Genomic DNA, 134,608 nt, shown 5'->3' with positions numbered 1-134,608 from the left:
AAAGCACTTGGCCAAGCTTTTCTTCAGCTTCTGTAATCACACTATTTCTGCGTTCTCTTATTGATCTGTGCCAGAAAGTTAACCCTGAAAGTTGCCTGCACTGCAGCACTTTGCTGGGAAATACTAATATTCCATAAGGTTTCAGTACATTGGCCATGCTTAGAAACAGGAGAAAAAGAGCTTTGGAAAATTCGTCACTCAGAATAGGGAAATGCATTTTACCGTTAACACATGGTTGAGACGAATATCCTTTATTTTCTAGCAACTTGGTTTAAAAAAATTTAGAACTTGCTTTCATTTCACAACGTTATTAAAACTGCCTTTTGTAGAAATGGTCACTCAGTAATAAGGATTTAGTTAACAGCAGCAGCTTCCCTGCAATGACACCCTGCTGTTCAAAACAGAGGTGTCTTCATGCTTGGAAGTGGCTGGATCTAAGTCTTGATGGATCTACCTCAAAACCAGAGAGGTGTAGATTTTCACCCAAACTCTCAGAAAACAAAGGAGAAGACTGCCATGGTGTTTAGCTATTCTTTCATTTACTCAGGAATGACACCAGCAGCTTGCTGTTCAACAACTGCCAGTTGTCTTTCTTGAAGGTTTCGAGAAGACAAATTTCACATATTTTTAGCCATTTTCTCCCTTTTTCAGAAGCAGTTACAACAGATTAACAAATACACTGTGGAGCAAAAAAATGCCAATGCCAGGTAATTTACCATATAAAGAAATAAGATTTCTCTGTCTTTCAAATTAAAAAAGAGAATTAAAATTAAAAAGTAAAAAGTTGTTAAAAAAAACCCAAAAACAACTCACCCACCACTGCTGAAAATTAGTAAATGATAACCACTGAAAAATAATTTCTCCTCTTCCTATGCCATGAACAGTGATGGTCCCCTTAAAACATGCATGTCCTGAAAGGTTCTTGAAGAAGAAAAAGGAAAGACAACAGAAAACAATAAATCAGTTCCTAATCTTTCACACAGAGTATGTTATATTTGGCCTTATAATTATTAGGCTACATGTTAAACCATGTAATTAAAAAATCCCAAACAGATCAACAGTAAATCAAGAGTTTGAGAGTTTGGATGGGATTTCTTCTTCTTCTTCTTTGCTAAGCCTAGATCTGGAGGTTAGTAATTCTTATCAGCAGTCTTTTGAGTCTAATATTTCCCCTCTGCTTTTTTGTTCTTTTTTTTTTTGGGTCTAAGAATGTCTCAACCCATAAAGCCACGACAGAGTAAATTGTAAAGCCCATCTATTTCTTCAATATTTTGCCAGAGGCAAGCAATTGTTTGACAAATGACAACAGCCCTAATAGGGGCCTCAGCTAATGAATTATTCACTGGTATATTTTCCAGTGTGCCCAGTGGGTATTTAATGGATTAATTTTTTTGAATGCCAGCAAACAAACCCAAAACGGTATTTCTTGGTACTGAATAAGGACAGTTTGGGGTCTGTTCTTCGCTTAAAAGACACATTGTAAGGCATTTCAGCTCCTTGCTTCCTACACGGATGATCACTGCATTTATATACGTGATGTTTTTTGCTTGCTACTTAATTTCATCCTGATTTCCTTAATGGCTGAAAGAAAATTAAGTTCCTTGTTTTATTTTGTAGAAAAATGTCAGATTTAAAAATTTTCGCATTCCAGCTCCAACACAAGAGAGACAAATTGAGAAGTCTTCTTTGCAGCAGAACTGGGTCTGGAGTCAGTGCCTGCTTCTTACAACTAATTAAAAAAACCACAGCACAAAACGAATTTATACTCTGTGTTAGCAAACATGAGCCATCAGTGACTATACACTTTCTTCACTTTCAAGGATGATTTTTATGAGGTTTTAGTTCCTTGTCAGCGCTCCTGATTTGGAATCTTTCATTTTCACCTGGAACAAGAAAACCACACCTCGAAAAAACCACACTCAAAAAACAGAGGGAAGGGATGACAGGAAGAAGCCAAGAGCATTTCTGTAGTGTTAGCTTTCACATTTATGTTATTAATGGTCTCTAGTGGAAGTACTTAAACTGATCACTTGACCCTGCTTAGCCTTTCCTTGAACTTAAACATCTGCTAGATAAGTGGTCCTAGATTTTTGATTATAGCAAAAATAACAGTGATTTCTTTAGTTAGCTGACAATTTAAATGCTGGGCACGCAAGTTAAGGTCAGCTCCATACGTACATTAAAAAAATCAGTGCAATTGATTGAGGGCAGCTATATGATTTTCTATCTCCCAATGACCTCCACTTTTTGCCCTCTCTCTATACAATTTTTGTGCATGTGATTTAGGTTCCCTTTGGAGGAAACTATATTTGAAGCTCAGGATGAGGTGGAACATCGAATGCATCCCATCCGTAAGGGGAATACAGGGGTATGAACCAATCCTTGAGCCCTGGGACATCTTCAAAACACATATATAGCGTGGATTTTTGTTTCCAGGCCTGAACTAAAATGCAACCTGATGAAAAAAGCCCTAAAACTCAACACTGTGCAGATGTAGACGTGGCTGGCCATGGCCAGTGCTGAAGCTCCAGTTGCTCCAGTTTGGAGGGCAATTACAAGACCATTCCCCACAGCCTGCTCTCCATTTCCAGGCTCTCCCCTGGAGTGGTGTTGGGGTGCCTCGGACACTGAGTGCACCTCAACGTACTTAGCCGTGAACCAGGGCTCCCAAACACATTCCCAAACAAAATTACTTTTTAAAACCAGGGGGTATTTTGCACAGCCTGCCGAAACAATGATACAAATAAAGCAAGGTTTGAGAGCAGCTTTTGGGCTCCTCCGACTGTGTCGCAACCTGGCAGCTCTAAACTGCAATTGCACTGCTTTCATCAAGTCTCTAGATCCTAATCAGCTCCAAAAGATCCAGGTAATCTGGTTTCTGTCTGCTCTTTATGGAAAATGAACAAAACATTTCTTTGTTTAGAGATCAATGCAGCACAGCATGATTAGCATGCACCCAGCGTGGCTTTTGTGCAAAGCCAGTTAAAATAAGATTTTATGCTGTTACTGACTGCAATCAAGTATAGCTCAGCTTTACTGCATCAGCTTGTCTCAGGGGAGTATCTTGGGATATTTAGCTCTGGAAAATAGAGTGCTCAGCGCAAGACTAACATTTGGGGTATTTTTAACCCCTTTTTACCATTTCCCTGCATCTTGGTCCCACAGGAACGCCTTCACCTTTATTACCCCAAGAGGTGACATTGGAGTGGACAAGAATATCTTCAAAACACAGAGCTATGAAAAAGGTCTTCAATTCTCACAGCTTCCACAAGCTCTTCTCAAATTATCTCAAAGATAGCTATCGTAAAAGGGCTGCATCAAGGGCGGTGCCAGGAAAAACTGCCTTTCCCATTTTTAAAACACGACCTTCAAGGCTGAATACTTCCAGAAAAGTTGATAACTACACTTACAAATTTCTAAAGATAGCATATATAAGTCTCAGTCTTCTCTTCAAAAAGGAAAATAAATTGTACATAAAAACCTAAAAACTAAAAAAAAAGAAAAAAAAAGAAAGCCCTGCAGAATAAGTACACCCATAGCACATCTTTATGATAATTCTTAATCACAGTTAACATTATTTATAGAGATGTCCAGCTTTCCAATGCATTTTTCAAGGCTAATGATTCTGCACTGAACCACAATACAGATGAATTTGATAATTTTCAGCCAATCCTGTGACAAAGTCTTTGAAAAGGCTTTTCTTGGGTAGGTCTAAGCTGCAGTAGCAATGCAGTAATCATTCAAGCAAGGTTAACCACGGAATTCAGCAGGATTTCAAGAGGGAATTTTTTATTTCTCACAGACTAGAAGATTTTTATTTTATCTATATTTTATTTCATTTAGGTTTACTATTACATATATAGCAGCACTAATTTCAGCAGCAAGGGGATCAATATAATTACTAACGTGAATTTGTATTTGGATTGTCTTCACTTTTAGAACACAGTTAGGGCTCAAAAAAGTTAAGAGCTGAGGAACTTGTCATGGAGAGTCACATGGGAACTACGGCACTTTTGCTGCCCCAGGTGGGGCAGTAAAAAAAGAAAAAAGACAAAATTTCTGATATAACCCTATGCTTTAGCTTTGTATACAGAAAGAGGGTGGTTTTGTTTAAAATACAACTTAAAGAGGAGGAGTTGCAATGAGCAACATCCACTGCAATGAGCAGTGTGGATGAAGAATTTGCCCACCCTATTTTTTTTTCAAAGCCTGATGGCCACCGGAAATTAAATTATAAAACATATGTGTGACAGAGAGGATTCATCATGGCAATCAGCCCAGCCAGGAGCTCTATCACCTGAATTGGTGCTAAGAAGGACCTTAACTTTCTGTCTTTTTTCCTAAAGATCCTCTGGAAAACAGAAGCAAAGAGTCAGGGACAGCCACTCCATGCTAAGGGGACGAGGATGGAGATGGCTGGACACAGTCCTGCATGCACAGAGTGCTAGGGCTCTCTGCCCAGCCATTGGACCTGGGCAAAAACCCTTGCTTAAAACTTTTCCAAGTCTTAAGCCAGGGCTCTGTGGCTGCCCCTGGATCCCTGGAAGTGTCCAAGGCCAGGTTGGACAGGGCTTGGAGCACCTTGGGATAGTGGGAGTTGTCCCTGCCCATGGCAGGGAGTGGATTAGATAAAGGTCTCTTCCAAGCCAAACTCTCCTCTGATTTCAAGAAAAATATAAAGAAGATTTTGGGGTCACAGCCGGACTTGTCAAGCTTCATGCACTGCACACAAGAGCTGTTCAGGACACTCCTCATTGCAGCTGCTGGTGGGGCAGCCCCTTTCTCATGTGTGCAGCCACACACACCTCAGCCTCTGGTCTGCACATGGGCTGAAAAGACCTCTGCTCCGAGGGATATTTCAGCAAAAATTGTGAGAACTTGTAGTCCACAATCACCACAAAACTGTGATTTGTGTGCATGTAACAGTCTCTCGTGACAAAATTTATGCGTGCCAGTGGGAAGACGAGGCCGTGACCAATCAACAATTTATATCTACTCTTGCATAGCTTTTCAAACTTCATTTCCATTACAAATTAGGCAATCATTTCAGTCCAGCTTTGACAGAGAAGTCCATCTAGAGCCATATCCTAAAACATAAACACTTTTATCAAAGTCTTTGCCTAAACCTTATTTAGCAGACTAAAAATGATATCCAGGAAATGTGACTTAGATTTATGAAGGAGAGCTCTGAGATCAAGTATCTGAGCAGCCCTGCAGAATATTTCCATCATGCAGGGATTGAAAATCCACATTAATAAATCCACCACATTTCCCAAAAGCAAAGCAATGGTTTATTAATCAGAACTCTTTAGTAAAAACTTGCTGCAATGATTTGTCTTAAAGATGTAACATTCATTCTGCTGTTTAAGGATTCCCTGTCCATTTGGTAAATACCTATTTGTTAGCATTAAAAATGCAAAGCAGTGTGTATGTTTAATTGTTGGGTTGGGTTTTTTTTCTCTGAAGCTGAGCTAACTCACTGAGTGAAAGAAAACAAACTCAAGGACAAGGACTCCAAGGTATCTCTGCTCCACCAAACTATTCCTGCAAAAACAACACCTTTAGCACAGATGCAGCCGAGGCAGTGGCCACCCAGGCTGGAGAAAGCCATCAGATGAACCTAAGAGACTCTGCAAGGGTCAAATTTCACAGCCCAGTTGTTCAGCAACAGCCCCAGAGCCACACTTTTGTCCCCAACTACTCCCTCTGGAGGCTTCTTCAGGTCCTGGATGGATCATTGAGTTTTTGAGCCAGAAAATGAAGTATTCAAGGTTTAAGTCTTCAAAAAGTAATTTTAATGAGCTATACTGAACCAAAGTAGCCTCTTTACACCTCTTCCAAGCTAATACTGCATTTCATTTTCTTTCCAGGAGCCCTGGTGAGGGATTTTGCTTCATTTCCTGGGGTAATGGCAGTGCAGATTCACAACCTGCATAGAGCAGCTGAACACAAACCTTCAAACAAATAAGAGGCATTGCCTCCTCTTGGGATAGCATTATGGACACCCAAGAATTGTTGCAGCTTACAAAGAGCCCAGATAGGGAGAGATGCTTTAGGGCTCACTGACAGCCGCTAATTGGCTAATTACACAGAGCAATGTAGGGCTGGCTGGTAGCAGATAGGCTGAAACTGTGGGTTCCTAATAGGAGGAGGTAACTGCAAAGTGGTGCTTCCCTACAGATTTGCACATGCAGGGAATTCAGAGAGGAACGGGCGCTGCCCAGCCCTCCCCACTCATCCAAACCAGCCCACTTAGGAGAAATGTCCCAGACTGCTGGAAACAGAATCAGAGAATCACTGGGTTGGAGGAGACCATCAAGGTCACCGAGTCCAACCCGTGCCCTAACACCACCTCAGCTAAACCATGGCACTGAGTGCCACATCCAATCTTTTTTTAAACACATCCAGGGATGGTGACTCCACCACCTCCCTGGGCAGACAATTCAAGAACTTTATTGTTCTGCCAGTAAAAAACCTCTTCCTAACATCGAACCTAAATTTTCCTCGGTGCAGCTTGAGACTGTGTGTCTTTCTGTTCTGTCAGTTGTTGCCTGGAAAAAGAGACTAACCCCCACCGGACAGCAACCACATTTCAGGGAGTTGTAGGGAGTGATAAGGTCATCTCTGAGTCTTCTCCTCTCCTTTTTCCTTACTCCTGACTTTCTTGGGTGCTTAACCAGGAGTGGAGGCCCACTGGCAAGTCAGTGTGCACACACGATTGGAATACAGTGAAAAACAAGAGTTCACTTGCAGAACAAAGCCAAAATTTACTGGTTTTAAAGGATGCCTCTGTCCACTTTCAGGTAAAGATGCATTAGACTTGTGTCCTCAGCTTTAAGTTAGGAGAAAATCAGTTTAAGGAGGTAGCTGAGAGATCAGTTGCCATAGTTTATAAATGAAACTGGAAGGGTTGTACAGGACATCTCTTTTTTGCAACATTTTTTTTTCTTGACTTTCTCTATTTGTGGTAGTGGGGGCCACATCAACAAAACTGAAGGAGAGTCTCAAGGGTTACCTGCAGCAGGAGGGCAGGTCAAACCTGGGCCACCATGCCACAGCCCAGAGAGGGGAAACATTTCCAGTGCTGGTTCACAACTGTGAATGTGCAAGAAGGGTAAATCCAGGGCAGGGAGGGCAGCTGGGGTTGTCCTCCAGCCTCAGCTCTGTCCTTACAAAGCCGTGAAGCCTCCAACTGAGGCACTGGCAAAGGGGTCACTTGATAATTACGAGGTTTAACCCAAACCAGCATGGGAAAAAAACAGGGACAGGTCTAAATCTAAATCTCAGCTCATCACCGTTCCCCAAGTACCCAATTTAGGCACGTTCCTGGTTTTCTGGGGTAGGGGGAAACAGCACTGCAAGAGCTGGGCAATCTGCAGCAAACCCAAACCTTCAATCCTCTAAGACCCCTTTACTTTTAAAAGAAGTGCTTGTCCTATGATCCATTATACATCCCCTTTGTGTCTGTGTTGCTGTGCAATTTTTTTCCCCCTTAGATAGGGAATCCTTTCACTATTCTTCTGCTTTTCAGTGAGGAGGTAGACAAGGACAGCAGGCTTATTTAAAGAGCTCTCCCAAGGCAGTACAGCGTTTCCTCCTCTCCTTTTCCAGTGGTTGGTGAGTAACAGAGACAGTTTGTGAAGATGTAGTCAAAAAACTCTGGGGTTTTCTGTAGGGCCGTTTGTTTGACTCAAAACCCACGGCGTATGCCAAGCCCACGACATCATGTTCAGAGCCAGAAATTTAATGGAAATTGTTTTAAGTTTTTATTTCCTGCCACAGGCTTTCTGAAGCACTCTCAGAATTTTCCTTTCAGGTTAAGCTAGAGCTGTTCTGTACAAATATTTATGTTAGGGTGTGAAGGGGGAATCACCTTCCGCGCTCCACCCAACAAAAATGTTGGAAAAAATGATGCATTTTTGGTAGTCCATTTCAAACATGTGGACAAGGGCAGCCTTTGACTGTATTTTACTTACTTTCTGGCTGGCATACACTGCAGTCTTTGCCAAAATCAAAAAATACAGAAAATATTATATTTTTCAGAAGCTAGGGGAGAAAATATTTTCCCTGACCCCCCACCCCCCCACACTTTTTTTTTCCCCCTAAGTTTAAATGAACAGAGTTCTGTAAAAGTATGTCTTCTGCTCAGGAAGGCAGATCTAGACATGAGGAAAACACTACCCCAATCAACTGAAAGAAAAATGCCTTTCAACGACATTTCCACACCAAAAAAATAAAATAGGCTGATTCTGTAACATGCTTTAGCAGTCAGGGATTCTTTTTTGCCTGTTTCACTCTGATTTCTCAGAACACAGGGAGGGAGGACTCATCCTTAGGGGCTACAAGGCCAAGCAGATATAATTTCTGGTAGGGGAGGAGAAACCCAAGGTCAGTTTTGCACATTTTTTGAACCTGAGGTCTGGGGAGTCTGGGATCCTTACATTTCTGTCTCCATTCTTGACTCTTAACCTGTTTTACTTTCTTTAAGTTTAAAGCATTCCCATTGTGTTGACTTCACCTGTCACTGATTCACCCAAGCAGCAGAAAGACTCGGGTCCCAGAAGTTCTCACTAGACAAACACAAGCCATGGAACCACAGGATGGTTTGGGTTGAAAGGGACCACAAATCTCATCTCATTCCACCCCCTGCCATGGGCAGGGACACCTTCCACTGTCCCAGGCTGCTCCAAGCCCTGTCCACCCTGGCCTTGGACACTGCCAGGGATCCAGGGGCAGCCACAGCTGCTCTGGGCAACCTTCAAAGCAAGGTCACTAAGGATCTCAGCACCACAACACCCTCCAAAGCGGGCTTGAAATTGCTTTATTTTGTTTATAGAAGGGGAGTTTGGGAAGAAAACTCTGATAACTGCGATTGCCAGATGACACCACCCAGGTGACTCTGAAGCCCTGTGTTTGCTGTTACCACATTTACCCTGCACAGGATGAGTTTGAGTTACTGATTTTCAGAATCTGTCTCTGAAACATAAATTTGGTGAGACACAGGATGTGACACAGTCAGATTCTGACTGTCCAGTGAACAGAGCCATGATTTAGTCCTGTGACCCACCTGAAGGACAGCAGACTCCCGACTGCTGCTCTGATTTCCCCTACCAGACCTGTCCAACACTTTTCCCTCACAGAGAGAGGGAAAAACACATGCAATGAGGCTAATGAGCAAAAGAATGAATGAAAACTGAGTCAGGATGTGCCATTTAATTCCCACACTTCATTTATTGGCTTAATTTACTTTTGAACTTACACAGCTAAAACTCTATGCCAGTTCATGCTCATAATGAGTTTAGATCAGTATTTAAGAACTCACTTTGGACATATTTGAAACTCCTGTTAAGTTTATATTGAATTAGTGACCAACTTGCAATATAAAAAAGTAATTATAATGAAAACCTGGCAGTACAACACCACAGCTTCAAGGCAAGATTTCACAAAAAAGGCCATTCATTCTTCCTTAACTTATCCATAAAAACAAGTATTATGCCAGAAACATTGTGAAGTATTGTTTCAATCAGGTTGAAAGTGATGAGTTTGATGGAGTTTGTCATTTGTGGAAATCCTCCATCAGTTTCAATTAATTTCCTAGCTTTTAAATAAAGACCAGATGACTTCTTAACAAACAGCACTTAACAAATAACTGGGATGGAACCGAAAGCCACTGGGTGAAATTTACAGTTTTGTGGAGTCCAAATTCTACATGAAAGGTAATGGAAATTGTCCATTCTAAATTGCAAAGAGCCCTGTAGCCCTAATTACACTTATGAAGGCCCCAGACATTTCTCAGTTGGCATTTTTCTGACCAGCTCTGGGGTTCTCCAGCCCTATCAGGTATTCACAAGGACTAAGTGAAAAATGCAGTGGAAATCTGTCAGGATTGGGACAAAAGAAAGGGCCTCAATGACAAGTAAGGACTGCAAGGAACATTGGCCTCACCAGAACAGAAAATGTAACTGCTTTACTGCCCTAAAAGTTCCAAAATAAAAGATTAATTCACTCAATCTGGATCCATGTTGCCACACCAATTATGGGCAATTGGAGAATAGGTATTTCTTTTCAATGACATTTTTTTTTCCTACCTGCTTCTTGTGTTCAGCAGCACAGAGAAAACCTGAGCTGGCACAGTCTGAAAGGAAAAAAAAGAGACCAGGTAGGGAAGTGGGTGAAGGTTCATGAGTCGGCTTGTTTTGTTTTTAAGAAAAAAAAGAAAAAAACCCCACAAAGCTATTCTTGTTTCCAGGAATAATTGAACTTTTCAAACTCCAAATTTCTCACTCCCCTCCTTCCCATTTTGGGAGTTTGTCCTAAGGGGGAGAAAGGCTGCCCATAACTCTTTCAGTCCATATGTTTACTACAAACTCATCTGTTTGATGGTGTCTCCGGATTTGTTATGCTGACTCTCACACGGTCCCAGGACGTGTGCATGTTGTTATCTCTCTGTGGCTGCAGATGATTTCCCTCAGTGCCTGGCTGCAGCGTGCTCCTGCAGAGGTTTGTGCTCCAGACAGCTCCAGGGGTTGAGCAATCTCCATGCCTGTGCCAAGGAAAAGAGGGAGGCGGGAAGGGGCAGCATTTCACATCACAGCTCCTTTCACAGGGGCCATCTCTCAGAGACTGGTTCTTAAATCTGATTTAGCCATTTTAGCTGGAATCAGAAGCAAATGCAGACAAATATTTCCACGTGGCTATTGAGGGGTGAATTTTCCTGCACAATGGGCATACTTTTGTGAAGAAATAGCCTTGTGAAGCAACACAATCTCCTGCTAAGCAGGCTGGTCCTGGAGAGAGAACGGGAGGGCTTGTTGGCTCTAATGAAGCATGCTGCTAATAAAGCAGATCCCAAAATAAGCCGTGTCTCTGGCTCTAAGGGCCCACCACTCCACTCTCTCTCACTCTTGCTCAGCCTCATGCTGCAGGGTACAGCCAGGCTTTGGCATCACTGCTGATCATCCTGTCTGGCCTCTGATTTTTTCCAGGCAGAGTGAAGAAGACAAACACAAAACTTAAACTAAACAGTCCAGGATAACTTATCAGCAGTTTGCAGAATGACAACATCCTTAAAGGCAAATTAACACAGTAAAGAAGAGTTGTCTTGCCCTGATGCATCCACCCCACAATCTCCATTTTCCTTTTGAATGAAGTTCTTCCTGGTTTCTGTTTCTGGTTGGTATTGGGTCCTCTGTTGTGGTTTGGGGATGCACCTCCTGCCTCCCTCATCCCTTCCTGAGAGCCTGGACCCTCAAGGCCAGTTGCCCTAAGCACTCCAGGTCCAGTCCCTGATGCTGGCTGAATCATCCCCCTTCTGGTCCCCCAAGGCCTCACAGGCAGCACATGCTTGTATTTTAACCTCTCTGTATTTCCAGGGTAGACTTGTGAAGGGTCCAAGGAGACACAGCAGACTCAGGCTACAAAACCAGCATGAAAACCTATGTTAGTTTGGGTTTACCTCATACAGAGCAGCAAGAGTCCTCTAAATATTTTTATTTAGGTGTCGAGTGTGACATACATCCCTGTCAGATATCTGACACAGAGTGTGAGGACCCCTGAGCACAATCAACAGCAAAACATGTCATTGTGTGGGATAGCCACACGTGTGCCAAGGTCTCGGCTGAGCCCCAAATGATTCATTGCAGTGTGTGTGTGTCAGTTTTCATTGGCACCCCTGTCTGGCTCAATAATGTTTTGGCTCAGTAGATTATTTAATGAAAAAGAACAGTGGCAAGTCACCTCACAGACAGATTGGGACAAAGAAAAGGAGGAAATAAGCCAAGGAGTGCAGCACTTCTGACGTCTTTTGGTTAAAAGCCGCGGAGATCTTGATTCTGAAGGAACAGCTGCTGAGATGCCACCCACAAAAATGTGGCAGCATTCAGGAATGGGGCATCTATCCAAGGAAGATAGCAAAGGCCACCCACTGGTGGAAGAACACTTGGAAAGACAACAAATTCCTGTTACTCAGGCCATCAGATCAGGTGCCTGCAGGTATCTTATCTTGTATCAAATGACTGCAGAACAAAATAAAGAAATCGATGTTCTCCTTCCAATCAACTCAGCACCAAGGGTTTGGGAGATAAAGCAACCACCACCAAGGCAAGGGTGGAACCTGTTTTATAAATGTTACTGCTTTATGCTGTGTTGGCAGCACTGTTGGCAGAGCCCACGAAGACACTGGATGAATTTACTTCAGAAAAATAAATTCAAGGACTTTGGGGTAGAATGTGGCATTTGTTTCGAGCAAGTCTCCTGTCAGTCACACCTTCAGGTTTCACCTGCTCTTTTTCCACAGTGACAGTACCAAAATGGATGTGTCCAACTGGACCAGTCAGTGACGTGCAGCACAGAAGACAAGGGACACAAGGTTCCTGCCACATCCCCTAAGCTTATCCTGATGGACAAAAACAAGATGTTTCTTGCCTAAGTCCTTTAAACTCTTCAGGAGTCACAGCTCAGAGTTTCCAGCAAGGTTGCTGTGTTAATCACAAATATCCCCAAGATCCAGTGGCATTTGGCCAAGGACTTTCTGAAAGCCACACAGTTCTGAGTTTGTTTGGTGTTTTATGGCCACGGATTTTAAAGGACTCTAGGTCCTGCCCTAGACAGCCACCTCACCTCACCCGCGGGGAAGACACAGAGACCAGAAAGGCTGATCACAAAGTCACCCAGCATCACGTAGAATTTACTGAAAGAATATTTTCCCTGCCTTGACCTGAAACACTGCATTCAAAACTCGGGGAAAAGACCTCTGTAGGAAGCTGAGGGGTGTCTCAAACACAGCACATACTCTAGTACTGCTATGGCATCCATTTCCCCCCTGCCAAAAACATCAGGCTCCATTGCTCAGCTGCCAAATATTTCCATGTTAGCTCACAGCATCCTGCTCCAATCTGCACAAAGATAGTGGAAGAAATAATAAGGACCAATGTGTAACAAAAACACATCAAACAGCCCCAAAACACATCACACTTCCTGCTGCCAAATTTCAAACACCGCCAATTTCTCTCAAGCTTTGAACATTCTGAAGAAGCTTGTCAGGAAGATGACAAGCAGTAAATTTCATTGGAAGCCACTGAATGAGCACTTCACTTTGGATTGATTTTTTTGTGATTGCCTCCCATTCGATCAGCAAATCTTCCTCCCTCTTGCAATGAGGGATCCCAGGAAAGGATCCCAGGAAAGGGATTAGTGCAGGTTGGATTCTGTGCAGGCTGGGTTCCGGCATTTTACTCGGCACAAAATGCTGTGTCATCTTACACAACTCATTTCTCTGACTTTCGTGTGTGCCACGCTAAATGGATATAACTTTGCCCCGCTTCATGAGGGCTTCATGTGGGCTGTGATAATCCATAGCCCCTCTCCTCTGCTAACACCTATGAGGATAGGATGGAAGGGTGATACTCACAAGATATCCACTAGGAATCTTGGAGTCTGATTTTTTTTTTTTCACTTGAGTGTGAAGGAGAAACTTCAGGAGGGCCCTCTGGATCTCAGATTTCAGAGGGAGGATCAGGGGCCATTTGGAAACCAGCAGGAACTCATAAATCAGAGAGGAGAGGACTTTGGGCCCACAGAGGGGAGAAAAGAGAGATCACTAACCCCTTCATCTTAAATGTTGACTTAGCCTCATGGACTGGACACCTCAAGATAAACTGCCAGGCATCTTTTGAAGAGACAGTCCTGCTGCTTGCTGTTTCTTGCCAAGAAATAGGCAAGTTTTGTCTGCATCTCAGCTGGAGTTCACAGCTGTGGTCACAGGAGTCATGGAAATGTCTTATCCAAATTCTTGTCTCATAATTTAGCACTTTGTGCAATGCTTGATGGTCCCCTTTGCTGCTGAGCCTCCGCAGCTACAGCTGCTGTGCCACACAGCATTGCCATGCAATGTCCAGGATTATCTTCCAGCAAATTCTCTGCTTGTTCAACCCTTTGACCCACCAGTGCATTTCAAATTCTGCTTTACTGCCTGATGGGACTAGAAGCAGCCGTGGTCCACAACACTTCTGTTGTGGTCACAGCAGGACACTGAGATCTGCTCGTCGGGGTCTGGGGAAACACTGTTGACCTTCAGGGGCAGCTGGATTTTTCCAGGGAGAGCCCTAAGAGGTCTTGGAAACGGTCTGACAGCCTGTGTTGTGATTAGCTTTCCCAATGGATGGTGAAAGCTGCTGTTTCCAACAGAGAGTAAATGCCAGGTCTGTGAGGCTCGGGACTCTGGTCAGGGAGAAAATCACCCCCTCATCACTACCCTCCCCCACTTTTTCATGAGAAATATCCAACATTTCTCATTACTTTGGTTTTCTTTTACATGTGCTTGAACAATAATACTCATTTTGAATAATCATAAATGCACCTCTTTACCATTTGAACTCTGCTGAAGTTTGTGCATTTTACCCACCAGTCCCACGACTGAATAAGAAATTGGGCTCACGTTAATCAAATTACAAAAGAAAACACAAACAACCAACAACAGACACACACACACACAAAAAAAAAAAAAAAAAAAGGGAAAGAATCTAATGAAAATAGCTTCCAGGCATTTCTCAGTAAACAACATTTATCTAAACAAATTTCACTCTGGAGGAGATTTTAGCTAGCAAAAGTAATCTTTGTCTCCAGGAGACTGATGCATTTGGCACGCCCAGATGTTGGGTTTGATCCTCAACCCCATTCCAACCCTTCAGTCAATGAAAAATAGATGCAAAGCTGACTTAGGTTGCTCTAAAGACATTCCTCTTGCAGGCAATGTGCAAATAATTGTGTATTTCCCACTCTTTGTCTATTTGACAAGTTTTGGGTAAAGATTACAAGGACTCTGCACTTTGGAAATGCAGCACAGATTCACAATTTCATTCCTCTTGCAAGTTAAAACTCTAAAAAGCCAGTTATAAGAGCAGCCCCATTATTAAGGGAAGAACACTGATTCACTTCCACAGTAATGCTTCGTTCTACACAACTGCTTCTTTTGGGATGTTTTTGGAGACATGTTTTCAGAAGAAATAAGCACCCATGTGAAAGTTGCAGAGGTCTGTGTCACTGACAGAAGAAACTGTACAGATGCCACTGTTGATAATTTTTGCTCTAAGCTGCCTGCATGCCACTTTATTTGGGTAAAATATTGCAGTATTTCTAAAATTAGCGTTTGTGTCCAACTTGGTTGGTTTGATGCCATACTAACAAAAAAATCAATATCAAGATTTTAACAAACTCTGGGGCAAAGATGCGGGGGTGGGGGGGGGGGTGAGCGTGCAAAGAAGAAGACACGAAGGAAGCAGAAAAGTAAAAATACATCTTCTAACCAAAAAAGGTATCTTTAGGAAATGTATAATTCAAAGTGAAAAAAAACAGCGGAAACATAACTGTGGTGAAGAGGAAGAGAAAATAATTGCTTTTTTTCTAATGGTAGGCAATTTTTTGTTACTGCTTAATAGTGAGTTGCATTCAGGCTCAAATGGGGTTCCAATCATGTGACAATTCACCAAACCAACAAGAGCATTCGGGAATGGGGGTTTTTTGTAAACTCTAGATACAAGGAAAAAGTTTTTGCATAAATGAATAAATAAGAAGATTCATTTTATTTCCTCAGATTAAGATGGAAAAAACAAAGCACAACCGAGCTGTTATTATCACTGAGAGTTAGATTTGCTGAGTGATGGAGTTTCAAACTGATCCACAAGTGATCCCACACGAACGCGGCCACTTGCGCACAAACATAAACACCCAAAACTAATTCGAGCTCTGGCCAGCTGTCAGCAGCCCATGAAAAGGCTGTTTCTCTCCTCACTCAGCAATCACCCCTCGTTCTGTGACCATGCTCAGACTCTTGTTGGGACTGCAAGAAAAAACAACCCTGTCTTGGCTGGCGTTTGCCCCTGGCCACTGCGTTGCGGTGCCGCTGCCAAGGGCTCTGCAGGAGGGAAAATGCTCATCCCCAGCCACCTCAGGACGAGCAACTCAGGGGACCAACTAGGCCTAAACCCTGTATTTGGGTGAGAAATAACTGGCAAATCCTGTGGAAAGTCATGAGCAGCCAAATGGACCATTTGCCCCAAGGACATTGTCCAACAGCCGTTGAGCACTGGTGTAGGAGTTTTTTCATTGCTTTATGTCTATCTGAATCAAATCAATTTAAAAATGTCGCTGAATTTACTAAAAGTAGTGAATTTGTCATTTAACTAAGATAAGGTTCAGGTTACTCAAAACGTCTCAAGTCTTGGCTGATCATGGAAGAAGGCAATCACCAGAGTACAGCTCTAAAAAATCAGACCTTCCAAAAAAGATCACTTATTTATAAATCAAATAGAAATGTTCTTCTGCCTCCATTGATCCGTCCTGGGCTCTAACACTGCCCTTTCACACTGACAGCTTTATTTCACTCCATACAGTGCACAATTCCCAGGCGCTGGTATCATCACATGCCGGCCATGAATTATTTATTTGATTAAAAGGCTGACATTGCTTGGCAGATAAATACATCTGCAGGGCACTCAGGCAAATGACATTACTGCCTGGCCCTTCTACAAGACATCATAACTTAGGAATGACCTTTGTAATGCCTCGTCACTGAGTCCTGGAGAAAAGGAAGCAGAGCCCAGCACCTCTTGGTGATGCTCTGTAACAGGAGAGGAAGCAATGGGCACAAACTCAGCACACGAAAAACTTTTTAATTGTGAGAGTGGTCAAACACAGGAACAAGGTGTCCAGTGAGATTACAAAATCTCCATAAATGGAAAAAATCAAAATTGCTGGTCAGCTTGCTGTGGCTGACCCATCTTCAAGCACAGGGTGACTCAAGAGGTGCCTTCCATCCCCAGCTGTTCTGTGATTCCAACTAAATGCAGGTATAGCAGTGTCACATTTTCAATAAGACATTGCAATAATGCCACAAAAAGTTTGAATACAATCTCCTCTGTTCTGCTTTTCATCCTTGCATGTTTCTTTTTGAGTAACTTAACCCCACTATCTGCAAGGCAACACCTCCTTCTCCCCCCCAGCAACCAAATAATTGTAAAAATTCACGATAATTTCAGGCTTTAACTATTCCAGTCACCATTTTCTACATAATTCATGGCCATTCACGTTCATCTGTGAGATGACTGGGAAGCCAGTCCTGGTGGAAACTGGCATTCTGCTACCACAGGACATCCAAGCTTCACCAGGTACCACACACTCCTGCCCAGGATTTCAGTTCCTGTTGGGTGTCCAGCTTTATCTTGATATAACAAGCCTCAGAAAGACCAAAAGTTCCCAGAGGGAATTGCAGAGACAATGGAAAAGCTGTTTTCTTTATTCCTCATCTTACTCCAGCACTGGTTGTTGGCCATTTCTTCTCACAGTGACCAATCCAGAATACTTGGAGCTCTTTTTTCCCTTTCCTGGCTTGTTTCACCATTTCCAAAAATACTGTAAAATTGCATTTTTCATGTGCTGATCCACAGAGCTGGGCTAGGGAGAGTGGCAGGGAAAGAAGCACATGGGATGCTGCAGAGGTTTGAGAAACAAAATGAAGAAGCTTTAACTCCCTGGAGGAAACCACAAAGATTTTAGAATCCTGAAAATGGAAAGGACTTGCTGGCTCTATGCCACAGGATATTTTCCCTTACACATTCAAGTGAGCACACTTTTACCAGAAAATGTACATTTTTTTTTTTTTACCAGATTCTTCTACACCACCAACATATCTCTCTGCTAAAGTTTGAAGTAACAAAGTATACAAAATTAAAGTTAGAGGTTCTGTGTTCCAGGCATCAATTAATCATTTAAAATGGTTACTTGGTAATAAAAAGCAACCAGACTGCAAATGAAACTGCAGTGGGCACTGGGCAACTGTGGTGATTTTAATAGAAATAAGAGGCAGTGTTGATACACACAACAAGAAAGAACTGCCCCCCTGCCCCAGAGTCTCCAAGGTGAAGTAATGAAAGCGTTGCAAGTATGATTTGTGGAATTTTGCATAATTTGGGGAAAACTTGAGGCTCACACTTTAAAGCTCAGACTTTAACTAATAAAACTACTGAACTTTACAACCAGGAAAAAGAAAACTTATCAAAAGTGCTATATAAAGCCAAAATTTCACTATTCTAGTCATTACCAAAGACCGAGAACTGAGGGTATTAATGCAAATATGAAAATATGAACCGTCCAAAATTAGTCAGGAAACCCTCTGTGTGCAGAGGATAATTGTGCTTTATCTGGAGTATCTAGTGCAGGTTTGGCTTCATTCTAATTTCCCACACTGTCATTGTAATTGCAGGAAGAGCTGGAATTTCTATAGCAGCTTCCACTCACGACGTACAATATCTGAAAACACAATTTTAAGTAATATTCAGCTTCAAATGGCAGTCTACCACCTTCAAGAGACATTAAGCAAACCCCAATTAGAACGGAGTCATGCTGAAGTCTAGGGGTCTGGAGACAGAGAGCCCAGACCTCAGCTGTTGGTCCTGTGACAGGAGTAAGGGATTATTTTCTCCTTTGGATAACTCACGGAATGCATCAGTTTTATTTTTTGTAGCCACCAACGTTCATAGATGTGCTGGTCTATCACGAGTTAACCCGTAGGTGAAGCTGAAAGAAGTGAAAAGAAAGTAAAACAGAAAAAAAAAAAAAAAAAAAAAAAAAAGGAAAGGAAATCTTTTCTTGCAGGCTGTTTCCCCTTGCAATAACCTTCCTGTGTGTGACATCTAGCGTTGGCTTGCTCAAAGGACAAGACTCTGTGAGCCCTGTGCCTGCTGCTGGGCAGCTCTGCAGCAAAGAGGAGGCAGAAGGGGACATGTGGGGTGAGGAGGTGATGGCATTGCTGTCCCCCATCTCTGTCACTCCTGTGCCACCCCTTGGGTGCTGAAGGGATTGATCCTGACACAGTCTCTAAAGGAAAGAAGGGAAAGGACCTGGAGTTCAGAGAGGTCATCCAGGTCATCCCAACCACTCACTCTTGCCACAGGGTGGGGGGAAAAGCGCATTATTGTGATGTAATTATTTGATAACAGGTATGAAATTGGTTTATCCAGTCTAGAAAGACTATTACTAGTAACGAACCTGAAACGAATTAACTGAGTTTATTTCCTTTAAGGAGTGAATAAAAGGGAGTTTTACAGGGGACAGTGCACGAGGTCGGTTCATAACCAGAAATCAGTTAAGGAATGAAACTTCACTGAGCAAGCTTTAGTGCTCTAATTTCCATACAAATTGCGAGGAATGCCCGAGTTGTGTTTCACATCCTCAATTGGATACGAGTGCAGTGACCACTGCCACGAAGAGTCATTGACATTTGCAATTGCAGCCCTTGTCAGTGGACAGGTCCAATAAATAAAGCACAGAGGAGAGGTTTTTTCAGAGGATCCTAAAAGTATTATAGGGAAAAAAAAGCTGAACAGAAAGCTGAACAATTCTTGTGTCCCTCAATCCTCTTGATACTGTTGTAAACCTACACCCAGCTCTGCACCTTCTTTGGAATCCCACCTTTATCAGTTATTGCCAGGAGGAAAATACAAAATCCTCAGGAGCCTTTCTTGTTGACTGGATGACAGGGAGAAGAAATACGCTTTTAAGCAAGTGGTTTTTAGTTTCCATTTGAAACAGTATTTCTGGCTTAAGATTAAATTTGCTATTTTAGCCAAGGCCATCTAGGGATATAAAAAAAAGGGAAAGGTTATAGGAAGGTAGAGGATTTTTCATTCCTTTAACTAATCTAGTTTAGAAAAAGACATTTTTACAGGGCAGGGAAAATTAAACCCCTTCAATCTTCTGTTTCAACAGAACAACTGAGAAAGAGTTGCTGGGAGTGCAGTCCTTTCTTTTTTTCCCCTCAATACAGAAAATACTTAGGTCAAACTCCAGAGATTGAATCTGCATATCACCAAATTTTTGCGGCCCATCCACGCAGAAAGAGTAACTTGTAGTCCACCACAGCTTCAGATCACTGTGGTAAGATCCAAGGATATTCCTCCTCTCTGCAGGAGAAAACACGTGGCACATTTTCCTTGTAAAAAGGCAGAAAACACCACAAATTCACAGGCCACATGAGGTCACTTTTTCTCATGAGCTGGAAACATCAACAGATGGAGTACTTGAGACTTTGGTTTGGCCTGTAGCTGCCAGAAGCCAAATCAGATTCTGAGAGAGACACCTCATGTTGCAGGGGACTGTAACTAATCATGGAGCTAATAAAAATAACTCTGCCCATGCTCAGCTACTAACAGGAAATAAAACTCCAGAGGAGCAGCAGGGAATCAGAGGCCTGGGAAACTAGTTTAGAAAGTGTTGGCTTATAAAATACTGATATTTAACTCAAAACAGCTATCACAGTCCATAGCTGGTTGCATATGATTAAAAAAAAGCTAACATAACAACCTCAAAGTCTGTGGACACTAATCCTTAGGTGGAATCTGTTAAATTACAAACCCCTGTAAATCTCTCTCAGTTAACACATCACAGAAACTTGTTTCTCCTTCTTTTCCCTTAATTCACCTACAGAAATCCTTCGCCACACCCATATTTTTATGCCTGAGGGGGAACAGTTTTGTGTATTCTTTCTGTGTGCTGGAGCTTGACCAAATGGTCCTTAAATGGGCCTTGTGTTCCTTCAGTAAAATACACAAAGAAGGAAAAATAACCTGATGTTTCTGGATTGTTGTTGTGTGAAGACAGACTGACAGCTTTGCTTGCAGCTGCTGAAGGGGAGGCAAACATTCCACCTTCCTGCTTCAAGGGTAAATCTGAAAATTGGTCGTGATCTGGTCAGAAAGGCCAGTTTTCTCGTGAAGTTAAAAACATATGAAGAGGATAAAAACCCAAGCAGCAATTTCTATGAAAACACACTTTTTAACACTCTCATCAGTGTTCTCTGCTTTAATAAAGGATACACAGTGCCGCCATGAAGACTCAAATGGTACAGGCAAATAATATATATGTTTTTTCCTTTCAGTTCCAGAAACTTTAATAGAGGTCAGAATGAAAAATGTATTAAAATCACTGGAATTTCCCAAGTCAGTTCAAAATAAAATTATTAATAAAATGCACATAATAGTTGTTGGTGCAAATGGTTATGTCTCAGCATTGATTTTGAATGAGTCTCTCTCTGCAGATCACCAGAGAAGTTCCTTTTTTCCCGTGCACCATGAAGGCATCAGATTCAACTCTTTCACCACAGGCCGAGTAATATTTGGGGGGGGTTCTTGATTTTCCAAATCACTCAGTTATGCAGCCTTCATTAAAAAGCAGAAATGTTCGGCCTAGTGGTTTCCTAGCAAAACCTGAAAAAATAAAAATTAATTAAAAATCAGTTACATTCCAGCATTTCCTTGTGATGAAGATTAAAGGGGTGGTTACCACCATGGGAGGAGGACTGGGGAAAGCCTGACCTGTAACCATGAGAGGCGGGAGGGTTTGAGATTGGGGCTGAAAGAAAACGGTGAGCACAGTAGCCCCCAAGGCCTCTTCTACAGACTTGTAAGCAAGCCTTAAAACTAAAAATTCATCTGTGCTCATGGTGATGCCTTAGGTTTTAATATTTTTCCAATCCTGTGCTTCCCAGTGTGTGACTCTGCAGTTCCTTGTGGCCTGTTCACTTCTGCTCTCTGTGCCAGGCAGACACAACAAAGCCTCTCTGGGCCTGCTCTCCAGGGACACCCAGACCCTCCTGGGCCCAAAGTGTGTAAACCAACACCTTAAGAGGGAGGTGAGCTTGGGGGAGCTCCGTCATTAACTGAAGCTTTAATTGGAGAATTCACCCTGCTATGCAAATGAACCCAACCTATAAAAGTGTGAAGAACTTGTGACCTGGGGTCCACCTTGGGGTCCATCTGGGCAGTGGCCTCTGGCTCCCCAGGGGTACCTTTGAAGGCCTTTCAAACAAATCCCTGCCTTATTCCCTTACTCCTGTCCAGCCTCTGTTTCTAGGTGGCCTCTCAAGGCATCAGCAGCAAACAGAGTTTCCTCATGGCACATTTTCTCTCTGAATATTTGATCTTGCTGATAGTCGTGTTCAGAGCTCCAACCTTGCCATTCTGAACTTGCTCCTGAACACACAAGGAAGAAAGTCACAGGCGTCTCATCATTTGTTTTTGACTTTAAATCAGTAAACACTGCCTTTGGGCCTAATGTTAATCACGCTGCAAAATCAAATACTGTGTGACAACAATACATATTGGATCAGAGCCTGAAATCTCAGGTGTGCTGAACCATTTTGTGTTGGAAATTTGTTTGCACAAGCCCAGACCTAAATGAAGAACAAGGTGTGTGGAGGTTTAAAATCTCATACGACCTAGTTCTTTATGCTTATGCATTTCCTCATGATCCTTGGATGTATGTATTTACCTGCAGGATGATGGTGTAAAAACATACGGCTTTTTGGCATTGCTCGTATACTGATTATTAATTAGTACAGTCATTCTTTAATCTATTGTATTTTTTTCTTCCTGGCCCTGATTCATGTCAGATCAGATTACATAAAACTGGTAATGATATAAAACCGGAATTGTAGCTACCCAAAGCAATTCTTTCAATAGCTGAACAGCAGTATTAATTATCAGTGAACAAAAATACATGCTGCAGATTTGCAAGACATCTTAAAATTCAACCTCATTTTGATAAACTCACAGGAATTAAAAGTCTCTGAGTCACTTGGGAATCTATCATCAACAGGAATAATTTTTAAGGTAGTGAATTTTCCCTAAAGATACCAAATATTTTCTCTGTTCAGGTACTTTTTTTCCTCTTGAGATTTTGGGGAAAAAATTCCTGATTGGTTTCCTTTTTTTTCCTTTTTTTTTGGTCTCACTTTTCAGCTTACTTTGTTTTTTAAATAAATAATACAAGGAAGCAAATAAAAGATTTTTCACATCCATCTCCCTCAGTGAGGGTATCTCAGATATCTGTTAGGCAGCTGCAGGAAAGGTACAAAACAGAGAGATACAGTCCCTTAAAATGCAAAAATTTCCATTCTGCTACTATCACCCGTCTGGCTGTTTCATCCAGAGATGTTTTGCCCTTGGGCAGAGCTATATGAGTTTAATTTTTCTGCGCATGTGAAAACGAAGATGTCGTAATTGTGAATAAAATCCATGTATTAAATTCTTCCTGGAGTTTATCTCATTCCTGAGTGTGGAGAGGCTGATCTTGGAAGGACACTTACTAACCTCTACTAAAACTTAACGCCGACAATGAGTTTTTCATAATATTTCTCTAGTCTCCAGCTCTTCCTCCTCGCCTGCTCGTGAATCAGATATGTAATATATTAGTAGATTTGTACAGTCTATTCGTAATGTTTGTGCCCATTTTGATGCTTTTCCTCATTTTTAAGGAAAGGCTGAATAAAGCACCTCCTTGTGATTAAATTCTATAATTTCACAGAATCACTGAGGCTGGAAAATCCCTCCAGGACCATGGAGTCCCAGCTCTGCCCAGTCCTCACCTTGTCCCCAGCCCAGGGCACCGAGTGCCACCTCCAGCCCTTCCTTGGACACCTCCAGGGATGGGCACTCCAAACCTCCCTGGGCAGCCCCTGCCAAGGCCTGAGCTCCCTTTCCATGGGGAAATTCCTGCTGCTGTCCACCCTGAGCCTGCCCTGGCCCAGCCTGAGGCCGTTCCCTCTCCTCCTGTCCCTGTTCCCTGCCAGCAGAGCCCGACCCCCCCGGCTGCCCCCTCCTGTCAGGGACTTGTGCAGAGCCACAAGGTCCCCCCGAGCCTCCTCTGCTCCAGCCTGAGCCCCTTTCCCAGCTCCCTCAGCCGCTCCTGGGGCTCCAGCCCCTCCCCAGCTCCGTTCCCTGCCCTGGACACTCCAGTCCCTCAAGGTCTCTCTTGACATGAGGGGCCCAGAGCTGCCCCAGGATCTGAGGTGGTCCCTCAGCAGTGCCAGCACAGGGACGGTCACTGCCCTGCTCCTGCTGCCACGCCATGGCTGGGACAGCCCCGTGGCCATTGGCCTCTTGGCCCCTGGGCACCCCTGGGCTGTGTCCAGCTGCTGTCACCAGCACCCCCAGGGCCTTTCCCAGCTTTCCAGCCCCTCTGCCCCAGCCTGGAGCTGCAGGGGGTTGGTGTTCTGGACAACCCTTTCAGTGAAGGAATTGCTCCCAATATCCCATATAAACCTCCTCTGAGTGGTGTAGGGGAGCAGAAAGAAATGTGTTTCCCTCACCACGCAAAGTCAGCAATGTGTCTGAGGGAAAGGGGGTGCAGGGGTTTGCATCAGACCTCAGTGGTGCCATGCCCCAAGGTTAATGAACACAGGAATAGCTCCCAAGGTGACCCCAAAACACTGTGTGACTGCAAGGTCACCCAACAACCTGTGCAGTTCGGTCAGACCATTAACTCTACTTGCCATAAACAGCTCAGAGGTGTGAAACTGGGCATTTCACATCCAAATTCAGGTGGGTGTCTGTCCTTTGGTTTGGGACCAATCCAGTTAGCTACTATCCAGTATATTGCCAATCTCAAAAGACTTTTGTAGTCTAAACCCCAAGTTTTTCCTTAACTTTCACATTTGGAATATCTTCTTCAGGAAGAACCTCCCACTCCACTCCCAAGAGCAGCACTAAGTGGTGCTGGATGTCCAAAGCTCTTATCTTTAGAAGCCATTTCACTCCAGCAGTATGTTAATGTCACTTCAACTTGAAAAATCCCTGTGTCCACACAGCCTGTCATTTTAAACTCTAATGTTTGCATTTACAAGTGCAAGTTAGCTGTTCCTAACAATTTACAAGGACCAGAGAGTGACAGGAAGTGTAGCCCAATTGTGCAAACACAGGCTAAAAGGACTTGTCTTAAAAAAAAAAGGTCCTGAAGGACTGAAGTAGATTAAAAAAAAAAACCTCTATAGAGTGTAAACAAAAAGTACCACCAAAGCACACACACATTTAGGCCAGTTTATCAAAAACTAGAATAGCATATATGTTTTATCATCTATAGCTGCTCTACTGATGTGCATTTTCTGGGGGTGTCACTGTCTGATTGGTCTAAATTCATTGGTATAAATTCAAATTCCTGCCTAATACAAAGCTAGCCTAGACTGATCTTCCATTTTCAAATCAATATCCATGAACTTTTTCTCCCATCACCCTTCCTGCATTTCCATCTCCCCCATCAGAATTCCCTTTCTCAACGGTTTGATTTCCTGATGATTTTCTCCCTTCTTACTCTGCCTCTGAAAACGTCAGCCTGGGAAGCTTTTCCACAGGGAGTCAGCCAGGCTGAGAGCACGGGAAGGACGTGGGGGAGAAGGGATCACTATTCCAAATCATATCTTTTCCCTTAAAGCCTCATCCACCGATCTGTCAGTTATGGCACAGTGCAAGGGGACAGAACTTTTCTCCAGATCCTCTTGCAGGGATGAGGGAGATGGGTTCTGCCAGCTTTAAGGAAGTGTAATGTCTTTGGCACCATCAGTGCCTCTGTCCTGGGTTCGGGATTCTCCTTATAACCTGGAAGGATGAGAAAACCAGCACCACCTGTTCAGGCTGCTGAGAGGAAAATATCTTTATTTCCCCCAAAAGCAGAGGGGAAGATCTGGCATTTCAGCCTTTTACCATCAGCTGTTTTCAAGCTCCAAATACCAGCCTGGCTGCAGCATGGTTTGACATTCACCAGAATACGCAGGTTTTGTTAACAGCACACATTCCCATGAAAATGCACTTTTGGGAGACACACGGGCTGTTACCCTGCTGTGTACTAAAAAATCCATGCATTTTGGAATTTTTGATCCTTGGTAAGAATTTTTGATCTTTGGTAACCCAAGATCCTTTTGATTCCTGGATTTTGGATCGTTGCTAAGGATTTGAGTGCATCTGGAAGCTGCCCTGGCTTAAGCAGAGGTGGAAGAAGTTGCCTTCAGGGAACCAAAGGAATCCCTCGTTCAGCAAGCAAACAGCACCATCAGCAGTATCTGGTGCTTCTTCCTCCTTTCCCAAGCTTATTAAGAATATTTATTTTGACAAAGACATGGTACTTTTGTGAGCCCAACATTTGTTCTGAAAAGAGCAAACTGGGTTCCTGCTGCCTTTTGCAATTAAACCAGCTGCTTAGAAATGTCAATTTTTTCTTGTTCCCCTTTTTATTTTTTCAAAGCTGTGAAAGAACAGGGCCTTTAGTGAACACTCAGATCTGCTGCAGATCTTTTTGTGTGACCTGTGCCAAACCTCTGCTTTGCTCTCTTCCTCTACCAAGTAGGAACACTACGTGCAATTATCACCTCAAAGACTGTAAGAAGCACAGGGCCCAAATTCCTGCCATACTCCTGCTACTGGATACAGCCACACCATTTATTCCCCTCCCTAAAATGACTGCCCTCCTGTCTCAGTAAGGATTTTTACTGCCACAGCACTGCTCACCACTACGTGATGTAACTTCCAGAGCTTAATCCCGGCAGCCTGGTAATTGCTCCTTACACCACTGCATCCATGCAGGACCACCAACAGTGTTTGCCTTCCTTTTACTTTCTCCTCCAGCCACCACAGAATGCAGCTGCTGGGCCATTTTCAGCTTCATTTCATTTCTCCCACCTACTGGCATCTGGAAATTCTGGTACTGTCGTGAATCCATTCCTGGCTCAGCAATAAATTCCTCAGTAGCAGAACTCAAGGTTCTGCTTCTCTGTTTTATCAGCATTTACACAGTGACTGAGCCTCTGCAGCACTAACAGCTGGCAGCTTCCCCACTTTAAAGTATTTATTTGCTATGGAAAACAGAATTTGCCACCAAATTGCATTGTAAAAGCTCTTAAACTTCCCTCCACGTCTGCTGCTGAAGGGCTGAAATGAAACACCTTTTTCTGGATGATGTTTCTGTCCTTACTTCTTGTCTCTGCCGTGCTAACAGGTTTTTGTGGCATTCAAGGTTTTGTCCATGTTTCATCCAAGCATTGTTTGCATCTTTTTCACCATTCATCAGGAAAAACAATGTGTTCATAGAGTCCTGGACACGTCACTGCTTAAAATCGATAACACAATTTCTGTTTTCTCTGGAAAAGGAGGGATTTTCCTTTTTGCACCAGCTGCTGCAACTCCCATGGCCCAGGGATGGTCTCTGTTGGTGCTCAGGGCAAAGATGTCACCTACAGAAATGAAGATTTTTCTCTTAAAATTACTATCACAGACACTGACCTTAACCATACCCACATGCTGAACCTCAGTGTTCCTCCAGCCACTGCCCTGGCAAAGCAGTGTCTGATCCCAAAGCCCTCTTGGCAGCAAATCCTTTCCACTGGCAGCCCCCTGCCTGCATCCTGCTGGCCAACTGCTGCAATTCCAGGGACATGTGTTTTCTCCTACAGTTTCTGATGAGTTGTGATGTCTCAGGCAGGAGATCCCATTAAACCAAAGAAGTTCTGCCATCATGGAGCTGTCTCTATCTAATTTCATGAGGTTGTGCATCTATTAGGGTGTAGCTGGAAAAGAGGAATGTGTGCACCAGCCAGCACCTTCTCTTGCTGCTCGAGCAGCTCTCCCAAAAGACTTGGCCTGGCTGATCTCTGCCCTGTGTGGTGTCAGCCTCTGGGGTGCACTCCAGGAATTCAAACACCGTTTGAAACACACGAAGGGACAGGAGGATGTTCAGAGCAGAAATGGGTATTCTGCAGAGACTGTCATGGGCAAAAAAATGCAAAATCTGTATTCAGATCATAGAACCAGTGAATAGCTTAGGTTGAAAAGGGCCTTAAAGCCCATCCAGTGCCACCCCCTGCCATGGGCAGGGACACCTCCCACTGTGCCAGGCTGCTCCCAGCCTCAATGTCCAGCCTGGCCTTGGACACTGCCAGGGATCCAGGGGCAGCCCCAGCTGCTCTGGGCACCCTGTGCCAGGGCCTGCCCACCCTCCCAGGGAACAATTCCTTCCCAATCTCCCATCCAGCCCTGCTCTCTCCCAGTTTGAAGCCATTCCCCCTTGTCCAGTCACTCCAGGCCCTTGTGACATCTCTGGTTTTGTCTTCTATCCCTCCACTCCAACCCCAGCATTGTTCCACAGAGTTCACAGATGCTCCAGGTGAAGGAATGATGGTGTTTGTCATGGTAGCACCCTGACTTCAGGGCAGAGCCAACTCTGTGACACGAGTGTGTGCAGGGTGTTGGTACAGAAACATTTCAAGGTTTACATCAGTATTAGAGAAATTCTCCAGAGCTGAATAATTTGCCATTCCCTGTCTAAATAAACAAGCATGGGTGACAGGTTTTTTTAGGGTTTTTTTGTTGGTTTTTTTTTTTAATAAGGAATGTTGTCAGTCCTATTTTATTATGCGTAATAGAAGGAGGTGAAAAAAAAAATCAATATAAGCACTGCATCTAACCTAATTAAAACTACAATCACAATGTTATCTGAATGTCTTACAACATTGTTTAAATCCAACAAGTAGACAAGAAAACAACAAATCTATGCAGGGTTTTTTATACATATGGTGAGAAAGTTTGCAAAGTGTTAAAATATATTTTCTGTTCTGTGTGTTTCTGGTACAAGGAAGTGATGTGTAGATTAGTGTATATTTATGAACAGAGCCTTGACTTTTACAAGCAATAATCGACTTCAAAACATACAATGTATATCTTAAAATATCCCCTAAAGCTGCTCATATAAAGTCAAATCCAGCACCTACTAAAGTTCAGCCAGCTGACTCTTTGACTCCAGCGGGCACTTGACCAAGCCCATGGTAATTGTGAAGTACCTGACAGTCTGGTTGTATTCATATGAAAAAAATCACATTGCATAGATTTAAACAGGAAGACATGCAATAACAAGACAAGTCACAGTATAGCAGAACCTTGTTTCTTTGGTGAAACAGAAGCAGATATAAAAGTTACAAAGATTTTAGACTTTCATTCACAAAAAAAACCCCAGACATTCACATTATACACTATACAAGATAATAATATAAATAGAGAAAAGTATTATGTGCATTGTTTGGGGGCGAGGGGTGGGGAATGGACCGGCCAACACGGAGAGGCCCCGCCACGAGGGTGGGGAGCAGCCTCTGCCATTCCTCAAGGTCAGGGGATGTTGTCTGGAGCTCTGGTTTCAGCTCCCAACGAGCTGTGGCAAGGTCACTCCATGGGCAGCTCTGCTATGTTGGCTGGGTTTCAATCCTTCTCCTTTCCCTCTCAGTTTTTTTCCATCACAACCCCACACGAACACAAAGGCGTAAACCTCGCGCCTGCGTGTATTTTTCATGTTACTTTAAAAGGTACATCCTAAGGAACTTACTTTATTTTCTTTTTTTTTTTTTTTTTTTTTTTTTTTTTTTTTTTATAATTTTTTTTTTTTTTTTATTTTTTTGTTTTTTTTTTTTTTTTTTGTCCTGTGCCCAAAGGTGTGCAAGGCACTTTGCAGGAATAACAGTCCTTTCCGTGGAGAGGCCGTTTCAAACGTCACCTCCTACACTCACTGTACACATTGAGGTCAGCGGTGGCACTGACCAGGGCAAGAAATCATAACAGAAAACTCCTACGTACACACTGCACCAGCTACAACCTAGAACCAATCTGTGCACACACTTCTTTAGAGAAAGCCAAGATCCTGATTCTTCTGTCGGTCACACACAGTTCTCACCCATCTAGCCGCAAACAAATGATCCTGTTTAGCAGGAATTTTGTTCTCCGGGGAAAAAGAGCAAGCTGAACTGAGAGATGGTTCCAAAAGTGGAGCTCAGGGGCTAATACTGCACTGGTGAGCTCTTTGAATCTTCTTTGTATGGGTAAAATAACATCCAATAAATTAAATCAGTATGGCTTACTTCATTTATTTATGTACGCTTCACAGCTGCAGCATTCATACACAAACATTCATTACTTTATAAAAAGATTAAAAAATGGTTATATATACAAAATTATTTACTTTTTTGATTTTTGTTTGTTTTTTACAAAAAAAAAAAATCCCCCAAACACCAGGTCTACCTCCATTTTAGAATGCAGAGACCTGTAATATAGACCTTGTGGTTAATATTGTGAAAGTAGTTTTTTTCCTTTTTTCCTTTTTTTTTCCTCTTCTCAAAAAAAAAAAAAAAGTGGCCCTGGTTGATAAAGTTAATGTATTAGCACTTGGAATTTTACAGGCTCTCCTTGTCATACACAACTCCTCCACGCAGTCCTTTCTCACGTGTGCTGAAGCTGGAATGGAGAGCAGAAAAACTTTCCATATTGCAGTCCCTAGTTCATGCTTCGTGCCACTTTTATGTGCTCTGTCTAAACTTTTCATCTCACGGGACACAAACTGTACCTCGGGTGGGAATTGGCACAGTTCCCATTAAAAAAAAAAAAAAAAAAAAGTCATGTCACTTGTGTGTTTATCTTCACCTGATAATTGCAAATTTCAGTCAGTGAAGTCATTATTTCAACCATTTCCAGCCTAGGTAAACAACACAGAAACAATGTCATAAATGACTGAAGACCTCTGAGGCCGTTCTAACCATAAATATGCCTGAAATTAGTGTGACTTTTCATTTTATATACAGGATTTTAAAAACAACACACAGTCAAACAACATTAAAATCATCTTATTTACATTTTCATTGGTGCTAAAATTGAGCTGTTTAAATATTGCAGAAGGCTGGTACATATCATAAAATCGTCCACACCGATGGCATATAGAAAACTAATAATCTTTATAGGCTGGAAATGGTTTCCTTTTATCCCCATAAGCACTTCTCCTCTTTTTTATTTATTTCTTAAATTTTCTGATAAACACCGTAATTTTTTTTAAATTTTTTTTGCAAAACGCGTCGTGAATACTGCAGTCCATAGTTTCAAAACGATTTAATAATACTCCTATAAGTGATAGAAAAAGGCACAGAAAGTTATGACTTTGGCTGAAATGGTGGAAATCCCCATTCACCATTTAGCTCTCAGCGCCTCGAGTCCTGCCACGTCCTGATCCAGCGGTGGTAGTGCTTGGACGAGTTTAACGACGTCCCCTTGCCCGATGAGGAGTGTTTGTAGTAGTATTTCTTAGAGTAAGTCCTTTGGTATGTGGAGGCTGCAGAGAGAAAGGAGGAGAGAAAAAAAAAGAAAGGGAAAATCGTTTAAAATTAAAGTGCGAATGGGCTGGCTACGCTTCAGATCACAGTTCCATTTACTCTTGGTTAATTAGAGGGTTAACAAATGATTAACTGGAGCTGTGACAGTGTCACAGGCATGCACCCAGTTGCAGAAAGAATCATTAGCATTATTAGCAACCTGTTGATTCCAGGATTTTTCTAACAGTGTTGCTGCTTACTTTAAAATAATCTTAATGCCTTCTGCAGAAACAAAACAGGAAAATTTCAATTAGTTTTGGAAGTTTGGTGTATTTTCCTGCAGACAGAATGAGCAGTATGGCTGCCACAATCTGCCCTGCCAGCTTTGCTCATCTCTTACAATACATGTTCATTACTTATTAATGGTTAATTAGCACTGTTTCTGGTTTGCCACTGGTTTGCTTTCAGAGAACTCACGATTCATGCAAGTAATTTTAGGCATATCCCATCGTCCGTTCCCTTGGCACCGGATGGTCGGGATGTGGCGCTGGATGAAACCATCTTTGCAGTGGTATCTGATGAGGGAGTTGATCTCGTAACGAGGTTTCATCTTCCCGAAGGTCTTTGCGTTTTCCACCACAGGAGGCTGACCACAAGCCACTGAAAGGAATAGAGAGCATCACCCAAAACTTCAGCTTGTGAGCCCAGTTTGAACTGGGACTGACCTGTGAGCAATGGCTAAGGGAAGGTGACAAGGGACCTCAGCTGGACTCCCAAGAGGAACATCCAGACAAGGACAGGGGATCAGTCTGTCCTGTAGATCTTCAGTCTCATAAACCAAAAGTGATGAAAATTGGAAAATGGCAGACATTGTGGTTACTATTGTGTTTTTGTTTTAAATTCTAACATAAATTCAAGCCAAAAAGTTGGCATACTCACACAAAGAAGTGTTTTTTCAAAAACCTGAAAACCAGTGAAGTTACTACAAGCATTTAAGGAAAAAGTCCCATTTTCAAGACTCTTCGTGTCATCCTCAATGACAGACCACTCAAAAGGACTTAAAACTGATCCATCAAGGTCCAGAGAACATGTCAAAAAGTATTGAATGGCAATTCAGGAAATTATGGTTTTGTCACTGGAAACATGGTTTTTGTACCTGTTCCTTTCTTGCAGGTATAAGTGAGGTGATAATTGCACGGGACATCATTCCACTGCCCGTTCTCGTGCCAGATTATAACAACACAGTCTTCTCCAGCAGAAAAGAAGCTGTCTGGCTGGTTTGGTCTCCAGTTCTCATATTGCTGCAGAAAAGAGAAGCAAAACCATCATTCCCAGTGCTGGAGAATATTTACATCAGCAAAAGAGCACATGGCATCACCTGTGGTGAAGAGCAATCTGAACTGTTTGAATCAGGCTGCTAAGTATGGGCTGAACAAAGGTAGATGTATAATATCTTCCCACCCTATTAAAGATCATCTCAAGGGGAAAAATAATCTGGTCTAACTTCTCATTTACTGTAAACTGATGTCAGGTGAACAAAACAAAGAGACACGAAGAAAACTGGATCCTAAGTGTGTCTAGAACATTCTTTCCTACATGAGAGTCATAAAGTATAATGCAAGAAAATAGAGTAAATAGCCCATAACCTTCATTAGTCCACATCTACTAAGTGGGAAATTACAGACTGACTACCTAGACTCGGATTATTTATGACACTGGATGACTTCATTCACTTAATGAAGTCATTCCATAGGATGATGTGCAGAATTAAGTGCAACGTAAGTGAAAGAGTCAGAATGTGGCCCCTGAAACCACTGGAGATTGGTGTTTCCACTAAAAATCCTAGGTGGCAGACTGAGCCCAGACAGCAGCCTCTCAGCTTTAGAAATGGTGACCCAAATTCTGCCCTCTGTGGAAAAACCAGCTCCAGACGTCTACAAAAATATATGAATAAAAGCAGAAAGTGATTCTTCAAAGTACATTACTTTTAGAAGTAGAAATCTGTTTTTTGGTATGTGAAAAACAAACAAAAAAAAAGACCTCATAAAAGAACCTTCAAATGGCTATGAAGTATCAGCACAATGTCATTTCTGGATGCAAATTTCGGAGGATTCAGTCTGTTTTTTCAATCAGCAGGAAAAGTAGCAACACTTTTGTCAGACTGGTTGAAACCTGTGCAGCAGTTCTTGTCAGGAGACATACAGCCTCCTGTCCTGGCAGCCAGAAGAGGTGGGATAACCCCTCTCCTTGTTCCCAAACAAAGCACAGGAATCTGAGATTTGCATGATGGTATGTCAAGAAAAGAGAGAGAATATTTGGAAACCACTCCTAGTGATTTTTGCTGGGATTTCTGTTGTGTCACTCTGGGAAGAATTTAATGAAGGATAAAAATAGATATCTGTAAGAACTGGAATTCACATAAATGCCAGACATTAACCAGGCAGCTAGCCCCTTGTATGGGCAAAATGACACAGTTTCTACAGTGCTTATATTTTCCTCAGTGCTTACATCTTTCTGACCAGAGCTGGCCCGTGTAAATGTCATAAAAGTTTAGCTTTCTATTTTCTCAACTTTGTGAAATAACCCCTATTCACTGCTTGGGTGAACACATTTTAGAAATAAAGTTAACATACCCCACACAAGTAGTATTTACCTTACAATGAATCAAACTGTGAAAGGAAAATGAGTTAAATACTTAACCTTTTCCTACCACGTGTCATCTTACCCATCATAGGTTTTAATTATCCAGGCAATTTAACCAGCACAGTCCAAATAAATTTGCTCTGCACTGAATTTATTACCTCTAATAAAACATCCCCCTTTTCATTTGGAACTAAATTAACTCCATCTCAGCTTTTCAGTGTTTAATAGTCCTAAATTGCAATGCAGACCAAGTCATTTACTCAAGTCCAGACTCCATTGACTTTCAAGAACGTGTGAATACACACACACAAAAATGAAAGAAAAATGCAAGGTTAGTGGCAGAAAATTTCATCAATAATGTCCTGAGAGCAAAGGAAAGATTTCAACAAGCCTTGCAGCTGTTTCGTGTGGAAATGATCCTGGAGAGCTGCTTGCTTCCATAGGGATGAGAGTGTGGGAATGAGGGCTATTTAGTGGTTATCGGGGGCGTGTGAGCTGGAGGTGCTCAGCAGCCTGCCAGCTCCCACCCTCAGCACACAGACTCCGTATGCTCTTACTTGCCTTGCCAAAATGACTCCAAAATTTGTGTTTGCTTAGCTGGCAGGACTGCAGTGTAGTGGCAAAGGATTACATCTAGGCCCTGTGGCTTGTTCAAGAATGTCTGATATCCCCCAGCATGACTTGCTGTTACCTCACATCTGATACCGTCATTGCACAGATTTATTTTGGCTGAGGAGCTCTGATTTTGCCTGAGTCTGGTGCCAGAATTGCTTAGTAGAGGAAGTTCCAGACTGCTGAATTGCTTTCTTAGGTCTCCACCCAGCTCCTCTGTAGTTTTTCAATTCCTTATTTAGACACTGATAATGGGACAATGATACAAGGAGATTCTCACAGTTTGAGTGGAATGAGGCTGCTAGAAAAAGAAATTAATATTTTGCTTTTCTCTTATGGATTAGGTCTTTGCATGACCATAAACATGACTCTGGTTTTCACTTAACACTAGTGTAGATCTGGGGTGATTGCACGATCTCCAGTAAACCCATATCAATCAGCAAAAAAGTAATGGGAAAAAATCTTTGGCAATGCTCTTAGCTGAATCATTCATAAGACAGAACCTAGATAGGATCAAATACTTAGTGAATACATGGAAAAGAAGTTGCTGTAAGATTTCTAGTCCTTATTAGAAATATTTACACTGGGTGATTGCACAGAGTGACCTAAAAACCTTCACTACTCTGGTTTTTAAGCAACATTACCACAGCAGATGTGAATTTTTTCTCTGTATTAACATGCAAAGCACTTCCAGACTGTATATTTGTGGACATATAGTCTGCGTTATGTACAAAACTCAAAAAACTATGTGCTTCAGAGGAGGTTTGGCTGACCACACTTCTCCTCCAGCATGTTTCACTGAGGTGGTTGTGGCAAGGAAGGTTCAGAGCAATCACAGAATCTCAGAATTGTTTGGGTTGAAAGGAACCTTTAAAATCATCCAGTGCCACCTCTGCCATGGGCAGGGACACCTTCCACTAGACCAGGTTGCTCCAAGCCCTGGCCAACTGATACAAAACTCAGCTGAAATTTTTTATTCTCTGTGTTATTTACCACAACCCATCCTTGGTCAAGCCCCGACCTCGGGCTCAGGCAGACACCACTGTGCCACCCACTCTGTGAAGCTCTCAACACCCACGATGGCAGGGTAATTGGGACTTTTCCTCAAAAACCTGAGGTTTCTGTGTAATCAGGTGACTGCAGGACCTACCCCCAGGGACAGGAGTTGGGTCTCTCTACCTTCATTTTGTCCTTGGGGAGCCACCACTCTGTCTGACCATCATTGCAGGACAAAAACTGGAGTTTATACTTTTTATGCCTTTAATTTTACTGTAATCACTAGTTAATCTTCCTTGTGCTTTTTTGGCTTTATTGCTGAAATCAAAGCCTTCTCTGTCACACTGGATTTATTAGTTCTGTATTTCTCTGCTAAAACGCCCCGAAAATTCTCCTGCAGAGCGTGGATGGTCCATGGTAGAGCTGGAGCTGAGTTGGGATTCAGCTCTTTAGGCTTCCTAAAGAGGCACTAGACTTCCTAAACGTGGCACTAGACAATGCACTTGGCTGGCCATTCCCAGCCCCTAAAACAGGGAAAATATATTCTCTTGCCTCACAGGAGGAGTTTGGATATGATGGGTTTCAAAAGCCCATGAGGACGTTCTATTAAGTTCCACATTTTTGGGGGAGGATTTCCTTATATGGCATTGCATAAACTCACAGTCATGTTGGGTGGCAGAGGGACTTGTGACATAAAATGAGCTAAAAAAGCCAGGACTGTCGCAAAATCTGTAAAGCAGAAAACTTTATTAGCCAGTCACTACCTATTCTCATTCAGATGACTGCTAATTAAACAGAGGGAGCATAATCTTCCTCATGGTCATGATCCCACCTCGTGGGAGATTTGTTATTTAAATTCTCAGATAAGCAGCCTTTCTTGATGGTCTCATTTCCTTACTAATGGGTAATCCACTCAGGTGGATCCAGGGGTATCTCAGCTTTGTGACACTCCTTTGGGAATTTCAGCCATTCCTTTATCTCCAAAAGGCTCATCAAGCGCCTGAGATCAATCACTCGGATTTTGCATTCCTAAATAGTCAACAAGCACTGTGTTTAACGAAGCACAATAAAATAAACCACTGATGCCAACAAAACTTTACTGCTTGACCTCTGTATCGTGTAAAGGCCAGTAATCTCCTGCACACGACTGAAGCTAGGAAATCATTTACTTGAAATACATCTACTTAGATTTACAGGTTAAGGCTTTTCCTTCTGGGGAAAGGAAGCATGTTTTCAGCATGTTTAAATAAGCTTAAAGCACAAATCTGTCTCGGCACTTTTTGGCGCTCGTAGTTGTGATTTTTATTTCCCTTCATTCCGGCTACTTCCCTATCTGATTCCTCCTTAATGCCAGACTAATGAGGCAAATTAAAGAAAAAACAACAATGGAAGATGTAGGGACTGGCTGACTGGACACTTTCCGTGCCATTTCATCTGGAAGTGAAGCAACATTTCCTGGCTGGTATTTATCACTAAGCTGAAAACACCACTGCAAACCTCACTGGCTATCACCCTTTTCTTGTCCTGCCATAACTCTGATAAGAGCGGGAATACTTTTTTTTTTCTTTATTTTTTTTCAACACAATAGCAGACGAAGTCTTAGAAATCTTTATCAGGAAAGTCCCTGAAGGAGTCCCTCACTGTGGGGGTTGTTATAATTGGACAGCTTAAGTAAAACTTACATCTCACTTTCAGTGAGTCTTGGGAATTACTCGGTGGCTGAACTACAGGATCTGCACGAGGCTACAACGAGCACATGGATCAGTCCAGGAAACCCTCATTTGTGACTCATGCTGCTATACAGCACGGATGCTGTTACAGGAGACACTTGGAAAGTTTGAACGGGATTGCATTTCTTTTCCATAGGAAAAAAAATCAACCAGATTTCTGTGAAGATTTGGCAATGTCTGAAATACTTCCATTAAGTTCACCTAGTATTTAAATGCATTTATACGTGGGAAAGACGATAAACTACCTTATAGTGCAGGCTCTGTTTCACTAAAGTTCCCTCCAGTGCTGCAAGGGAATTTTCTGTTTAATTTTATGAATGGGAGCAGTCTGACAGAACTCACCAAAAGCATTTTTGAGATTAAAAACTCCATTCAGTGAGTGCTTAGCACATACCTTGCTTGATTTAAAGGCATGGTTCATGCCTTAAGGGGGAAGATCACGGGGAAGATCACATGCAGGATTCAGACAGATGCTAAAATAATTGCCTGAAGGAGGAACCAAGTGGGTACGTAAGTCTTTGCTGGGAGAAACTCAAATCAATTTGAAGCTCCTATATTTAAATCTATCTGAAAGCACACACAAAAATCACACGTCGTGATCCTGGTATTTTTATAGGTCATAGTTGAGTGCCTTCCCTTTAGCTTTTAATCTGAGTTTTATTTGCATAGGATTTGGGAAACTGGCAGGATTTGGACCAGGCAGGAACCCAACACTCCCCATGACTGAGTCACACACTGTGAACAAGAGAAACTCCCAGGAGGAGCTTTGCTAAGGACTTCTGCTTCATTTGCAGGGGTTGGGTTTTTTGGTAACAGAGAGGTGGAATGTGCTGAAAAACTTCTTGAGCCCTGTGCAGCAGCTTGCAAAAGAAAAAAAAAAAAGAAAGGGACTCTGAAAAGCATGCATTAATGTGTGTCTACGGGTATGCACGAGAAGTGATTGCAGATTGAATAAGCAGGAAGAGCTCTGCAAAAAAACAAATAAATAATTTGGGAAAGAAATCTAATGAATTTAAATTAAACCAGTGGAAAAAAAGGCTACCTGATGAAATTGAAACACAAAAGCACTGTCAATCCTATAGCTTTGGGAAGAGACGATTGTATGGCGGGGCAGATGAGTAGCTCTGGGATTGTTCTTAAAACAACCCCATAGAACGACAATTTTTCCCTGAGAAGCAGAAAGCGGTGAGCGTGGCAATGAAACCCCGCTAGGTGACACTGTCTACTCACAGCAAAGCCCACAGCTGCTCCAGAGGGATAATTACTGAGAAAAGACACCTCCTTCATTAACCCTTTCAAAGCTAAATGAAGCCGTGGACTTTTACCTGCTCTTTACCATGTTTTGTTGTCAGAATAATAGCTTTCATCCACTTCAGTTTTGAGGGTATGCTCTGTGTGCTGGGCTCTCAGACGTCACTTTAGCAGCTGAGAAATCATGTTAAAAATGAGTGGCAAAGACCTGGAGAAGTTCTCTTGCCACAGGGCAGGTGTTTTACTGTGGAACAAAGTGGGGTTTGGTGTAATTTGAAGTGTTGGTTTGGTGTAATTCACGTTCTTTTTGGAGTCACGCTGACACGAATATACATTGGCAGCGTGATGCAAATTGTGTGGGGTGTGACTGAACCTTTTTGTGCACAGCTACCAGAAGAGCCACTGGGAAAAAAAAAAAAAAAAAAAAAAAAAAAAAAGGAAAATCCTGCACTTTGTCAACAATTACTGCAGGTCTGAAACTGTCCAAGAATTTTAGCCCAGAGTAACAAGTAATTTCAGCCCAGCAGTAAAAAGTCTCTGAAGTAACTGCTGACCCCCCTGGTAAAAATAAGACAAAACCCCACTTTGTCCAAGAGGCCCTTCCTACCACATCCTGAGCCAAAAATATACCTGTCATTAATAATATTATATAGTTCTCCTCCATTTAAACGTGGGTCAAATGAGCATCTTAAAAAGAGGCCATAATGACTGACTGCAGCACAGAACCAAAACATTTGGTAGGTTTAAAATCTCCTTCTCCAAGGACCCTATGGGACATGGGCACAATGAGCTTTTTGTTTGCAGCTGACTACAGCACTTTTTTAGTTTGTTTGCTTTACTTAACCCTCAGAGGCAGGCTCCTTCCCTACCATACTCCACGCTTTTTGTGTGTGTGTGTGTGTGTTCAATGAAGTTACTCTTTCTGAGAGGGGTGCAGTTACAGATTTGCTCAAGCTAAAGCCTTCTGATTCACCGACCAATAAAGGAAGGAAAAGAGAGGGCTTTGTTTTTGCCAGAATTAAGTTTCTGGTTTATTTTCCTTCTTTTTTTAATTTTTTTTTTAATGTAGCTCTTAACACTGACAACCTGAGGAACCAGCTTTGCAGAACACAAAGCATAAACGCCCCTGTGCCAAAGAGGAGGAGAACCAAGGCAGGGTCTCTGGACAGCTTTAAAAGTGGCAAAATGCCCTGTCCCTTTCCTGGCTGGCAGCACTCTCCGAGTGACAGACAATCTGGCCACAGACACTGGCCAGCTCCTTATTACAGCACTAATCTTATGTAATGGCAGTGAGCTCACCGCCCTACAAAGTACTAATTATCAACAGCGTTTTCCAGGGGATGTGAATAACCCCCCTCGTGGGGCGGGGGGCCCTGGGCACAGCCCCAAGTAGCTGTATGTGCTTAATCCATAACATGAATAGCTCCAAAGGGCTCCTTCTCTGCTGTGCCTGCTCACAAGGGTCCTTAGTTGGGAAACGCCAGCAATCCAAACACAAAGGGGGAGCTGCCTAAAGCAACACCAGATTTTTTTTTTTTAATTTTTTTTTTTTCTGTTTGGATGGGTGTGCTTTACAGCTGTAGAAGCTATCATTCACAGAGCTTAAGTGAATTATTTAAATTCGATTTCCCGGGCATATTTTCAAGTGTCCCGTTGTGTCCTCTTATCCCTCTGATTAATTATTAAATGCCTCTGCTGATAATGTAAGTTTTGCTGTTCTGTAGTTTGCACTGCATCACGTTTAAAGTATAAAAAGATCCAAGTAGGCAAATTCCTCTGCTCCCACAGTTGTGTGAGTGTTTGGGCCTTGCTTTCTTCTCCTGCAACACTGTGTTATTTCCCAAATGTGTTTGTTTTTACTGCTTAGAGCTTTTTATGATAATTGTGGGATGAAGATTGTCCTTGATACATACTTGAAAGAGTTGTTCACTGTTAGGGCAATGCTGGGAGAAAAGTCTGCAGTAAAGCGCAAGAGCAATTTAGATTCTGTAATTTTCTAAATGTAAATAAAGACTACATACAGCCATTTTCATTCCACTGTAGAATGTAAATCAGAGGGAAAATAATGTTCTCCCACACCAAAGCCAACAGAACAGCCCTATAACTACCCTGAACAGAAGAAAAGCAGAGCTAGCAAAACATACTCTAAAATACACTGTATTATTCTCTCCTGCCTCTTGAATCTATCAATGTAATCATACCTGAAATGTCTGGAGCAGAAATTGGCTTGATTTTCAGGAAGTAATGAATAACAAAGCCCTAAAAGAGCTGGAGTGCTGCGAGTTCTCTGAACACACCTCAGGACCTGCTCTCACCACCTCCACCTTTGAGGCAAATTATCTGAAATCAGGGACTAGGCAGATTTGCCAAAGTTTTCAGCTTCCTGCTCGTCCCCACGACCTCAGATGATGCTTCCAGTCCCAGCCCAGGCTAGTGGCCGTGGCCCCTCATCTCCAGCTCTCACTGAACTTGCCCCACGTGTGAGCATCTGGGTTTCCTGAAAGGACACACACTTTTTGTGCTGCATTAACACAGCTGCCAGCAACTCCTTTCTCTTCATATGAAAAAGGACTGGTGAACCGAAAACCGGTTTGTTGTGTGGCTCATCAGCTCCAGAACATGAATCCACCTCTCCCGAACAACAGAACTACCAAAGAAGTTCCTTCTTTCAAAAAGAGAAAAAATAAATAAATAAGAGGGGAAAAACCAAAAAACAACAACAATAAAAAAAAACCCCAAATATAAGCAAATTGGTCTGGCCAAAAGAAATGCCAGTAATGATATATCAGTCACCTGAAAACCATTGTCTTTATGGAAAATGCCTCCTGAGCTGACAATTAAACTTTAGGCCATGAGAGGTAGGACACAACTACTTCAGTCAAGTAATTTTGCTCTTCTCAGGCCCAGTCTGTGTTTGGGTTGCAGTGGGTACAAGCAGCTGAAAATGTGTGTTTTACCAGCAGATGGTGAGGTTTTATCTGCACAGCTCAGCCCCTGGCAGATGATTGTACCATTTTTGTACAATACCCCTGGCAATGATTGTACCATTCCTGCTAAAAGGCAGGAAACTGCTAACTAGTTTTGAATTAAAAACCACTTTACAGCTAAGAAACAAACCTGCCAAAACCCCCTAAAATCTCACAGATAGTGATGCATCAGACATTTCAGAGAGGTAAATCAAAAAGCCCCCTCAAGTTCTCTACTCTGGAGCAGAACTTGCAATATTGTGATTTAGGAGTGGGCCTGGTTCTCCTTTACTAGGATAATTTCTCTTGTCCTAGAAGGTTGTTTGGGTTTTTTTAATGGAAAACAGGCAGACTCAATGCAAATATGGACAAAAGTCGTGTGGGCTGAGAAGATTTAAATACTATTTCTTGCTTTCTCACTGGATTTGATTGTACTTGCTTCACTGTTCCAGACACCAGCATTTTCCTCCAGGAATTCTGAGAGCTGGAGCATGTATTTACAAGATCACTCTTCATCTTTTCCAAGGCTTGCTTACTGGCATTATTTTTGCAAGTTCAACATAAATTCCAGTTGAAGCTCAAAAAATGTGCACAGGAATAGAGGGGCTTTTTTTTTTTTTTTGGACTGCTGCTACTGCTGGTTTTGACGAATTGTTAACAGAGAACATTTTCTACGGGGGTGAAAAAGAAGGAATTCCAAGGTATCAAAGGTGGCTGATTATGCTTATTCCACTATTAGGCACCTAAACAGTCTTTTTCAGAAAGGCTGAGAGCCTGTCAAGACTACTTTAGGTTCAGTGTAGGTTTCCCAGTAAGAACCTTAATTCTAGACTCTCATGTACATGCTTTGCCCAAATATCATATTTAATGGTGGCTAGCTGTTGGCCTCAGTTTAAAAAAATCCAGAAAAACACAACTTGTCAGGGGCTGAAAATGTCAAAAATTACTGATTTCCTTCCATTGAATGCATTGCTTCAAAAATATTTTAGGTACAAAGAAAGAAAAAAAAAAAAAGGTATTTGATCCCTTTTCCCAAAATTGCCAATAAAATATCACATGGCAAAAGCTGTGGTGGAACCTGTGGTTCAGGGATTCCTAATTCTAGGGGCTTGTTTCGGTTCAGAAAGAAAATTCATGTGACAGAGAAATCACTAAAACTTGTCACCCACAACATGTCTTGCTGCTATTGTTGTTGTTGTTAATTTGCTTTTTCTTTTAAGTTTACCAACCATCAGAACTGTTAGGGGTTTATTTTTAATCCATTAGACTTCATAAAGTCATGCAAGCATGATTTTTTGGATTAAACCAAGCTGTTATTGGAGAAAATTCAAAGAAGTATCAAGATAAAGATGAATGTGCACCACTTGTAGCTGCACAATTACTTTTCCGATAGCATCTCCAAGAAAACTGATATCAGGGGGATCCCCACCAGGCTTGACAAATGTTCCCCTATGCCAGAAGTGTTGAAAAGAATTGTGGATAGATAATATTTATTTGGAGAGTGCAAAGAGTTGGGAAACAAATTTAGAAACAGCTGAATACAGATGCACCCTGATGCATAAAACACATCAAGGCTATTTAAATTTTGGCTATAGGCAAGAGCCACCTCTAAAACACAGTCAGAACCTGAGCATTGGTGTAATAATGCTAATTTTTATGATCACAAATTATGCTAATGCGTTTAAAGCTATCATGAATTCTGCTCACCTGCAAATGCATAAAAGATGAAAGTTTTCTGCCAGGATAGTATTTAAATTCACTGCAATTTTAGGACATCATCAGGGAAATAGATTTGATGCATGTATTTAATTATGTTATCATTCCTATTAATTACTAGAGAAGTAATAAATCTCTGTAACCACAAGAGTGGTTAGAAATTATGAGAAATGAGTTAAAAAACAGGGAAAAGGGAACAAATGAGGCAGCTGCTCAGAACTATGGGATCCAGAAACCATATGGAAGAAGTTATGAGGGAAATCTATAGAAGCAATGAACATAAATGATTTCAAGAGACACCTAAATTGTTTCCGAAGGAAGAGACAGAGGGAAGTTGTTAAAAATGAAAGAAAAATAAGGTGGAAAAAAGATCAATCAGAACAGAAATCTGTTGGACAGATGGTACCACTCTGTTCCTAGAATATCTTAATTTCTTAAAATTGAAAATTACAGTCAAAATATAATGCTCCATTCAGTCAGTAGCCTGAATTAAAAAAATAGCATCTCAGCTCTAATTTTAATTTCCTCAAATCCATAGAATCACAAAGTGCTTTGGACTGGGAGGGACCATGGGCAGGGACACCTACCTTCCACCAGACCAGAGTGATTCATCATTCACTGGCACAACAAACCTGTCTTTGGAATATTTAAGCATTTATCCTGTTTTGCACTGCAAGGTTTGGTGTCTGGAATCACCAGCGGGTGCCTTGGTCCCAGCCCAGATGCTCTGAGCCACCAGGCAGACAACAGAAACTTCCACCACCATTTCCCTCCCCTCTGTGCTGTCACCTGCCACACACTGCCATGTCCTCAAGAAAAGTCTCATTTATGTGCCATATCAGAGAACTTCAGGGCTCCGGTTATTTACATGAAATGGCAATAAATAAAGCCTGCCTTGGCCCAGGTGTCTTTCTACATCAGCTGCAGCAACAACACCTGGGCCCAGATGCTCTCTGATTTAAGAGTTCACAACTGGAAGGGAAAATAATAAGCAGTTTGGGCTTTTTCTTAATGTAATGTGCTTCAGTGGGTGCTCAACAGCAAATAAATCACCTGTCCCTCCTGCAGAAGGGATTATTTTGAATGGGGAAGAGCTTGATTTTTTCCTGTGTCCATCAGCCCTTTGACTTAGGTTCATTGATCGTGGCTGAAGAGGTTTTCCATCTCCTTCTGCTGATTTTCCTTTTTGTTTTAAGGCAGCAAGAGGTATCAACAGCATCTTAAAATTTTACAGGTAAATTATGGGTTACAGGCCTCCTGAACCAGCTGAGGTTGGCTGCTGCAGAGCTGCCACACAGAGCAGGCTCCAGAAATACTTGTGAGGCTCCCCTGTGCACCCCAGAGACCCAGCAGAGAGCTTGGATGCCAGATCATCACCCAAAAATGCATCCTGGTGAGTGAGGAGAATTGCCACACATGTCCTTGCACAAGACGAGCACAAAGCATCTCCAGCAGAGACCCTTAAATTACCACAGTCTCAGATTTCTGAGTGTTTCTGTTTGAATCCTTCGAGAGTTCCCACACATACAATAACAAGAACTAAGAAAAAGACTTTAGAACTAAACCACAAAATATTAGGTGTCCCAAAATGAATTTACTGGCTGCTTGCTTGGGTCCATATTTAGTGACAGGGTTTTGAGGGGTTTTTTTGGGTTTTTTTTTTTTTGGTTTTTTCTTTTTTTATTATTATTGTTATTTGGGTATTTTTTACCACACAGCTTCCCTCTTTGCTGGTGGGAATTTGATAAGCCACCACAAAAAGAAACGAGCGAGTGATTTCAGCTCAAAGGCATCTTACCAGTGGGCTACCATCAGTCCAGCGGAAGTCACGCTCAAACATCTTGTCATTGAGGCCAATCCACTGGTAGTCGTGGCCAATACCTAGGGAACCAGAAGGGTATTTTTATTAACCTTCCCATAAATGGAAGAGATTTCACCAAAGAAAATAATTTGCACAGAGTGAATCAGACATCCTGTTCTGAAGGTTCTTCTGCTCTTTGTGCTAACGACTGGTTTAGAGGCTCTTTTTCAGCTTCTTGATTTTAATTTGGGATGTGTATAAAGATGCAGATTCTCATCTAACAGGTTTAACCGACCCTGTCTCTTCACTCCCGATGGTGTCCACCAAAGCAAACAGAATTAGTTTACTACCTGAGAACATATGAAGGGGAGAAAAACAAATTTAAAAAATGTTACAATCACATATTTTAATCTACAGTTTTCAAGCTTTGGTTAGGCTGAGACCAGTGTTGTCCAGATTGTGCAATGTGACACACAGGAACTACTTCTTTATGCCTAACTAACATGATATATGGTGGCATTGGCTTGATGTCATATATACAAAAACCCTTCAGTCTCCAGAAAATAAGTGTTTCAAAAACTTTCAATGCAAAAACAAAAGTTCCTGTTTTCCTCCTCCCCAAAAAAATTTTTTCTATTTAACAAATAATAACTTAATAGTGATAGACAACTTGTATTAACTGCAGAAGTAAACATTTATAACACAAAGTATGCCTTTTAAACATTCTAAAATTGTGTTTTAAGTTGGAGATGTAAAAGCTGAGTGGTGAGGAGGAGATCTCACCAGCTCTGAGCCCTCAGTGACTCCTCTTGCTTAGAGTCACAGAATATCCTGAGCTAGAAGGGACCCACAGGGATCACCCAGTCCAGCTCCTGGCCCTGCCCAGACCCCCCAACAACCCCACCCTGGGCATCCCTGGCAGCGCTGTCCCAACGCTCCTGGAGCTCCGGCAGCCTCGGGGCCGTGCCCATTCCCTGGGGAGCCTGGGCAGTGCCCAGCACCCTCTGGGGAAGAACCTTTCCCTGCTCTCCAGCCTGAGCCTGCCCTGGTCCATCTCCAGCCACTCCCTGGGTCCTGTTCCTCTCACAGAGAGCAGATTGGAGCTGCCGCTCAGGAGGATGTTGGAGACTGCAATGAGGTCTGACCTCAGTCTCCTCCAACTGGACAGGCCAAATGCCCTCAGCTCCTCCCTAAACCCTTCCCCATCTCCATGACCCTCCTTTGGACACTCTCTGACACCTTCAGATCTCTCTGGTCTTGTGGCACCCGCAATGTGAGGCAGAAGGACCCTGTGGGTACGCACGGTTGACGAAGATCTGCTCCTCGTGGGACAGGATGCTGGTCAGGTGTGCTCCCTGCAAGCGGCACTCCCGCTCCGCCGTGTCCCACGTGCGCCGGTGCGCGAAGTACTTGTAGCACTGCCCCTGGAACTTGTGCCAGCCATAGTCACACGTCTCCGTGTCTGCAGCAAACAGACAAAGCACATCCCTGTCAGTGCACCAAAACCAGGCACGTCTCTTCTACGCCAATGGGTTTTCCGTGGGGCAAAGCTTTGAGAAAAAAACCCGTCTGTTAAGGCGTGCAAAAGCAAACGGCCGTCCTTGAGACTTCACTGTCAGGCACTTCTGCTTACCCAGTTTCAGCATAAGCTGTGAGAATATTACTTATCTAAGATGAATAATTGCAATTGGACGCTTTGTGGGTTTCCGCTGATCAAATTAGGCTGAATCTGGGCAATTTCAGGAGGACATCTTCATCCGTAACCCGGGGTGGATGAAATGCCTGGATGTTGGACTGCAGGGAGTCTACATTTCATCAGAGTTTTCTGAACCTGTACGTGGGGATGGGAGTTTTTACTTGCAAGGACAAATGGTTCTTTGAGTGCCTGTACTAACTTAAGTTTGGAAGAAACTGATAACTGAACATTATAGGAAGGGAAATTATTGCGATTGTTCAGCCCGCAGAAGCAAGGATGCAATATGATGTTTCTGAACTCACACCTCCCACCCCTACCCCTCCCCCAAAACCCATGTTCTTTGACAAAGTCAACTTTAGGCATCAATTTGTCAGGAAGTTTGCAAAGCTGAAACACAAAGTAATGAAATTGCGCGCTGTCTGTGCTTGCAAGAGGCATTGTGCTGATAAGAACGCATCACAGAAAGAATTCACATCAGCTACTGTATCTTTTCAACCCAAAGAGAAATAAACACAAGCCTTGGAAGAGGAACAATCCGTGGATTTGACGTTAGTTATTTTGTCAAGGTTAGGCAGCTGTAAACAGAATGCATGTCAAAAAACAACAGAGTTTCTGTTCCAAGCTTGCTTCTGCAGGGACGAATCACAGAAAAAAATCAGCATTAATAAGATGGGCAGAACAAATGTGATGTCTGAATGTGTCTGAGCTGTGCTCGAGGATGAGAAGGACTTGCCAGTGATAAGAGGGAGTTTTGGGGAGGAGTGGGAGAAACAGCAGGGGAAATGCAGAGAGTTTCGAGCCATGACAGATGCAATGGCATCATATAGGACATTTCAGCACAAGATTACAGCGTCTTCCAGCCATGGCTATCTCAGCACGGGGTGGCTCACGCTGAGGGGCCTCAGTGGCAGGATGCTGAGGAACAGAAACACAAGGCCTGGCCTCCCCTGCCCTACCCACCCACCGGGAATCCGCTACTTCCCAGCAAGTTTTATCAATCCCCCGAGCAAAACTGCATCTGAAGCCAACTGTTCCGGCCTTTCCAGAGCTGTGGAGATGCTCTGGGATGGGAACTGGATTTCTCAGGTTCAGTAAGTCACTGTAGCCACTGGTCAATAACAATGCTTTGGCCAAAAGGGCTCTTTTTGCATTAGTACAGAAACAGCCAAATATTGCAGAATATGCCAAGGGCTGGTGACTGCAAATACCTTAACTCAGTGATTACTTAGGTTTGAGCTGCTACCACCTAAAAAACAACTGTGAAATAGTTTTTCACAGCACAGAGCTGGTTCTTAATTCACAGCAGGAAGAGGCCATTTTCATCTTGACGCACCAAAGTGTCTATTTTTTAAAAAAAGGGTTTAAATCCCCCATGACACAAACTAGATTTTACTGTGCATAAATGGATTTCAAAGTGCAATCATATCACATCAGAGGCTTGTCAGAATTTCTCTGACTCTAATAATGTAGTCATTGTCTTAGGAGTCTGATATCAAAATAATTTCGCAAAAGTCATCAGTATTGACACAAATGTACCAAATGCAAAGGCATAATACAGCTTACACTGATTATCTCCTTCTATTTCCACGAAGTTGAACTGTAGAAAACTGTTTCAGCCTTGAGTCATCCCAGCTACGAATAAAGGAATGTAATCTATCTAACCAAATTGTTAGTTTTCATTTCTTTCCCTCTTGTATTCTGCGTGAGATGTAGGCTGCAGACACAGCTTTAATCTCTGGCATCTAGGTGATTTTTAAAGTTTAGTCTGCCTTGGGTTTTCTAGAACATTTGTTTAACCACACAAGGCTGAATAACAGACCTATGTCCTTTGCGAAGGCACTTAAGATTTTATTATTTATCTTGTTCAGAGACTCCTTTGTCCCACAGGAAACAAGTCAGATAATATCAAGGAGCAGAGAAAAACGTGGCCAGAGAGGATTTCCAGGCTATTCTAATCAAGCCTTCCCTGGCCTTTGCTAGGGAAGAAGTGTAGGGTTTGAGAGAAGATCTGCTGAAAGGCACACTGGGGAGGCAAAGAGGCTTGAAAACACAAAACTGAGAGGACTGCATTCACAAAATGAGATATAATTGCTTTAGCATGATTCATGAATAATACAATTGCTCTTCTTAGGGTAAAAGGTGCCAAGCAGTGACAAAGGTAAAAGTTAAGTAACTTCTGTGCCGGTGTGTATCCCAAACCTTAAAACAAACAAACAAACAAACACAACCAAAAAAGGGACAGAACAGATACAGATGGCTGTAAAATACATATGTTTTTAGATGGTGGAGAAGAGAATTTTTTTGTTTTGGGGAGTGGTTGGGAATTCTGGGGTTGTTTTTGGGGGAGTTTTGCTTTTGGTGTTTGTGTTGTTGGCGTTTTCGGGAGTTGCTTTTTTGTTTTTTTTTTTTTTTAATAGGAGAGGTTGATAAGAAGAGGGAAAAAACGAATAGGGAAAGGAAGATTCAAGAGGATGAAAAATGCAAACCAGGCAAGTAAAAATGTGGGGACAGTTTCACCTCTGCAGTGCTTTGTGCCCAGCGTGCATCCCTTACTCAATGAAGAAAGATGAAAGGGTGACACAAAGGTAAAAGGGTTCCCTATGGGTATAAATTTTTTGTGCCTTTACTGAACCACTAGACCCTAATTGCAGGTGGCTGTAAATTTTCTGACCCAACCACAGTGAGCAGAGTAGGTGCAGGCACTAACTTCCCATTGTGTACCCAATCACAGATTTCTGTAACCTTATTCCAGCATGTGATGGAAAGACTGAAACACTGCTCACCATACTTGTGGTGTTTTAAAATGCATCTAGGATTTATGACAATTTACAGGGGTTTTCAGTGGTGTGTGCAAGGAGTTGCTCTCACAGCTTCTGTTCTCTGTAACTGCAGTTGGACATGTGTAACAACATCCCTAAATACCGCATTAAAAAAGAGTTCTCTGTAGGTTTGATACATAAATAGGTACTGCTTTTTCAATAGCTGCTGACAATAGGTCCATTGTCTTTAAAGAAATTCCAGAAGAGGCTTAAAGGAAATAAAGACTGGCACAGGTACCAGAACATAATGAGAGTCTTACTCAGCTGTGAATTTTATCAGTGACCCTCTGCCTTCAGCTAATGAGGAAATGCTGGAGGCACTTAGCCCACACATCTTGAGGAGAAACTTTTCTCTAGTAAATATTTCTCTAGTAAATATCCAAAATAATCCCTTTTCAGCTGATAGACATCAGAAAGACACCATCTGTCTTCAGAAATTATCTTTTCCTTCAGCCCCTCTCAACTACTTCAACCCCAACCAACCAAGCCCTGGGAACAAAGTGAATTAAATGAGATTGGAGTAATCACAGACATTGAAACAATGAACTTGGCTTATAACAAAACACGGCTCCTGATAGGGTGGCTGAAAACCACAGTTCTTTTGTTTTCAAAACCTGGAAGGGAACAGCTGGTTGAATTACCCCGAGGAGGCGTGTCCTGTTACAAACACACATGTGCCATTTTTGCGCACATGTCCAGCTGCAAGAAAGCCAAACCTTGAGTTTAAAACACTCCTTGAGAGCAGGTAGACACCAGCTAGAGCAGCAAAAGGAGAAAAAGAAAAGGAAAGTCTAGCCAGCCAAGGAAGGAAGAGGAAAATCCACAGAGGAGCTCATCCAGTTCTCATACAGAGAACTCGCCCTTAAAACTGAGGTTCAAATTGCAAGTCTCTACCATTTCCTGAGAGTTGTCATAGGGGCCTTTCACAGAGGGATGACAATGGAAAGACTCATGGCTCTCCCACAATAAAACTCACACCAAGATTTACTGCAGCCTGCAGTCACTCTTTGAAATAGCGTTTTGGGGATATTTCTGAATTTTAAGGGGTGATGTTCAAATGTCATGAAGTGACAAGTAAAATATGCATCTTTCCTTTAAAAAGATACAGGCACTGGGCAAAAGAAGATATTATCCCTTTTAATCTCACATGCACCAGAAGTGGTGCTGTCTTAACTGAGCTAACAATCTAGTTTAAAAGCAACTTTTCAAGGAACTTTCAGCTGCACTATTTCTAGCATCAAATGCAGCCCTCTTCAGGAAGATGTTCCCGAGCTCAGTTTGCTGAACCCTTTCCACCTGGCAAGAGGAAGGGCTGTCAGGGAGCCAGTTCCAGCTCCCTGAGACTCAGGACTGATTTGCCTCAGCCTGGATTAGATCACCCAGAAGGTTCCTTTAACTTCCCCACTGCCAGAGCTCCCTGATGTGCAGCTGCGCTGTCCCCTCCAAATGCTGACACAAGCATGATACCCCTGCCGAAGATCCCTTAGTCCAGAGCAGTCCCACAGGGGCATTTGGGTGAAATTCTGAGCTCTGCATTTTTTTTCTGCACAAGTGTAGTGGGTGCAGATGTGGTCATCTCCTACTCTGAGCTTCATTTCCAACGGCAGTGAATGCTCCCTGATTCCATTCCCTCCCACAGCATTTTGAATGCTCTGCACTGTGCCTAAGAAATCCCTTCAGCCTGACTTTTTTTTTTTTTTAAGCTTTGTGAAATGAATAGTATATTTGAAATTTTAAAAAAAATAATAAAAAAAAGAAGTAATGAAATATAATCTCGGTGTGCTGAGCTCCACCTTTCCTGTGGCACCGAGGTGCACATTCTGTCGTCCTGGCTGGTCTTTAAATCTAGTGAGGTCAGGACTGATGCCTTGAAATAAAGCCTGCTTGCCAGACAACCATGTCTGAATCGCCAACACAGTTTTATTTTGTCTGGTGGAGTGGAAATTTGGCACTAAAACCTTTTCCCAAGTCCCAAACCACTGCAGGACTTTAAGTGGAGGAAATTTAAATTCCAAAGCTGAGAGAGCACAGCTCTGGTTCTGATTGACAAACTAGGAAATGTTCCCATTAACCACCTAAAATGCACTCTCAGGTTGGTCATAAAAAGCAGCTTAAAGCTACCATGGCACTCAGAGCCACTGACTGCTATGGATTTGCTGGAATGAAGGGGAGGAGGAAGGGAGTAAGAACATTTATTTCTTTTGGTGTGAAAACACCATCAATTTTTAATTTGGGAGACAAGATTCAGAAAGCCTTCTCAACTTACAAGGTTAGCCAGACTGCTGAAAAGGTTAAACAGTGAAAATGCTGGAGCTGATCAGCACTGAGATTTTTCATATCTAACAAACAAATCTCTACAGGTTGAGCTGGAAGAGTTTGCAAACCACTCTTCACTGAAGCTGAGAAACAGACATGAAAATACACAATATTAATTAGGCAAATCCAAAGGTTTAGTTCATTCACCTGTGACCAAAATCATTCAGCTGAAGAAAAAGGAAAAAAAAATTTCATAAGCTTTAGCCAGTACACTTTAATACACCATTCCTTTTTCCCAACGGAAATGCCTTCATTAATTTTATTGACAGAACAAATGTTGCTACCCTATTCCTCCTCCCACATATTGAGTAAGCATCTTGCACTGTGAATGTTTCCTGTGAATGCAGTGGGGTTTCTTGCAGGCAATTTTCTGACAACTACAGGCACTTGGCTTTTCAATCTTTATTTCACTTCTCCATCTTAGAAAGCCTTTTACAATCTCCTTGTAATGATAATCCTACACCTACTTTTCCTAAAATAATCCCTGAACAAATAATTTCAAAAACTGTGGGATGAAGTTGTCAAAGCTGTGGTCCCTAGTGGATGAATATATAATCTGTCTTATTCATTAAACTATTCCTACATCTCACTGATGCTTTTTTGGAGGTGATGGATTCTGATGAGTCTTTTACACTACATGTGATTCTTTAAGAGAAACACTCAGCCAGAAAGTAACTCTGCTCCCAATCATTAGGCATCACTACAGTAATGAGAGAGCCTCATTATGTGCCTTCCCAGCAGTTCGCAAGCCAACAAAAGCAAGCAGGCTTGGAGCCACCTGAAAACTGTCGCTGAAAAGCAACACCTGAGAGCTGCTGTTTTGACACAGAACTTGCCCAATATATCAGTTTATATTGGGTACCTCGCAGCATGGCTTCCACTCAGGTTAGCATGTCAATAGGGATTGTGCAAAATGAGAGATGGGGAAAAACCCTGAGCCACAAGTCAGGGAAGTCTAACAAAAATTAGGAGCTCTCCTCACTACTGGTGACTTCCCGCAAATTTTTGTCAGTTTCTTCCACCTTCTCATTTTTTAGGAGGCTTTGCCCCGTTACTCCAGAGGGCTGTTGGGATGGAAATGGGTGTCCAGGAGCACAGGTTAGGGGACAGCCCTTACCTTGTTCACAGAGAGCCCCAACGTAGCTGGGCAGGCACAGGCAGGTGAAGGTGTTGAGGCCGTCTATGCACGTGGCTCCGTTCCGACACGGGTTGGACTGGCACTCATCGATATCTGCAGCACAAAATAGAAGTGGTTTTATTACCCACCCAGCTCCCAGGAGGGAAATGTTCTGCAGCCTTAGTCACGCTGGTGACTGGGACCAGTTCAGAGCAGAAGAATGAGGTATTGCAAAAGATCCCAGTGGTCACTGTGTGGGTGAGAAAGAGGAATGCCATGCAGCGTGCAGCCTTCTCCTGGGGGAAAACTTGACCTGTGCATGTGACCCTGGCACAACAAAAATTCCCATTAACCACCAGGGACCTCGAATGTCTTCACCAAACTCAATTATTGGAACTCTTATCATGTAGCATTAAACAGACTGCTAATTTCAATCTGCAGAGCAGCAGGCCCTGGCATTGGTTTGCATTTCTCATTTCTTCCTTGTCTAATCTTATCAAGAGAAGGACAAAACATCATAGCACTCATGGTCTTGAACAGTAAACAACTAACTATCCCTGCGTCCTCTAGATGCTAAAATACCTTGTCTTCACGTTTTAAATTGGAGCAAAACTTCATTTTATATAATTATTTTCAGCACAAGTTGCTTCTGCACCAGTTATAAGCTAGTATGTGTCTTCATAAAGATCATGTGATGTTTCCTAATGAGTGCTGCTCCTCTGAAACAATCGCAGCTTAAACTTCAATGCAGATTTTGCAAACATCTCCATCCAAAAGTGAACTGCTGGTAGTCGTTCGCTCATTAAAATACAAGAAAGAAGCTGGACTTATCCACAAACCAACAAACAACTAGAAATAATTGCTGCATCATTGGAAGGCTTTAAAAAAATATATTTCTATTTTTAAATATGCTCTGATCAAATGTTACATGAGGTCCAGTCATTTTATCATACTTTGGCTGGCTTTCTGGAGGGAAAAGCTGGTTAGTCTGAACTGTACAGGTGAGTCTCTTGAAATCTACAGTCACAGGAGGTGCAAAGATGTCACAGGAAACTGGAAGAGGTTTCTCAGCTGGAATTTTTACCAAAATACTCATTTATACCAAAGATGCATACGATTATGATAATATTTAAATTTTCCTGCAAAAGTTTTCAAGTTTGTGTTCAGTGCTCAGCTTCACAGCCACGTTTGGGATCAGTTTTATTTTACCATCCTTTCAAATAACGATGTGAAGCTCTTAGGGAACTATCCCAAATATTAATGTCTATTTTGTTTTATTTGGTGTGTTTTGGAATTCAACGCTGTGAATTCCAGCTCCTGCAGTTCATTTACATCTCCTTTAACTCCTGTGTTGAAGTGCACAAATCTGTGCACTTTATGGGGAGAGAGAAAATGGGAGAGAAGATGGGGAACTCTCCATTCAATTGTCCTGAAGTAGGGCCTCAGTGTAGAATTTTTCAAATGTCCATGCAGGCTTCAACTTCAAACCACACCAGATCTCATGTACAACAGCTTTAAACCTGAGTTAATCAGCACCCAGATGGCACCAGATTACCTAATTCACACTGCTCCCCGTTGAAACCTGGCAGACAGGTACAGATGTAGAAGGAACCACGTGGGTAGCAGGTACCACCATTGAGGCAGGGGTTGCTCTTGCATGGATCTTGGCCTGTTAAACAAGTAGAAAAAGGAATTTGACTCCCTAGTTTCAAGCAAATGGTGTATTTTTGATTTTTGGGAGAAAAAAAAAAATCTTTCTTCACTGCTGCATTGGTGGTGCAGGCTTTACTGTAGCTACAGAAACTCTATTAACATACTCAACTACTGAAAATAAGATTTATAAAACAGTAAAGCTTGTCTTCAGGCATCACTACTTTCAACGTTAACAACAATATGGCATTTACTACAAACCAATGTAAATTACTCTCAGAATTATACTTTTTTCACAGCAATCTGTACTGCATTTGGCAGTCATGATACTCTGCTGAGGATTTAGTTTGCATGACATGACAATTAATTATAGCTGAAAACAGTTAAACATATGCAAAATGAATGGAAAATGCTTTTATCTTGAACAGGGTTAGTTTATGCAGAATGACAGGGTACACAGAACATACTGACTGGCTGCTGCTGTTTGGCTCCCTCATATTTAATCAGTCAATGCCCACAAAGTCTTATTTCTTTTCTCACATGTGTATTTCCCACTTGCCTTTCTTAAAAATACATTTAAAGACTACAAACAAAGGCACTGAATACATTTGTAACTGGACTAAACATTAAGATGAAAACTTACCTGCTGTGAAATCCTCGGTTGTTACGGGAGTTAGCTTTTAAATACCATTTCCTTGAAGAGGTTTATGCCTTCCAGTGATGTTTATTTCCACTGAGTTTAGATACCTGGGTATGTGCATTTGATTTCATGCCTAGGAGCACTCACTCACACAAACAAGTACACACTAAACCATTTCTAAGAGTTAGTTTCTCAGAGAGAGAAGGAAATCCTGGAGACAGTCCTTGTGGGATGCAAAAATAAAGCCCTGCCTTTGAAAACTTACAAAATGGGTAAGAGAGTTCTGTAAGTCAGAGGCTTGAGAAAAATTAAGATTTTTTGATCACATTTTCCCAAAACAATCTGACAACGATTTATGGAAAAAAAAAAAAAAAAAGTAAGAGCATCTATTTTACTTTTGCAAATTAGACATTCAAAGTCTTCTTAATAACAAGTTCCCTGTCTAGGTGTGGGAATGCAGAAGGTCCAGCTGAAAGCCCCCAGAGGGAAATCCTATGTACATAAGTTTAGGATTGTAATCAAGTAATTAAGGATTTCACCTTGGAGGTTTTGGAAAGGATCTGATCCCATCCATTCGACAGGGTGCTTGTTTTAGGACTGCTTCACTGAAAGTCACAAATGTGGGCTCTGTTAAGAACCTTAATGGTGTTTTTTGTGTGTTTGCTGTCTGTTTGTCCTCCTACAGACTGGATAATTGCCCAGTAAACATTTTCAAATCGACAGCTACCTGGATTAGTTGAGAAAAAATAATAGAAAACCCTACAAAATCTGGCCAGCTCAGTTCTTTCCTCGGCTGTACCTAGACAAAATATGAATTGAAGTGACTCTACCGGCATCACCCATGTATTTGATGAAATGGTGCCCAATAACCATCATGGGGAAAAAAAATACTGTGGCTAATGACATCTAACAAAAAGTTTTGTAATTTTTAAGAGACAGACACTGTATCAACCAGTTAAAGCTACAGACAGGCTGAAAACAATGTCTTGGTTTCCTCTTTTGTGAAAAGTTATCTTGTAGGTCAAGATTTTTACAGAAAACTCTGATCCTAAAATGTTCGCTGTTGCTTTTTAAGTCAAGATGTTAGAAACAGCCCTACCTATAAACCAATTGTGTAAGAACTATCACCACGCTCACAAGAAAAGCCATCAGATTAAAACTGAAACATGGAAACTGGCAAATGAAATCATTCCAGCTGAATGCCCTACCACAGCCAATGTTACCTTCCTGTCTTTTAGAACTGGCTAGTTACCTCCAGTCTGATCCAGAGCTCCACGATGCAAACACCGATGGAAAGTCACTGGGCTTGGGTTTTTTGGCACCCCCCCCCAATCCTCCTCCACCTTGCAGAGTCACAACCAGGCCAATTTCTCAGCTGGAGGGTGACGAGGTCCACTGTCATTTCACATGGAGCTCTGATTGTCACACCTCTTACCAGAGCTTGGGCAACACCTTCACAAGTACCACAACACACATAACACGACAGGGATCATAGTTGGGAAGTTACCTGGAATTTGCACTGCTGTGCCTTCAACTGAACCCACACTGGTGCCAATCACGAAATCTGATCCGTTTGTGACTTCCGGAAGGGAAAATGTCGAAGTTACGGCTTCCACAGTGCTTGGCTCCTCAGAGCTCACTGTTGACGGCTCGTTTTGGTAGGGACTGTTTCCAGGGGCAAGGCTGTTTGTTGCAATGTTAGAAGAGATGGTTGTGATCTCCCCCTGACCAAACAAAGCTGATTGTGTTTCTGTGCCTCCCTCTAAAATCTGGGAAGTCGACGTTAGCATTGTCACTGCTTCCTGGCCAGGCTTAAATCCTTCACTTTCAATGCTGTTGGGTGAGTCTGAAACAGTTGTGGATGCAAGCCAAGGGTTTTGTCTCTCAGTACTCCTGTCTTCCTCTTGGCGAGGGTTATTCACTCTCCCTGACGAAACCTCGACTTTTGTTGTGCTGATTTTTGGAACATCTGTGCTCGCTCTTTCTCCAAAATTCAGAAAAGCAGTAGGCAAGACACGTGTTGATGGAGAATCTCCAGAAACATCAGCTTCTTCCTCACCAGCTAAATCAGTTACAGGGATTTCTGTCTCCTCTGGCCTGCCTGTTAGAAGCCTACCAAAGTGAGGGGTACTTTCCGTGCTTGTGCTGTCCAAACCAGGCTCGGGAGAAAGCTCCAGCAGAGAAGGCTCTGTTGTGTCAAGAAGGTCAGTAGTGGGTGGTTTATATGTTACTGTAATATCAGAACTAACCTCTTTGAAGATTTCTCCTGATGAATGATTGGACTGATGTGAATCCCTTGATGACGATGATGATGATGATGACAATGACAATGATGATGATGATGATGATGATGATGATGATGATGTGCTCGTAATGATTACCTCAGGATACTCAGATACTCCGTTTACTAAATGAACAGTTACTGAGGATTTAGGAGTTTGAGGAACAGAATAAAAACTCACTGGATCTGTTTCCTCGTACTCTGCTGATGCTGATTTAATGTTCATGTACATGGTGGGACGATTCCCTGCACTCGTGGTAGGTGACACAGTTGTCAGCTGGGATGTAGGCTGTGTGGTGACAACACCTAACTCAAGCCTGCCGGTTGTCAAAGCCTCTTCTGGCTCGCCAGTTACAAGCGGTGTAAGAGAAGGAACCACGGGCTGGTTATCAGCCAGTTCTTCTTGGCCCATCCCAGAAAAGCCAGAGACTGTTTCACTCTGATCTGCTATTACTTGGTTGTTTGCTGAAGTACTTGGCTCATAGGTGTCTTCTGTGGGGCTGGTTACATCAGGTTTAGACTCGTGAGGTACCTGAGGGCTTGCCAGAGATGGCACTGTGGGAAGGAAAATGCCCAGTTCAGAGGGTTCAGTGGTAGTGGGTGTTTCTGTGGAGAAATTCACGTCATTCCCTGAACCCAAATCCATGTCATCTGAGGTTGGTCTGTGCCCAGAAGTCACCAACTCTCTGCTTGGTGGACTGGAAGTAGTCAGAGGAAGACTATAACCAGATCCAAGTGTCTTTTCTTTGGCTATGGAAAACTTGGGAGTGGAATGATAGTTCTCTCCTTCAGCTGTCGTGCTATCATCATATCCATATGTTGACTGTGTAACATGATTTGGCATTGTCTGCACACTTATTATATCTTCAGGCATTGACTTTGGGTGATCCATGTCTATAATAGTTGTTTCTTCTGGTGGGGTTTGCAGTCGTTCTTCAATCAGGGTAATATCACCATAAACAGAAACGTTCAGTATAACACTTCTTTTGTCATCAATCATGGGAATAATTTTTTCATATAACCCAGTGTCGCTTGTTAGTTCTTCTGATGAAGCTGCCTTTGGATGAACAGCAGATGGATTTGCAACAACCTCTGTTTCTTCTGTAAAAAGGGAGGCTAGCCGTGTGATTGCAGTCTGTGATCCATCTCTCGGTGCCTCTGTGGTCATAACATTGGAATAAACACGTCCAGGAACACTAGATGAAACATTTAGTTCTACTTTGGACACAGTGGGTATTGAGAAATGAGTAAACATATCAGGGGAAGATGAATCTGAAACACCAGCCCAGCCAGATCCTTCCCCAGAGCTCTCAGGTAATACTCTGCCTGGCACTTTTGTTGTTGATGTTACAGGAGATTCCTCTGTTTCAGGATTGGGAGTTCCATTCAGTATAACAGATACAGGAGCTGTGCCACCTTTAATCAGAAATTGTGAATTTTCCTCTTGAGAAATAGCTTTAGAAGTGGCTGTTGTCTTGTCTGTTTCGTTTTCTCCTCTCCTATAGTCAGTTTCCTTCTCCTGAGGTTCTTCATTCTCAACAAAATAATGCGTGGTGGCCTCAATCTCTTTAGAGATGAAGCTCTTGGAGCTGGCTTCTGCTAAAGCTGGGGAGCTGAAGAACGTGGAGGTGGGGAATTGGTCTCCAGTTTCTGGCAGCAGCTCAGCTACAGCGCTTGTGACTTCTTCATTAACTTCAGCATTTGCTGGAGTGCTTCCTCTTTCAAAGTCTTGTGTCTTGTCAGTGGAAAGTTCAGGTCCCATATTTGCGTGTTGGGAAGTTTGAGGACTTGAGGTATCCTTGATCTCCTCGACAATAAATGGCACTACAGAAGGAAGAACAGCAAGGTCATCTCCCGACCCCTGTCCTGAAAACAGTGGATCACCAATGAGCTCGTCATGTGACAGTTTTTCTTCCGTAGGTGTCGGGAATGTTCGGGGAATATCTTTTGTAGGGAAAATGTTTTGCACCAGCTCCTCCTCTTGCTCTATAACTATGACTGGAGAGCTGATGAATTTCCTTTCAATTGTTACAGCCTCAGTTACTTTGTCATCATTAAATGGCAAAAGTATTTTTTTAACAGGTTCAGTTTCTAATTCTTTTTCTTCCAAATATGGACTGAGAGTCGGAACGTGTAAATATCCCGGGTGTACATGGCTAGCCTGTGTACTTCTAAAGAAGAGGTCTGTTGTTGTTTCTTCAGAAGATTCCAAAGCTTTTGGAGAAATTTCACTTGGCCTCTCTTCCCCAGAATGTATCTCTTCCATCAAAGGAATCTTCGTGGAAAATGTTCTCACTGCCAGCTCATCAATGGTTTTCTCTTCAGTTCTCATGTCCCATGCAGTTCCCACAGAGGTTACTTCATGTTCAGAACTTGTGACCTGCTCATCAGTGTCTGTAGTGGAGGCAAGATCCAGAGGTGATGTGCTGACAGCTTGTCTGTCATCCTTCTCCCATGTTTCTGGTCTCCCGGTAGGGGCAACTGCTGTTTTTGCAAATGATCCAGTGGATGTGTCTGGTTCTCCAGATCCCTGGTCAGTAATTGAGAAATGACCTCCAAATATTTCTTCAGTAGGTCCATTAGACATAAGTTTTGTGGTGCTGCTGTCATCTTTGATTTCTTCTCCAGAGCCATGCTCAATCAGGAAAATCTTGCCCAGTGAGACAGTTGAAGAACCAATTTTTGCATCTTTGCTTTCTGTAGGTTCAGCTACTGCTTTTATACCGCCAGTACCGTGTGTCACCACATCCTCGTGAGGGTTGTTACTGACCACTGACCCTGGAGATGATGTGGCCTGACCTGTTTCTGAATCTCCAGTGTCAATTCCTGGTGCAATGTGAGATGTTATCTCTCTTATAGAACCAGATTTTATGTCAGAAGGAGCTGTGTAGGTTGGTACTGTTTCCTTGTTTGGTTCTTCTGGGGTTTTTGTGCTAAACATATCCAGGTACATCTGACTTTCTACTCCAGACCCCTCTGTGAGGTTCTCTGACCCAGTACTCAAAACTGTTACTGCAGATTCATCTATTCTTGACTGCTTTTCATATTCTGTTGTTGCATCCTTCGGTGAAGCATCATCTGTGCTGTAAACTTTTCCTTCATACCTTTCTGTTTGTGTTTCAGTGACAGGCCTTAACGGAACCGAAGTCAAAGTAGCAGACTCAATGATAAAATCTATGTCTCCAGAACCTGGATCAATAAATGGGGAGCCAATACTTACCACTTTGCTTGTGGGACCCCCTGAAAATATGTCTGCTGGCTCTTCTGCTGATCCTTCATTTACAAAAAGCTTCTTCTCTCTCAAGAGAGGAATGGTGGTGACCTTTTTGATTTCAGAACCTATGGTACCTGGTACTGTTTTTCTGAGTGGCTCTTGACTTACAGTTCCACCTTCACTTGTAGTGCTCCCAAGTTCACTCAAATCCAAATTTTCCTCTGGAGCAGTAGCTGAATTTTGGTGACCTGCATAAACAGTGGTCTGTATTTCTTTTTCATCATCAATACCCTTTTCAGTTACAAGAGAGCTGGCAAATGTTTTTTCCCTAATAAGTTCAGACACAGAGGTGGTGGCAACAGTTACTTCAGGACTTTGATCAAAAGCAGAATAAGGAGTACTTATAGCTCTGGGCAAAGCAGAGGTGATTCCTGAATCAGTTACAGAAAATTGTGTTGGCAGTGCTGTGCTGGAGCCCAAGGAAATGTCTTTCATTGAAAGTGTTTCTGTTACTGCTACTTCCTCTGTCACAGCTGAAGTTAAAGTGATGCTATCTTTTACATCTCCAGAGCCTTCCAGAACCATAAAAGAAGCAGCACTCATCTCAGGCTTTGCTGTATGACTTGTTTCCAGAATATTTTCAACAGGGGAATTTGCGATAAGTTTAATAGTTGTTTTATAATGGTCTCCTGGAGCAGGGGTTGCCTCTTCTGGAATAAGGTCAGTTACACCTTCATCTACTGTAGCAGGAATAAAAGCTGCCTCCAGAGAAGCAGTTAGAGCAGAACTTTCCACAGTAAATCCATCAGGAGAAGATGTTATACCAGAATTTTTTTCATCCTCTTTCCTTTCTGTCGTGATTTCTAAGGCTGAAGTGGACAGATCAGATTCGGTGGAGCCATCTCCAGAGGATTCACTAGAAATTAAAAGCAGATTTTTGCTACCTTTAGTAGAGCTCTCCTCAGTTCCCTGCCATGTCATGGTCTCTCTATTGTTTTGCAGAGACTGCTCGTGTGAAGGAGTGGTGGCTACTGATTTATCTGTTGTAACAACTTCAGACTCCCCACTATAGACAGGTTCTAACATTGCAGCCCCTGACGTTGGTTGTGTAACCTCAAATGACCCTATAACTTCTCCAGCTTTGCTTGGTTGCATAGTACCAGAAGCTTCAGATTCATTTATTATAAATGTGTTTGTTTCATTGATTTGAGAAAAGGTCACATTTTTGGAATGTGCAACGCTTTCAATTTGGTCACTCCTCGCTTCCTCAGCTTTTGTGCTTTTAGGTGCACTCGTAACTTGTTGCTTCCCATTGATGAACTGCAAAGCTGGAGGAGTTGTAACATCAGTAGCATTTTCGCAGTCTTCGTCTTCTTCAAACTCTGCATAGTTTGGAAAGAAAGGATCCAGTATTATATATTCAGACGAATCCTGCACAGAGTCTGAAGTACAGGGTTCAGTCTGAGCTGACTCTGCATCAATGTGGGTTTCATCTACTGCATGAGGAAGCATGTGGCGATTGAACAGATCCAAAAATTCATTCACCGGGTGATCTGCAAGAAAAAGAGAGCTTTTCATAATCCCTAAGTGACAGTAGACACATGAAGTACAAGAAATCCATCAGAGAAAAAAAAACCCAAAACCAAAAAAATCAGAAATTCAGTAATTTGTTGTAAATTCAGTGTGTTCCTCTATTGACACTAAGTTAAACTCTGCCATGGTGTGTGACATTCTAGTTGGAGCCTCTCTGCATATTGAACACATTGATTATTCAGTACTGTTGATTTCCACATGTCCTTGGTCCCAAACCCATGCCTGAGTTACCTTCTACAGTTTTCAGCAAAGATGAAAAACCATTTTTCAGACCAACCTGCTGCAACTGTTTCCACGGATTTAGACACTAACTAACCTTTACCAATAACTGAACTGAGACAAAGCTAAGCAAGGCAAAGGCTAAAATAAAATAAGACATATAAAAACTCCCTCTGCATCTCCATTTTTCTTTAGTATATAGTAATTCAAATTACTAGGAGCACCAAAACATCTACATCACTCTGCTCACTAGACTTGGATCCTAGGTCAGTGAATAATGTCGTGCTTTGCAAACTTGTTGCTACTTTGAATTTTAAAGCATTATGCAACAAATTAGAAAAAAATATCACAGATTCGAAAGTCAACTCCCACTCAGACAGTAACATCAATGAAGTGCAGTAATTTTCTTCTGTTTACCACTCACTGAATTATTTACACACTCCCACAGGTTGAAAACCTCTCACAGTTTGTTTCTAGGTGGCCAGGGAGATAAAAAGGAAGAAAGAAGATCTAAGAAGGCAAGATTTTAGCTGCAGAAAGCCTCCTGAATTCCTCCAAGATTTATGACCCCAGATTCCATAGACACTATTTAAACTTGCCCTTTCAGCAAAAACATTACTTCAAACCTTCTGTTCCAGACAATGGAAGCTATCCTAATTAAAACAAAATTTAAAAAAAAAAAAAAAAGGGATACAACAGACTCAGAAAAAAAAGCCGTATTTCCAGCTTGGCCAACTGACTTGAAATTGGAAACCCTGCTGAAATCCTATTCCATCAGTGTTTCTTTCTTCTGGATCTATGTTTATGACCATTTTGCCCAGAGAGGATTGCTTTCTTTGCTGGTACAAACTGGTACAGCCAGTGGAGCTTTGTCCACATCCAATTTACAGCACTGTCAGCAACAATTGCTTCCCAAAAAATATCTCCAGTACATGACAGAGCTCCATTTTTTAAGCAAATCTTCCTCACTAAAACTATCCACAAGACCTAAAACAATGAGAACCTGAGGTTAAGCACTTCATCAATTTGAAGTAATCCTCCTACCTATGAAGATCACTTAACCTCTGTTACTACTGAGTCCTCAGAGACAGAATCATCAGGTGATCATTCTGGAAAAGAATGTATTCAATCAAGTTAAACTGACACAGAGCACTACAAAAGGTTTGTGATTCTTTGTCCTGGGCTGGCTTGTGTGTGCAAATTGACTTCAATTTGGTTTTGAAAAGGTCATTGCAACTCCACTGAGAATTAATGTTCTAGTGTCTCACACTGTGTTTACAGCTAAACTCATGAACTATTACTGGATCTGAGCTTTGCTAAAGCTCCAGCTGAAGAATACAGAGAATAAATCACCTTCAGCATTGTTTATTTCAACTACAGTGTCAAGTTTGTGCAGCACTAAGCTCAGTGCTCCCTGTGAAACAAACAAAAGGTTGTTTTTAACCTGGATTCTGCTTGGCTGTTGTACATTGCCCAGAGAAGCCTGGTGTTTACCCTGTGCTATGACAGAGCTATTAGATGACTACGGTGCTGAGATTTCTTCTCTCTCCCTCACGTGTGCTTGTTGGGAGTTACTTTATGCAATGCTTGTAAAGAATGAATATTTTTCTCCAGTAAAGTAGAAATATTTGGAAAGGCTGCCCAGTGCCACAGAAGAATAAAGTTTCTGCAACCATTTATTTGAGCTTTCCCAGATCTCCCTTTCAAATTTTGTGAAAAGCAGGAATTTGGTAATCTCTCCAAGACTGGCAGTATGACTTTGAGGAGCATGTCTAATAACAACCCTTTCAAAATCCACGAATTTCAGCTAAAGGCCACCCTGGACATATCGAGAAACCACATTTTCATAAAAGCAGGAGCTTCAGTTGAGACAGAAGTTTCACACCTTCCTTTCAAATCTGTGCATGCAAAAACCCATGGGAATTCAGTCAGTGAGAGAGGAATGCCAAGACAGAGCTGGTAGGGAGCTCTGAGAATTTCTGATTCTCGGTAAATTCACTATAAAATAACTGCACCCCCCCACAGAACCAGAGAACCATGCACAGAAATGTGCATGGCCAGGAAAGGTGCCCTGTGCTGAAGGAGGGATCTGTATAAACTGATGCCATGAAGATTTTTTGCCTTTTCTTTTATACCCCTGTTATACCTTTTTACAACTTCTGTATTCCCAGTGCTTTTTGCCTACATTCTTGGACTTGTTTGTCAAGCTGAGAGACTCAACATTTTAGAAGCTTCGTAGCTAGGGATCAGTGTGCCCCAGCCCCCAAGGTCCTCTCCAGAACACATTCTGTAAACCAAGATGGAACCATCCAGGGGAAGGCTCCTTGGGGAGGGGGGCTCACTTGAGCCTCTCATTGGGGAATCTTTGATAGATCTGCTAATTAGTAACACCTATAATGTTACACCCAATCCTTTGGGGTGGGCATTCAGCAGGGTGCATTTCGGTGCATTCGACCTGGACGTGTGCACCTAAGGACCCTTAAAATAAATACCAAGGTAAAATCCCTTGTCCCCTTCTAACCGTGTCTGACTCTTGATTTTAAGACCAGGAAAAGGCATCAAAACAACCTGGTGTATTAGACTGGTGTGCCATAAAGATTAATTATTATTTCATACACAGCAATTAAGACCGTGCGACAAAGCATGCAGCTTTGCACAGAAACTGTCCATTAAAAAAAAATAAATTATCAAGACTGGATGGGACTGGATGGGCTGTAATTTGTAGGAGGGCACCGTGACTAACAAGTTCTGACCAACAGTGAAGTATTTTTTCAGCAGCGCACACCTGGGAGTCCCTCAAATTAGTAGCTCACGCTAAGTCATTTATGGTAGGCAATAAATTTAGTGAACAACATCTGTTCCAAATTCACCTAGAAGACAAATACAAATTCTTACACATGCAGAGATCTCTATCAGACCCTACTTTTACTTTGTTAGCTTTTTCAAGATCCTACATGCCACAAAAATCCACAGAAAAGAACCTTAGGAAAAGGTAAGATATTCTGATAATAGACATTCAGGAGGCTCTTCCATTAAATAATAAGTGTCTTTGGGAGGTTTTTTTGTATGGTTTTTCGTTTTTTTTTCCGAAGATGAGATTTTCAGAAGATAGTAAAGAATGAAATTGAATGATTTTTTTTTTTTTAATTGTAAATTCTTTTCCTTCCTACAGGTTTGATTATTCAGTGTTCTCATTCAGGTTGCTCAGGGTTAAGAGCTATGAAAAATGCTCTTAAACTCCTGAGATGGCAAATAATCTACATAATGATGTGGCTCATACATCCTTGTCAACTGGGTATAAGACACTGAGATGAAAACCTACCATAAAATATGAATATAGAGGAAAAAGTCTGTGTCTGTTGAACTGGTCTGTTAGACCCTGAGGGCAGGAACACAAACACTCGAATTAGTTTTAAACAGTCTAGATGCCACTGACTTATGCTGCTCCTACATATTTCACACCCATTCCAGCTGCAGGTAAAACAGACGAAAGACTACTAAAAAGAGATGAAACCAGGCCTTTAAAGGGAAGGAGTATGGCTATGAAATATGCTTATCAATAGCTCACGGAAAACAAGCCAAAAGGAGCCCTTTCTCAAAGAGCTGCTTTGTTATTCTGACTCCAGGAGAAGGAAAGGGAAAACAAGTAGCTAAAAAGGAGCAGAGCCAAGGGTTGTCAGCTCAGAGTGCCAACCCAAACAAGTCCTGGGAGAGATTTATCAGCAAAGCCTCTTTTGGAGGGAAGTGATGAGGTATGCACTGAAACGGAGATGGAGAGGACAGGTGGATGGTTGTTTATGCAGCACAGAGTGTTTCTTAATCCATTTAATACATCTAGATGTTCTAAATGACCTGCAAGGAACAGGCATCTATCTCGGTAAGAGTTCTTACACGTAAGAAATGGAAATCCCTCTGGCTACAGGGTGATTTTAGCCTGCTACTGCACAGAACCACAGAGCCACTGACCATGGTGTCATTAATTTTTTGTTACAACTCTTCCCATCCATCACAACTGGTTCCAAACCCACGTCAGTTTTTCAGTGGATCAAACAGAAAAGTTGCCTCCCTGTTACTGGCGCGCGAGATAACGTCTGCACACATCCAAAAATGTGTAACGTGCAGCAATATTTCTTTTCTCAAGAAGACTTTTAATATTCTACAAAGAGCTTCTCCAACACCATCTTTGAGGGGGCAGGCAGTAAAAAGCCTTTTCTCCCTCAAAAACCATCAGATAAGCGTCTGAAGAAGAATTAATAGGGAATTAAACAGAAAACATATTACGATGTTTCCCGAACGTTCTAAACACAAAATATTTCATTCAGAAGAGTTATGGTTTTGTGAAGTCTCTTTCAAAATGGGGCTCTTAACATCTAATCCGGCATCCTGCAGATAACAGAATTTCACACTCCTGCAATCTGTCCACTTATTGTTTCAGACCCACATGCTGAGTTATTTGTGAGCAGTAGTACAGTCCAGTCTTTTGCAGAAGGACTGGAGGTCTGATAAAGCCATGAAATTCACATAAAATGTTCTGTGGACTTTAAATAAGGCCCTATATTTTGACAAGAATACAGCTGAATAGGAAAAAAAAAGAAAGAGATTTTAAAGAGACGACTACAACTATTTTGGACTCTTGTTTCAAAAGTACTTCACTGCATAATGTGACACTACCACAAAATCCATAACGTTCACCATCAAGAACCCATATTCACGAGACAGGTTGGCATGAAAAATCAAAAGAGTTTGCATTAGTCAAATTATTTCCTGCACTTGATAATCAGAATGTTTTGGGTTTGGCTTCAATAGAGTTACATGAAGATTAAAATGTTATTAGTTATTGTTGGAGTGAGCACAGAGGAGGCCAGAGTTGATCAGAGGGATGGAGCAGCTCTGCTGGGAGGAAAGGCTGCCAGAGCTGGGCTTGTTCAGCCTGCAGAGGAGAAGCTCTGGGGTCACCTCACTGGGGCCTTGCAGGGCCTGAAGGAGCTGCAGGAAACCTGGAGAGAGACAATTGCCAAGGGCTGGAGGGACAGGACACAGGGAATGGCTTCCCAGTGCCAGGGGGCAGGGCTGGATGGGAGATTGGGCAGGAATTGTTCCCTGGCAGGGTGGGCAGGCCCTGGCACAGGGTGCCCAGAGCAGCTGGGGCTGCCCCTGGATCCCTGGAGTGTCCAAGGCCAGGCTGGACATTGGGGCTGGGAGCAGCCTGGGACAGTGGGAGGTGTCCCTGCCCATGGCAGGGGGTGATGCTGGATGGGCTTTAAGTCCCTTCCCACCCAAACCATTCCATGATTCTATGGTTCTATGAAAATGTTAATAAAAGACACGCATACACATGTAAATGGTTTTAAAGTGCTGTTTCAAAATCCTTGCACATTTTTGGGATGCTCCTTGTGGGATCGCAAAGGTTACCCACAGAGAGAGCCCATGGACCGCTAAAATCCAGACTCCACCTGGAAAACGATGAGGAATCCTCAAAGCAGAAGAGAGTCAAAACGGGTCAAACCCTCTGAAAGACCAGTGAAGCCTCAGACCCGGGCTTGGGAGAGGATCTAGGATGAGGAAAGGCTTAACCATCTTCATGTCATGCACTGACTGCCCTGAAGCTCAGCTCTGCCAGGAACCAGATCTGCAGTCTGGGTGGATTCGAGCAGCTTTAAGACCATGGCTTGCTGAAACTCTTACAGCAAGAAACAAAAATCCAAAACCTCAACCAATTCCACAGGAATGTGTCAGTTTCATTGAATATATTTTGTTTTAAAAGCATACTGAGGAAATAAAAAAGGGATTTGACAAGCTGTCCCCAACACAAAAAAAAAAAATTAAAACCTTTCTATTAAGTAGGGGTTCCATTCCCCTTAAGATATTACATTTAAATTGGAACAAAACCATTCCATTTTACAGAAATAAACCAATCAGACAACATCTTTTGCAGTGTTTTGTCTCACAGAAAAGGGATTTTTTTTTTCTTTGTTAATATATTGTTCTTTTCATTTAATGTCAAAAGAAATAGGATTTTGAAATACAGACATTTCCTGCTGAAGCAAAATTCCAAGCGTCAGCCTTCAGTACATGCAATTCCTCTAACTTGTGCCATCTTGTAGTATCATTATCCTACCTATGCACAGTCAAAGTGCAACAGTGCTCCAGGCATACCCCTTCTCTTCTTCAGGAAAAAGTGGGAATACTGCCAAGGAGCTGGTCTAATGCATTAAAGAAACATGGCTACTATTATACGCACCTATGTCAAAAAAGTTTTTAAAAAAAAAAGTCCAGAAAGAATTAAATTTTTGGTGCTTTTAATCCTTCTACCTCACATTAACATGACTAGTATATATGATGAGGTCTAGTAAAATCCAGTTCTTGATTACTGTTCACTCTAAATAAACAAAAGGTTTTATTTAGTTCACTTTAAAATGTTTCCCAGCTGGATATATATTTCTAAAATTTTGTTAACTTTGGCTCCCTTTACAAATCCTTAAGGATGTAGGGCAGGTTTCAATAGTTTGGGGTTTGGATTGGTTGGGGGTTTTTTTACCTTCTAAATTTTATCAAAATTTATGTTTTGTTATCCCTCTGAGAGTCAAAAGAGATGATTGCATTACACATATATATACATAAATTTACCTTGCATAAAAATCTCAACGACTCAAGTAAACTTCTGGAAGAAAGTAATTGTAAGGAGTGACTTTTTTGCACAGCTGGCTGGGTAAGAGTTGAAAGTAATTCAAGGTGGGTGGTCAGTCTTGCCTACTGAAATTCCCTTATCCAGTCCGTCTGCTTTACCTTATTTGGGTGTTTTCATGCTAAATCCATGAGTATCAATTTCTGGCACGTTCCTGCACTGCAGCCTTGTTACAACCATGCCACGCCCCCAGGCTGGAGCTGTTGGCTACAGCCAGAGGCACCTGTGGAAAGTGGATGTCACTTACGTGGACATCTGTTCTGCACAGGGCTCTGGGCTCACTCACCCCTGCCAAACTCTAAAGCAACAGACAGGATGATGCAGAGTCCATGTCGCAAAGAAAGGAACTGTTTTATTATAAAAGCATATTGTGGAGCCCTCTGGCAGTACCCGGCGTTTCCTTCGTTCATCTCCCCCACCCGACAATAAACTCGTTAAAAAGAAGCAGACTGAGTGAAATGTCAAGTTGTTAAAAATGGCAGCTTTGCCGTGTCGAGGCTGAGCCCCAGCACAGGCAGGATACAGCTCCCTGGATAACGCCTGGATATTTGTCATGCAACATTCTGAGCACAGTCATTCCCACTTCCTTTCTGCTCCAATATGTCACTACCAAAACACGACTCCAGCCCATGGTGCCTCCTCCTGAGCAGTCCTGGACGTGAGCATCCTTCCAATGACAGCAGATCCCTTGCTGCCTACAGAGAAGACAATTCTGAAGCTCTGCAGGGCTAAACAACCCAAACCCAAACAGTTGTCATGCAATAAATCATTTTTCTCCAGATGGAATCCAAAACAAAGCAAGGAGTCAGACTGTATCTGACTTAGCTGGTGTGTCTGGGTGTGTGTAGAGGGGAGTCCAACTCTGCAGGAAGAGCTGGTTGGGAAAGAGCAACTGTTCACCAAAATGACTTCATCCTTTATTTCCTGTGTGATATTCCACGACTGAGGTGGAAACACTGAGATATCAATGGATTTTGTGCTTTCCTGTCCCACTTCACCACCATCCCTTCATTACATTTACATCCTACTAATTGGGAGAACCTCAAATGCTTCTGCCATGACAAAGATGGCACAAGAAAGAGCCAGTTCTGGCCCTACCAATATCAGGAGAGAGAGTCCTCTGCAAGAAGAATCAAAAATTGATGTACCACAACATGAACTGGGGCAAAAGTCAGAATACACTTAGAATCTCAAAGCATATGCCCACTCTTTGAGTGCTCCTGCGGCTGCTCAGGGCTGTAAGGAATATTCCTTCCCCTCTCCCTTTTTCCACTAATACCAAAAACACTTGGCTTTAGGAAAAAAAATTTCCAGTATACTCCTTAATGTGGCAGCTTGGGAAAAATAATAGGTTGACATCACATTATTTTAGGAATAATAAAGGTTGTTCTACATGCTGGGCATATACTAAATTTTACCTCCTTGATTTGTCTCTTGAGACGAATTTTATGCGGCAAAAATAAAGCCAGAAAATATTTTGCAGTTCAAGCTCCAAAACAGGAAGGAAAGGAAGGAAAGGAAGGAAAGGAAGGAAAGGAAGGAAAGGAAGGAAAGGAAGGAAAGGAAGGAAAGGAAGGAAAGGAAGGAAAGGAAGGAAGGAAATGTCTTTTTTTCTAAGAACTGAAGCTATGATGACAATTACCCCACCTGCTCTACCCCAAAACAATTACCCCACCTGCTCTACCCCAAAATTCTCTTTTTACAGATATCTGGAGAAGTTTATTTCACTTATCATGATGCTTTTCTGGCATTTTATGTCCTACCATTTCTAAAGCATTTTTTCAGGTACCTTGTAAGAATTTAATTCAATGCCTGCACAAGCCCCCTGGTCACATTCTTTGGCTGCAGTCCCTGCTCTTTTGGGGCATTATTTTGAGCTATTAGTCATGTGGCAAGACACAATTGTTTTCTGGTGGCAATTTTTTTTTTTTTTGTGTTTCATTTTTCTTCACTGAAATATGACTACAACTTTGTTTGGGGAAAACAGTCTTGTCCTGGACCCTTTGCATGTACAAAAATTTATTTAGTTGCTACAGAAGTGGCAGTGATAACTCAAGTTACTGTGGGATCTTCATAACTTCTTAAATGCAAATGAGTTTTAGAATACATAATTAGAGTAATTCCATGCGTAAATATTGACATACGTGGCACAAGGATTTTTGCACATAGATCTGAGTCCTGTGCTTTGCAAATATTACTCGGAAGACATAAAGTGGATTCTGCAATTGCAATTCTAATGGATTGTTCTCAGTATCATCCCTTACCTCTGAAAAAAAAAAAAAAAAGAAGATAAAAATTCTTTAAATTTATCTATTGGAGTTAATAAATAGAATTGTTTTGGTTATTAAACACCCAAAGCAGCCTAGGGATAAACCAGAGATTCTCAGTTAAATCAGCATAAGTCTGTAAAGGCTCCTCTGCTGCAGCTGGAGTGACACAAATGTTTCTCTCTATCAGACAGAATTTCAAATAGTGCATACAGAACATGAGTGGTTTTTTAACCATGTAATCACATACTTTCTTCTTTCAACAACCTTTTTCATCTCACCTTTCTTTTCTTTCTGTTTTGTTTTGTTTTTCCCTGACAAAACTGGAATATTTGTTCTGGGAAAATATTAATTTGTTTTTAGAAACACTTGGGGTTTTTTTGAAAAAGACATTTCTCTTGGACAGTAATTGAGATCAAAGGTTTTAAGCCAACTACAGCTAAAAATAGATGCCTTGCTGTGGTAGCCTTACTGAAAATCAGCAGAGGGAGACATATTTTTGACTATAAACTACTGCCACAAACTCCATCCTGTGCTAACATGGTGATATTTCTGCAGAATTAGTTCACACCTGACAGGCTCTGTATGTGGTCAGAAAAAATTAAAAAAAAAAATATATATATATAGGTCAAGAAGTCAAACAATTCAATTAAGGTGTGAACAAGTCCATGTCTGAAGAACATTTTGGGTTAATCCTTGGTCTTGTCAGTTGGACCAAGTGTCCACAGCATTTCCCAAGGACTCCTGAATTTTGCTTCTAATGTTCAATATTTAACTGAACATGTGACTGGAAACTCACTACAAGCCAGAGTAGTGAATATATTAGTAACCCCAGAATCATTTTGCTCACCACTTTCAAGAAAAGAAAAGCAATGGTTTAGGAAAATATCCCACAATGAAATACAATCAAAAATCTCAGTGCTACTCTGTGTACATATAGGCACATTCTTTGCTGCTATTTTGGCAAAAACAACCCAAAAAAATACATCAAATATGTGGAAATTCTTTTTCTAATGCCAAAAAACCTCCCACTGAAACTACGGGACTCCTGCTTGAGGAGGTGCTACATGTAAAATCCAAGAGTATGGTCTAAAGTTAAAAATCAATGTTTCTTGTGCACTCTTTGAGCTAATGATGAGTATCAAAGAGGTAATCAAGTCTAGCAGAGGTAGTAGCAAGGCAGGCAGGGACTACAGGAAGACCTTCCTGACCAGTAATAAAATTCCAACTTCTGTCCTCCTCAGGAAGCAGAGTTTTCATACTGAATATTACTCATTTAAGAAAAGGAGTAATACAAGACTTGTCAGAAAAGTCCTAATGCACTGAGCAGCTTGGAAAAAAAAATAAAAATAATTACCCCATAAAGAAACATTGATAACTTCAGCAATATGTTCCCAAAGACAACACAAAATATGCAGGAGCCACTCTGCACACATCCTCATTTGTGGCAGGAAAATATTCTGAAAGACACCAGTGGGTGTTTTGTATATTATTGATCAAATTTATGGCCTAACCACTTCAAAAAGAGAGGAAGATTTTAAAAGACTGGCTGGATTAGCAAGGATTAATCCAAGCATTAAACTGAAAATGTGCAAAAACTGCAAAAAATGACCACCGAAAACTCTGTACTAAGAAAGTTACAATCTGGACACGTTCAGAAAACTTTGGTACAGAAAACCACTTTCCTCAAAAAAATTAAGTCATAGTGCATCACCACGTAAAAGACAGCTCATCTTTTCTGCATTAGGATTTCTTAAGGCTTTCTCCACACGTAAACAAAACCTCTAAAAGGATTCCTGTTCTTCACAGCAGAAGTATGAAAAACTACATTGTACCTATGAATAAAATTCCTTCATTTCTCTCATGAATAAACAAAGAGCTATAAGAAAGCTGGAAATGTGTAATCCCTATGTCTAGATCTGAGACGTCTCCTTGGATACAATGCAAAAACAGCAGGGAATGTGTAGGCATCCTCTGAACAGTATTTAATGTGAGGGCACTGTTCCTTGTATCTATGGATGTCTAGAAAGGAATGTGGAAAAAGAAATTATTGTTCTATAATAAGTCTTTCTTCAGGAAGAGCCAGCAACAGTGGCCTAAAGACCACTTGTTAATTCAGTTTTAGCTTCTTGTGAAACTTTCTAAGTATCAAGTTTCAGCTCTGTTGGATATGGGTCTGGTGGGGTTGGTTGGGTTTTTTTTTTTTTCTTTTCCTTTGTTTTGAGAAAAGGAGAAGTGCACAAAAAAGCTTGAATTTATTAAAATTACTTGGTTTTTTGCTTTCATACAGGGCATCACTGCTGTTCCATTTTAAATAGAATTTATATGGATGGTGTATTTTAAAAAGCTCTCCATATCACCAGCAAAGAAAAAAAAAGATTATTTTAATATAGAAAAACCCCAACAGGTTTAATTAAACAACAGATCTACCAGTTTGGATTGAATTCAAGCATGAAGAAAAATAATCACCTAATTATACAATGATCCAGAAGCTGCAAACTGTTATGAAGACATTCTGATGCCTACCATCCCCACATCCCCACAACAGCTCTGCTCTCAATCACCTCATTGGAATTAATGTGGTGTAATTACACTGGGGAAGATGATATCAGGATCTGGCCACATTGCTCAGCATTTAACACTTCAGTTAGTCGAGGCACGAGAAGAACGTGGCCATCTCTATGCCAGGTTTTATGAATAACACAAAGAGTTTGGTCATTCAGGACATGAAAATTACTTCAGTCAGACCTGCTTCCCTGGGAAATGAACTTCAGAATATTACAGTTAATAAGGAGACAAACCCAGCCCTCCATTAAAAAAAAAAAAAAAAAAAAGGGGGAGATTTTGCATTTAATTAGGTGGGAAATTGCTCCTGCCCATGTGGCCACTTTTGCTGCTGCTTCAAGATCCCACCAGAAATGAACTCAGTTCAGCCTAGCTGCAAGACAGCATCTTTCCTGACGGTAAACCTTGGCTTGAAATAGGTCCTATGAAGAAACCATAGCTTTCAGTAGCATATACACTTCATTTGAGGAAAAACAAATGGTGATTTCAGCACACAAAAGACAAAGTCTCTTCCCCTTCAGCAGAAGTCTCTCTTAACACAATAATTAGCACATGTACTTTTTGAAAGGCACACCAAAAACTGCACCTAGCACGTGTGCGTGTACAACAAATGATGCTGCCCAGAGAGATTATTTGCCAGAGGGCATAAATAACTTAAAGGAGAACAATGTGGGTACAGATGAAGAGAGATGCAAGCCTAGACGCTGCAAGCTCTTAGATAGTCTCTCTTGCATGTGAGGTGCTGCCTGGAAGAGGCAGTGTGAGGCTTGCTGCTGCTGTCCCTCCTCTGCTCTGGTCATCCCAACACCCCCAGCCCCCAGAGCAGAGCCAGCATCTTCTCTCCATTCCCACTCTCCCACACACACAGCCCCGCCCCCCCCCCCCCCCCCCCCCCCCCAGAAGTTACCAAAACCAGGGCTGAAAAAGGGGACATGGTCATTCTCTGTGACTGAGTAGAGAAATAAAAGTATCAAGGGATAAGTGTCAGGAAGAAAAAAGACCTATTCAGGCTAAAGACAATGATGGCAAGAATAAACACGGGTATAAACTGGCCAAGAAGCAATTCAGGCTAGATATTAGAATCAGGCTTAAAGAGAGCCATGACCATCTTTGACAGCCCTCCAGAAGGAGCCGTGAAGACAACAGGATTAAATGGATTTCAAGGCAAGGCCTAAGATGGACCTGAAAAGACTCTATTCTGCCTCCTTTGTTAAGGTTTATGACTATCACTCATTACCATTCTGCATTTCATTCAAATTTCACATGCCCTCTCGCACTGCTGAGACAGAAATATGCATGTCAGAGAATTACATGTTGAAACACAAAGGTTTGTAACCCCTTTCCATAAAATTCCACATCTACAAAGCACAAGTTCCTACAATTTCATTCTCTTCAAAGCTGGAGGGGACAAGAAACCAGACAGAGCTGGTGTGGGTCCCAGAGTCCAACAAGCAGTTTGAAACATATTCACTAAATAAAGACTTTTAAATGTCTCCAAAAAATGCAGGTGTGCAAATTACTCCTGATTCAGACAGGAGTTATGTTTCCAGCATCCCCTCAACCACTGTTAAACAACACCCCCACAAGCATTTTTCAGCTCATAAAAGCTTTATGAGCTGAAAAGTTCCTTCAGGTTTGTTTTTTTTTTTCCCAGCTGCTAATCCACGACCTGCCAGCACCAGCAGCAGCCCTCACCACTATGAAACATCGGAGCTGTGAGGACACAACAGGGCACAGGGTGGCAACTTCTGCATCCTCACAGTGCAAGACAAACTCCTGTGTCCCATCTGCTGCTGTGGGAAGACGTGCATGTGGTAACACCTCAGAGTGCAGGGGTATTTGGCTTCCTCACTCTCGTGATTCCAGGGGAAAAACTCCTGGTTCCACTCCAGTGAATGGAAGTTCCAGGTCCTTTCCATTCTGAAACATGTGCGTGGTCCTTTCTGTAGCATAAAAAGGGATGTTTCCTCGTGTGCAAGGATATTTTCCTCATTAATTGAAACACCTGCCCTAGATCTGCCCATGTGCCATGGGCTGTCAGAAACAACAAGTCTTATTACCCTGATTAATTCATGCACCTGTCTCATGTTCGCCCACATGGAAGTGTGTGGATTTTTTGTACATTTTCAAAACTGCTGTACTCTTACACAAATTAACAGCTTTATCTGTTTAGCTCCGTGTCCTTTCTTATCAGCTCTAGGATGCATCCGCCTGAATTTAAATTGTGCTTGACCTTCCACCAGGCCTCCAAATTGCTTCTGTTTCCATGATTTGGTTTGGTTTTTTTTAAATTTAACAGTAACTGAAACTTCCTTTATGAAAGTTTTCATTGACTGCAAGCATGCATTTTAAAAGTTAGGAGAAAAGCTATTTACCACTTGGATAAGAAGAGGTCCTCTAGGAGAAACTTTTTTTTTTTGGTCTAATAAATGGAAAGTCTTAGAAATTATAATATTTAATAGAAACTTTCAGTTATATAAATTGTACTACTTCATATTAAGGTGGATGCGTGTGTGAGATAGAGTAATATCCTGGATTTTAATTCAATTCAACACCTTTGCAGCTTCAGCCTGCAGTAACAATGAAGAATAATATCCCCCCACATTCCATACATCCACAGCACATTCCATATATCAACAGCACATTCCAGCCCAAAGACTTCAAAGCTCTTCAGAGAAGTTGGTGCCAGTTTGGTGAGGGTTTGAGAAGGAGGAGCACAAGGCACAAGGAATCCCTTCCTGCCTCTCCTTCCACCTGTGCTTGGCCACAGGTGAACTCAACTGAGCCAGGGCTGCTCCCACCATCACAAGCCCCTGTTCTGCAAGGGATGCTCTCTGTCCTTCTTGACGGAAACTGATAAAATTATCTCAAGTTTTCAGAAATTCACCCATTTAGCACAGCCTTTCTCTTCCATGTGGAATGTAAAACGCTGCTCCTATCTAACCGAGCCTAATGGCACCTCCGTGGAGCACTTAAATGTTATTGTGTCCACACTGTGGATGGCAAATGGAGCTGCAGAGAGCAATATTCAGCTGTGTAATAGCAAGGCTTTTTATTGTAATTGAGTGATAGGAAACAAAACATGGTGCTGAATTTCTGCTGAGCCCTGCCTCACTGTTAAACTGTTGCTTCTGGCAAAAGCTGAATAACAAGGAGGTGAAGAATGAGGGGGAAAGAATAATCTCGTGAATAGTTCCAGCACTTATGCAAACACAAAAAGGAAAATATATTCATTTATAGACAATGCCATCTGTATATAACCTCTCATTATTATTCCTATTTCAAACAGCTATTTTTTGAAGGGCTTTGGCAAGCAAGCTGTCCTTTCTTAGGAGGAACTTTTGGACTTTTGACTTGAAAATCCAAGAAGGCCTTTGCTTATAACCTTCACAGATTAACTTTCTAAAAATGCTAAGCTGTATTACCTTGACAACATGCCAAAGGAGGAAAGACCTTTGTTTTATCAGAGATGTAATGACGAAAACTGTATTTATAGTTTCTGGTCAGCTGAGAATAGAAAGACAGAGGTACAGTTTATGTAGTTCTTTATGACTGTGGATAAATTCCCAAATAAAGAATGATCAAATCAGAAGTTAAACTACATCCTAGTGAAAGGTATATGTTGGCAATATTTGCCAAATTCATTCCTCTTCATCACCCCCTATACACATTTTCCCCAGCACAAAGAAAAGTTTATGGACTAAGGAACAATGAAGGGAAACTGGGTTTGACAGGATTTTTCAGAGGCTGTCTTTCATTTCCGTAGCAATAAAATAAATCAATCCAAACCCTCAGAGAGAATAAATCTTTGGCAGTTCTAACTGAATTTGGGGTAAGCAGGTATAGGGTGCCATGAGTCTGTGGATAGCTAAGTGGAGGAATTCCCACTGCCAGGGCCTGAAAAAAGAAAAGCAAGGAAAACTCCTTTTTAAACTTGCACTAGACACAGGATGAGGGCCTCTGTGCTTAAACAGAACACAGACAGTGGCATACTGAGAATTTAATAATATTTCAAGAAAATAAACTTTTTGTCTCTCCTTACAAACTAAATAATTCTTAAAGGCAGATTTTTAAGGATGTATACTTTTAAGTCTGCTTATAAACACCCTGACATATATGCACATCTGTACCTGGGAAATGCATGCACAGCTTTGAAAGTTTTTGAAGGTGAAGAAAACAAATCCTGAAGAAAGTTTGTCTTAAAGACCTGATCACCCAAGGCAGAGAAAGAGCAGCTATGAAGAGTCCTTCAGATAATCCACTTTGAAACAAATCCTAATTTAAAGATTCACAGTACCCACGCTATCCTGAAAAAAAAAGGCGTAAAATAAGACACTCCCTGATGTACATGCAGACAAATCTCCTACATCCACACCCTTCCACACCATCCTACTTCTTTCCACCACCTGAAACACACAGCTCACCCAGCACAACCCACTGTCCTGTATGCAACAAACTGTAGCATAACTCAAAAATCTAATAGGAAAAACAAGGTCACTACTACCTAGTCCAGCTACTCATTTTGAAGTCAAATTAAGTGAATTTCCACAGGTACAAAAGGACTCAATACGTGGGTTAAATCTTGTCTTCAGAAGTTATCCTTCTGCTCTGACTTACTGGACTTGCATCATTTACTAGAGACCCTCAAGACACTGGTAACACATAAAGACAAAATAATGATAGTACACCACAGAAACAAAAGTTTCAGAACTACCATTTTCTGAAATAGAAGGCTAAGCTACTGTTGATATAATTTGTGCAGATTTGCATCCTGTAAATATAAAGCAGGATAATAAGCATAACGTGGGAAAAGATACCAAGCCAAGGTTTGAAATGTACGGCACATCTCAAGGAAAAAATCCACTACTGGCTTTTGATTTTTGAATGGAACCCTACCAAGCACAAACCTGACAAAACCATCCAAAAGACTCCAATAATTATGAATTCTGCTGGATGAGTTCTTCAGAGGCACGGAGGTTATGGCCGAGAACCAAAGAGAAAACAGTTTCTGACACAACCATTCAAAAGCCATGCATGTAGTTAAGGTATATAAGACAGAAAAAAAAAAATCCATTTCTTACTGTGTTCCTTCAAAAGAAGAAAATAATTATTATACAACTATACAATAATTAAACACAACAAAACATTGAACCTAGCAGAAATTCTGTGCTTTGTACTGCTTGTCAGTTCCTTTACTTTTCATTTTAAAACATAAAAGTTTTACCATGAAATCTTAAGTAGTAGTCAGTTGGCAGGCTTCTTTAATGTAAAACTGCACACTCCTCAGCATTTGCATTGTGGAGATATATTCATCATCAACCCCAACAGTTCATTGCTACTGTAGAAGTTTCTGTTCTGGATACCCATGGAATTGAAGCTACATACACATGTACAGAACCATCAGCTAAAAAATGTGGCAGAATTAGAAGTTGCATCAATTTACACCACACATTCTCTAAGATGGATTTTAAAAATGCTATGATATGCTATAAAAATATGGAAAAAACCCCATTCCTCCAAATCACAGGAGGCAGTAGAGTGCTTTAACCATTTTTTAGCTGACTACACTGTACATGGCATTGTTAATTGCTACAGACCAATGGAATGTTAAAATAATCTAGTGCTTCATTTAGGACTAGTAATGCATGGAATGGAAGCTGTGAAATTAAAATGCTTGTTTCACAGACAGCTGGAGTTAAATCAGTGACTTGACAACATTAAAAAAGAAAACTGGACTGTAGCCATCATGACTTTTAACAAGAAATTAAACAGTTTCATATTCATTCTCTACATAGAAATTATTCTTACCACACAGCATATATAAAATACATTCCTGAGGGCCTTTTAACGGACAGAAAAATAGACCTACCCATATTCAGCTAGTTGCTGTCTAGACAAAAGTGGTACTTTGCATCCTTCAGTGATCCAAGAAACATCTCCGGCATATTCTAAAGCACACCTGTTTGTCATGACAAACTGTCCACTCTGATGGACTGTGAGTCTAAAAGGCAAAATCTTACCTGTGTCATTGCCTGCGATTTGAATAACATACAATCTTATGTCATTATCGGGGTGTGAAGTAGAAGGGGACACCTCCTGAGGTTGCAAGGCCTCTGTGGCCTCCTTCACTTGTGGTGGAGCAGTAGGTCGTGCCACTGCCGTAGCAGTTGACGCTGTGAAATATTCCTTATCGATTTCTGGCTCTAACATCTTTCCCGGCAGATCATCCTCAGCGGTGGCTTTACTGGGAGAAACAGATTCATCAATTATGATGATGTCATGGCTTGTTACCTCCTCTTCTTCCTCAGGAATGATGCGTGGAGACTTTTGAGTGACAAAAGGCTTGGTTGCAGATGTGGGCTGAATTTTATCTACAGCACCAGTGGAAGGTGGTGTGACACTGCTGAGAACCGTTGCCTTATCTGTTGCAGTAGCTGCAAATACAGCTGGCTTGATTTCCTCAGGTTCTGTAGTCATTCCTGAACCTTCTGTAGCGTGGCTTGGAGAAGCTCCCAGAGTCAGGTGAGTAATGCTTTCCACAGTGGAATGCCCTGCTGTCATCGTATGGGAGGGTGGCACAGAATCCCAGCTGACCACATCACCGTCCTCCTCCCTGGTGGGGGCTCCCGGGCTGTCCTGTGTCTTTGCTTCAGTGCCAGCAGTTATGGGCATCACCTCAGTGACCTCCTCATCTCGGTCAGGAGCAGTTTCAGCTTTTGGAGTCACCGTGAGGTGCAGCCAGGTGCTGGTTTCCTCAGGTCCCAGAACTCCTCCGCGGTCTGTGAACGTCACTGCAGGCACTGGTACCTCTGTTGCTGGATATGTCTCATCATAAGCGGAGCCTGTCTCATCCTGCGTCTCCTGAACTGCTGTTTGAGGAGCTTCAGATCCTGGTGACATCCCTGGTTCATGTGCGTGGGCAGATGTCACAGAAAGCGTGGGCTCTGTGGAAGTTCCTGGTTCCAAACCTCGGTCCTGTGTGGAGAGTTCCTCTGGGAACACCTTGCTATCTTTTGCAGTTGTTTCTGTTGCTTCTGTATGAAAGATATCATCAAAAGGAGTCTGATCAGTAATTGGCATATCTCTAGTGACCTCACTCTCTACAGTAACTGGAACTAGGGAAGCATCATACTCCTTCTGTGGAACTGCAGTATCTACCTTTGTTACATCTGTACATATAACAGTTCCCTTTGTCCCTGATGTCTCATCTCCTTCATGCTCAGTTACCCCCACGGCTGTGGGCACAGCACTTGGCAATACAGTTACACTGGAGGAGCTAAAAGACCCTATGGTTGCACTACTTTCTTTCACTGGTATTTTGGATACTGTGGTCATTTCCAAATCCAAAGAGCTGCTCATGTGGGAGACACTTGTAGTGTCTCTACTCTGACCAAAATCAGCTGATAGCACTTCTTCATCCATTGTGGTCTCCGCTGGCTCCGTGCTCATCTCAGTTTCATCTGTGGCTGCTGAAATTGGAGCTCCTGGATGCACTGTGGATTCTGCAATGCGCCCTGGAGATGATGTAAACTCCATTCCAGAGAAGCCATCCTCTGTACCAAATTCAATCTCTCCTTCAGTGTGAGATGACTCTTCTGTCATATACCCCTCCTCTTTATCTGTTGGCAGCCACATGCCAGAGCCTGGAGGGGCCTGTGTGATCTTCTCCCTTGCAGAACATCCCGCAGATTCTGCTGTAACACAAGGAGGAATGACAGCTATGGAGTCAGGGACCCTCACATCTGTTGTCCTCATTTCTGGCTGCTTTGTTTTCTCCTGCTCCTCTAAGACAGCTGATACTTCTGTCTGCTGAGATGAGGGGATAAGAGACGCGGTGCCTTCTCCGAAACTTGGTGGGGAATCTGTGCTTCCTGAGATGGCCTCAGATTCTGTTTGATCAGCAGCTGACACAGAAAAGGATACAGGTGTTCCAGATGCCACGGTGGGCTGCACATCCCTCAGGTCCTCTCTGCTCCCTTGAGCCGAGGCCTCGCTGTCAAACACTGTCCCAGAGCTAAATTTAACCCACGGCGTTGACTCTTTCACTGCAGAAAACTGTCCTGTGGTTACTGCATGCTCCTCCAGGAGTGTCTCTGATGCAGCAGGCACTTCTGATCCTGGGGCATGACCAGGAGCCACACCAGAACCCGTGCCAGGCACAGCAGTGTGCATGCTCTCACTGCCCTCCCCCTCTGCAGCAAGGTCAGACTCATCAGTGAGCAAAGCTTTAGGGATTACAACAGTTGTAAGTTTCTTGTCAGATTTTGCCTCCATGGATTTTTTTGTGGGTGCATTTGTAAGGTGAGACACACTCTCTTTTGTCAATGAATCTGAAGTCCCTGTCCTGGCAGCCTCTCTCCGAGAAGTCTGTAAGAAGCTATCTGTAGCAGTCCTCACAGGACCCACTTCTATTTGTTCAGTCTGATTATCAGCATCATGCTTTTGTGCATCTCCTGTTTCAGTATCTTCCCAAAAACCAGTGGGACTCTTAGCTACAGCTGTGCTATCCTGAAAAATTACAGAGGTCAAGAAAGCGTCCTCAATGCTTTCAGACCTACCTTGTTCCTCGGGCAACTCTGCTTCAGAGTAAGTGTGATCCAGTTCCACAGCTGGGGACGTGGCCTCTGTTAGCCTGGCTGAGACATCGTATTCAGTCCTTCCCAGTGTGTCATAAGTGAATATTTCGCCATCGGTGACAGTCTGAGGTAGAAGGGTGGTTAACGGAATGTTCTCCATGAGCACCTCCATCTCCCTTTTCTCCTCAGCCACATCAGTAGTCGTTTCCGTGTCTTCCTCAGACTCTGGGGTTGTCTCCTCCAAAGTAACTGTTTGGGTGGCAGGCACTTCAGTAATCAGAGTCTCAGAGATGGGAGGTTCGAGAGGAACTCCAGCAGGTGACGATTTCACGCTGTCAGCTCTCAGGGATGTCACAGGCTCAACAGTCGTAGGCTCTGTTGTGACTTTTTTAGCTTAGAAAAGAAAAAAAAAAGCACAGTCAGTACAGTAATTATTTAAATTCATAATTTGAATGCCACATTGAAAAATAAGTGTAAAGTTCAAAGGCTTTAGGTGGTTGATTACAGCTTTGAATGACATGCAATAACACACTATAAAGCTGCAGAATGCCTAACTTAAAACCAGATTAAGTGAAAAAAGCAGCAATATTCTTCATATTTGTCATTTATGTAATTACCCCTAGAAGTTCTTGTGTTATATGAGTGGCCATCAGCCAGCCAAGTACTGATCTGGGGATGTAAAAGTTTATTTCAAGGTGTCACAAATGAGTAGAGCTGCAAACCTGTGGGTTTTCTTCAAAGCTTGATGCAGCATCCAACTCAGATGTATAAAGGGAGTGAAATGCTGCTTTAGTTTATTTTCAGCACATAATTACAAACTGCAAAAAGGAACCCTCACTGCAGTGAGAGCGTGCTTAAGCAGCAGGATCAAGCATGCCACCAGATAATACTGCTGCTGCCCTGCCTTTAAATTATGCTGGGAGAAATTTATTGTGGGGAAAGGTGAGAATGGTGAACCATAAGATCATAAACTTAATAATACTAAAATGATGTTGATCTTTGGAAAACACTTCAAAGTTGCACATCTGAAACTCCTCCACACACAGAAATGCCTTCATGGGAGTGTTGAACATGCAAAGGCAAAGTGTTGAACTCTCTGGATGATGGGAAAGGTAAGGGAGCTGCTATCCTAGATAAACAGCAGGCACAAAGAAAGGTCCTTCCAGTGAACCAAACTGTGATGTTCTAAAGAATCTGGTGGCCTTGCTCCTTTTACCCCACATTTCCAGGCCATCTGAGGCGGAAATGTGTGCCAACACTGGAAGGTTTGTCAGCAGATTTTAAATTCCTGAAAAAGGTGACTGCTCAAAAAACAAGTTTTCCTCAGGAAAAGCCCAGGTTGGAAACATCTTCCCTTCTGCCAGTTCTTCCAGGTCAGTAATCTTCAAAAGGGCCATGGGAGCAGATGGGTGGAAGATGTGAATGTCTTAAACCAGTACTGTTAACTGCCAAGTGACTGAGAGTCAAAAGCCTTATAAGGATGCAAATAAAGAGCAAAGTATAGTTTTTAAATCACATTAAGCATATTGAGAATGCATTAAACAGTCACTGCTTACCAGACAGACACGACTACATCCAGAACTTTTAGCAAAATAAAATCTTGCTTAGCTTGTGATAGAGCAACCAAGTCTCTTCTCCTCACATCAATCAAAACACATTATTTTACATTTTATACTCAAGCATAAGCAGTATGCTTGCACAAATCAGACCTTTTCACACACCCATAACTGGTGAGGTGCCCCTTTGATAGCTGCAGATACGAATTCCGCATATGCAAGTCAGGGTCACACAAATATTTGCTCAGAGTCACACACTCAGATTTGAAAATGCCACCTTTGCAAGAGACGCGTTTGATTCGCCCTGAAGCAGGAAGGCTGTTCAGAGGATGGCAGAAGAACAGGTAGAATTACAGAGTAGGAAAATGAGGTAAAAGGGTTCATATTTCAGCTTTCCTGAATGAGAAGTGAAAGTGAAAAGGAAATGCTGAGGGCAAGAAAATATGACGTCACTGTGTTTAGAAGTGGTGGTGTTCTTTGCCAGCAGAAAAAAAGGAACAGATTCTTTTCTCTACCACATGTTAAAACTTCATGGTTTTACAAAGAGGACTTAGCTCTAAATTATATATTTATATATTATAAAATTTATATACTTATTTATTTATTTTAAGTTAACATTCAGTTGAGCAAGAAGGGGTAAAGTTCTTGAAACTCCACTAAGCAAAGCACAGCCTGAACACGAGAGATTTTTGTGTTTGGGGCTCCACAGCCCAGAGTGGGTGATTGTTTCTTGTTTTCAATCTGTGAGACAGTGCCCACACAATCAAGAATCAATGGATTCTTGCCATTTTTTTCCTCCCCTCTCTACTTGCATGGGGCTAGTTTAAACCACACAAGTTTTGCTTCACAGCTTGGGAAATGAAGGGTGCACACAAGCGGTGTGTGCTGCTGAGTGGTGGCTGTTAAATCTCTACCAAAGAATTCACCAGTTTTCCTCAATGGCTGTTTTTTTAATTTTTTTTTTTTTTAATGGCAAAATGGAAAGGAGGCAGCAAAGTATCAAACTCTCCCCTCTAATCACAGGATCAGTTTTCCTTAATGTGGATCGAACTGGCTTTGCAGCCAACATGAACACTCACTCAGGCTCCAGATGCCACACTTTGGGTGACCATCAGGATCACCCTCTGAACAAATATGAAAATGTAATACCCTCTAACAGAGCTAGAAAAAAATGAGGGCAATGTGGATAAATTTTTTTAAATCTGTGGAAAAAAAAGGTAACTTTATATCATTGCTGCTGGGAAATTGTGTACACTCACTCACAACCGCTTACTCAGCTTCCAAATTTCCAAGAAATTCTTGGAAGTCCCAAGACTTCACATATTTATGCCTGGGATGCAGATACTTATTGTTCATGACTTATTATCTGCTAATGATTTGACAGAATAGGTACACATTTATTATGCCAACCTGCAAAAACACCAAGCATATTTGGTTTGCTTATATTAATAACTGAATCAATAAATATTCCCTTTATAGAGTGTTATAAGTAAAGCCCATATTTTTTAAGAGTTTATCAATAAACAGCCAGATTTTCTCCCATGGAAACTGTGTGCAGTTCAGCTCTGGTTAAAATCAACTAGAGGGCCTCTAAAGTCACTTAGTCAAAAAAATTATAGATAAGTTTTTTCACTCAGATCATTCAGGACTGCAAACTTGAGTGGATAAAAAAGAACCTGACAGCGCTTCCTCAATGAGAAATCTACCCATGTCATATTTTTTTTTCCTATGTGAAAAGAAAAAAATAAACAAAGGGAAGGTTGCTTTTTTAATAGACAACACCAGTTTGAGCTGTCCTCCACTCCACCCAGATGTTTTGCATTACTGTACTCCTTGCATCATGCATGCAATGTGCTATCTCCTTTGTCCTCCTTCTGCTTCAAGACATGAGGCAGATTTTCCTAATAAAATTCATGAACATATTAGCAGCAAGAAAGCAAATTATCTCACCAACAGCTGCTCGTTTTTTTTTTCCTTAATCAATTCCTCCTACATTGAAAAACATGCATGAAGTTGATTTTGAAAGGACTTTGCAGAGATACTATATTTTTCACTATTTATTTCTTTTATGCTTTTACTGTACAGCATTTTCTTCCTCTTCTTTTCCACCATGGTTTAAACAAGGATTCAAAATAATGGAGCAATATTTAAACTTACTAATTTTTCAAAGAAATCAAACTGCACAACTTGAGACATGGTTTAACTTTGCAGCTACCAGATAAGGATTTTAGTATGTGCTACTTAACTGATAATAATTTTGGGGTGTATTAGTGTACTTTATGGAGGAAAAATGTTTCTTTTTAAAATTATATGTATTATAATTTATACAGATACTTTTTCAACATTACCAGATCTACCCATGTACCTGACTTGAAGCACCTGAGCAGTTTTTCTGCACTCAGAAATATTGTTTATCTGTTTACCTTTAGGTATGTACCTAAGATCCTGGAAGAACATACACCCTATAGACAGAGATTGTTTTGAGTCATTGCTAACACCCAGAACAACAAAAAATTGGTTTAAGTTGGAACAAAAGCTGGAAAAAGTGAATTCTTTCTGTGAATTACTGCCAAAATAAATTATTACAAAATATAAGTAATGTTGAGGCACTCAAAATTAATTTTTGAAATCTTCAAGCCCAATTTGAGCACAATGCCTATGCAGAGAGCTGTTTTGCTTAATTTTTACATATTTTTATACGTTAAGTTTCTTCTTGGTGTCTGTTCCTTCCCTGCTACCAACCCTGGCAGAGAGGACACTCCTGAATGTTCCCTTGAGTCCAAAAGTTTTGCCAGCTGGAGTTTAAATTACTGGCAGAACCTTCCAAGCTGAACAAGTCGAAGATTAAGAACAGATTAAAAAAAAAGTTAAAAAAAAATCAGTGCTCCGATTGAAAAACCTGTGATTATGGCACTGATCCAGTACCTGCTCATTCACGCCTTTCCAGAAGCAGTGGTGCCCAGGGGATGTGGGATTTTGTTCATAAATAATGAGACTTTTGGTAGCAGAATTCAAAATCTGACGGTGCAGCTGTAAGAATTTCCCTGTAACTCCAGGTGTAGACTCCCACTTACCTACACTCTGTTTCAACGTCGAAATCAAAAGCCAGATATAGGGAGAAAAATATGAAAATCTAAATGTAGCATCTGCTCCTGCTTACAAAGCATGTGCCGTATCAGAGAAAACCAATGGAATTTTTCAAAAAACCAGAAATTTGAAAGCTATCAGTCTGTCTTATTTGCAAGAAAAACTTAAAATGAAAAGCTTTGCATCCTCTTCACACCACTGCCCAAGGTCTTTTGTTCCAGCTAACAGCAGAGGCAGCAGCTCTTTTAGCTCAGTGAACACAAACACTCTTAAGTAAAACCACTCGCTATTTCATAACTTCTGAAGTCAGATGGTTGAAGGGGGAAAGATACGTTATGTTATCTCCTGGTTTCCCCACATGCCAGCTTAGTTCGGTGAACAAATTATAACCTGCCAATCTATCCACAAAAGAACAATAGGAAAAAAGCATTTCTCTTTCCACATTATTATGAAACTGCCAAAGAGACAAAAAAAATTAAAAAAAAAAAACCAGCAAGCCTCTTTAGTCAGCTCTTCCTAATTAAATGTGTAACCCAGCACCAAATTAAAGCAATAATCTTTGCTTTGTGACCACAAAAAACAATTGAAGAACAAAAAGGGCCAAGATTGTCACTTGGGTAAGAACTGACAGCAGAATTCTTGCTGCTTTGCTCCTCCCACTTGATGTGAAAGGAGGGAAATCACCCCGGTGTGTGGCATGGGAGATACCCAGGCCCCACAGCAGTAACGGAGCAAAGGTGACAAAGAACAAAATCAATTCGTCTTTTCTGCATTTCAACACTTGGAGGAGTGGATCTTCCACTCCTTCACACTGTTGCTCCTGATCCTATCCTTGTTACCTGACCCAGCCAGCGACCTGAGGCAATGAAAGGAAATGCCTCCAGCTGTATCTTCTTCTCTTTCCTCTCTCCCTCTGGCCACAGTGTTTGCACTTAGGGGTTGTTCTTAAAGCACCCAGTTTCAAATCGCTCAGGTAAATGCAAGTTCACTTGCTCTGGCAAAAGAAGCATCTCCTCCCCACGCTTCACTTCCTGGTGCTGCAAACAGCTGCTCCACGTACATCAGTCAGGTTGATAAATCAGGTTCTTTCTGCTCCCACTTTACGCAGCACTTAAAAGTTTGAGCTGCACGCAGCCACCACGTCCTTCCCCTCCTTCTCAGGGTGAGATACTGCTGAGATGTACAGCACAGGCTGATTTGGACTGAGTTGAGATCCTCTTGCAGTTTTCAGCGTGGTCTGACTGAGCTCTCAAAACCCTGAGGCAGAGTGGGGTGAGGAAGCTGCAGGGAGCTGTTGGTGTGTGCAGCCTCTGCGGTGTGTGCTTGTCACCATGAGCCCAGCAGAGAGAGGCAGGGATTTATTACAGCCACACCTGGTCCAAGAAATTACTGGGGATCTCTGCAGCTGTGCAGGTCTTGATAAACTGCATACCCGAGAGAAGCACAGAAATCTACCTTCCTAGGAAAATACAGCTGTTGTCTGGGGGTAATCTCTTTGCACAGCTTCACCTCCACAGAGAGGCAGCCTGAACAGAGCCAGCAGCCCTGCGCATCCTGTGGTCAGTGCCCTGACCTTGGGATCCTCTCCTGCCCAAAGGCATTTGCTCATTCTGGTACTGGACTGTGAAATGGTGGAGCACACTGTCCGTATTGTGCCCAGCACTGTACTGTGCTTCTTCTGAGATAAATTTATTTTGGGGGGGGTTTTTCCCCCTTCAGATTGGCAATCTTGCTCCTCGGGCGTCACCACGCCCTATGTCTTCATTATTCTGTGTCCATTCCCAAACTGATCAGAAATCCACAGATCTCCCATAGCACAGCCCCTGACATCAGGCTGGAAATAATTCCCTCATCCAGGAAATAGCTGGGACATGCAGCTACTGACGGTTGCTGTGGAGAAGGACAGAGCTGCCCAGCTATTCAAGGTTTTCCAAGCTAAGTCACATGCAGCAGAAGGGGAAGACAACGTTTCTCCTGCCAGCTTTTGAGCTGTGCCTAAAAGTCTTTATCCTTCCTGCTGCTGGACAAGAGGAGCACTGTGGATGTTTCCTGAGGCTGAGCCTGCAATCATGGTAGCTCATGCTGTAGGATGCCTCAAAACTCTGGGAAGGTCATAATTTCCTCTATTTCTTCTGTGAAATCGTGCTCTGATTTTGAGCTTTAGATGGATGAAGCATCAAAGCAAGAGGCCTTCAGTCCCAAACAGTGGCGGACTTGGATCCGCTCTTCATGGGGCTGTATTGAAGCAATCAAAGCAGTGTGGACTCCACTCCCGAAGAGCACACATAGCAACACCATCCCAGGACTGGAATTTTCCAATTTCCAGCTAAAATTAAATCACAATGCCAAACCAAAGTGGTATAACCAAGGAGAAGCAATAAAGGTGCACGAAACAAAGTCAAAATGAGAGAGGAAAATGGGGAAGAGAACGGACAAATCCAGAGTGAAACGGTCAACACGTGTTTTGAGTCAAGTAAAAAATGTTTTGCTGAAAGATTCGCCAAAATCAATACAGGTCTACAAAAGAATTCAGCTTTAATAAATCAGTGTTTCTCAGCAAAAAGGGGATTTATGCTTCAAAAATTGAACCACCTCTGTGTACGAAGCTCATCAAGTTCAGCTTTGTCACAGGTATGTAAGTTAAAAACATGCATTCATTTTGATTAGTGCATTTCTGGAGTGCAGTTTGTTCTACAGATGCTGGGGGATGAAAAGGCCCATCCAAAGCCAGCTGAAGTCTGTGACAAGATTTCTACAAAATCCAGTGAATTACGCCTGGAGAAACTGGGAGGCTGAAGTACGGGATTAAATAAATCCCCTCCACCTCCCCGCAAGAACCAATTATTAAATATGTATCTATTAAAAAGGATATTTTAATGATAAAATCCTTTAATCTCTTGTAAATTAGCATAAGTGCCCAGCAACAGCTGTTCAATTTTTTTTTTCCAAATTTAAACATGTTAATATAAGTCCTATATGTTAACAATGCTAACACTTGAAAAACTTTCCCTCTGATGACAGCCTCCAAGGAGCTGCAAGTACTTAATCATGTGTCTAATCTGAAGCCTCTTCAGGCCCCAGCAGATACATGATTAGGTATCTCTCAGAGACAAAAAAAAAAAAGAAGAAAAAAAAAGAAATAAAAGGTCTGGCAAAAGCCTTGGAGGGATGAAATGAAACACGCAGATAATGTTTCAGAAACTTAGACCCATGTGGTTTCTGAAGAGTGAAAAGCACTTGTGATCAAAGGGGAGAAAGTTTCAGAGGTTTTTTACAAGACTTTTTGATTTTAAATCATGTACTATTAGTCTGGCCCTCTCTTATTTTCATAAAGTCAAAACACTTCATACAATGTAATTTTGTAACCAGAACACTGCTGAAGTTAAAATCCTGAACTTAACTGTACTTTAAAAGTTGTCCAGGTTGGCTGCTGTACTGAAACTAGTGAATATCAATTTTAAATTGAATTTACTCCCTGAGTTTTTCATGTATTTCAATAAATACGATTTCTCTTTAAAAGCAAACAAAATGCTCAAAAATATGGATTGAGGTTTCTTTAAACCACAAATTAAAATTAATATTTTGGGATTTTCCACCAGAGAGACTAATAATCACGAAATAGGAGTGAGGAGCCTGAGCAGGGATGAAGAAGGAGATATCCCCTTTCCTAAAGGTACAACTTGTCTTTGTGACGACTGAAACAGCTGCCTGGTTTGGCACAGACCTGCTGTGGTGTGCACAGACCTGCACAGACCTCCTATGCATGCCCAGGTGAGTGTGAGACACACAGTGAGGGCTTGGGGTTACACCCAGAGCCCATGTCTTGGGCAGGACACTTTTGTCGTGGTAATTGCTGTGTGAAAGCTTCATGTCAACCCCAAAGCTGTCAGAGCTGGGGGACAGTGGATTTTGTGACAGGCTGCAACTTTGGAACAGAGATAATGGGAAGTTTCAGAAGAAAGGTGATTTGAAACAAAGGGCTTAAATTCAAGCCTTCTGCTCTCATGCAGTGTCATTTTTTTTATCCTCTCCCTTTTCCTGCCCCAAAGAAGGGACTGGCTCCAAGGCCCCAGTGGGAGAGAGTGACTCACTCTAAAGCCACTGCATCAGGCAGCTGCTTGAGATGTGGAGAACCAAGATGCTGGGCCGGGAGTCTCATTAGTCACCACTTGGATAAATCTTTTAGCAAAAGCAGTGAGGAGTCACAGCTGGTTCCTGTGAGATCCCAAGCACCTTCTGAGAGGCAGAAAGAGCTATCAGTAACTTCTGAAATGTGCAGCAGACAGGCACCCTGAAGAAGAGTACAGCATGACACCCCTGCATTTCACTACAAAAAAGCAGATGTATCTGTCAAAACCTGAGTCCTCTAGCTAGCAGTGTTTAATTAATTCTGATATTCTGTTGTTTGTAATTGAAAGTGCTAGAGAGCTGCTCAGTCTCTACCATATTGTTTTGGTTCTGTTTAGTCTTATTTTCTCTTGTAAAAGGTTTGATAGTCCTGGACTGTCTATTCCTGGGTTGCAAAGTGATGAAATATTTATTCTTTATATACCAAGGGCAGGACTTTGCAGGAAAACCCTTTATATAAAAGGCAACAATCCAACACCTATCGAAGTCACTTTTAGAACAAATGGTATGTTACCACAAATTGTGCTAACTAAAACTTCTGGAAAGAACATTGTAAAGGCACATCTTGCTTGAAAGCGGCAAAATTCACAAAAACAAACAGCAGGTTGGAATTTGTCCTAACTAAAGACTAGCTTACAGGCAAAATGTTCAGTTCTTACCCCAGTCTTTTAGAGGGACATATGAAATACACCCTCATTAAAGCCTTTTTTATCCACAACACTTTAAACAGGTCATAAACAATTTGGAGTAGGAACAGAAGGAGTGATATGACAAAACGCTGCTCTGCAGATTAGAGCACAGGCTCCTGAACTTAAGTCATTTTCCTGTAAGCAGTTCCATTAGGACTATTTCCACATGCAAAGTTTTGGAACATCATACCCACAAACTATAAAGGAAAATTAAAACAACAAACCAACAGTGTCTGAGAGCAGCCAAACCATAATGTTGCAGCAGATGTCCGGATTTGTTCTCAAAGAGTAAGATTTGCTCATAAAAGGGTCTTCAGTGCCTGAGCTTGAAAGATCTGCAGCTGCAGTAGGTTCACCATCCACAAAAATAGGGACAGTACAAACTGCACATTTCAAGCAGTTCTGAGTTACAGACACTGGACTGAGTTCAAAAAAAACTAAATATTCATAGTTAATGACCAAGTTCTGAACTCTTTTAACTCAACACAACATTAATGTCAGTTGTGCTATTTGCAACAAGGAACTTCCTTGGACAGAGAGGCCTGCAGGGAAATTGTTGAGCTGTCCAGCCCTGCTGTGCTCCCAAGAAGGCTGCAACTCTCAGGGAAGCAAGATATTCATCTGGGCAGGATATTCATCTGGTGAACCTTTTGGGACAACAGGAACCTGTGCAAGGAGAGATTGCACCATAATAACAGAGCCAGGCAGCTGGCACTGAAGATAGATGAGGTTACAGGGGAATGCTTGACCCCAAAGAAAGCTGACAGGTGTGGAGGACATCTGGTTTAGATTGGTGAAGTCTACCATGTGAATGTGGCAAGTGCTTGAAGTGCCTGCGAAAATGCCAGGAGGGAAACAAGCAGCAGTAAGAAAGGCAATGTAGACTACCCAGTGGCCCATGAAACACTGAGTAAGAAAGAGAAAGAATATGATGGGACAATGTGCGTGGGATCCAGAGATAGCTCCCAAATTACTGGAATATAAGAGACCTGAAAGTGGCCAGCCTTGTACACAGCCTGTAAACAGCTTCTCCTTCTGCCGTCACTGGAGATAGAACATCCATCATTCACCTTTAGGACATTTCTTCTGTTCTTATCACAGAACCACAGAATCTGTGATTTTGGAAGGGACCTCTGAAGACCATCTAGTCCAGCCCCCTGCCAAGGCAGAGTCACCTGGAGAAGGTGACATGTCCAGGTGAGCTTTGAATGTCTGCCTTGTGTCCACTGACATGATGCAAAGATACCAAGGTGCGCTCAGGCGCCAAAATACAGAGCACTCACAGGCTCACGGTGACTGTGGGTGTGTAAAAACACTGCTGAGGCTGAAATCTTACCTTGGAACTCTGCCTGTCTTCATCTGCCAATGTTATTTTAAGACATTCGGTTTAGCTTTTAAAAACCCGCGCGCTGCAAGAACCGAAACAAGACGCGCGTCAAAGAAACCGCGTCTCGCGGCAAGCATGCTGGAAATCACAACCGAGAAAAAAAAATAAATGCTTACGTTCGTAGCAGTAGGCATCAAACTTGCTATCGGGGTAAGGGAAGCCTGTCTGGTTCTCATAGCGATACAGGGTTCTCACCCCAAGCAGACCCCCGCCGCACTGGGGCCGCGCCACGGAGGCCGGGTACCGGACGCTGCCGTCCGCCAGCCACCCGTAGTCACACTGGTCAAAGCCGTTCCTCCAGGCCACGTAGAGGTTCCCCACGGAAGCCAGGACACCGCCTCGCTCCTCGCACAGCTCCCTAGCTTCCTCGAAGGTGAACTTCTCGGGGGCTGTGACGTGGACCACTTCATCTGGAGGAGGAAACAAAGAAAAATGACAAAGGCTGAGTAGCACGTTCCACCATAAATCAATCCAGATCAGTTCTGACCCCCCCAGAGTCCTGCAAGGTTGGGGCTTTTTCCCAAAACATGAGTATTTATTTTCCTTAAAAAGAAATATAATCAGATAGCTGTAAACCAAATGTTCCAGGCTTGATTTGAAAGTTAAATTGTCACAAAGCATAAGCATTTATAAGCGAACCTTATGCCATGAAGTACACTGTGGCTGGACACTGAGTCCCTTCCTTGGTCTCTAGCAGAGATAACAGCAGCCTGGAGGCTCCCCTATGACCCCTGTTAGAGTAGATTTTGCAGCTCAGTGGAACCAATTAAATCCAGTCCATCAGAATTTACTTTTTCCATAAAGCAAATCTTCTACTTCTGCAAGTCTCCTACCTGGCCCTTTTAGGCATCACTAGAATCTCACTTTGAACACCCAAACAGTAGGAAATATTCTTCACTGGCTGCTCTAGAGCAGCTTCTAATGTCAGACTTCCATCAGTCTTCATCTTGCCCCATGTGGAAACAAAGGTGAGGAAATGCACAAGACATGTTGCATGCACAAAGCCCTCTTTGTGTGGAGAAGCTGAATTAGTCTAGAATGTTGATAGTATAGTTCAGCTTCCAAGGAATAACAGTTTGTAAGTAATAGCCATCCAGCTGGAAACTAAAACAAAGCAAATAGCACATCTAATATTTTGCTTCTAAGGTAAATCACCATTTTGCAGTTGTCTTGGTTGCCTTATTCACCCAAACACTCAAGAAAATCAAGCCTCTCATGTTCATGTCCTGGGAATGAAGCAGTAAACTGACCCTTTTCCAGTTTTTGCCTAGACTTCTGGTGAAACCAACCAGACCTAAAACAAGCGTGCAGCACAAATTCAAAATATTTGTTGCAAGACAGGGACTCCCTCTCTCAGCCACAGCAGGCCAGAACACAACAGCCACTGTTGCAGGAAAGCACTGCTTTTCCACGCTGGCCATGCAATCTGTCTCACCCCTGCACAGGTCTGAAGGGAACACAGACCCCGAGCAGTTTCATTCACATCAATATTACGCTTGTTTGGGGACTGAAAGGCACGCAAGTGTGAAAGGGGGCAAGGTGCCAGCTTTCTTTTTCCTCCTAGGTAGAGGCTCTGATTTGTTATTACAGCTGTAGCACCAATCCCATAGCGTGACTTTCTTTACACACGTTCTGTGGAGCTCCCAGCTTGGAGGCAGAGGGACAGAGGGTGTCTATTGGAGAGGGACAGATAAGGGAAGCAAAGAGCTGTTCACTCTCAGAATGCTTCATTCAGCTCTTCAGACCACACAGAAAACGAGCAATTTTTGTTACATCCTTCTGCATCTGCCTGGCAGCTCTGGTGTCATGTCCAGCACAGAGTGATGGATGAAAGTTACCCCACGGTTCTGTCCCAAAAGCAACACCATCAAACAGGTGGAGCAGCAAAGAAAGGCCTCTCCAGAGCAGCCCTCTCTGCTCTGAGGACTGTTCACTGACCCTGTCACAGCAGCCATGATGTATATGAAAATTAGTAGCTAAAATGCAATTTAATTGCAATTATATACCAGATATCAGTCCAGTTAGATGATGAAGTGAAGAAGAACAAGGCATTGTCAGGATTTCTGGAAATAAAAATGGATCAAAAACTAACCCCACACCATTCCCTCTGAGAGAAACTTACAGAATACACAAGAAAATGGGTAAACGGTGCAAGATTACTAGAAAAGCAATCTTTCCATCAAGTGATTTGGATCACTGGCTCCAAATGGAGCTTGTACAAAACATCATTAAAGTTAGTGCTGTTTATTCCTCTGAGCAGTCATCTGCACTCAGTTAAGGCAGAGAAACTTAGTGAGGGGTTATGTCTTGGTGTAAGATTTCAAAATGCAGGGTTCTTCTTTAAGAGAGGTCACTTTGCAGAGAACTGACTTATCCAAGCTATACTTTCTAGGCAGAAGTCTGCCTCAAATTTGCCTTGGAGTATGCCTGTATCTGCAATAGTGATAATCCTGCATACTTAAAAGATGGGTGTCATAGCTTTCTCTGTATTGAATACGTTCTGCTGACCCCACATGGGCTTATTTTGTTTGTCTCTTAAATTCAGCTATGGTCATACAGACACCATCTTTGTCACAGGTTGTTTTACCAAAAAAAAGGAGAAAAAAAAAAATTAAACTCGCCACATATTTAAGGAAGAACACATCTTAACCAAAACAATCCAATAGGTGAAATCCAAAGAATTTGCCACCTAATTGGTGTATTCAATACCTTGTCACAATAACCTCACAAGGAAGGCAAAAAGGTAGCAGAGAAATCAGCAAAACTCCGTCATACACCAAGAAAATGCATATTTATTTCAGGAATGCTAGGGATAAGATAAAGGGCAAAGATGTTAAAACATGTCATCTTGTGATTGCTCTAGTTAGAGAGCATTTTTCTATGATTCCACAATTCTTATTTTTAAAAAATCGAGTAATGGGCAAAAGTCAGATGTCAAATAGCAGTAATTTACTCTAGGAGCTACGACTCCTCAATTTGTCTCTCCAGTTTGAAAATATATTAAAATTTTGTGTGATTAAATGTGCACTTAATGTGCATAATAATTGTTGGGATGAAATGTGAAAAACAAAGAAAGAGTTTAATAAAGGCCTTGCTTGATACATAAATCCAGAAACACTTTAAAAAGTTAAAAAGTTTGTTCTGCAATCTTCGAATAACACCTTACAAAAAAAAAAAAAAAAGAAAGAAAGGTTTTTTCCTAGGGTTTCTTGAGACATTCACTTCCAGCATGTGACTGAAACATCCTGACTCCTTCAAAGTATCAAAGAGAAAAGGACTTGAGCCTTGCACAGAATTTTCCTCTAAAAACCAAGAAAATTCTGCAGTTAATGAAATGTATTCAATCCATGCAGTCTCTACAATTTACTCCTGTTTTTGAAAGCACAGCGGTTTCCATATTTAACAGGAGGACTGATCCCGCCACGGTCTTACAGTGTTTTTATTATGATGACTGGAAGCACCTCAATTTACCAGCCAAAACACTGAAAACAAGGAAATTAAGAGGGAAAACTCATCTGCTCGACAAACACATGACATAGCCACCAACACCAGGCAGGGCAAATTCAATTCTGCGTGTGTTGAACAGCCACGTGCAATGTTTTTATAGCTGGAGCACACCCTGAGCAACTCAGCAATATTGTGCAGGCAAAGCCCAGGGCTTAGGCCAGCAGATGAAGAAAAACTGGTCCTGCTGTACCAGGGGGGTGGGGTGCAGAACGTGACAGTGTTTAGGCTGCAGACAATAATGTAATGTGTGTTATTGCTGGCTCCTGTTCCAAACCAAGCTTCAGGCTGATGGAGCAGCCTCAGCGGTCACAGCACTCCAAGAATCCCCAGGATATTCCTCTTACACGTGTTTGTTTTGCTTGGTCAAAAGGGACACCTGATGAAAGTCATGCTTTTTTCCATCTCTTTCCAAAATATCTGGGCAGATGAAGAAGTCAGGTTTTTCTCTTGAAGACAAAAGCTGATTCGCCTACAATCCCTGAGGAAAAGGTTTAAGATTTACAAGACTTATCAGCTGATTTTATAGGAAGTTTAATTGCTTTGGTTCTCTTCTGAGGAGATGTCTCAGTGAGCTGGGCATGTTGGTAGATGTGAATGTCATTAATCACACATCTGAAAAACAAGGTGGGAAGAAGGGCAGGCTAGAACCAAAGCCAGGGGCCAGCACACCACCTGTGTTGTCTGGGGCAGACATAAAGGATCTGGATCCAAGCCCTCCAGCACAAACAGAACCAGCAACTTCTTTTTCTGCAGATGAAAACACGGAGGAAAGTTAAGGGGTTGGTGGACTGCTGCTTCCTAGAGGAGATCTTTGAGCCTGACTATGTGGCACTCTCATCCCAGAGCAGAGCATCATCCCACAACCTCACACGCCACTGAGCCAGGCAGAGTAAACGTCCCCTGCGCCTGGCAGGTGAAGGGATCACGTGCAAGTCTGTGACAGAAGTTTTACAGTGGTCTCAATGATTCTCCCAAACTCCAGAGAAGCTTAGGAGGGTATCTCCTTCTGAGTGCTTTTTGCACATCTGCTTTTAACCAACTGCTGTGGATGGTACTGGCCAAGTACCTGTGCCATGTCCTTCTTGTTACCCAGTTCATGTGAGGGAATGACAAATACTCAGGTTTGTGATATTTTCAGTCTTTTCCCCCATTTTGCTCTCTAAGACAATCCAGAGCCTTCATGAGAATATGGTTTAAGGGTGAACATGGGGGTGGTGCTGGGTTGATGGTTGGACTTGATGACCTCAAAAGTCTTGCCCAGCCTTAATGATCAATGATTCTGTGATTATTACTGTCCCATCTGGAATTTGGTGAGTTTTACCTTGTGGTTGGGTGCTCAGATTGTACAACCTTCACTGTCATCTAAAGCCAGACATCAGAAAATGCAGAGGGATATTAAATACACAACAAGCTAATCATTCCCCACAGGAGGAAATGCTTAACTCTCACAAGCTTTAAATAAAAACAAGACAAAAAAGTTCCAGTGCCTTTTTGTTTTAGCTCCTCGGTGGTGTTTTTGTTTAAGGAGAAGAAAAACTATCTCCCACTAAGGATTTGGCACTTCCTTTTTTTTTTTTTTTTTTTTTTTTTTTGAGCATAATGTGCCTGTGCTGAACTCCAGACCTGTTGGTTTGTTTGTTTCTGAGAGATGGAACCCACCACGTTCATCAAGCAGAGATGTCCTTTGGGAGTGTTAGAGCTCCTGGGTTCTGTGACTACAGCTGCAGATAAGGATTCTCTGGGTCAGATATGAAAATTGGCTAAAAGTGACAAAATGCCATCTTTTCTGATGTTATACAGAGCATTCTAAGGGCATTTTCTCACCTGCACCTGTAACCTGTAGTGACTGCTCCACATAACAGGTTAGCCACAGCCACGTGGTTGGCAAGTCAAAGGCATGAGACACTGCCTCCACGACTTTCTTTTCCTCAGAAATGTGGAATCTGTTCAAAACTTCATTCCTAGGACACAGTCAAGTGTGCAAGTAAGAAGGAATGCCATCATCACTTTGAGAACTAAAGCCTTGTGTCTTCAGGACCAAGAACTTCCATGTCCCCCTCCTCTCTTTCTGTGCTGTTCAGGGCTGGTTCTCTGACATACCAGGGTAATAAAGAGGTGTCTTTAACAAAGTCACTAATTACCAAAACCACTCTGCAGGGCTGGGAAACCACAAGCATCTAAGCAGCTTGGTTCAACTTTAAAGCAGGAGGCTGCACAAGATGAAGAAGTCATTTTCTCTTGCACGTCAGAACAAGTCAGTCGATTCCTTTTGATGCACAGCAGAAATTATTTAACTAAACTCTCCTGGATGTCTTGAGTCTGTTCTGTGCAAACCCATTGGCTGAACAGGAATCCTCTCAAGAGCTTAACCCTGCGTGATGTCACCAAATCCAAGGCTGGATCAGTGTCCAATATAATGGAAAGGCTCGTAATTCTACCACAGGCCCTGAACTAGACAAAAAAGCTGCTTTTCTCTGTGTCCCCATTTTGAAACCTCTTCTAGTTGTTGCTCCAGAATCAGAACAGACTCCAGAGAAGATCTGTAGCTGCCCAAAACACAGAAGCAACTTCTCACCTGAGGCCACATTTTAGACTCTGACTCCTTTAATTATGACCATCATTCCCACAGAAATTTCCATGACAATAGCAAAACCGCATGAGAGTAGGTGGAAAGTATTCAAAGGACATCTGGTTTTGGTTTTTATCCTTCTTGCCTGCGCTCACTGTGGGGGGGGAGATGGCAGGCTGTATAATCTTCCCCACAGACCCCCCAAAAATAACTCTGTTAGCGTGAGTGCCCCATCAGCACATGGCAGAGGCTTGTCAGGCATACGTGCGTTCTGAGGGGGTCTGGCCAGGAGACAATCCTGATGGGGTGGTTTGTGCTTTGGCTCAGCACAGGCCCTCACTCCACCAGTGGGCTTTGGTGAGCGTTTTATCTCCATCTCTAGCACCACAGCGCTGTCAAACTAACCACACACTCCTTATCTGAAGAATTCAAGCTCCCTCTCCCCCACCACCCACCTCCATCCAAGGGATTATTCCACAGGAGACACCCCTTCAGCTGGTGGTGTTAAGAGATCCTCACCCGAACCTTTGCAGCACAATCTCTTTAAATTAAACTCTTTAATAGTAAATCATCTCCTGCAGTTAAAAGTATCCTAAATGTTTCTGTTAGTGCTTGGTACACTGAAATATGAGATGAAATATGAGGAATGTAAAACAGTTTGTAATAAGAGACCATGCCCAGTACCTTTCAAATGATACTTTGACTCCAGGCTCTCATTTTTTTCTCTAGGAGCTCAGAAATTTTCAATCCTTCCCATAGTTATTCTTCTGTCTGTCGCAGCAAAACTCATACTATTTAAATTAGAATTGTGCTGTCTTTAATCTCTCTGGCTTTCCTCAGAACAAGGAAATGGTAAGAGTTAGCCTAGAGAACTGGTTTCAATTTAGGCTAATAGTTTGTGATTTAAGGAGAAATCCATGCCTCTGGCTAACTTCCTGATTCCATACGGCCAAAAAGGAGTAAAATTGAGATGGAGCTGCTCCTACAAATCCTCAGTGCAAATACCCAAATTAGTACTGCAAATTCAATGCACATTTATTTTAAAATGTATTGCAAAGAATTCCCACCACCATTTATGGCCTTCTGGGGTAACACACCAATAGCAGCCAACAGACCAATAACTGTTCAATGACTTCCATGGTGACATCCTCGCTATAGCCCAAATTTTGATATCATTAGTCAGGCACCAGCTTGTGCCATGAATAGTCATTCCACTGACACAGACCCTCCAAATAAGGCCCTCTTTAGTGCAAGCAAAGTCTAATAGATTTGGCACTGAATCAGAGCAGGGTACAGAAATGAGCTTTAAAACTCACATGGAAAAAGTTGTATTTAAGCACACCCTAAGCACCATGGATTCATTTTGCTTGGAATTAAGTTATAAGCTAAGAGTCAAACCTTGCAGGGTCAACCTTTGGTAGACAGGACCATCAGAAATTTGGCAGAATCTTAATTCTTGAACTATGAGTTTTCTACCAATACAGCAACCTAGTTTAGTTCAACTTTCCCATAACTCCATTGATGTTCTGTCTAAATTTCCATCTTCCGTGCATGAGTTGTTCTGAAGTATAAACTCACAGATGCTGTGTATCTACTAACAAGCTCCTCCTCATTTAAAACTAACCTCTGTCCCAACAAAAACTGCTCCTGTTACACAGACAAAGCCACCTTGGCTCCTCAGCCCCACCTGAAAAAGGAAAGTCTGGCTCAGAGGCTCAAGTTTTTGTGGAGGCACTGAGGAATAATTTATCCTGCACTACACCATGATGTGGCACTCTCTTCCTAGCATGCGCCTGTTTCTCCTCATCCAAACTGAGTAAGTTAACTTCTCTGCATGTCAGCAGAACATAGCTATACTGTTTCTATTTCTTATATCCATAAACTGCTTCTGGAGGCCACTCCTGATCATTTGAAAACTTCTGAGAGAATGAGAAAAAATAAAATCTCTCTCACACACACAAACCAACAAACAAACCAACCAACCAACCAAAAATACCCAAAAAAGAGAGCCCCAACCAAACAAAACAAAACCAAAAACAACAATAAAAGGGGAAAAAAACAGTTGGGGAGTGTCTTTGGCTAACTATTATAATAATAATCTGGCATTAAACTTGTTCACTATAATGAATGCAATATAATGAACCAAATCTCTATAATACTGTGCTGTAGCTTACATATTCATTAAAATCTGGGTGTTCCATGTGCAAGCAGATCACCACAGTCCAGCTGATAGGCCACAGTGCATATGTTTAAACAGATCATCACCCACAGCAATAGGACAGGAGTGCAGATGCATGCAGAGAGGGAAACCAAGTCATAAATCTTGGTAAATTAAATTTTATAACAAAGAAGAACCAATTAATGTCCATGACAAATTGAGGACCTGTGCATTTTCACCCATGAGGACTGCACGGTCACTGCAACCTCTTTGAACCACACAGCAGTCTGGTTCCAGGTTGCTCCAAGCACAGACCATCAACCTCAGTGAAAAATGCTGCAGTTTTGACTTGTTCTAAGATTTATTTTTGAAAGTTTAGTGAGAACTTTTGACCCTGAGAAATCACTGTCTCACACACACCCAGGATAAGCTTCTCTGTATTAGTTACACTTCTCTGTTCTTAAAGAAGGAAAGGAACAAGGGATTGTTCTTCACCCAGGAATGATGCAGATTGGCTTTTTGACCAAAACTTCTTTTTATAAGCTAGGAAAAACACAAACTGAATTTAAAAGCCTTGATTTAGAGGTGATTCAGAATCCAATCCCATCAAGGACTGATGGAGGATCAAATGTCATGAATTGCAGATGTTCACAGCTGCTGCTCACTCACGGATATAAATGGGACATGACTAAAATTTAGACAATGAAAAGCACTAAAGAAAATTCTGTCACTTAATTTTCAAATTCAACTTTCAAGTTCTCAAGCTTATATATTTTCTGGAGGCTTTGCAATACCTGTGTTGCTTGTATTGTAAAAATCTCCAAGTTGTCTAGGACACATCTTCAGCTACTAAAAATAAAACACTTACAGATTTCAGTGACTAAAATCTCTGTAAGTCACCAGCAGGACAAAAATTTGCATGACCCAATCTATAGCTTATCTAAAACAGATTACAAAAAACACTGAGCACCTGCATTTTGCAGTAGCTTTTTAAAAATATATGTGCACTTACAAAGTCAGGCTTGCTCAGAGCCAAGGCTGATTTACTGTTTTGCTGACTGCAAGAGCACTAAATTAAACGTGTAACAGCCAAGGGTCATCCCTGAAGATGTTTAATTCGGAATTACCAGGGGTTTTTTTAGAAAGGAACAGTGGAATGGAGTAAAAACCTGTCAAACAGAAGCAGTGTGACACACTGAGGGCACCGTAGTAAGTGGAAAATGTACTTTAGTCCTGGTTGCAAAGTATTTCTGTAATAATTTTACTAAACAAGATCCAGAAGCAACATTTTTTTTTCTTGTTTGTTTCTTTCTGAATCTGAGATGACCCCTTATTGAAAAGATATTATTAACCATATATGGCAATTCAATATCTGTCTAATTTTATGTCATGGACATATAAAAAGACTTAATTACACACTTTATGAACTATAATACAGTTAGCAATACACTGTATCTATCTTTGTATATACTTATATATAGCATATATAGTTTCTCAAACATTAAATGCATTTCTTTGAAAATACTTTTATATAACATTCAAAAAATAAGACTCTTCAACAGCAACTTTTGTGAGATCTCCTGCACTAACTATAGGCAGCTTTAACCCTGACTGCCTCTTTGCAGACTCCACACTGTCCTTTAATTAAGACCTGAAAGACCACAAACTGTAGGTTCCCTCCATCCGGCAGTCCCCTTCAGATTCAGGGCAGCCAAAACTTATTTTAAATGGAATTTCCTATTTCTCTGCTCTTCCACATTAGGCTCCCCAGTCACTTCTTAGGTCTTGCAGTGCCCTTTCAGGCGTTGCAGGCCCATCTCACCTTCCATGCGCTCCACGTAGCAATAAACATCGTAAGTCTCGTTGGGGAAGCGCCGCCCATATGTCCTGACTCCTTTCTTTCCCATTTTATCTCCAAAGCAGCCAACTCGTGGATGTCTAATTGGATACCTGGAAAGGCAGACAGCAGTTTAAACCTGCGCAGCCAAGGCACGCAAATTTTGGGGAAAAGCGTGAAACCTTTTGAACCTTTTCAAACCTTTTGAAACGCTCACCTGACAGTCTGGTCAGACACCCAGCCAGCATCACACTGCTCAAACCCATCCTCGTAGGCTGCCTTCAGCTGCTCCGGGCTGGCCATGACGGCGCCGTTGTCCCGACAGGTCTGGTGGGCTTGTGTGAAATTCAGGGTGTACCGGCTGGTGGCGGCTCGGTAGTGGAACACGACACCTGCGAAGGCAAAAGCCCCCCGTTAGTGGCACATTTTGCATCATTTCTGCAGCCATCACCGCTCTGTAGCCTTACCCAGGTGTGGTCACAATGCTGAAAACAAGTGGGTAGAACGAAAAAGAATATAAAAAGGTGAGAGATGTTACGGTACCAATGATGCTCCCCCTCTAGTGGCTGCTGCCGGTAATGACAAAATACCCCCCAAAAAGTGCTTTTTGGAGCAGATTTGTTAATCAGTGACGGGCCTGTTGTGTGTTCCTATGCATTAAAGATTGCTACAAATATAGCATTTATCAATAGATGGCTTTTGGTCAATTTTTCATAGCCATGTTTTTGTGCACGCGCTGCAAGTGGTACAAACAAAACAAAGCGTGCTTTTATTTGGGGTTCTTCTGGTTCTGAAAAGGACCTTGACAATTTCAGCAGTTTCTGGAGCATGTCAGACCTTTGGAGAGGGAACCCTGGAGTGAAGATGGTTTTGTTTAAAACAGGATCTGTCTAGAAGCCACCTTCTATTTTCTACACACACACAATTCCCAACTGAATTTGACAACAGCTAGAACAAACCATAAAGGGCACTGAAGTGGCAGAAAACAGCCATTCCACCTTGCAAAATCATTTCCCCCTATTACCACTGTCTTTTACAGTTTAGCATCAAAGGCATGTCTCTTGCAATACCTCACTTACTGTACTCTAAAATCCTCAGAAGCATTTCAACACCATAAAACATCCAGAGAATGGAAACAAAACAAAAAACCCCTAAACCATAAAATGTTCGTTTTTCCTGATGGTTTTACTGGAGTACTTCATGATGAGGAAACAACATACTGTAGCACAGTTTGGGAAAACGGTGATATTGCAGCAATAATTAATTTTACAATGAGTCTTTGCTGTTAGAGAAAGTCTGCTAATTTACAAGCAAATAGAAATACAGGTCACTTAGAAGATTGTTGATGCAAGATGTTCTAATGTATTTAGAAAACTTTTTCTCATGAAAACAAATCCAGTAAAATTTTGCCAGTCATTAAAAATCTACATATAGCCAATAAGTAGAAAATAGACATTTTTCTTCTTGTCGTGATTCACTAAGAAATCAATAGAGAAAATATTATCTGAAAATTACTCAGCCATCAGACATCATTTTTTAATCAAATCTACTTGCAGAGACACAGGAAATAAAAGAGGAAAGGCCAGGAATCCCCATATTTCATAGGCAGTCACCAGCTGCAGCCACTAACTGGAAGCTTGCAGACCACGAGCATCCCCATAAAATACCTTTCAGATCTGACAAAACCCATCAGAAACAGCTTCTTCCAGGCAACAGCGTGATTTCAGCTTCAAATGGATCCAAGTGTTGTTTGGCAACAGTGGCAAGTGAAGAATACACCCCGGAAAATTATGGCTGTGTTTGTATCACTGCATTAGATTTTCCAGGTGCCTGAAATTCAGCCATTAAGGGTGTTAAATTGTTAGGTTATTTCACTGCATTATTTGGCCCTGGCCCCACAACACCGTTCCAAACAATTTCTGGGTGGATTTCAAGAACAAGCAGAGAACAGGGACAGCTTCCAAAGGGCATCTTCATCCTGTGCTGAGAGCCAAAGGAGCGTTTCAGTGTGGATGGGGGACACCCTGCTCCACACAGCCTCACTGCTAAACTACCCCACAACACAGAGCTAGGCAGCATCGGCATTTAAACCTTAAAATAGCAAAAAAATATTACCTGGAGATTTCTATTTTTTTAACATTCAGTATGCATAGAAGTATTTATTTTAATATATTCAGAATTTAGTAACAGTGGTTGACACTGTGAGCAGAACACCTGCTGGTATAAATGAGCATTGCTATATCAGTAGTACTGCAGTAAATAAAAACACGAGTTCAGGTGGCCTGCTTGGTGTTCTGGATCTAGACTTTAAAAATGGGCAAAAGAGCTCACAGCAGGAGCAGATAAAATATTTTTTCATATCTATAAGCCCATAATAATATCCACAAGCTGGGCATCTAGCTTTACTGTATGTTATTTTTGAACATATTTTAACATTTTAAAACTTTTCTTTGATAACATTGGTGTTTCTGTAATAAAGCATGTTTGATGCTGAGTCAGAAATGCCCAGGTATATGAAGCAATTTGTGGATTCAGTTAATTGCTTTAATCCGAATTTAAATGTGTTTTGTACGAATTTGAATTGTCTCTTTTTTAAACATTTTTTTCCAAGATTGCTTCAGTGATGCTGTATGACTTCAAACTGGGCACAAGAGTTTCTGCTTCTCAGTACAGTCACTAAAAGGTTTGCTGCCTCAGAGGGGATGGCAACATATTTCTCTAAAGTTGATTTTTTTTTTTTTTAAAGCTTCGGGCTGCTTAAGCATAAGAGTGCATTTCCCACAACCAGCTATTTCACTTCTCATTCCTTCCCTTTTTTTCCATGTTGGAAGCACCCCTGCCCTTCCCACCGTGCCAGACCCGTGTGATACCTGAACAAGGCAGGACTAAAGAGTTAATATCCCAGCCAATTTAAAGTGGATTTCGCGGAGGCAAAGAGGAGCCTTCGGTCATTCGTAAATCCTGGAAAGGAACTCGGGGAATGCTTTGTTCTCCTCGCCCAGATCCACAAGGTAAACTTCACCTATTCTCAGAGCTGGAGGCTCCTCCGTTTCCAGTGAGGAGCTAATGGACATGAAAGAGCCTCCGAGATGAATGGGAAGGAGGACGTCACTATGCATAAACCTGTGCAACAGCTGCAATAATTAGAAGACCCCCTGGGGCTAAGGAGATTAAAGTGCAGGACTTTCATTGTTTCACTTAGACGGAGAGAGGGGCAAAACCCATTGTCCCGGTCTTTGCACTTTTAAAACATTTGTAAAGGATTTCCCCCCTTCTTCACCCCCCCCCCCCCCCCCCCTTTGTCTATTTCCTCCCCGAAAGAAAAGGCAAGAAAGGAGTTGTCCTAGGAACAAATAAAGCGACTGGAAGACTGGAAAACAGACCAGGGCAGTATAATGCTGTCAGCGAACATCTGGCAAACAAAGTCAGTGTAATTACAGGAAGGAGTAGCAGCAAGAGAGAGCACTCACAGGAAAGCAATTTGTAGCATCCAAAACTCACTTCTGTCAGAGCAAGGGTGAACGTCTTTTAGTCGTTTGTCTCATGCCTTAGGCCGGAAAATAAGAATGTAAAGGGTTTAACTTTTAACTAACAAGAGTTTCCACGGGTAAGGGCCGGGTTCTCTGGTTACACCCCTTTGGGTTGCAACTTTGCCATGTATCATGCATCAAAACCCTGCGGAACTGCAGGGGAAGCTAGTTTATTAGCTCCTGGTATGGATAGTAAATTATAGCTCACTTTCACCAGTCAGCTCACGCTGCTGCCACATGCAGTGTTGGATGTGGCAGCATAAAGCCTGAATCTCAGAAGTCGCCTCACACAGCAGAGAATGTCTAAAGAGAAAGAATATTGTGATGGCAGTGCTGGTTATCCTGTTAATTTTTGTCTTCAGACCTTGGGCACTGTGGTGCAGACCCCCGAAATAACCCCCAGCCCACTGCCAGAGCTACCACACAGTTCAGATCCTCCCCGTCCTTAGTGCAGAAGGCAATTTACACTACAAACACACCCAAAAAAACACAGGTTACAGGACTGTGTGAAAGGAAGGAAAAGGGCAGCATTTACAGTTCTCCGGGTGAATAATTAATAAATAAATTTCTCTCTGGCATCCTTTGGTGGCCGCTGCCAATTGTGCTCTTCCCTTGCCAGGAAGATTCCTCGGGATCCATTATGCAGGAGAGTAAAACAGGAGCTGAAAAATGCAGCAGTCCATGATAATTTAGTCAGCAAGGAAGCACGGAAGTTCAACATCAAGAGGTGGTAAGGTTTCAAGACAGGTAAGTCCAAAAGATTAGGTAAAAGCACCTCTTCAAATGCCTACTTAAGAGATAAAGAAGGGGATTTCTGCTGCGGAGAGAACAGATCAATTAGGTTGTCAGCACACAACCTCCCAGGGCTAACCATCTCTGAGTGGCAGCGTTCCCACATCGGAAACAACTTTCATTTATTATCATTATAATGCTTGCAAGATAGACAAGTTTGCATAAAAATGAAAATGTGAATTACTATCTACGTTGCCTCCCTAATTCTTGTTTCTTTCCATTAACAAGATCAGGATCTTAAGCCTGGGATTTTCTTTACAGGCCTTAAAAAGAAATCACCAAAAAAAAAAGGGGGGGAAAAAAATAAGTCTTTCAGATTTGCAGCAGAATCAAAGAGAAACTGAGAAAATGAGGCCCATGAAAAGAGTGAACTCCCAAAGTATCAGTTAGAAAAGAATAAAGTGATCTCACTTTTGGCAAAAAAATATTCACTGAGAAGCTACGACAAAAGACTAAGAAAAGTGTAAAGATCCCAGTTGCTACTTTGATCTCCTTAAACCAAATTATCTCCGAGGATAACAAAAAATCAGCTCAAATGAGTGGTTTGTTCAGATTTCTTAATTTTGAATACATTGGGTCATACATGTTCTTTTTAATTGCCCAATGTCATAGCACCACACAAAACAAGAACTTCATTGAATAGTCAAAAATGTTTCAGAATAAAAAGTACTGCGTCATTTCATTTCCAGGTCAGATTTCTACAAGGTAGCTCAAAAGTATTTTACAAAAAGTGTACTTCATTATAACTAGAGAGAAGGAATAAATGTGAGCACAGAAAGGTACAGCAATACTTTCTATAAAATCCTTTCTGAGATTCAACTCATCCAACTTAGCTTTGCCTGAATGTTACAAGCTGAGTCTGAAAGAGTTGTCTGTAAATCTCCCTGACTGGTGACCAGAGATATTTAATGCAGAGAGCTCACCTCACCCAGGAACATCCAAAAGCTGAGAGACCATGGATTCCCAGTGTGAGACAGTTTGAACTGTGGGTTTAATAACACCAAGAAAGGTTAGAAGAAAAGCACAAAACACTGTAGAGAAATGAAATTAGAGAATCTGACAAAGGAAGCGTTATTCCTGAGACAAAGGGAAAATTTCAGAGGAACATGCACAGAAGGCAGAGAAGAAAACATGTGGAATTAAAATGAGTATGAATGACTTGTTCTACATATCCAGGATTGGACTTGGATGATCCCAGTGGGTCCCTTCCAGCTCAAAATATTCTAAGATTCTCCATTCCTCTGCTTGTGAGAAGCTGAAGCATCTAACACTGCCATGCTGTTAGATCCATTTTGAACACAAAATACCCCGAGAGGTCACTGTAATTATAGCAGCAAACCAAGGTGTCAGGAAAGCATTTCCCATGATTAGTACCAGGAAAGGGGGTATCCAGTGTGAGGAAAGTGCCCCTCCAGTGATCCTGCAGACTTGCATGTCCCAAGAGCAGCCCTGCAGGCACAAATAATGCATAAGGCAAGCACCTGGCTGCCTCAGACTTCCTGTGTGGGCTAAAATTAAGTGTTTCCCTCCTCACTCTTACACTCTCATCAAGGGCAAAATGTAAAATAGTAATGCTGATCTCAGGGGTGAAGTGTGGAGAGCACCTGACCCCTGTGGATGGGTGTTCTCTGTGGGGTTTGGGCACATGGCTCAGCACATAGCGTGGAGACTTGCAATGCCAAAGGAAAACTGGATCAAGTAACCCAACGTGTCATCACTTTGCTGTGACTTTCCCAGATCCCCAGGGTTGTGCACGCAGAGCCACCCCTGCCAGAACACAACTACTCTCACCCCTAGAATAAAACAAGCCAATGCAGGGGTTTTTTTGCTTAAGATGAGGAGTTTAAACAGTGCCGAGATCAAAATATTTGATCTCTGTTTGATGCGCACACAGTCAAGCACTGCTCGGCAGATAAAGGATCCCCTGTGAACTCACGGTGTCTTGATGATGTCTCTGAGATAGAATCATGAAATGGTTTGGGATGGAAGGGACCTTAAAAATCATCTATTTCCAAATATAAGCAGCTGTTGATACCCAAGCAGCTGGCATAGTTAATTCCTATAACCAAGGCAAAGAAAGGCCATGGAATTCTGTCAATTTCTAAGATCCTGTCATTGTTTAGAAAACTTTTACCTGTCCAAAAATGGATGTAGCAGAAACATGCACTGCAGAGACAAAGGCAATGTGTGTGATTAAACGTGCAATCCTTGTGAATGATAATTAAGATAAGCAGCTGTGGTTAAGTGGTGGCTTAAGGAGTCCACCTGTGGATAATGAAAATTTACAGACCTTCAAAAGCAAATGGAAAAAAACCAAGCCATATTTATTAAGGATTGAATAACACAAAGCCTCTGCATGGGTAATTGAATGGGTGACAAGTCTCTGACAGCAGTAGGGTAAATTTTTAAGTTTGCCCTTTGATATCAGCTGCTTTCATTGGAACAGGACTCTGGGACAGCCAGATCTTTTGTCTGAACAGTTTGTTGTTAATAACATATGAATCTGACTTCAAAAGATCATTTGGCATCTAAAAGAGCAAATTAACTGGGTATTTGCATGCAAGTTACCAAATTTGTCTGTTGTGATAGCTAAACAGAAAAAACATTGGTGCACAGTAGTAACTTTTGTACAGTCTTGGGCTTGGGACTCAGGAAAAAAAATAATTAGGCATTAGAAGTTCTACTTTCAGTGAATAACACCCACTGTTCAGCTTAACCTGGGAAAATCTGTGTGCTACAGAGAAAATTGTTCTTCCTCAGAAATCCCATTTTTCATTCACAATACATTCCATCACTGGTAAAATACACTCATTTGATGCACAGTGTGCTCAATAGCAGCTTTGTATTCCCAGCAAATCTAAAGGAGAGAAATAGCAATTACAGTAATTTTATTCAAGTTAGCTCTCCCAGCTATCTATTATGCTACTAGCAGAGGTTAATTTGAAAAACAAGCAGGCCACCTGTCCAATCTTATCTCCCTGGCTTCATTGATGCTGCATTATGCTTTTTCTTTGAAAGTTTAAAATTAGGGAGTGTCCATAAAACAAATGGAGACTCTGAAAATATCTAGAACAAAAGTCCTGAGTTGGTTTAAAAATACCCAAAGAAGCATAAAAAAAAAAAACCCAACGAATTTATCATAATGGCAAAAGAGGAATTACACCTGCTTCAGCAGAACTCTGCTGATAAGTTCTTTCAACTGAGCATAAAATGACCAGAATAATAAAACTGGTAAAAATTTTACCAGGGCTTCAGCAGCCCCAGCTCCACCCAGGAGAGCTGACCAAAGCACAGTGCTGAACCAGGCTATCCCTCAGCTCTGGAATTACCTCAGTTAACGTGGAAATACCTCCCTGCATCCCAGTCAGGACAGGCAGTGCAGAATGCACAGAGAGGGAGGACAGTGGATCATGCCTCTTCAACTGGTGTCACTTTGGGGTGCAGGTTCAAAAAGGCAACACCATGGAGATAATTTCTATTCAGGACTAATGGGTTTTGGGTTTATAAATAAAAGCTGTAATCATAAGAAACCATAAAGAATAGAGCAGAAGATTAGAGCAGAAACATTCACATGAAGTTCTTATGAGCCTAATAAATGCCATTTGTTTACATAATGCAGAAAACTGAGAATGGAGGGCACAAATGACAGTCTAGCAAAGTGATTTTCCATTTGGGTCAACACTTAGCTTTTTTCCTCTCCTGAAATTTTGACATTAAAGTAGTCATAGAAAGGAACAGTTGCAGAAAGAAAATGGAGTCTGTGAAATTTTCATTGAGGTAAAATCATAAATCCAATCAGTTCAACACTTCACAGTGTTTTTTCACAAGAGCAGCCACTACAAAAGCTAAAGTATCACATAAATCATCCCATATTTTATTGTCATAAACATCTGCTGCTCCTGGATTTAGATATGTAGTCAAGGGAACACTTGAAAAGGAGTAAGGAATGCCAGGTACACTCGTTATGAAAAACAATGTTCAAACCAGGATTTCTTTTGCTTTTGTCATTAGGACCTAAGAGTTTATGAAGTTATGCAGACATTAATGGCTACACTGATTTATTGTATTTCCAAATTAAGGCCACACCTTTGAATCCTTCATCGAATCAATGCCAACAGACTGTTCACATTAGGTTAGGCATATTGGAAGAACAATACAGTATTAAGCTCACCAAAAAGGTCTTAGCCAAAGCCATGGTTTCCAGCAGCAGATATTAATGTTTGTTTTGGGATTCATTCATCTGAGTAAATACCTAACTTCCAAAACACACCGAGCTGCAAAGGGATGTGCAAAGCAGGGCCCAAAGCAAGCCTCTTGAGAGGAGATCCATCCACACAGCTCAGTGTTGTTCTAAGCCCAGGCAGAAACCTGGGTCCAGAACTTGCCTGTGCATGGCACAGGGCCTGGGTTAATGCTCTGCCTTTCAGCACAGCCTGTCAGCTCAGGCTCAGTGCCAGCCCAACGGGGCTCTGCAGCAGCCTCTGAGCCGTACTCACCGTGCTCCACAAGCAGGCTCCGAGGGCAGAAACACCTACACATCACATGCTCCTTTGGCCACTCACACTTTTGTTTTGTTTAACCCCATGGAATGCTCCAGGCTGGGGCAGAGGGGCTGGGAAGCTGGGAAAGGCCCTGGGGGTGCTGGTGACAGCAGCTGGACACAGCCCAGGGGTATCCAGTAGGGCAAGAGGCCAATGGCCACTGGGCTGTCCCAACCACAGGGCAGTGACCGTCCCTGTGCTGGCACTTCTGAGAGACCACCTCAGATCCTGGGGGCAGCTCTGGGCCACTCAAGACAAGATATTCAGGGGATGGAGCATGTCCAGGGAAGGGAATGGAGCTGGGGAAGGCTCTGGAGCCCCAGGAGCGGCTGAGGGAGCTGGAAAGGGGCTCAGCCTGGAGCAAAGGAGGCTCAGGGGGGACCTTGTGGCTCTGCACAACTCCCTGACAGGAGGGGGCAGCCAGGGTGGCTCAGGGTGGACAGCAGCAGGAACTTCCCCATGGAAAGGGTAGTCAGGCATTAGAAGGAGCTTCCCACGGAAGTGAGGTTGTCACTATCCCCAGGAGAGTTCCAAAAATGTTTGAATGTGGCATTTGGGAGCCTGGTTTAGTAGTGAACATGGCAGTGCTAGGTTAATGCTTGGACTTGATAATCTTAGATGTCTTCTCCAACCGCAACAATTCTGAAAGTCCTGTCTCTTCTGTCTCTCTACACGTAGACTTGTCCCTCTCAAAATTTTGGAGGCTATTTCATAATAGTGATGGCAAGAAAACTGTTATCACTGCATGTCCCACATTTAGCAAACACCTCCCCACTTGTTTTTCTGCACCTTCTCCCAGATGAGCTTCCTTCTGCCCATCCAAAATTTATTACTGGGTGAAAAGAAACACATCGTTTTTGTTTGATGTTCCTGTCCCAGAAAGAATGGCTCCCACTTTTCGTGGCAACACAGTTTGGGACATCAAGACCACTCAATCACAGCTTCAGTGGCTTCTTTTCATCATAGGCTTTCATCCTTTTTATCATAAATTGCTTCTTTCCCCCCCACTCAAAGGGCAAATTGCTAAAGACACTCCTTTAAATCCTCTCTAGTTTTGTGGTAATTACTAAGATTCGCTGTTTTAACTGGAATCACTGTTGGTTACAAATGAAATAGACAAATCCTTACCCTCAACAACCAAGGAGACAATGCCCTGTGTGTCCTCCACTCCGTACATGACGTCGCAGCGATAGACCCCGGCATCGCTGGCGCGCAGCTTCGAGAAGGTCAGCGAGGCATCACCAGTCTCCTCCGAATGGCTCGGGACAGACACCCTGTCCTTGTAGCTCTGGCCTATTTTGATGTTGCCATTTTGGGCCACCAGGACCGTGGTTTCCTTGGCGTCCTTCCCGCTTTTGTCCAGTTCCACCTTGGACCATTTGATCCGGAGGTACTCAGCGGCATAGCTGGAGGATATGGTGGGTGTGGTTGAAAAGAAGCACGGCAGGACTGAAGTTCCAGAGAGAGATCCCTTGACTAGGGTTTTTTTTTCTGCTTTAACTAGAAAAAGGGGAGAGGAGGAGAGAGAAAGGAGAAATCACATTAGTGTAACAGCAAAATTAGAAACAGATATATTTCATTGTTAGCTAATGATTCACTTGTGCAAAGGCTGAAATCCATGGACCTTAGCTGATTTCTAACAGGACTGGGGAGTATAAGCTAAGAAAGTCTTTGTATCAATCTTGGTACATCATAGGCTGATGACGGAGCGCGTTCTCTTTGGGAAAATTTCATTCTGACTTATTTTCTCCATTTGTTACAGTCACCAAATTATTAACCTCTGGAAAAAGAACTGAAATTTTAGGTGACAGATGGACTGCAAGGAGGAAGACCACTCTGAGTGAAAGATGATGAGTTACCTCGCTGGCCAAAAGCCTGAATACAGGGGAGCTGCTGGTGTTCACACCCTGCCTCACCTCACGGCAGCTTCTCCTGTCCTCAGAAGGAAACACAGCCCATGGCTTTGCATTCCTGTCACCTCTGACCCCATTGTTCTCTCAGGGGTTTATTCTTTTTATTGCATACATGCTGAAACAAAAGCCTTTCCAGTGAGTGTCTCCCAAATAGTCACTCTTTCAAAGTTGTTTCCTTGTAGCCTCGGGGTCTTTAATACATCACAGAAATGAAATATTTCAGGATGTAAAAGCAAAGAAGGAAGTAAAGCACACAGAAAGTCCCTACTTGGCTCAGACTTGACATGATCAGGACTTTTATCATTTTTTATGTCATCTCCAGCTGCAAACATTTCACAGTGAAATGCTTCCATCTGACAATATCCTCAGGGGGAAGTTGACTACTGTTCATCCAAGCAACTGAAGAGAGGGTTTCTGATAGATTTACCTTTTTTATGTGATGTTATTTCATCACACATAATGTCTTAAAGAAGATTAAAAGCTGATGCACAATAGTGTCTATTTTACCTCTTTCACTGTCCTTCACTATAATATTTTTGAAAGGTAGAACACGGTCATCATTACTTTGAAAGGAGCTAAGACTCATACAGTTTAGGAATATAACAATATAGTACCCATTAACAGAGTGATACATGAAATAGGAGACACCAGCATATGAAAATGATCTAGCTATTTATCTATGATAAAAGATACAATCACTCCACAAAGAGTAGAAAATTAAGGGGTGGGATGGAAGGGTGGGCAGAGGGAGAGAATTAAAGAAGACAAGCAAAAAAGGAAGAGAGAAAAGGAAGAGGGGGATAATAAGAAAAAAAAAAAGTTTAAAAAAGAAGAAAGAGGAAAAAAAAAGGGGGGGTGTGAAGAAAATAGAAGAAAAAATGAAAATTACTCATTAACCTGATTATCTTTAACAGAGCCAGATGATTTTCTACAGGATAAAATCTTAATGGTATCATCTAAAAAGGGTCAATACAAGAATCATCAGCTTGATACCCAAGCATTTCAATAATAAAGTACCAGAAAAAAAGAAAAATGGGCTGATGGGGAAGACACAGAATTCTGAATGGGAGCTCTCAGGTCCTTTCCATCCATGCCTACCAAACTAGAATTCCTTGGGCACACAATTCAGATAGAGTCAAGATGATGGTATCAAAACTGATGAAACCAGAAACCTTTCATATCACCTTTATTTTCTTGAAACTTCACAGAGTTACAGTAGGTTAGAGATAAAGAAAGAGAATGAACCCTCAGTTCTATCTGTTGTCATGGAATTACTGCCAAGTTGCACAGGTGGGAGATTAAAATCAGTCTCAAAATATTTAGAATATATTATGATCTCTTGTCATCTACACACCTTACAGGAACTTTCTTCTTAAATGAAGAATGACTCAATTATAATCATTCTGACTGACGGAATTTTAATAAACTTTTTAAGATCATTGTTTCTGATTATGAGTGATCTGGAATATCAGCACTGAACCCTGAGGAAATTTCCTCCCTTTAAAATTTGTGTCTTCACAGCAGCCAGCTGGAAGCCTTGACAAACAACACCTATCACCTTGATATGCAAACTAGATCGAGCCTAACCTGTGCTACTTCCCAGAATAGGACATTTTGTGTAGCTGCAGTTCTGTCCAACTTCAGAAAGCATTATAACACACTTTATAAGAAACTACTTGTTGTGGTGAGAGGAGGGAAGAAGGAGGAGAAGGAGAAAGGAGGAAGAAGTTTTTCCCTGCTGAAAAACAAAATATTTGGCTGACAAAATATCTGAAATACAAGATTAAGTGATGTTCCTGCACAACACCAAAAAGCTTGATTTCTTGAAGCAGTCCAGATTAGTTAGTCTAGCAGAATGTACTGACCAATGCAGAAGCTATCAGTATCTTGTATCAATCCATATAACCCTTTTTTCTCCCTTTTGCATTTTTGCTGAGCTTGTATTCCATGTCCAGCCCTATCAATGGGCTGTGACAGACTAATGACACATAGCTGGATATCTTCCTTTTGAGGTGCGAGGAAAGGAAATCTGCGATAAGTGTTAAAAAAACCTTAAAGTAGGAATCTAGATAATTTTTAAAAAGGGGAGAATTCTCTCCTTCTGTGTCAAATTAACCACCATGACCAAGCCAATAACTTTGCAGTGGACAAGGAATCTGAAGAAAAGAGTGCCCTGCATGGTGTAACACTGCTTAGAGGAGTGAATTTGCCACATAATTAAGTTTAACTGAACAGAATGTTGCTACTGACTATGCAGACAAATCCCACATGCTTAAAGAATAAAATATTCTATTTATTTTTAGCTAAATTTATGAGTGAAAAAAAAAAAAAGTTGCATCTCATTTTTCAGTTCATCAACAACCTGCTGGGACATATGGTATATTGCCCTGTCTAGCAGCAGAAATAGAAAGGATCAGTGAAATTGTGTGTTTTGTCAATCCAGCTACTAGCACTGAGCCTAAGAGAAGGCTTTTCATTAACCACAAGTCTTTTAGTGAAGATATTAATGAATTCAAATGAGTGAAACTTGTATGAAACACTGACAGGTAATGGACTGAGACCCAACAAAAACCCTCCCTGAGTCCTTTACCAGGTGGTTTGTGGTCTGAGCAAGCAGAGTAAGAGAAGGAGGCACAGAGTGATGATGAACTACTTTTAAAGTCTGCAAAACACTCACAGGGAGGCAGGCAAATGTAAATCTCAGCTGCAGAACTCAACATAACACCACAAATAGCCACCCAAAACAGGTAAGAGAAATGCCAGCGTTGATTATAACCGCAAGGCCCAGCTTGTAAACCACAATATCCTCACACCAGCTAGTGGAAAGTGAGCAAATGCCACACTAGCAGTAGGCATCAGCCTTGACTGTGAGCATTAATCGTGTCATTAATCCTTCACCTGTACCAAGCAAACAGCCAAGGTGACCCATCCTCTCACACCCCTTTTCCTTCCTCACACAAACCTGAGAATTCAGGTCTCAGAGGGGCCATGCAGGGCCTCTCTCAATCTGCCCTCAAACAAAAAAAGCAGTTTTGTGGCTACATAAAATCTAACAGGCTCGCCATGATATTTATGAGTGTGGCCACTCACAAAGATGAGCATGGAAGAGGAAACAGAGACAGGAATACTGATAAATGGTGGGAATTTGTTTCACAAAAGATTTCCAGGCTTCAATTTTATATCCAAACTAAGGATTTAAAAAGAAAAGGTTGAAACTTAAGATGTTTATCTCTTCAGAAAGCTGAGATATATTTTATTTTTAGAGTATTTTTAAACAAAAGCCATACGTATAAAGGTTGTGTGTAGTCTTCTAACACTCATTCTCAAAAATATTATTGCACCAACTGACTTTTCTACAAAAGGTAATGGCCTGAGTTGATCCCACATATTCTTTGGGATCATGAATTGGACCAATTCACGAAAAAAGAAATTTTTTTCATCCTTGTCTACCTCACCATGGTCATACTTTGAACATGGTTAAGAGATGGTTGAACATGGGCAAAAGAATGGCCCCCAACTTAAAAAAGCAAACCCCACCAAGTTCACAGTGTGCTCTCAGAACATCAGGGTATTTCTGAATCTCTTTGAAAAAATTTGGGCAAGTAAGGATAGGTCACAGCCTGGTCTACATTCCAAAGAATGGGATGTTCATAAAGAACTTGCCTAAGTACCAAAAATTCTACCCTGGAGATAAGATGAGCCATTTAAGAGGTAATAAAAGGTGGAGTAAGTGAGCGGACATGTAAAGATGCGACCCCATGTTCTACAGCTCCAAGGATCCATGCGACTCCTCCCTGCTCACAGTGCTGCTCCCTCAACCCCTGTATCCCTGAATTCTGCGTTTGTGTAAGGCAGTGAGTCGGGTCTGTGGTCTGATCCAGACCTTTCCTCCTTATATCCAATCTAAACCTGTTATCCTTTTTTTTGACTGGTTCCACTAATGAACCAATCCTTTTCCTTATCATTCAGGACTACCTAAAGGCATTATTAGCAACAGTCTTCAAACTGGGTGGGGGAAAAAAATAGTAAATTTGATTTTCCCAAAGGCTAAAATCAGTTTGAGGAGTTCCTGGAAAGAAGGGGGAAAGAAAATAAAGAAAAATCTTGCTTTGATACTTGGGAAAGCTGCTTTCCTAATTTTGTGAGTCTGCAGCAGCTGTTGGGATATTTTCCTTACTGAAGGCCTGACCCAAAATTTCAAGTAACCATGGCAACCACACATGGATACATACCTCAGTTTTAGCATGTAATCACCAAAAGAAGTAGTAAGGGCTCCTTCCTTTCTACCCAAACCTGCAGCTGCCCTGAACACATCCTTGCTGCAGACCCCAGCAGCCAAGGGACCTGCCCCAGCTTAGCTCATGGCAGCCCAAGCACAACAGATGTAAACCAGCAAGGGCCTCGAGGAGGACCCAGAAACAAAATTAGTGATGTGGTGCAGCATGGCAGAGGAAAAGAAAGTAAATTTCCTGAGTTTGGGCTGTTTTCCCAGTCCTGTGAAATGCCCTACCAATTAGACCACTAAATTAATTTTAATGAATGGTTCTGTATACAGCAGACTTACCTTTAGGTAGCATATATGTTATAACTAATGTAGAGTACATCCATAAGATACTTTTTATACTTAACAACATCTTGACCTAGAAATGAAGAACAAAGGAGTAAGTGGTTAGTATTGCACTGTGTCCTTAGCAAATGTTGTACATCAATATTTGTCACTGGTACCAGAAGCAGTCCTTTCTCTTCTCAGGACACCTTCATTTAACAATTTATGGTGGAGATTTGTTATAATGGCCATGTGCCTCTATGGAATAGAGATTTATAATGAGTTTCAGGTTGTTGAGTCCTGAGTGATTCCCAGACATGTCAGCTCCCTTTGGGTTTGCTTCTCATTTCCATTACAGGCTCCACCTTCAAACAGCTGGAAAGCTCTTGACATGTATCATATGTACACAACAATAAATTGCATATTCACAATAGTATTTATCAGTTTTTATTTCAGTTCATAGTTACACATCTTGAACCTGTAAATATCCCCAAAGTTTAAAAAAGCATTGCAAGACATGCAAACATCAATGACCACAAAGGGTTTATAAATAGTCCCTCATCCATATGTGCTATGAACATCCCAACATAAGAAATTACTTTCAGCAGCAGTTTGTCAAACCGCTGACAAATTTTTATCACGACCTTGATTTTCTGCAAGATCTGCTACTTGGCCTCTTCACCTGGGCAAGTAACCAAGCTGACAGCTTTTCCTGTTCAAGAGAGATTGCAGCTGAACTGTTTTAAGGATCAGTGAAGCAGATATTCAATAGATATGTACCTGTCTGTGCTATAACTACGGAACCTGTGCTGCACACACATACAATTTAAAACTTCCACTTTTAAAAACTTCTCAGGCTGCACTGAATGTGACAGCAAGACACACAGAGAGGCAACCTCAGAAATCTCCTGGTGACGTGTTCAGCCTCAGGACAGTTCTCCCCACAGCCCACAGCTGCAGCCCAAACTCCACATGAGTCTGTGTGAACTGGCACACATCCTGTAACGTCTGAGCAGCACGGAAAAGACGCAAAACATCTCCAACCAAGCCTTTCCAGTGAGGCAAGTTAAAAATTCCCACCCAAAAGGGCTGAAAACCCCAGAGGCTTTCATTCCCTGTACATGGACGGCCAGAGTCAGCTGGTTGCACGGGGAAACATGTGCTACAACCTATTCCCTGGGCGTGGAGGGAGAAATGCAGCTGCTTTCCACAGAGCAGGCTGCACACTGCCAAGGACGCCCCATCTCTGCTGCAGCCATTCAGGTCAGCTGAGTGTAGAGTGTGATATCACTATTTTTTAATTTTATTATTTTGCAACACGAACTTCATGGAATTTGCACTTTTCACAACTGAGTCCCAAATGAGAACCGGGACTTCATTCAGTTTAAGCCTTCCATGCCATAAAACTTCTTCTGAAGACCCTAACACATACCCCCCACACCACTCAGCCAGACTTTTATCTCTTTCTACACTTACACAAGCCAAGCTGCACGTGAAGAAAACAAAAGTGACTATTTATTAGCTAACTTTAAAATTCTATACTGTGCCCTGGTACAAACTCCTTGTAGATGGTTGTTATGAGTGAGGAGGTTGCACAAGATCAGAGCTGCAGACATCAAAGTCCTTTAAATGCAACAGACCAGCTCTGAAATACAGTCACACGCTTGCTTAGATAAACACTTAAGTGATCCTCACTATTTCACAACAATTAAAAGAAAGTGATGTCAGTCTGAGCCTATAGCAACCCTTGTATCCCAAAAATGCTGGAAGCCTCAAGCACCAAAACCACTGCAGTGAAGTTCCTACAGTAACACAAGAGCTCTGATGAGAGCACGAAAAGAAGACTGATACAATTCTCCACTTTCCAAGGTGATGAGTGATGGACCTGCCTGCAAGACAAAGTTCTGGCCCCTGTGACAGCTGAGTGGCTGCAGACCTTTTGAGATGTTCTGCTCACATATGGTCCCATGCGTCACATGCTGGCCACATCCACAGCAAAGCCAAGGTCCAGAACAGAATATTTACAAGTTTAGCTCTCCATGTTTACCCATAAGTTTTACCTCCCTCCTTCCCCTGAAGGCAACCTTGCCTTTTGGGACCAGAATCAAGGGAATCAAAGAAACCGGACAAGGAAAAGAACAAAGTATTTTCTTTTTCCTGACAACAGGGGTGTTGCACCCAAACAGGGCTGGTTGCATTTTGCAGCCACCACCCGGCTCACTTCCCTGGCTCTGACCTGGTGTACCTGGGTGCCTGGCACGTGCCAGTGGAAGCCTGTTGCCCTTGGAAGTTCATTGTAATTGCTGTCATAACACAACTGCTTCCACGTCTGGTAAGAACACAAACCCTGCTGCTACGCTGCCAGTCACCAAGCACAACACACACACCCACAGAGACAGATGAAAACAGAAAGGCAACCATGGAAGGACAATTTTCAAGGTATCCATGGGAACAGAAGAGAGCGCTCCTGGCTGTGATGGCTCCTAGCCTTTTACTGAGTAGGGCAGGAATTACACCTGCTACACCAAGGGCTTGGAGAGCTCCAAGAAATTGCACTGTTTGAGCAAAGAGTTTAATATGAGACACCTGACAAAAATCCCCACCTGACTCTTGGAAAATCACCTCTTGACTTTTTATAAATCTCCTTTATCCTGAAATGCTTACTCAAGCAATGAAAAGCCCTGGGACAACAGTCTGATTTTCAGCCCTTAGGGTCAGGAGTGTGAGCCCTACACAACCCTCCACACCTGAGGGCTGGTTTTCATGCTCCAGGCCTTGGTGGGTTCCCATAAACACTCCTGGGTTGCCCAGTGCTGTTCCACTACAGCTGCCAGAATGAAAAGTAGTGCAATTACCCCTGCCACCCTCTCCAAACACACAGACCATAACAGCAGCACCTTCCCAGCCCCACAGGGCAGCCTGGCTTAGGAGGAGACAGAGCTCTGCAGACCTGGTGCCAAAAATCCTCCTGGGGACCCACAGGTGAGGCAGAGGCTGCTGCTTACACCTCACCCCGATTCCTGCCCACATTTCCAGGCTCTTGAATGTGCCTGCTCCTGCCCCCTGCCCTTCTGCTGGCAGAGGCTGCAGAGGACTGCGTTCCCCTGTAGCCTCCAGCACTAAATCTCTCAAACTGGTTTATGTTTCCCATTCCCGCACTCTGCTGTTCACAGAAGTCTGCTGTCTGGCTGCTGTACTGCCCCTACGTCCACTGCAGTTACCCAAAATCCATCTAACCATACCTTTTTCCACAAGATTTTTTTCTTCTTTCCCTTGGTGTCACTACACCCATAGTAAAAGAAATCCATAACACTCTGGACACAGTGAGCAAATCTTGCCAACTCAAGCTGCAAGGCTTGAGTAAGTGTTTAATTTCCACCTTCTGCTAAAAAAGTACCTCACTTGACGTGACCAAACTTGGGTTGCCTGCTGGCTGGTTTCCAACTGGGCTGATCCATTTTATTAGGAGCTACTACAGGCAGATGGATCTACAGCAGGAATTTGTGCCACATTTTTAAATGGGATGCAACCCTGAGTGCAGCATCTTTTAACCAAAAGATGGCGAAGTCCTAGACAAACTTCACATCTTTAAAAACTAGCAGCAGGGGTTGTCTCTGAGGGGAAAGAGCATAGCTCCTATTTTTTGCAGGCACTGCTACCTTTCCTTACTACAGCAAAAACTCAAAGGAGCAGTAAGTTCTGACCAAATTCCAGCTTGTGTTTAGTTTGCAGTGTAAGCTTGATCTCACACCAATGCTATTTTAATTTAACCAGATGGGAGAACATCATGTCTCTCTTTCTGTTTAAAACTCCAGGTTCAGAAAGTGAATTGTCCTGGTGTGGAACAGACTAAAGCTTACCATCCAAATTAACTCCCGGTTTCTCGGAAGCCGAGGCAATGAGAAATTAGCCATTTTCATAGAGGTAACAATGTTTCTAAAACCTGCAACTTCTCAGGTTCTGCATGTGCTCTACAGCTGCATTGTGAAATCCGGACATGTTCTTTAAACATGTAAAAAGCAGCCTCTGAACACCTGACCCACATAGTGAAAGTCAGAAGGACGTAAAAAATTAAAAGAAGAAAAATAAGAGGGTGGAAACCAACAGAACCCGTCACTAGAGAAGAGAAGGAAGGCTGCTCGTACTAATGGGTAAAACAGTAAATTACAGTTTCCAGTGGAACCCCAACAAGCTGGAAATGACCAATCCCAGTCATAACACATCCCTCGCTACTTTCCAAGCTCTGAAACCTTCACAGGTGCTATCCTTCCTCAAATGCACACATCCTGCACTTTCTTTTGCTTCTGCACTCCTTTGATCCTGGTACTCCATCTGACTGTTAATTGCTGACATGTATGCGCCTCACCGTCAGCGCTGCCTAATTAACTTTGCCAGCTTCACCACGTCTCTGCCACATGATTAATTAGCCCACTGTGCCGACACATGGCACATTAGCCTGCATACGATTCATCAGTGGCCTCTGCTTGGCCTGTTATCCCTTGGAAAATTCCCCCCAAGGCCTTGGAGAAGGTCTTTGGGGTGTCTGCATCGCCCCTTCCTTATGACCTCCAGCAGCTGTGGGGGGGAAACTCCTCCAGGCTGAACCCTTGCGGTGCTGCCTCCAGGCTGGAGCACAGACAGGAGCAGTCACCAGAGCACAGCGTGTTCTGGCGCTCCTGGCTGCAGCAGCTGCTGCCTCAGGACATCCCTCACAGCCCTGCGCTTTTATGCCAGGAGCAGCTCCAGGCTCTGGGACAGCCATGCAGAGACTCAGTGGAAAACTGCCAGAGACAGCACATGGAGGAGCAGCGAGCACACCCCGCTCCTCCTGCACCACCCCAGCTCCACCTTCTTGCTCCTGCCTTATAGAAACATTGAATATCCCAAGCTGGACACACAGGGATTGCCAAGTGCAGCTCCTTGCCCTGCACAAGACGCTCTGACAATCCTATCCTGTGCCTGAGAGCGTTGTCCAAGTGCACCTTGACCTCTGTCAGGCTTGGCACCCTGATGAGCTTGTTCCAGGAGAACTGAGGGCCTCTCTTGCCCACCTCTCCCAAGCACCCTCACTGGTGAAGAGAGCGAGAGGTGGAGCCATGAGGAAACGATGTGAAGGTGTCATGGCACCCACAGGTCTAACCCTGCACTGCCATCATGGGATTCAGCACCAGGACCCCCCTGTGGACTTCAGCAGGGTCTCCTCAGTGCCTCTTGGGGTTCACCCAGTGCCACTGCTGGGCACAAGGGTGGCTGCAGCTGCCCTCACCTCACTCTGCCATCCCCACAGCCCCGGTCCCACCTCACCTCCAGCCCGGGCACTGAGGGGCTGCCCAGTCAGAAACATGCCAGTCCCAGCCCGCTGTCCAACACTGCCCATCAGGCACTGCCTGTGCCACAGACTCGCAGGTTTTGACTGGGAGGGAAGTTAAAGCCCACCCAGTACCAACCCTGCCATGGGCAGGGACACCTCCCACTGTCCCAGGCTGCTCCCAGCCCCAATGTCCAGCCTGGCCTTGGACACTCCAGGGATCCAGGGGCAGCCCCAGCTGCTCTGGGCACCCTGTGCCAGGGCCTGCCCACCCTGCCAGGGAACAATTCCTTCCCAATCTCCCATCCAGCCCTGCCCTCTGGCACTGGGAAGCCATTCCCTGTGTCCTGTCCCTCCAGCCCTTGGCAATTGTCTCTCTCCAGGTTTCCTGCAGCTCCTTCAGGCCCTGCAAGGCCCCAGTGAGGTGACCCCAGAGCTTCTCCTCTGCAGGCTGAACAAGCCCAGCTCTGGCAGCCTTTCCTCCCAGCAGAGCTGCTCCATCCCTCTGCTCATCCTGGTGCCTCCTCTGTGCCCACTCTTTGTCCAGAGGACTCCCGGGGCTGCATGGGGAGTGCAAAGATCTGCGGCGACAGAGATGTTTTTGAGGGGGTGTTGGTCTCTTTAAATTACTTTATTACGGCGGTGGTCTGGGGGGTTTTGGCCTTTTTTTCCCCTCACGGAGATGGGCCCGGAGCCCTCTGGCGGGAAACCGGGGGCCGCGGGAGCTGCCGTGCCGCCGCTCGCCGCCTGGGGGCGCCGCGGGGCCGCCGCCTCGCCCGCCCCGTTCCTCGACAGCGGCCGCGCCCCCGGGCCGAGAGCGGGCCCGCGGCGCCACAGCGGCACCGAGCCGCGACCCCAAAACCGGACCGATCCTGCCACCCCAAAACCGGGGCCGAACCCACGAGCTGCCGGCGGACACGCGACACGGAGACCCCCGAAACCCAGCCCTGCCACAGCCTCCCCCTCGCCCCGGCAGTGAGGGACCGCGCCCGCCCCGTCCCGGGCTCGCCCCGCCGAGCCTCGCTCGCTCCTTGTGGGGGAGGAAACTTCCCCTTTCGCTCAGACCGAAAGGCGAAAAAAAAAAAAAGAAAAATAATTAAAAAAAAAAAAAGAAAGAAAGAAAGAAAAAGAAAAAGGCACGGAAATAAAGGCAATCCCTGAACCCACCCAACATTTACGCTCTCCCATCCTGGGATGGTTTTTTGGGTTTGTTTTTTGGTTTTTTGCAGAGCGATTCAACGCTCACACCTCAATTAACAAAAAAAAAAAAAAAAAAGAAAGAAAAGGAGGGAAAAAGTGGAGGGAGAAAAGGGAAGGAAAAGGAAAAAAGGGGAAGGGAGGAAAAAGGGAGGGACAGGGCAAAAAGGGGAAAAGGCGGGGGAAATCGGGTGAGGAAAGGGAAGAAAGGGGAGGGGGGAAGGAAACAAAAAGAAGGAAAAAAAGGAAAAGAGGGAAGGAGAAGGGGGAAGGGGGAAAAGAGGGAGAAGGAAAGGAGGGAGGAAGGAGGGGCAATGGGGGGAAAGGGAAAGAAGGAGAAAAAGAGGAAGAACAAGGAGGAAGGAAGAGAATGGGGGAAAGGGAGAAAAACCGAGGGAAGTGGGTGATAAAAAGGGAGAAGGAGGAAAGAAAAAAAAAAAATGAAGAAAAGCCATCGGGGCTTAATCCCGAGCGCCGGTGCCGAGAGGGAGGGACAGGGGGTGGCCGGGAGGACGTGACCAGGGGGACAATGAGGGCCGGCCCCGGCCCCCGCCCGCTCCCCGCCGCCCCTTTGTGTGGGGACGGTGCCGGGGGCCGGCGGGGGCTGCCCGCGGTCCCGATGCCGATGCCGTCCCCGCACACACCCACCCACCCCCGCTCCTTCCCGCCGTCGGAACTCCCTGCGTGCCCTCCACGGTGCTCTCACTTTTCCTTTGTAACACAAAGGCGAAATCCCGGGGAGCGGAGGGGGAAGGCAAAGCCCGTGCCCCAGAAACTGGACGTGGGTGTAAGAGAGGCGTTTTGCTCCACTGACCTCGCGATCCTCCTCCTCCTCCTCACCCACCGCCCCCCTTTCCGCGGAGAAAATGTGGCTCAAGGCACGCTGCTCTCCGGCTCCTTTGGAGAGATGCTGAGCACCTCAGACCCGCTTTCTGCCCTGCGAGCAGCTTTCCAGGAACATCGGGGGAAGGGATTGGAGGGAAAAAAAAAAAAAAAAAAAAAAAGGATGTAGGGAGCACAGTGGAGTGGAGGACACAGAGCACACGCTTTTCCCAGCGCTAGAAAACTGGTGGCCGAAGGGAAAAGGTCCGTTCTCGTCGCTCCTGCCACACGGGCGCTTTGTGTACTTAACACCCGTAAGGAACAGCTTCCTCCCGTCTCCCTCCGGAGCCCCATCGCACGCCAAGGTGCGGCTGGCTCTACCTTCTCATCCATTCAAACCACCAGCACCGAACACTTCTGTCAGGGCTCCCACCCCAAAGTCTTCTATTCCCTAGTTTTCTTTGTTCTCCTCTTTGCACCGGGGTTTGGGGTGTTCTTTTTGGTTTTTTTTTTTTTTGTTTGGGTTTTTGTTGTTGGTTTTTTTTTTCTTTTTTATATTTTTTTTTTTTTTTTGGGTTCCCGAGCATCCCTCCTTTTCCTCTTCCCCCGCGTGCCGTTGAACTTACCCCAGGTTGTTTAAATTCACCAATCATCTCTATTCCCTCCCGCTTAAGATTTGCGGTTCAAACTCTTTGTTGGTACAAGAAGTAAAACAATTGTTTTAAATCTTAGACTTAAGTGATTGCTGGCAGTCATATATATAGAAAAAAAAAAAGAGGGGGGGGGGAACTCTAAAAACCAACCCGAAATAAAAGAGTTATAGTTACCTTAAAAGGTAGCGTATTGCAGAGATCGCAAAAAATCACAACGTGGTGGCTGGGCTAGTCCAGAGATCCCAGTGGCCGCATGAAAGAGTAAATCCCCTCGTTAGTGCTGGAAGGAGCCGGTGGTTCCGGGGTCTCCCCTTCTGCCGGAGCTCGGTCTCCTCTGCTTCGCTCGCTTCCCGCCGGCGAGCACCTGACTCCGAGCCGCGGAGCCGGGACCGAGCTGTGGGCAAAGGCGGCGAGCCTGCAAGTTCAAATGCGAGCCTCAGCCACCCATCATTATTATATCGTTGTACCGTCAGCGCTGCAGAGGAGGGGCGCTGGCTCGGGGAGAGGAGGGTTCACAAGCTCTGCGAGAGCCTCCTTGCAATTTCCAAAGCTCCCGCAGCTGCTGGGCGCAGGAGAGCCCCCAGCGCCTGCCTCCTCGGAGCGGGGCCCCCCCGCCCCCAGCCCGGCCCGGCCGCCCCCTCGGGGCACCCCCCGGCCCCCAGACCCGGAGCGGGGACCCTCAGCCCGGTGCGGCGGGACGGGTCCCTCCGCTCGCCCGGCACCAGCCCTCCGGAGAGGGGCAGGCGGGTGCAAGAGGCGCATTGTTCCCCAATTAGACAATTAACCGGGAAGAGAATGGAGAGACCTCCTCCACCCTGGCTCCCGAAGCCGGTTGAAATGGGGAAAGTGACTGGGACCGAAATGCCTTTTTCCCCTTTGCCTCCCCAGTCTCAGCGGAGGTTGCAATGAAAGAATATATTGGTGCTGGTTCCAAACTTCCCCTGCCGATGCCAATTCACAGGCAGCCTCGCATCGGCAGCCGCCCGAGCCAAGTTTCTCCACCCATGCATCTCCAGCCACTTTTTTTTCTTTTTTTTTCCATTTTTTTTTTTAAGATTAGACTCTGCATTTGCTGTCCAAACCTCTCAGAGATGAAGTCATAAGCAGAACTCTAAACCACCCTTTTACAAGGGATGTTCACCAGTTAATTAAGGGACTGCTGTGCTCTCCAGGCAGCCCTCATCCCAAAATGTACTTATTTCAGTATGTGGGAGACATGTGAGGCACCCTCACCAGGCACAAAATACTGGCAAGAGCAGTGCCTCTGGCGTGCTCTCTCTCAAAGAAGCAGATGCCAGAAGCCCCCCTCCTCCAGAAAGGTATAAAACTGGAGACAGAAAAGAAAAGCCTAGAGAAATAGGTGTGTCTGATTGCACTACTCTGGGCACGTTTTTGGCAGCCCCAGGTACGACAACTAGGAAGAGGCAGAAGGAGTTTTCCTCCAGATCCTCTCGCTGTTACTCTTCCAGCTGCTGTGCCCCCAGGGGTACAGAGGATTTCAGGCAAGCCCAAAGCCCTTGTTTCCAAAGACAAACCTCGGTGCCAAGTTGGAGGGGCGGGAGGTGGAAGAGATGACAGCCAAGCAGGGAGAAATGGAGACCTGGAGGCTTAAACCAGATCAGCTTTGTGGGAGCTGTGGCCTGGGTGAATGGAGTGCTGGGTGAAATCCTTATCTCGACTTGCAGAGCTTGTTTGTTTTTTCTCCTTACACAGAGTGAATACACAATTGCTTACTTGGGATGTTAAAGAGAGGCTTCTCTGCCACCACTGCCACCTCCCAGCAGCACCAGTCCCCCCAGTTGCTCGTGCATGGGTCAGTCCCTGCACGTGCCTCCTGGGCACTGCCACCCCTGAACACACCGGACCTACGCCACGTTGGGACAAGGTTTCTCAATCCTTGAACCTTGTGCGTCAGAGGAGCTGACAGAAAGACAACACTCTGGTTTCGAACACTATAAAGAGTTGTGGGCACGCTTTTGAGGGTGTTTGATGCAAATTCACAGGGATGATTTGCAGTTCCTGTTTTTGCTGGCCTTGCCTGCCTTGCCATGGGCAGTGTCAGTGCTGAGGCAGGGCACACTTCCCCTGCACAGTGTTGTGATGAAAGGAGGATACTGACATAGAATCTCTCCAACGCTGGTTCAAACAAGCCTCTTCTGGCCCCCCCCAGACATAAGGGGGTTGTGTGAGACACACGGTGAGGGCACTGTTCCCATTTCCCCATACAATGTCAGCCTTCCCAGGCTGCAGACAAACCCTTTGAAGGCACCTGCATAAGGTAGGAATCTCTCTGGGACATTCCCTTTTCTAGGTGAAGGGGTGGGAGACTATCCTGCCGCCATCCCAAGCCTCTGGAAAGGAAAGCAGGACATACCTCATGGCATTGGGTATCTCCAGGCCACTCTCCAGGACAAACAAGGAATTTCTAAGTGACCAGTCAAGCTGCACCTCTAGCCTTCAGTTTCCCCAATTTTCCAGCTTCACCTGCTCCTGCTCTGCTCCCTGCCTTGGCTTCAGGCAGGAGGGGTGACATTTAACAGAGCAGGAGCCACCTCTGCAGCCCTGATCTTGCTTCTTCATCACCCATTGACTCTTGTCCACTGGAGACTGAACAACTGCTCCTGGCAAAGGATGGGAAGAGAAGAGGATGACTGCTGCCCATGCCCTGTGGAGATCCTTGCCGTGCTGTGGAGCATCCTCTCAGAGCTGTGGCTGCAACAGCACAACCCCACGAGGGGAAGTTGCGGGTTTCTGCTCGCACTGGGGCACCCGCTGTGCTGGGGGTCCAGCTGAAGGACTGACCACCCCTCCACCACCCAGGGGATCGGGAGATACTGAGTCTGACCAGAAATCTGAGCAGGGAGTAGGGCCGGGGGGTAGCGCTGCACTCTGCCCTGCAAGCACCAGCAAGAAGCAACCAGTAGTTATAGCCCGGGGCTAACCAGCCTCGGCTCTGCTCGCTGCTGGCACCTCTTTTTTCTTTTTCACGATGGGAAAGAAAATAGATTATTTTTTCAAAGAGAAAAGACCCTTTCTCCCTCCCCTTTCCTCTCCCACCCCCCGATTGCCGGAGCTCTGATGGGAACCGGCCGGCCAAAGCCGCTCAGTCTGGGAGCTGGAAAGAAAGCGGAGGATGCAGAACCCACCCCCTTCCCCCTCCTCCCCAGCCCGCTCCCCGCCTTCCTCCTCCTCCTCCTCTTCCTCCTCTCCGCCCGGCGCGGAGCTCCCGGAGCCCCCGCGGAGCCTCGGGGCCCCGGGGCTGGAGGCGCGGAGCCTCCCCTTCCTCACCCTCTCGGCGGCGGGGCCACGAGGAGAGGAGGCGGGCGGGGGGCTCTGCGCTCCCCCCAGCCCTTCCCACGGTGGGATGGAGGTTCCTGGGCACGGGGGAGGCTTCGGGGCTGGCCAGACAAAGGCGCGGGCGGAGGTGGTCGCAGGGCTCCTGTGGGGCTGGGAAGGGAGGGATGAGGAACTCCTCCTGGGCATCCCCAGCTCGCCAGGGAGAGAAAACCCCGGAGGAAGGAGGGTGGGTTACACCGGAGACCCTCGGGGCTTTTAAGGATGACTGGGGAAAGTGAGGAGCGGATCAAGCTGGAAAAACAGACCGCTGCAACCCCTCGGTGTTTTCATCCCACTTTATTTAACCCTCCCCAACCTTCCCCGAGAGCCAAGGTTTCTGCAGTGAACCAAAAAACTCTCCAGAAAGGGGATCTCCTTTCTTCCTCTTGGAGACCACGCAAACTGCCTCCATGGGTTATGTCAGGGGCCTGAAACATTGTCTGATTTACTGTGAATGTCAGATATTTTTCTTTGTAAATATTTTAGGCAAAGTAGAAACAGTAAACCTCCGCTCAGGCTGCCAAAGTCTCCCATGACAAATCATTGTTTTCAGATGTTCAGATTTCTGTGAGAAAACCCAACAAAAGGGAAAATGTTTAGGCTTTGTCTCCATCCTAAAGCAATATCACTCGAGAAAAAAAAATAATCCTCCCAGCTACATCGTAGTCCAGAGATGAAGAAAAATACTATTTTCATTACACACTTCTTAAGCACAGGTTTTATGTTACTGACTCAACAATGATTATCATTTTAAATGTGAAACACAGGCCCTAAATGGTTCTTTATGATAAACCATTGTTTTAAAATATCTGAAATTAATTAGACCATGGCTACAGCCAATGTGCAAATATCAAACTGAACATCTGTGGACAAGTTTCCAGTCACTTGAAAGAATACTGTGGATCTGAAACACAGTCTCTCAAGGAGAAACTAATTTGTCTGGCATAGGTTCTCTTAAGCCATCTTTTGTGGCTTCACAATCACCTTTTCTTTGTCTCTTCCATCATTTTTTTTCTTTTCCTCCTGCGCTGCTGTGTGTGAAAAAACCTTACGTAAAAGTAAAGGAAATAATTCATGCAATTTAGGTGTCAGCAGTACTAAGATCAGTTCAAGCAAAATCAAAGATCCTTTCAAAGTTATTCCACTTGGTCAGTGGCTCTGAAGGTCCAACTTCCCACTCCCATGTACTTGCAAAGGGTTGTGCCATGCCAGCTGTGCTCAAAAATGAGTCCATTGGCCCAACTTTCCTCTCAAAGGTACAGAAATGTAGGCTGCTTCCTTATTCTGCAGTGATTCAGTTATCTAAACCCCAATGTGTTTTCAGAGACCACAAAATCTCCCGAAACAATAGACTTTTTACAAGTTCTCAGATTCCACATTTAAGAAAAGTTTTTTTCCCCAGTACTTCTCTTTCCTATGCTTCAAGTGAAATATGTTTTCAGAGGCAAATTAAACTCTCCAAAGGAGTCAGGCTTAGCAGCAGTGGTAACCATAGTGTACACAACCACTTTCTCAAACAAAACACTTGATGGCTTATGTCAATGTTTCTTTTGTGGCAAAACCCTTCTCCACCTATTTTTACTCCATATTTCTTCAGCAGAGGGGAGAGCACTCAGCTACGAAAAACTATGAATAGAGTGTTTCATTTGGTAGCAGAACAAGCCACAATTGATGGTTGGGTATTATTTCTGCATTAAATGTAATGATGCAGACACGGCACTATCTGCGCTGCGATAGTCGGTTTCCAGGACAGGATTTATCAGGAGGAGGTCCAGGCTTTCAGCAGCACTGGATGATGATGGCAAAGGCGACGATGTTTTTCTCCTGTGTTCTCATGCTGCCTTCTGTTCTGACTCAGTGTTTCTGCCTTGACTCCAAGGACAAGGGGCCAGACTGGGATGTTTTATGTTTCCACGGCTAATCCCCCCAAAAGCTGTGTCAGGAAGCTGGTGGTGTTTAGTTCTGGCTGGTGTAAGTGTCAGGCTGTGTCTCCAGGTCAGGCTGGAAGAGCAGCCTGCTTCCCACAGCCTGGCTCCTTAAAGAATGGCTGCTTTGTGATTCTGGGGCGGAGTGGTCAGTGTGGGCAGGTCACCACCAAGGTCCTTCTCAGGGCTGGTCCCTGTGAGGACCAAACACAGCACGAGGCAAACAAGGGGGAAAGGAACTAAGAAACTTATCAGCACAGGGTGGCCTGAGCCATAGTCAAGTGTTGTGCTAATCCATGCTGTCCTGGGCTTCCTCTGATAAACTCCATCCTGGGCATGCTTTTTTTTGTTTTGATAACTCTGTGGCTGCATCATAAGCTTGACGGCAGAAGTAATCCTGAATAATCAAATGTGGGTTTGTTCTCTTACTGTTACCAAAAGAAATGAGTCTTTCATACTCTTCCTTTTTTTTTTTTTTTTCTTTATGATATGAAGGTACCACCATTGTGCAAAGAATAAACTCGCTGGGTCTGGTTCTACACTGATAGGGAAAACTCTTGAAATGGATTAAGAGAGATTTTCTTAACTAATCTCTTCTTCCTGGGCCTTCTCATCCTTGGCTAAAGCAATAACAAACATTCACAACGTGATTAATCCAAACCCTACTGAAGTCACTGGAAAGATCCTGCTGACTCCACAAGTGTCAGTCAACAGTTTCTTCTCCTTGGCTGTGTGTGAAGGGGAAGAGAAGAAATTAAATAGATCAGGAACACCCTAAAAAGTGGAGGAAAGAGGGAGTTCAGGCTTTTTCTTTGCCCCCCACCATGCAGGAAACTCTCTGCTTTTCTTCTCTGGGGGACTTCTTTTTGCAGATCAAAATAGAAAGGTGGCAATCTTGGTAGCTGTTAGCAGGCAAGGAAAGATGAAAACCCCCATATCTACAGGAAGAGTCATAGTCCACCTTGAGTAAAAGAGTTTAAATAGGTTGAAAGAGCTGATCCTGTCCTGGCATCTCACAGCTTTTGATTGCCTCTCAGACATGTCCAAGATAATACCTGTCATAATGCCATTTGAAACAAACAAACAAACAAAAAAATGGGCTGGGGATGTCTGCAAATATCTCGTGCTCAATTTATAAGACTCTTGGGGTAGCTGTAGACATTTCCCCCCCCCCAAAAAACCTTATAATTTCCTATGAAGGAAATAGTACTTTTTGTTCAGTGGGGAAAGAATGGGTGTAAAAGCAGAGAGAAAAATTCAGTGCCTCTCTGTTGAAAGCTACCCTGCTTTGCTGAATATTCTCTGATTTTAAACGATTTTTCCTAGTTTTTTGAAGGCCTCAGCTAAGGAAATGTAGCACTCGTGAAGCTCATTTGAGTTTTACACAGAACATGAATCACAGTGGGAGCAGAGAAAAGTTTGGAAAGAGGAAGTAACTCTGCCCTGAAGACCTAAACACCAAATAAAAATAATCAGAGTCAGAAAAAAACAACAAAAAAAAAGTGACTTGCCAAATAATCTTACTCTTTGTGAGGAAGATGTGCTCCATGTTTTGGGAAGCCCAGGACTGTCAGTGAGTGAGAGCTGATTTGTGATGTACACCATGAGCACCAGCCACCCTCACACCTCCTCCAACGGCTGTGGCAGGCAGCTACAGCAAACAAAGACCCCTGGGTGAGCCAAGAAGTGCTGCTAAAGTGCCCTCGCAGACCGAACCTGCAAGATTTGACCAAGAGCTTCAAGCTCCATGTTCTTCCCGCACCATCCCCAGGTCTCTGCTCTGACTTGGTCTTGGCTGGCACCAAGGATTTCTCACCAAGTTTTGGTGAGACACATGCCATTTTTATCCTCCATCTGCTAAAGGAAGGATAAAAAGAAGTGTTTCTGGTGTCTAGACACCCAGTGAAACCTTTTCTGTATTGTCGCAAGTGGGGTCTCCCAGAATGGGAATAATGCTAGCATTCATAACATTGGCTGTAGGAGCTAAAAGATACCCTTTTTAGTAAAAAATCAGACAGAAATACCATAAACTTTGTGAGATTTTTCCATACTAATGCAAGTGGACCTACTCTCGCCATGAGTGCAACGAAGGGGCTCTCCTGTTTCCTGGCTGAGCACAAGCCTTCAGCACAACAGCCCCAGAAGCTTTGGATAATTCCATGCCCAAAGTGCTCAGATAGCAGCTGCTGCTATCTCTTTGGGGTGGTGACTCTGCAAATAGGGTGGGTGATGAGCAGATAAGGAGCTCTCACACTGGGGGCACGAGGTCTCCCCAAGACTCTCTGGAAGCTGCTGCCATATGGAAGTCTTGTGGTGGCTGCTGGTCCTTCCCAATGGTCCTGTGAGCCAAGAAACCATAAATATAGATAAAACCACCTGCCCAGTATTTGATTTTGAAGGGTGAGATGTGGTCCAGGTCTGGTCAGATGGGGAGGTGATGTATTTCTTTTTGTTGTCTTTGACCTCCGCTGTATCCTTCCACAGCATATTAGAGGAAGGAGCTGTTTGATCACCTTCTTACTTTTTTCTTCCCCTGGTTCAGATGCACGAGGGATAGGGGCAGCTGTGGGGTTGAGATGTTTCTACTGAAACCAGAAATAATGGTACCCAGCAGCATCCCCAGTTTCACACTTCACCACCACCAGCACCACAGGATATCTCATTTTTTTGTGTCCAGTGGATTAAACAGCTTTGCCATTTGAAGATGGTTATGACCAAGCTGCTACAACAAAGCTCTCTGAGGCACAACAACCTCCCTCTGCTCCATTCAGTAAGTTGCTGCACTGCAGACTCAGGTCAGTCCAAGGAGAGGATCTCCCTGCCTTGCTCCAGGGAAGCAG

At 43.0% G+C, this 134,608-nt stretch overlaps 1 protein-coding gene across 3 annotated transcripts; it reads right to left on the bottom strand.

Moving 5' to 3' along the window:
* Window positions 1-28,185: 28,185 nt before the first annotated feature.
* Window positions 28,186-127,061, bottom strand: VCAN (versican). Of its 3 annotated transcripts, XM_032095552.1 has the most exons (16): window positions 126,682-127,056; window positions 118,546-118,621; window positions 113,197-113,568; window positions 103,423-103,597; window positions 103,191-103,318; window positions 93,251-93,544; window positions 82,270-82,680; window positions 79,732-80,745; window positions 56,395-61,935; window positions 54,153-54,266; window positions 52,598-52,711; window positions 45,953-46,111; window positions 44,647-44,729; window positions 32,091-32,235; window positions 31,412-31,594; window positions 28,186-30,954 (listed from the first exon to the last, which is right to left on the bottom strand). In XM_032095552.1, exons 2-16 carry the CDS (start codon window positions 118,613-118,615, stop codon window positions 30,824-30,826), a joined length of 8,934 nt encoding a protein of 2,977 aa, XP_031951443.1. In that variant the 5' UTR covers window positions 118,616-118,621; window positions 126,682-127,056; the 3' UTR covers window positions 28,186-30,823. The 3 variants fall into 3 exon arrangements, with proteins under 3 accessions (XP_031951443.1, XP_031951442.1, XP_031951444.1); XM_032095551.1 differs by having other exon boundaries at window positions 79,732-82,680; window positions 126,682-127,061; XM_032095553.1 differs by lacking the exon at window positions 79,732-80,745 and having other exon boundaries at window positions 126,682-127,053.
* Between the last annotated feature and the right edge of the window lie 7,547 nt (window positions 127,062-134,608).

The sequence above is a fragment of the Corvus moneduloides genome, chromosome Z (genome assembly GCF_009650955.1).
Source record: "Corvus moneduloides isolate bCorMon1 chromosome Z, bCorMon1.pri, whole genome shotgun sequence".
Lineage (NCBI taxonomy): Eukaryota > Metazoa > Chordata > Aves > Passeriformes > Corvidae > Corvus > Corvus moneduloides.
This window is presented reverse-complemented; position numbering and strand designations above follow the sequence as displayed.

What these genes read in the sequence shown, in the direction of transcription:
- VCAN (XM_032095551.1), bottom strand. Translation starts at nt 118,615, where the DNA reads ATGTTGTTAAGTATAAAAAGTATCTTATGGATGTACTCTACATTAGTT. An exon ending in AACATATATGCTACCTAAAG is followed by an intron (nt 113,569 to 118,545) that starts GTAAGTCTGCTG and finishes CCCTTTTTCTAG; the next exon opens with TTAAAGCAGAAAAAAAAACC. An exon ending in GTGTCTGACCAGACTGTCAG is followed by an intron (nt 103,319 to 103,422) that starts GTGAGCGTTTCA and finishes CTGCCTTTCCAG; the next exon opens with GTATCCAATTAGACATCCAC.